At 32.7% G+C, this 144,179-nt stretch overlaps 5 protein-coding genes across 10 annotated transcripts in view; 2 read left to right on the top strand and 3 right to left on the bottom strand.

The window, feature by feature from the left end:
• Positions 1 to 21,200: 21,200 nt before the first annotated feature.
• Positions 21,201 to 33,216, bottom strand: LOC127709509 (zinc metalloproteinase nas-15-like). Its single transcript, XM_052215115.1, has 11 exons — positions 33,180 to 33,216; positions 31,937 to 31,989; positions 30,828 to 30,906; positions 29,116 to 29,239; positions 27,932 to 28,107; positions 27,014 to 27,229; positions 25,608 to 25,796; positions 25,122 to 25,286; positions 24,532 to 24,652; positions 23,192 to 23,366; positions 21,201 to 21,488 (listed from the first exon to the last, which is right to left on the bottom strand). Exons 1-11 carry the CDS (start codon positions 33,214 to 33,216, stop codon positions 21,327 to 21,329), a joined length of 1,497 nt encoding a protein of 498 aa, XP_052071075.1. The 3' UTR covers positions 21,201 to 21,326.
• A 6,551-nt stretch (positions 33,217 to 39,767) lies between these two features.
• On the top strand, positions 39,768 to 113,312 carry LOC127708621 (lysosomal alpha-mannosidase-like). Of its 6 annotated transcripts, XM_052213641.1 has the most exons (26): positions 39,768 to 39,909; positions 43,158 to 43,260; positions 46,710 to 46,883; positions 47,049 to 47,242; positions 49,736 to 49,844; positions 51,614 to 51,711; positions 52,345 to 52,416; positions 57,570 to 57,686; positions 59,984 to 60,187; positions 60,742 to 60,814; positions 64,761 to 64,800; positions 65,974 to 66,043; positions 66,992 to 67,111; positions 67,329 to 67,445; positions 69,748 to 69,874; positions 81,271 to 81,341; positions 82,351 to 82,584; positions 83,471 to 83,589; positions 87,289 to 87,390; positions 88,278 to 88,365; positions 88,833 to 88,919; positions 94,006 to 94,096; positions 95,302 to 95,447; positions 97,948 to 98,121; positions 110,528 to 110,639; positions 111,311 to 113,312. In XM_052213641.1, the coding sequence occupies exons 1-26, from the start codon at positions 39,820 to 39,822 to the stop codon at positions 111,406 to 111,408; spliced, it is 3,030 nt and encodes a 1,009-aa protein (XP_052069601.1). In that variant the 5' UTR covers positions 39,768 to 39,819; the 3' UTR covers positions 111,409 to 113,312. The 6 variants fall into 6 exon arrangements, with proteins under 6 accessions (XP_052069601.1, XP_052069604.1, XP_052069606.1 ...); XM_052213644.1 differs by lacking the exons at positions 94,006 to 94,096; positions 95,302 to 95,447; positions 97,948 to 98,121; positions 110,528 to 110,639; positions 111,311 to 113,312 and adding an exon at positions 93,379 to 93,482; XM_052213646.1 differs by lacking the exons at positions 94,006 to 94,096; positions 95,302 to 95,447; positions 97,948 to 98,121; positions 110,528 to 110,639; positions 111,311 to 113,312 and adding an exon at positions 92,276 to 92,356.
• Positions 73,059 to 76,439, bottom strand: LOC127708622 (toll-like receptor 4). The gene is made up of 2 exons (XM_052213648.1): positions 76,413 to 76,439; positions 73,059 to 75,528 (listed from the first exon to the last, which is right to left on the bottom strand). Exons 1-2 carry the CDS (start codon positions 76,425 to 76,427, stop codon positions 73,201 to 73,203), a joined length of 2,343 nt encoding a protein of 780 aa, XP_052069608.1. The 5' UTR covers positions 76,428 to 76,439; the 3' UTR covers positions 73,059 to 73,200.
• Positions 113,313 to 121,614: 8,302 nt separating the features above from the next.
• LOC127708625 (perlucin-like protein) lies at positions 121,615 to 126,376 on the top strand. Its single transcript, XM_052213653.1, has 6 exons — positions 121,615 to 121,698; positions 121,810 to 121,952; positions 123,103 to 123,191; positions 124,465 to 124,546; positions 124,811 to 125,021; positions 126,280 to 126,376. Coding segments are annotated over exons 1-6 (534 nt in total). The 5' UTR covers positions 121,615 to 121,690; the 3' UTR covers positions 126,281 to 126,376.
• Positions 126,377 to 142,079: 15,703 nt separating this feature from the next.
• Positions 142,080 to 144,179, bottom strand: part of LOC127708624 (syntaxin-8-like) — a 15,776-nt gene continuing 13,676 nt past the window's right edge. Inside the window, exons 7-9 of the mRNA XM_052213651.1 lie at positions 143,967 to 144,068; positions 143,014 to 143,093; positions 142,080 to 142,225 (exon numbers count right to left, since the gene is read on the bottom strand). Coding sequence (XP_052069611.1) covers positions 143,020 to 143,093; positions 143,967 to 144,068 — 176 coding nt within the window. The 3' untranslated portion in view covers positions 142,080 to 142,225; positions 143,014 to 143,019. The remainder of the gene's footprint in view (positions 142,226 to 143,013; positions 143,094 to 143,966; positions 144,069 to 144,179) is intronic.

The following is a 144,179-nucleotide window of genomic DNA, read 5'->3' as shown; positions in this document are numbered from 1 at the left end:
CACAGCTATGTTTGCCAAATGGTTTAATGATGACCCATAATCAGGTTGGGGCCAATCACAATTTGCTGTCATCATTTTCTATACTGCAAAGGAAACTACATATAATAAGCTTTTGAAAAAGGTACTGATTAGGATTATATATAATCTCCTTGGTACAATTGAATGTCTTTATAACTGACTTGTATTTCAGTAGCCACAGAAAGTACAATTTCATGCATTCAAATTTAACAAAAAAAATTTATTAAAATATTAAAACTTTTTTGTTCATGCTTCTCTGGTGAAGTTCCATCTTTTGCCATGTTTAGATAGACCTGTAAACTATAAATACAAAGCATATATTTGAAAATGCTGTATATCTGCTCATAATTTAAGTATAGAAAGGGCAGATATTTTAATGTTGATGAAAATAATACATTATGTACATACTGTAGCACTCTAGGATCACAATGTCTCGCTTTCACACCATAAATTTCACAAGCTCAACAAAAATGATTGAAAATGCCCTGCATGCAAAAAAAGTTTGAAACCATTTTTTAGGGCTGGAAATTTGAGAATGAAAATCTGTATAACTGTTATTTTCATGAAATTTTCAAAGTTCAAAGCCTGTAATTTTGACAAAAATCAGCGGAAGAGAACTAAACATGAACTCCGTAAAATTTAAGAAGGGACAATTTCACCGTCACAACTTGGAACTCTTGGTTTAATAGCTTCCTTGTGAACAGCAACCCTCTATCAAGGAAATCATGATAGGAAATACAAGCCCTGGAATATTGTATCAACTGGGAGATATATACTAGCATGCAGGTGCTGCCCAGGAATGTTGCTACATAGAAATGGAAAGTTTACAATTGGGAAGCTGAAATCCTCTCTTTTGTCAAAGTTTTGTTTTCAACTGACCCTCATTGTCAATTTCTAGATGTATAAACTAGGCTGTCAGTTTTCTCAATTGAATTGTTCCATATTTTTCATGATGTCAGGGCCTTTTATAGCTGACTATACAGTAAGGGATGTTCTTATTGTTGAAGTCCGTTTGGTTGCCTATTATTGCTTAACATCCACTTCATTTGAACTTTGGTGGATAGTTGTCTCATTGGCAATCATACCACATCTCCTTTCTTTTAAATAGAGGACCTTATTTTGACAAAATTTACCTTAATTACGTTTTTTTTCTTTTTTAGGGGAGTACTCACCGGGTGCGCAACCGTCTGAATCGACACCTGATATCTTTGTATCCTATAAGCTGTACTTCCTCTTGGAATAAAGTATTATTATCTGATTAACCTGTTAGCTATCCAGCAGGTAGAACAAAACAGAGTTTGAATACGTTTTTGAAATATTAAATTTATTGACTACCTGCATACACTGGGTCTATCACTGAGAAAATCCACATAATGGAGTTGGTATACTGTCTGCCTTTCCTAAATGCATCCAATACCAATTTAGATGACTGCAAGTTCATTAAGTATCCAAGAACTGAAATGAAACATTTAATTTTAATACGAAGTCAATGAAAAATGTAATATAGGTTAAAATATTGCAAGCTTCTTATTAATGCGAAAAATGTGACTGCTTGAGTATTGCAACAAATAAGAACTTGCATTCTGCTATCTGAAACATATATCTGTATGCATTTATTTTTTTTTTTCGAAAATCACAATTATCAAACTGGCATTTTCGTTCATTCTTCAAAAAATGCAATAATAAATGCAAGCAATAATTTCTGAATTTACAGTAATCTACTTACTGATTGAGAGAAAGATGTCAATCTCACCTCATCATATTTCAATATTCATTTTGTCAAATAACCTTAAAATACAAGGTTTTTTAAATAAAGATAAGAGATTACTTAATCATGTTAATAGATGTGATTCAACATCAGGTTACATGGTTACAGGTTAGTTGCTGTTACTTTTGCCAAACATGTAAAATTTGAAAAAATTCTTCAATAAATTAACTAACGTGAAGAAACAGTAAAAAGTCATCATTTCGTTTCTGTATGAAAAATTTGTGAAATCTTTCGATTCTTCAAAAGTAATTTTCTGGAACTAAAACTTAAAATTTTTAAACAGATCAAATTGAAGTAAATAATTATTATTAATTAAATACCTTAAACTCCTCATTTAAACATATTCCATGTCCCCCAAAAATTCTGAGGGAAAAATGCAAGTCTTTGTCCAAGTAAATTTCAAACTAATTTGAATCCAAATTCTAACCTGTTAATTACATGATTTTTCAGGTAAAAATCTTTTCACTTAAAATCTACTCACTTCACACTTGAGTAACTGGCTGAGTAGGAATATATAATGTAACCCAACAAAGGTACATACAGAATTTTGTTCAGATAATAAAGCATTCCCCTAAAGGGAAAGTTTTAATCTATGAACAGTAAAACCTAAAAACAAGAGGCTCCAAGAACCTGCATTAATTTTGTAACCTATGCATGATATTGGCCAAAGCATTTAAATGAGTAAATGTATAACCACTTACACCCCAGTTCTATTGTTATACTTCATAGTTTCTATTTCTGAAACATGTGTAAATTGAATAGATCTATTGTTACGAATAACAATGGATTTTGACCACAGGGTGTGACGAGCGGGGTTTCTGGAAACCCCTGCTTCTACACCCCGCAAACAAAGTCCATTGTTATTCGTAACAATAGAAATTGATTATTTTTTAAATAGCATGAACATAAGAAATTACTAATAGTGTTCACTACAAATTGTTTCATGATATTAAAATTTTTTTTTTAGGAAATTCCAATAAGCATCTATATGGAATACAAAAATAATCCTTTAAATACTCTTTTGCTTGAAGGTAATTTTTTTTTATCCCAGTCATATGTCTCTATTCTAAAGCATTGATCTTTAAAAAAAATGGGGATTCTAACCCCCGGACCCCCCCCCCCCCCCCCCGGTTACCCAGTGGCCGATCCGGGGTTAGGGGTTCTGCAGGTTGGACCCGACTTTTATTTAAAAGATCAATGCATTTGAATGGTTGGCCCCCCCCCCCCCCCCCTTTTCTCTTGAGTTGGGAACCCCCGGGATCAGCCCCTGATTGCACCCAAAAAGGGAGTTCCTCTATATCAAATATTGTATGTTGAGCGTGTCTGGTAGTCGGATTTTTAATGCACACACATATATCCCTTAGTATGTTCGAAAATGAATGTTTGTTTATTCTCGAGAAGAGGGGGAGGGGGGCTTTCGTTTTTTGATAAAATCGTAAGATATAAAATACATTTATGATTACCTTTATTAAACTGATACAGGTAAGTGCTTTGGGTTATAATATTGTCTTTGTCTTGCCACAAAATGTCGTCCGTCTTATACCCGTCCATATTGACAACTGTATACCAGGAGTATGATGTATTTTTTGTTTGTAATAAGAATACACGAAACAGTCAACCTTGACCTGCTGATCCATATTAGCACATGTATTTAACGGGAATATGCAAAACAACTTTGACATTTGTAAAATATACTCACTTGTCTAAGTTTGAACGAAGATAACCAAAGAAAGGTTACTAGTGGGGTTTCATGTAATAAAATTTTTTTTTTTTTATAAATCATGGTTTGATATTGTCAATAAATATGCTATCGTTTTTTTTTTTTCATTTAATAATCAATAATAACAAATATAGGGTTTAGAATGGGGTGTAAGTTAGTTATACACCTCGGGATACGGCGTGTCTGGATAAGAAACCCCTCCGGCCTCCGGAAACTTTCAAATTAAGTGTCAAAATATGGATACATGATTTTGAGGTCCTGATATAGACATCATAAATTATCTTTGAGAAATTGGATGTGTTGATTTTCTTATTGGCAATATCACATAACACATAACTCTGAATATGTCTATAGCATCTCTTTGATGATATACAGTCATTTTCACTTCCAGTAATGGTATTTGGAGATTTGAAACATATCAGATAGACAGTACTTAAGTCATACAAAAAGGATAACTTATCAAAAATCATGTTTATTGACATCCAAAACTGGACAAACTGGTAAACAAATTATCCAATCGATTTATTCAATGTAAACCAAGTTCTCATTGCAAGGAGGCGTACATGTTATCTGGATGTGGATTATGTAGATATAGAAAAATATCAGCCCGCGAGCCAGAATATGAAGCTAAATGTCGAGTGAGCGTAGCGTACGAGCCATTTAGCTTCATATTCTGTCGAGGGGCTGATATTTTTCAATATCTATACAATCCACATTCGGATAACATTTTTATCATCTTTTAAAGCAATGTTTTTTATCAAAATTTCCTTTTTCAATAATTTCGCGGGAATTGTTATTACCAGAGTGTCTCTGTTATTACTAGGCAACACACGTCATCAAAATATTAAACCGCGGATACACCTTGTGGCCAAAATACGCAGGATAAAATATTCCCATTAACCAGAGGAAGAAAAATGTTTCGTGTACATGATAATGCATATATGAGAGTATAATATTTGAAGATGATACAAAAAGAAAAGAAATATTAAAGATTATATTGGAAGATCGTAGTATTTCATATCACCAGAAGAAGAAAATTTCTACTCGCTGACTGCTGAACAGCAAACGCTTCATAAAAAAATTCCAGAAACGCATCAAAATGCTGTTTGTTTTCAAGACTAAAAGTACACATATATATTTAAGTAGTCGTAATTCGTAAAGGAGAAGTTAATTTGAGAAAGACAGATGTTGGTAAATTGTCCTTCTTGTATGTAAATAGTTATTATTTAAAATGAAATGTTTAATCTAGAGTGTATAATATATGTGCATTTAATTAATCAATTTTTATTATAAGTTTTACTGTGAATTTAAATGTTTTTAATAATTTAAACTGCCACCCCCGTATTTTTTGGGTCATTTTTTCTTCAACTGAAACGACTCTGTTTCCTCCAAAAAGTCATATCAAATGAAACCAAAGCATGCTGTACCTTTTTCCTATAGGATATACATTTAAAAGAGATAATAATCAAAGTATTCTCAATGTAAATTCTTCATAATTTGAAATAAAAGGAAATTGGTTTGCAATCCTTGTATGATTAAACTAAATATAACAATAAATTTTGTCTCATTGATTCCTTATGATGCAAGTTCTACTGAATGGACTCAAATTATAAAAAAGCCTAAACCAATGGCTTTAAATGGTTTATAATCATGAACTTGCGCATATAATATATAAGAACGAGAAAGATTCGATTTCATATTTTCCTTCTTCGATTTAAACAAAATAAATAACTATGCATATTAAAAAAGTACTTCATAGCAGTTTCTGATTGCTAAGTCAACAATTATGTTTTAGATCACCTTTTGCAGGATTCCTTGATTCATCACAAAAAAAAATGATATTCCCAACAATGAATGCGTTTTGTTTTAGTCATCTTAAGGTGGTGCACAGACAGTATAATATTTCCTTACCTTAGGTTTTAGTTAACGTCAAACATTTTACTTAAATAGAATAATTAATCCAGTCAAATTAAATACTACAGTTGAACTCGCCATTTCTTTTTTAAACAAACACACTAAATGACACTTAATATGTGTACATTCTGTTCGGATGCATGTTGACATTTAAGGAATGACTGTAATATTTTTTCTGTCTATGAAGAAATAACATAAAAAATGTGGTGCACACTGAATAACCCGCGTAGCGGGTTATTTAAAGTGTGCACCACATTTTTTATGTTATTTCGAATAGGCAGAAAAAATATTACAGTCATTTCTTATAATTTAATTCTTAATTCCATTTTAAACCGTAGTAAATCATGGTCACATGACAAAATTATGTCTATGAGCTGATAAACAAAACGACGTCAGCCAATCAGAAGACGCGTTACATCCAAAATTAAATTATTGATGTGTAAAACCAAAAAACTACAATGTCAAAAAATGTCTTTCTTTTGGAATTTAGTTAAAAGGGGTTTCATAAGGGGTGACAGAACGTTAGACTTGATTTTTTTTAAAACTTTGAGATACCTATTATCAATTTGTTTTATAGTATTGATCTATGATCATCTATATAATCTTTGTTTATCTATGACAAAAGAATAAAAAATAACAGACAATTTCGAATAATTTATTATCGTAATTGTTAAAGGAAGGGCCAATTTAGGCATTATTTTCTTTAATAATAAGACACATGCTTAACATATCATAGAAAGAAATCTATTTCTGACCCCAATGGCATGTTAGAAATAGAAAATAAAAAAATGTCCAAATTGCTGCAAAAATATTTTTTCCGCGAAATTAACGCAATTTCAGAATGGCGGGCTTTAATATCAGTCCCATTGTTGTCTTAAGAAAGTAGCAACAACGGTCGTTCCTAAGAGCTTGCTTTCCGACTGCATTGTTGACATTTGTATCGATAGATTGATCTCAATAGAGGTCAGATCAATAGTTCAAATTAGGTCAAATAGTTCAGTTCTGAAAAAAGTAGTCCCGGCAGAACTTATCAAGACTGCCGTCGACACCATTTTATCAACATCTCGTTTCAGAATGTAAAGTAATTTTAGGAAAAAAGAAATGGTTCATTGTAAAATATGTACTGCAAGTGTAATTTATTTTATTTAAAGAATTTATTTGGTGACTTATCACCATTACAATACAAGGCAATATGTTGGGAGAATTTGTTGATAAGTCCTGCTCACTTGATAATGTCTCCTCACTTGCACGCGCTAACTGGATACGAGTTTTACAGATATGTTGAGGAAGCTGATATAGCGGTGGGGAAGGATGATAATATTGATTATAACTTTACAAGAAAACTACTAGTACTGATTATAAGACAAATATCAATAAAATTAAGAGTATTTTCCTTTAAATATATATATATATAAAAGATGCTGGTGCAGGTGCTGATCCAGCCATTTTAAAATGAAATGCTTTGCTGGGCGCAGCTTGATACGACCGCAGAGGTCAAACCCTGAACAGTTGGGACACAACATTCAAGCTTGATACAGCTCTGAATTTGGATTGTGATTAAATATTTGACACAGCATAGGTTTCTGACACAGAAAGAATGTGGTCTAAGAACTTGAATTTTTTTTAATTTACCTATTATGGTCCAATGTCCAAAATCAAAATACATGGTGAGATTCAGCATATCAAAGAACCCAATATATTCAATTTTTGTTGAAATCAAACAAAGTTTAATTTTGGACCCCAACTTGGACAAACTTGAAAACTGGGCCCATAATCAAAAATCTAAACACATGTTTAGATTCAGCATATCAAAGAACCCCAAGAATTCAATTTTTGTTAAAATCAAACTAAGTTTAATTTTGGACCCTTTGGACTTTAATGTAGACCAATTAAAAAAACGGGACCCAAAATTAAAAATCTAAATACACGGTTAGATTTGGCATATCAAAGAACCCCAATAATTCAATTTTTGATGAAATCAAACAAAGTTTAATATTGGACCCTTTTGACCACAATATGAACCAATTTGATAGCTGGGCCCACAAATAAAAAATCTAAATACATGGTTAGATTCAGCATATCAAAGAACCCCATATATTCAATTTTTGTTGAAATCAAAAAAAGTTTAATTTTGGACCCCAACTTGGACCAACTTGAAAACTGGGCCCATAATCAAAAATCTAAACACATGTTTAGATTCAGCATATCAAAGAACCCCAAGAATTCAATTTTTGTTAAAATCAAACTATGTTTAATTTTGGACCCTTTGGACCTTAATGTAGACCAATTTAAAAAACGGGACCCAAAATTAAAAATCTAAAAACATGGTTAGATTTGGCATATCAAAGAACCCCAATAATTCAATTTTTGATGAATTCAAACAAAGTTTAATTTTGGACCCTTTTGACCTCAATATGAACCAATTTGATAGTGGGCCCACAAATAAAAAATCTAAATACATGGTTAGATTCAGCATATCAAAGAACCCCATATATTAAATTTTTGTTGAAATCAAACAAAGTTTAATTTTGGACCCCAATTTGGACCAACTTGAAAACTGGGCCAAAAATCTAAAATCTAAATACATGTTTAGATTCAGTATATCAAAGAACCCCATATATTCAATTTTTGTTGAAATCAAACAAAGTTTAATTTTGGACCCCAACTTGGACAAACTTGAAAACTGGGCCCATAATCAAAAATCTAAACACATGTTTAGATTCAGCATATCAAAGAACCCCAGGAATTCAATTTTTGTTAAAATCAAACTAAGTTTAATTTTGGACCCTTTGGACCTTAATGTAGACCAATTTAAAAAACAGGACCCAAAATTAAAAATCTAAATACACGGTTAGATTTTGGCATATCAAAGAACCCCAATAATTCAATTTTTGCTGAAATCAAACAAATTTTAATTTGGACCCTTTTGACCTTAATATGAACCAATTTGATAGTGGGGTCCACAAATAAAAAATCTAAATACATGGTTAGATTCAGCATATCAAAGAACCCCATATATTCAATTTTTGTTGAAATCAAACAAAGTTTAATTTTGGACCCCAATTTGGACCAACTTGAAAACTGGGCCAAAAATCAAAAATCTAAATACATGTTTAGATTCAGCATATCAAAGAACCCCATATATTCAATTTTTGTTAAAATCAAACAAAGTTTAATTTTGGACCCTTTGGACCTTAATTTGAAAACTGGACCCAAAATTAAAAATCTAAATACATGGTTAGATTCGGCATAACAGATAAGTAAATGTGGTCAAAGATTTTACAAATCTAATGCGCCATACTGTGCAATTAAAGATTACTTCTTGAAATTTTTCAATATTTGAAATTTGAAAAAAAATAATATTAGAAGAATAATTCTTTTTAATTTCTGAAATCTGAAATGAGAAAAAATTGACCCCCCACAATTTCTTTTTATCCCCCCCCCCTTTTCCCCCAAAAAAAATTCTTTCCCTCAAGATATGGTCATAATCTCAATTCAAATTTCCAATGGAGTTTGCAACCATAATTACCCATTTAAATTTACCATAGTGCTAACTTAATCTATTTTATAATAGAATTTAAAATATAGTGTCAAATCTTTCATATGGATTTTTTTGTAAAAAAAAAAGATGCAACATTTGCAGATATTTTTACTGGTCTTCCTTTATAAATATGCATTTCTTTAAACATAATTTAAAAGCAGTGTAAGAGAAGTAACCAAAATGTTGTATTTGGGTTACCTCCCTTACAGTTTTAAATTATCTTAATTGTTCATTAACCATTACTTTATACATAATTTAAAAGCAGTGTAAGGGAGATAATTTCAATGATAAAAAAATATTTGATTTATCTCCCTTACACTGCTTTAAATTATGTTTTGTACTAAAGTATTTGTCCATTAACCAGGACAACCTTGTTCTTCACCCTTTTTTGCCCCTAATTCCTAAACAGTTTGAGCCATAACCCCTCAAAGCAAATCCTAACCATCCCTTTGTGGTATGGAAACTTGTAGTATAATTTCAGAGAGATCCATACATCGTTCCAGTTATTGTCTGGAACCTAGAAAATGCTTATTTTTGGCCCCTTTTTGGCCCCTAATTCCTTAACGGTTGGTACCATAACCCCCAAAATCAATCCCCACCTTCCTTTTGTGGTATTGAACCTTATGGTAAAATTTCAAAGAGATCCATTCACTTAAACTAAAGTTAGAGTGCGAAAACCAATGTGTCTTCGGACGACGACGATGCCAACGTCATACCAATATACGACTGCAAAAATTTTTTGCGGTCGTATAAAAAGGGGTTCCAACCCCCTGAACACCATAAAATGTTCACCATGATAATTAAAAAAAAAAAATATTTAAAAAAAAGGGGGGAAACCGAGGGTTGGGGGTTTCAACCCCCTGAACACACCTGCTGGATCCACCAATAATGTATACATAGTTATAGGAGTTTCGAGAAAGTATAAAAATGAATACAAGATCATTGCTATAAGAGCGACTTCCTAAACTTAACAAACTTTTCCTCTCTCTTCTGTTACATGTCACAGTAACATACTAATAACTCCAACTCAAAGTAATTGAAAAAATGCAAACAAATGAATTGATACGCAGCTACAATTAACATTTAAGATAATGTCACCAAAGCAAATTTCAAGTGTGTTATTGGAACATATACTTTTCATGTGAGTAAATTAAGAAGTCACCAAGGCAAATTATAAGTGTGTTAGAATTTGGAACTTATACGTTTCATGTGAATAAATTAAGAAGACTTCTGATACCTGTAATCATTTTTTTAAATAATTTTCACTTAATTTTCTAACCTAACAATCATAACTTTAAATTGTTAAATTTACCCAGAAATTTACCCAGAAACAACATCTTTATTTTATGCTTCTGGACTAGTGTGTTCCAAAATTTACTTTTTGAAAATTGATAGATTTAGGGAATAGGTATGAAAATACTACCAGAAACAGTCTGGCAAATTAAATGACAACTAGAAAGACCTGTTACAGTAGATCATGCATAATTTAATACCAATATTTCTTTTTCCTATGTTCAGCAAAACAAAAACCTAACAAGTTTCAAGGAAAAAATATTGACAGACAATATATACTTGCACTTACATTTCAAATAACACTTAGACAGAGAACTTTATAAAAACATGTTTCCCAGATGAAGCCCGCCTCTGGGTGTGGGATTTTCTCACTGTGTTGAAGACCCATTGGTGGCCTTGGGTTGTTTTCTGCTCTTTGATCAGTTGTTGTCTCTTTGTCACTTTCCCCGTTTCCATTCTCAATTCTATTCAAAATAACTTCAGTTTGTTAAAGAGTTTCTTTTCTTTTCAAACAAAAATGGGAGATATAACACTTACAAAACTTAATTTACATACAGTCTTTGCCAAATTGTCAGACCTGCCAACTTTTGAAAATCTCCATGGGGGATTTAGTGCGCAACCAGATTTCTAAGGGTTACACTTTTATGCGGCATTTCTGTGTGCACTGTTTTTCACTCTTGAAATAGTCTCATATCTCTTCTTTTTTCTTTTGGTATACTGATGATGAGCTAATAAGCCTTGATTTCTTTTATTTGCATGATTCTTGTACATTATTTGGCAAAATAACTTAAGAATAGAGAAAAATGGCATAAAAAATAAAGGATACAAAGTGAAGACCCCTCCTATTTTTCCCCTCCAAAGACCTTCTTATCTTTGCACCATGACTCAAAAGACCTAAACCTAAATGTCCTAAATTTAGAAGGATGAAGACTGATTTCAAAAATTTTAACGGATTTCAAGATAAACTGTGTCATCTAATGAGTTCATTAAAGTTTTTGTCTTTCATTTAATTACTATTTTGTCGTGAAACTACGGTAAACGTTGCAAATTGTGATCGTATGATAAATTGATTAAAATTGAAATACCGGCTGACCGATTCTGTTCACAATTAATTCTGAAGATTGTTATTCATGACTAATCAGATTAGCTGATTACATGTAACAACAAATTATGACACCTGTTGTGACCGTTGATTAGCGTAGGGTCGTAAACTTGTCATAAATATGTCGCCAGGTAAAATTATAGATTTATAGAAATTGATCAGAAAAACTTCAAAATCGGTAACCATTATATTTTCGGGTATATTTTGTGAAAATCAGGGTTTTGACTTGTTTTACGATCCTGATATCAGGATTCGGGTTGAGGCATGAAAATCGGGATGATACCGCCAAAATGGGGATAGTTGGCAGGTCTGAATTGTGTGTAGTTTAGATGTCTAGTGAAGGTAAATGCCCATCATTTACAGTGCTCTATCCAGAATTTCTCATTCATAGCATAGTAGCAAATTTGTAAAGCAAAATATTGTCCTATGAAACATTGTCCCCCAAGACAATATTTCATGACTTTGTATCATTATATTTTGTCCTCGTCTATGAAATAAAGTCCAGAGAAGGACAAATTTCCAAATTTTGTCCATATATAGATATTTCAAAGATGGATAGTATGAAATTTCGTCTCATGATTTTTTTTATTTTTGATTTTTGGTGTTTTAACGCCACTTTTAAGCACCGCTTTTGGGCTACTTCGTGGCGGCCAGTTTTTATTGGTGGAGGAAGCAGGAGTGCCCAGAGAAAACATCCAACCTTCGATAGGAAAACTGACAATCCTAGTCAATAAAGATTGGAGTCAAGTGCACCTGCAGGAAAACTGACAATCCTAGTCAATTAAGATTGGAGTCGAGTGCACCTGCACGAGCGGGGTTCGAACTCACAACCTCAGTGTTGACTGGCTAGTGATTACAGTAGTAACTACCTAGAGGCTAGACCACTCGGCCACGGAGGCCCCTCGTCTCATGAAAGGGAGATTATAAACATTTAATATTTTGGATAATGATATCATTAAAGTGTTTTATTTGATTGATAATAACAAACAAACCTGCATAATTGATTGAAGCTGCAAATTTTTTAAACATAATTTTCATGAAAAATATTTTTAAGATTCCAGAAACACTCACAATTTCATTGCAGATAATTTCTTGGGGAACTATAAAGATAAGAAATATTTTCATGAACAGATTTCACAGCTAGTGAAATATTGTCATAGACAGACTGATTTTCCAGTGAAATATTGTCATAGACAGTATGTCATGGAGTGAAATATTGTCCAAAAGGAGGTAACAAAATTTCATGGAGAAGGACACTATTTCATAATGAAATAGCGTCCGCTGACAATATTTGATATGAAATTTTGTCCAACAGACAATATTTCATGGGGGACATTATTTTATGTTGCACATTTTCAAATAGAATGTTGCTGCTAAAATTTACAACATTGTAGTAAAATTCAATTTGATAGGATCACAGTTAAAAATAAACCACAGGATATTTAGGTAGAACATGTAAGGGAGCAACCACTTAACTTCCAGGGGGAATGGTTTTTTGTCCAAGTCAGAATTTTTTTTCGCGCAAAGCACGAACATTTTTTTTTTTGTTTTTCAACGCTATCAATCAAATTATTTTTTTCAAAATTTAACACTATGAGGTATGGGGAAAATCTGGATTCAGAATTTTTTTTTGTCATCTGCTAGACTACAATATTTTTAGGAAAAAACCATAACCCCCCCTTTGAAGTTAAATGGTCGTTCCCTAACATTCAATATTCAGGCAAAGAAACTACATTAAATATATATGCTTATTTTGGCAAGTTCCTTTTTCGTAAACTCAGTTAAGTTTTTAATTTTCTGAAACATAATATACATTTGAATTTTATATATCTAGGGCATGTTATGCCTCAAAATTTTTCCAGATGCACAAGTTTGTCCGCACTCACAGTAAATTGTGTGGTGTAAACACAGCCATTTTAGCCATTAGCTGATTATTCCGAGATTTTTCTGACGTCCAACGTCTGTTTTGCCAAACAAGCTGGGGCCGTAGGCTTGTATGGGCCGCCCACATGAACCGATTTTCTCATTTATATTTATCTACATCTAATTTATAATACTATCCATACACATACCTCCACATTATTATAGATTTACATCTCCTAAAAATACATGCAGGAACATTCTTCTTCTAACACTGTCAACACTGTCACTAAGATTGTGAGTTCGAATCCGGCACGTGGTAGGTGCGTTCGACTGACGGGCACTTAATTGTCTCTGAAAAAAATTTACCTATATATTTTAATATAAATTAAAGTATATAGGTATTATTTTCAGAGACAAGTGCCTGTGGTTCGATCCAATCTTAATTAACTAGGATTGTCAGTTTTCCTACTGAAGGTCGGTGGTTCTCTCTGGCTTCCTCCACTAATAAAAACTGACCTCAATGAAATAGGACAATAGTGCTAAAAGTACTGTTAAACACAAATCAATCAATCAATCAATCTTAGACCAGGTTGAAAATAATTTGGAGTCAAAAACTAAAACAGTCGATCACATAATCAAAAAGTTAAAAAAATTTCTCACTAAAAAACTCACTTAGTTTAGACCAAATTTATTCGATGTCAAAAGACTAAGTATGGTATCAATCTAAATAATATATTAGTGGTTTTTAAATAGCAAAGAATTTATTCAACTGCAATAGCTTCAAATAACTAAAGACAAAATATTTTTCCTAGTTTATAAAGTTTTTTACATCTATTTCTTGTATACATGCAATGGTTTTACATACTAATTGTTGAAAGAAATAAACAAATTTCTTAAAAACTGATAACAATAGAAAAACAATCACATAGAAAACTACTTCAGGGCATCTTTGCAGAAAATTGTGCAATATTATCAAGAAAGCGTCTTGAAATGATTCCACAAACTTTGGGTTTGTTAAAGCTTTGTGGTTGCAAACAAAAATCTAAAGGATAATATATACCTCCTGTTATTGCTAGTGGTACATGTATAAAGACCCTATTGGTGTTTTTTTTTCTTGTATAGGCCAACATGGATGGTTGTCCAGTTTCAAGATAGGGTTTCCAGTTTTAAAAAAGAAAAATAACCTAAGCATGGATTTGAATTTTGTCTTAATTTCTAGATCAAAGTAAAATGCAAATTTTAAGCAGAGATATTTGTATATTCTCTAAATTTTGTTTTTATGTGTTACTACGTGTCTCAGTGGCATATATTTTGGTTTAGTCTGTATACAATTGTTCGAACAATGGTTTTATCAGAATAAAGCATATATTTAGACTAATATATATATATATATGTTATTCCAAGTACGTTATTATACATTCATTTACATTCATGTCCGTGGGCTCCACAGAGAATCAAATGGTAAATAATCATGTCACTTTCACAGCTCAGCTTAAGGCCTCTTCTGAAAATTTCAGAGTCCCTTCTATGTATTGGTTACTGAAAGTACTAAAAAAAAAGTTCAAATTTCGTTTTATCGCAGTAAATGTTCTACGACTAATTTTCTGTACTGTTACCTAGTTAGTTCCAGACTTACTTCTATTAAATAACTAGTTAGTATTTTTTTGTAATAAAGCATATAAAACATACTACAGTGGAGATCACTTCTAACTTCTCATTAGAACTGTCAGAATAATCTGTCATAGAACTGTTCTAAACTGTCCTAGAACTGTCAGAATCAGTTCTAGGTAGAACTGTCAGGATCAGTTCTAGGGTAGAATTGTCTAAAACTGTTCAAGGTAGAACTGTCCAAATCAGTTCTAGTCGTAGAACTGTCAGTAGAACTGCCCAAATCAGTTCTAACCGTAGAATTGTCAGCAGATCTGTCTAAAACTGTTCTAGCTGTAGAACTGACCAAACCTGTCAGGATTGTAGAACAGTTCTAAATGACGTCACTGCAATTTTTTAATATATATTATATTCTTTTGACTTATTTATATTTAAGACAAAGAGTTCTTAAAACTGTTCTATGGATAGAACTGACTAGATCAATTCTAGCCGTAGAACTGACCAAATCATTTCTAATCGTAGAACTGTTCTAGTCGTAGAACTGTTCTAGCCGTAGAACTGTTCTAGTCGTAGAACTGTCTAAAACTGTTCTAGGGTAGAACTGTCAGGACCAGTTCTAGGGTAGAACTGTCAGGACCAGTTCTAGGTAGAACTGTCTAAGTCAGTTCTAGGTAGAACTGACTAAATCAGTTCTAGGTTAGAATTGTTCTAGCTAGAACTGTCTAAAACTGTCCTAGAACAGTTCTCCTGACAGATTCTGACAGATTTAATGAGAGGTTAGAAGTGATCTCCACTGTATGTGTGGATAGTTGTCTCATTGGCAATCAAACCACATCTTCTTACTTTTATATATGGAATTAACTATTTTTGGAGTGTCAAAAACTCTTTGGATGTTTTGGATAAATTACGTGCTTTTGATGGTCCATTCAATTCAGTTTACAGTTATCTTTTTCCAATACTGTATTCTACACTACCACACAATCTAATCAAACAGAAGTTTTCTTATTTAATTAAATGGTCCTTTAAAAAATCTGGTTACAGATTTATTTGCTGCAACTCATATCTTTCTAAGGGCAAACCACTTGTGATTTTAACTGATTAAGGGAGAGCGTTATAGGAAGTAAAAATTTTGGATTTTAAATGCAATACACAAGAACATTTTATTCCCCATTTCCATTCTCAATTTTATTATCCTTCTGTTTTATCCATCTGCATTTCAGGTTAATGTCATTTAAATCAGTTTTCTCCAGAATAAAAATAAAAAATCTATACATTAGTGTTATGCACAGTCAGTTACATGATTTTTTTTTAGTTGTTATTGGTTTTGAACTAGCTGTCAGTAACTGCGAGTACTCTCAGATCTGTACTTTGTGTTTTTGTTGTTATGAGGGATGTATAAATTCCCTGCCACGTCCGGTCTGTGTTTTTGTTAGATGTTTTTCTACTTTGCATCGATCTGATGGGTTAAGCCCTTTTCAACTGATTTTTACATCGCGATGACCTTGAGGTCATCCCGATGTAATGCTATCGCCTAGATTTCCATTATGTAAATTAGTTTTGGGTTTGTAACCGATCTATAAACATGATAAATATGCGCACATAAACGAGTGCAAAATAACATTCCTTATCGTTTGATATAAATACATCTCTTCAATGAATACTGATAAAAATATTTTTGTTTACAACATAAATTAATAATATGAAAATGTTTTGTAGTTAGATATATATATATAAGTACAAAATCATTGATAATATCAATGCACACGTACCGAAAATTGTGTTAAAGCATGCGGAAAGGACCGGTAACTCTGTAATTGTTTTTGCGGGAAAATATGAATGCCTACTCGTATCCAATCTTAGAAAAATCGAATTTTTACGGAAAAGTGTCCACCATGCACTTGCATTGCACTATAATTAGAATAGCAGAATAGAATGATATACAAATGGATGCAAATCATATATATATTTAACTGTTATTTTAATATAATATATAACAACAAATCAGTGTATACTGATTTGTATCACTACAATCTAATAGTTATTACGGTGAAGTTGAATTTCCTGTCATTTATTCATCATCCACGCACGAACTTGTCTCAGAAAAAAATATATCTCTGTACATTAACCTCAGTTTCAGGTAACAAGATATGTTGTTTTTTTCTGAGAAAAGTGCTTTTGATCATCCTCAAGAACTTGTGGTCATCCGATGTTCAGTACTTCAGTACTTTGATTATAGTTTGTTCTTATGTCGTACGGTTGCCTATAATTGCTTACATACTTTATTGGAACTTTGGTGGGTAATTGTCTCATTGGCAAGCACACCGCATCTCCTTATTTTTATATTACACAAGAACAAACAATAGACACTTAAAACTAGTTAAACCAAGGTATATATATATATATATTGACCTCCATTGGATTTTGTTTTTTTATGATTGTTTTTCAACAATTTGAAAATATAAAAACGAAAAAGAACCCCATTGTGATACATACAGCCTTTCATTAAGAATAATGACCCGTGGAGGCTTCGTTTACATGCATGTTTTCAATAAAAGAATATACGCTGATTTTACGACAAATAACCCTGTTTCTCCTATTTTCTTGTCTTTCATAAAAATATAACATTTCCGCGACAAAATTAAATAAAACTTAGTTGAGTGATACAAGTGTTGGAAAGTGTTACGACCAAAGAGGGCGGGTCGGGTAATCCGACTCTTATATATCTTTTTATGTAGTTAATAGTGGTGAAACCTCACACCCTTGATACGAAAGGAGGGAAACCGAAGATCTAGTAAAAAGAAAGTAAATCAAGAGACAAAAATAACCGGGGACTAGAACAGCACAGAATGACAATGGGACACACAAACGCCGAAATATAAAGACAAATAAAAAACACGGACCCGTAAAACGAAAAGGGGGACGAGGATAAGGACCCAGCAGTCGCAATATGCATGTGTATCAACTCCAAGGCACTGAAACAAATATCCCGCATGAGAAGAATAATCGGAATCTAAAGGGACAACCAAAAATATTACCGAAAACATAGTTGGTCTTTTGGAGAAAATTAACCCATACACTTATGACAGATGCAATGTTGGAATAATCAGCTGTCGGAATAATGGTTGTCGGACTAGTGGGATGTCACCGATTTGTCTTTGCCCGCATGAGAAACACGTGAACAAGTGAACGCCTCAGTTTAACCTCAGTGTTTGGTTGACAGGCGCTTAGGGCATGCAACCCATTATTTCTTATGTGTGTTTATGTGTGTATTTCTTGTGTTTTAATTTTATAAGTAAATATTCTTTTTTCACTTAATCAATGTGTTCTTGTTCTTAGTCATGCAATGTTACAATAACACTAGTTTATATTTGGAGCTACTCTGTTTTAAAAATAAGAATGGAAGGTCAGTTTATATAAAAGCATAAACGGCAGATTAGCGGTACTAATTTTACTGCACCAGATGCGCATTTCGACAGTAAATGTCTCTACAATAATGCGCGAGATCAAAATATTTGAAAATCCAAAACTTATTAAAATCAAAGTGTTGGATAGCACTTAGTCTATGGAAAGATTGCAACTGTAGTTGTGTATTATTTCAAATATAAATTTAATCACAGCTTTGTCATAGGCGGATCTAGGGGGGCCTTGGGGGCCCGCCCCCCCCCCCCCCCTTTCGTGGGAAAAATTTGGTTGATTATATAGGAAATCACTGGAGCGGGCACCCCTTAGGTCAGTCAGCGGGCCCCCTCTTATGAAAAGTTCTGGATCCGCCACTGTTTGTTGTTTGTTATTTATAATTAGTTGTAGTATCAGCAATCATAGTAAATCACCTTATTTTTTATATGTTTATCGTGTTAATTTTGAGTTTTTATTACAACGTTGCCGGAGACTTTGAATCTCACTAAACATAGGGTACTTTAATCTTACTTACACACTTTTTTAATGCATCGGGTTAGCCATACACATCAACATCATGTTTTATTGAGTACTTACAAAAACAAATCTGGTGATTTCTGCTGATGTACTAGTGAAACTTGTTGTTTCAATTATATACCTAATGTTTTTTTTTCACATTATAATTGTGTATTTCCTGTTGTTTAGTATTATACATATTGTAAAACAAGAATGATACCAAAAATAAGAAGATGTGGTATGATTGCCAATATGACAACTCTCCACCAGAAACCAAATGACGTATGTCATAAATTTACTAATCTAGCTGTTTTCATGATTAAATATTATTCCTTATAATCAAAAACAATTTTTTGAATTATCAGTAAAACTGTTTCTAAGTCATTTATTCTAAGTTTACTATTCTAAGCAGTAAGCTCAAACACATGGTACTTACATAATCGTGGTGTTTGTAAGATCAAATTATGATATTCCCAGTGTAGAAATAAGAAGATGTGGTATGATTGAAAATGAGACAACTCTCTACCAAAGACCAACTTACATAGAAGTTAGCAACTATAGGTCACTGTATGGCCTTCAACAATGAGCAAAACCCATATCGCATACCAAGCTATAAAATGCCCCAAAATGACAATCTAAAACACTTCAAACGAGAAAACTAACGACCTCATTTATGTACAAACAGAAATGATATACAGCAACAAACGACAACCACTGTATTACAGGCTAATAACTTTGGAAAGACACATACATAATGTGGCGTGGTTAAACATTTTTGCCGGCGTCAAGCTCTCCCCTAGTCTGGGACATTGGTGTAACAGCACACAACATAAGAACAACTATATAAAAATCAGTTGAAAAGGGTTTAACTGATCATCAAGTCCATACAATGCACAAAAAGAACTCACAATAACACTATAGGTTGTACCTCAACGGGTTTTGATAATTTTCAATCTCCTTTTTTTAAATTTTGTTTGAACGTATGATTTTAGTTTATCATCAGTATTGATTAATATTATAATAACATTATATAATTTATTTGGCGTTCGAAGTGCTTTTCTGGAAGTTACCTTCATCAGGAACACGCAACCCCTATAAACATTGAAAGCCAAGGATGTATAACTAATTGATACTTCAGGAGCTTATAACCAAAAACTGAATTAAACGGGACAGCCAAATCTTAGTAAGTTCAATTTTATCTTTAAATCTATGTTTTTAATTATGGTTACATTTTTGTCTGATTCACAAAAAGTCTTTTTTCATTCTATACAATTTACAAAGGGCTGCAGTATATTCAAATAAATTTATGTTCAATATTGAAGTTTTTATTCTAGTTTTATTCCCTTTTTAAATATTTTGCAACCCATGTATCAATGGCTTTCAAGGCTTTTATCTTTAAACTATTTCAGGCTAAAGCTGCAAGTTCGTCGTTTACTTTTCTCTTCTACAGATGAAGTTACACAAACTTTCAACATCTCAATCCCAAGAGTTTATTTAATTTGGTGTAATGAGGTGATTTTTACCAATGTCATGACTTTCAACTCTTTTCTAGTTCACTTGTCATTATAAACACATTTTGGCATATATTCACGCTAACATTTACGTAACTATTTTGTTCGTAGAAAGAATGCGAGTCCCGTGGCACTTATTTTTATCTTTTTATCTTTTAGAAGCATATTATAATAATATACCTTCTCATATCTTATCTTATAATTCTATACTTTATAATTTCCCCCCTATATCACACTAAATTGGTTTTCCCGTGTATATTCTATTCAAAATTTGAAAATTTGGCACAGCATGTAGCTTGCAAAAAGCTCCGTGTCCCGTACTTTTGTTATTGTAAAAAAATCATGATATAAATAGCATTTTGTCTAATTATTTAAAACTTCTATATCGATTTTAATATAGACTCCTAACGGTCATACAAATTTTGAGTACGATTATTGTACTCAGACTTAGATTTCAACCAATCAAAATACTGGATTTGATGTTTCGAGCACAAATGTATTACTCCGTGTACTGAGTAAAGTTTTATGACCGATATCCACCTTAACATATTTAAAGTAGTTTTACATAATAGTGAACGGAACGGATATGATCCCCGTGCCGGAGATCAAATAAGAATATTCAAGCAAATGCAACACCAGTCTGAATTACTAGTAGTCTACTTTGTGAATTCTTCAGCGTTAACTGGCGCAATTCCAACAAAAAATTGTTTTTGTTGGAATTGCGCCAGTTAACGCTGAAGAATTCACTGACAAAAATATGAAAAAGTTAACACATGGTACGTAATACTATCATCAAATAAATGAAATTTCGTATGATAACAAATTTGCAAGAGCGACTTTGTGATGTGTGATACTGATGGCCAAAAATGTTGAGAAATTTCAAAAATATTAAACCATTATCATTTTTATCTTCATATGTTTTTTTTTTTTATTTTCAGTAATTTTTTTTAGATAACAGAAAAAAATGAGAAAATACAGAATAAAAAAAAAAGAAATACAAAACACACAATGGTATAGAAGTTCCGCAAGGTAAAACTTAAATTGCGCCGTATTATTCCACTTTTAATATATTTTATTTATCCAACCGGTTGAGGAACCAATGTAGAAGCATGTTTTTCTAACCAGTCTTCGTATATTTTTATTTGATTGCATGATGCAATTAAAATGTCATCAACAGCTATATCACTTTCCCATGGCGTTGTACTTTGTCCTATGTCCACTTCAATTATAATGTCAATCTATAAAATGGAGAAAAAAGGTCTACCGTTAGCCATCATTTAAGGAAGTCAAAAATTATATTTACAAGCAGCGTCTGAAGGAGAAAATTCCTTTTTTATTCTGTTTCAACAGTTGTATAGTGCTTGTGTGTGTGGCTCATCCATTCGTTAGTTCATAATTTGTCACTTACTAGTACACGATTTGTCTTCAGCAACCAGTTAAAAAAATTACACTTCTTTTTTAGTTTATAAAAAATATATAATAACAATAGAATAGACAATTAAACATAGCAGTAGAATATGGAATGCAGAAACAAGTTTTGATTTGTTGTTTTAATCCATCCCAAAAATTATTTATCTATTGTGAGAACGTCATCGTTAGTTAAATCTCGTGATTCTGATTTTTCGGTTGTTGTTTTGAACATAGCATCATTTTTTACAACTATTGATTGGCATCTAGAACATATATTGTAAAGTTGGAAATCATGTTTTGGTTTCTAGATGGGTAACTTGTGTTGCTGGTCAAATCTCTCCATGACTAATACCACATCTTTTCTTTTATTCATAAATATTATTTGGTTTAATCTTTCCATTTCTTTTAGCTTTCTATACGTCAATGGCTGCAACAATGCTTACCATTTAGGAGCTACTAAGTTCAAGCCCCGTTTTTAATTGAGTTGACGTGTTGCTTAATATGTTAATTTCTAAACTTCAATGTTTTTTGAGTTTCTGTTTTTTTGAATTTTTGCTGTGGTGATGCCTGTTTGTTTATAATTACGATTTTAAACGGCCCCTTTTAGTTCTTCTGACTTTTAGCGTACCCAGTACAACTTAAACATTTCGCTTCTTAAAATCTACTTTCATCTGAAAAGTTTGGAAATCAACTTTGCTTCCCAACCGATACGATTTTCTACAGAATACATTGAATCATGATAAATTCTTTGATATAGGGTTACAACTTACAATGAAACTAATGCATCAAAGGTTCCAAATGGTAAAAAGGAAGTCATTTCCTCAAAAGTTAGCGGAAGCCATCATGATTTGGTTGACCGTTATTGAATCTATGTCAATGATGACCACGGTTCTATTTGTCTTGACCACTTTCTCTTTTCCTCAATCGTGAAAATACCTAATGCAACTTGTTACCGTATTGTTTTACTTTGCAATGAGTAATACGACGTGTGCCATTAATGGATCAGAAATCTCTTACTCTTCTGGAGTGCCTGAGTTCACCACCGATTTATGATGGGGTTCGTTTTCTGTGTAGTGTTTTGCTATTGTTTTCGTTTGGACCTTAAGACTTTTTATTGTTCTTTTGGTATTTTCTCTCTCTTTTTTTTTTGCATTATAGAATTGCAGTCTTCCTATTAAAGGTAAGAGTTTGCATAAGACATAATTTAGCTTGATAATACTAAGGGGACACACCGTCTACAAACATTGGCATCGACCTATAGTAGTTGAAATTGATGTAAAACCTACCTATTCCTTTAAAATGCATATTGACAGGGATAATCTTCACCGCAAATACTCACAAACAAAGGATGAGAAAGATCTAATGTATACAATGGGAATTATGTGATTGCGAGTCTTATGGAATAGACTCAGAACTCAAAATTCCAAGTTCAGCTTTACCTTACAGGTCAGGTTTTTAACAAACAAGCACTGACTTACATTTTGATTGAAATTCAATGCTTACGATTTCTAATATTATAAAAAAAACATACCATTTTACCAATTGAATCTGGCTTGATTTGCGCTGAAATGATTCTCCGTATCCATTTCTGGGAATTTGTTCCATCATCTTTCCATATCAGTTTTGTTTGTGAAGTGTTTGATGGTGCTACGTACACCTGAAGCGAACCTGGAACTATTCCTTTGCCATATGTATTAGAATAAAATCTGCAACATTTATCAGTTGTTTCGATAATATTTTTACGGAATCAAATACGGTATGAATATTAGTTTTCTTTGTATATTATGATAATAAGGTATGATATTGATAACTTCCCTTTGTGGTAGATGGACAATATATTGTTAAATGATATAGTTACGGTTGCATACATTGTAACACGGCACCTTTAATCATATTCCTCCAAAACATTTGCTTACAAAAATACATACCTCTATTCACAAACTTAGGTCTTTTTTGTGCAACTGGCTCATTAATATTGTGTTTTTTTTCAAAATTTCCCTCGTGTTAATAAATCGAACTAAATGTCTGTAAACGCTGTTATTTTTGTTCAAACCGATAACCTGCTAATATTGCATATTTTGTATCATTTAAATGTTACTTTTGCTCATTAAAATCCAATGTTTTCCATTTTATTGTATTTTGTTTTCATTTGAATTTTATGTTTGTTTAATTTTATTGATTTATTTAATTTGATATATTTTTTTTTCAGTTTGTATTTTGTATTGTTCATTTGAAAACGACGACGGATATGTTCCAATTGTAACCACAAACTCGTCCTCTTTTCTTCGAATGTGACCTACCGATTTAGACTAATCACCGTGTTTGTACACGAGTCGACGAGTGCCACATGTAGGGCAGGATCTGCTTACCCTTCCGGATCACCTGAGATCACCTTGGTTTTAGGTGTATGGGGTTCGTGTTGCTCAGTCTTTAGATTTCTATGTTGTGTTTTGTATACTGTTGTTTGTATTCTAGGTCGTTTTTCGTTTTTTGTCATGGCATTGTCAGTTTGTTTTCGACTCATGAGTGTGATTATCCCTTTGGTATCTTTCGCCTCTCTTTTGCGTTGTTTATGTGTCCATATTTATTTTTTAAACATTCCTTGATATTTCACAAATTGAATAATTGACATAGCTCTTTTTTCTTATTATGACCAATAAACTTTAAAAACTTCTGCTTTTCCTCCATTGACACCTTTACACATTTATTATGCTAATATTTGGCCACGTATCACAGGCACTTGTCTCAGAATTTTTTTTCCTATATACCTTAATTTATATTAAGGTAAATAGGATTTTTTTTTTCTGAGACAAGTGCCTGTGCCACGTATGCATAGTTTAGTCAAATAAATCTGAATGAACGTTAACTTACGACATGCAGACTCCTCCCTGAACATCGCCGTGACTGATATTAGAATTCCTCATTCTGAATTTCCTTGTTTGGTTATGCGTTTGTTTGTATTTTTCAGAACTTTCAACATACATATAAAAACCTTAAAGGAATACGTAGAACAATTAGAATTGTTTCGAAAATTTCATGGATATGACTGCCGTCTCCAAACAGCAGTCGGAATCAACACTTTGTTATATTTCCTGCTTTGTTAATTGGAAATTTCAAAATATCTAATTTAATTTGATTGGTGTGTAAAGAACGACATACTAAGGTCAAATATCAACATTGTACACGATATATGACTTACGTGTAATATAGGTTGAAACAAATCTGGTGGGTTCAGCGTATAATAACTTTAAAGTTAGGGGGGTCGAATAATGATTTACGTGTTTCTTACTAATAGATGGACAAGTCAGAATGTTACCAGCTGGTAATGAAATAAAACAAAAATGGAAAGCAAACGTAACAGGAACAATCAGTTACAAATAAACACCGAAGCGAATCTGATTGGCAGTTCAGCTTGTTATTATGGAAATGAAATGTTTTGTGAGCATATTAATATAAGTTACCATCTGAGGTTTCCCTGGTATGATCAAAGACAGGTCCAGTTTGATGTGTTTTTGTTGATCCTGCTTGTTTGGACCACTCTTCATAGTCTTGATCGGGGTCCGATGTATCAGTATTCCAATTGCAAGTTCCAGGTTCGTCAAAATTACAAAAGTTCACTACATTATCTGTAAGTAAAAAAGAGTTGATAAACTGTTGAGATTTTATGAAAAAGCAATAATTTAGGTGATAGTAAAGGAACGATTATATGAGTTTTAGATACAAGTGGTAAAGTTTTTTTTTCAGTCTTAAGTTATACTGTCGAATGTAATGTTTGTACTGTTTGTCGTGTCGCCTTTTTCAGTTGTTGATGGTGTTTTCTTTGTTTTTGACTTACAATTAATTAAATCCTTAGTAACTTTTATTTCTAAATATTTGTATCTTCTTTTCATAAATATATATTGCAAATTCTAGCGTTGGAAATATTAATGATGACAATAAATACTTACTTGTAAGTAAACACAGTGGCTCGTCACCAGACCAAATAACATCATTTCTACAAAATCTTTCTGATGGACCAAATAATACATATCCAGCAGAACAGTTATATTGTATTTTGGAACTTATTTTTCTATCTGAGAATGTTACATTGCCATTCCTTGGTGCTATTGGCTTGGAACACATTTCTTCAATTTTCTCTACAATATTGAACTTGATGTTAAATTTCTTAGAATCGTTTAAATTTTGTTTCGAAATATTTTGTTCCCCGATCATTCAATACATATAAAATTTAATATCAACATATTATATCATATGATGCAATTAAGGTTTATGAAACTAGATATGTGTACAAAAGATATACTGTAACACTTTGAAGAGTTATCGGCCTTTATTATATATTAAAAGAAGATGTGGTATGATTGCCAATGAGACAACTCTCCACAAGAGACCAAATGACACAGAAATTAACAACTATAGGTCACCGTACGGCCTTCAACAATGAGCAAAGCCCATACCGCACAGTCAGCTATAAAAGGCCCCGAAATGACAATGTAAAAAATATGAATGTCAAGAAATGAAATAAATAAGTTAACAGCATCTCTTTATACTTAATTGAATCACATATGAATGTAACATTTGCATTACTACTTCTCACAACCAGATCCTTTAAGATTTGGTTTTTATTGACAATCTCCTTGGTGGATGTAAAAAACTCTTCATAGATACCAGAATTACAATTTTGTACGCCAGACGCTCGTTTCGTCTACAAAAGACGCTCTAATCAAAACTGTTTAAAGGCCAAATAAAGTACAAAGTTGAAGAACATTCAGGACCAAAAATTCCGAAATATTTTGCCAAATACATGCAGCTGAGATAATCTTTTCCCGTGGTAAAAAGTCATTACTTTTTCGAACAATTCAAAGTGTTGAAAACAGTTAATTTATAATTATGACAATATAGATGATAATTCATGTCAACACAGAAGTGCTGATTATTGGGCAGGTGTAAATGATTGACTCTATGCTGTCACTATTATTGGGGAGCGTTTATTGATTAAGAATGTACATGATGCAACCATAGGTGCTTGAGGACAGGATCCTGTGTTGAGCCCCATATTTCCTCCCCTTCATTATCATAAACCCCGATTTTACAATATATATCAGCTATCTGTACCCTATGACTATAACTAGTCGAGTGGCACGTTGAAAGTGTTCATGTATATTCGGAGTAAAAATATGGCATATGGGTATTCATATGGTACAAACAGCTGATATATACTGTAAAATCGGGGTTTATGATAATGAAGGGAAGGGACTATTGGGGGCTCAACACAGCATTCTGTCCTCAAGCACCTATGGGTGTAACATCATCTTTATCTCTAGATCACTTTGTATCATAGATAGGTAAAACATACCACAGTTATACAATTTTTGTATTCTGTTGATATCTTTCTCTGTTAAGTAGTCTCGCTGACCGATCTCGCATTCTACGTGTTGTCGTGGTTCAAATGTGCGCTTCAATGGATCAGTTGAGAACGTTGTTGGAGAGTAATGCATTATTGAACAATAATCATATGTCTCCAGTAGTAATACTGACTTTGCAGGCATTTTGTTGAAATTATATGAAAACTCTGAATAAGAAAAAATACTTCTTATGATATATTATTCCGGAAGAAAGTAGTTTTGAAAAATGCATTTACAAAATATATTTCAGTACCTTATATCACAAAATCTAAACCATTTAAAATTATTTACGGATTTTGACGTTTATTCAGACGATTAAGATACATGTCAATATTTGTATAAACATGATAACTAATGCAATACGTTTCCTAGTTTAAATCATCTGATGTACATATGCATCCTTATAAAGATACCAGTTTTGCATACATCTATATATGTAATGTTGTCTTGTGTATGGTCGCTAAAAGAGCATAAATTGCAAAATAAAAAAGATAATTTTGACAATGTTTATAAGGTTGAACAGAGGTTGTAAATGGAATTTCTGACAAAAAATGACATCAATTTGTCAATTTAAAAAATCTAAAACATCTACAGAAAAACATAAAAGTGTCAACAGTAGACATATGTCTATACAATACATCAGTATTAATCAACATCTTATATAGAAATTGTGTGAATAAATTCAATAGAGACGATAAAATTCATAAGAAACAATATCACTAACTAAGTTCCATAAAAGATCTGCCATAAATACCAAACTTAAGACAAACACTTAGTAGGATCAGTACTTGACTTTGAATCTGAGCTTATAATGCAAAATAATGTACAAAATAATCATTGTCTTGATGTCCGATAACCCTAAATATTACCTTTCAAAATATTGTTTTCGTACACTGTTATATAGTCATCCCTATCTGGTCGTGTATGTTCATGCCAGAAACCAAGTGTATGCATTAATTCGTGCATTATGGTACCATTTTTTAAGCATTGATTACCAAGGTGTAATATCTGCGCGCCACCAGTCCTGCCAATAGCACTGTTACATCTACAAGAAGGCAAGAATTATACAATCACTCACTTCACAATAAGAGTGTCTTTACATCAAAGTAAAACCCAACAGCTAAACCGGAATTATTTTTTGGTCCTAGTTTTTGCAAAATATTTTAATCCTGATCAGACTGATTTTAAAAAGCAATTTAACAAAGGAATTATTATTAGTGATACTGAAAGCAATTTCTTTTCAGTGATGAAATGTCTGTCGTATTTGTTTTCGTAAATTGTTTTGTTATAAATTAGGCTGTTAGCTTTTTCAATTGAATTGTTTCATATTTGTCATGTCGGGGCCTTTTATAGCCGACTACTAGTATACGGTATGGGTTTTTCTCATTGTTGAAGGCCGTAGGGTTGCCTATAATTGCTTACATCCACTTCATTTGAACTTTGGTGGATAGTTGTCTCATTGGTCAAATGCTGATTTCAGTCTAAATCTGCATGTTTAGAAGTCAAGATATAAACAGGAACGAGGGCGAACTCAGTAGGGATTACATTAACTACTAAAAAACGAGTCTAAAGGAGTGAGACATGGTATATAATGTTACATTCTATCCATCTTTATGTGCTTAATTCTTTATGCTCCTCCTACCTGACGCCCATCAGTAAGTATCGCAGCTACACATGTGACTAACACAGTGCTAATGCAAGATTGGCTGCACTAATGATTACTTGAAAAAAAACAGTTGGAGGGGGGGGGGGGGGTGAGAGTGATAACAAATCAAGTCATTGAGGAATCCCCAGAAATAACAAATGTATTCTTTTTAAGAAAAGATTACCTTAGCAATATTTGGAAAAACCTTCTGAAATTTGGTTCCTTAATGCTCTTTAACTGTGTACTTTATTTGACCTTTTCAACTTTTTTGATTCGAGCGCCACTGATGAGTCTTTTGAAGACGAAACGCGCGTCTTGCGTACACAAATTATAACCTGATATCCATGATGAGTTTGATTAGATCAAAAATACAGACAAAGGCAAATATAGTATTATATCATTACATACTCCCCAACATTCTGTATGAACACAAAGTCTTTTTCTGTTGTTCGTGGAATAAATGTGATACATTTTCTTGTTATTTTCATCATGTCTGCAATGACTGCTACGATATAGTTTCGTTCAGTAGAACCTATAAAAGAGCAAAGAATATAGTCTTTTTGTAGCTTTTATTCGTATAATATAAAAAAAACTCACTCAAGAGGTTATAAATTAGGCGCCGGGCTACTTATTTGTCCAAATAATCCGTGCTAAAGTACGTCCATTATTCATTTTTCAAAATTCAATAATTAAATAGTTCATTATTCATTATTCAACGTTTGGTAATATATAATGAATACTTAAATAGTTTATATTTCAGTATTCAAGTTGAAAAGTGAATAATGAACTAGATCTGTTATTATTTGACTGTGACACTATCACGTATTTTTGAATTCGACATTTTTGATGTCAACTGACATATTTTCACATTTATAAAAAAAAGAAGATATAATCTGTTCACCGCCGGTTATTTTTTTCTTTTTTGCATGATTCGTTGAAGTTTTCCCTAATTTCTTAATGAAATGTTGCTTCGATTTTTTTTGATTTTTTTTTATTTTGTTTGCGCATCTGCTTAATTCCTCTTAGTTTGTTCTTTCATTTGAAAACAAACGGTTACGGTAGTGTAATTTCATCTTATTAATGTAACATATTGATAATTAAAATACGTCATTTTAATCGACATAAATATTGAAGGGAAATGGTATTAAAAAAGGGCGACCTACATTGCGCGAATTTGAATATGACAAGCATTACGCTTGCGCGCAGAAATGGTATTACGTTTGCACGAAATTACCTGCAATTTACCTGGGACTTTACCTTGGATTTTATCCAGAGAATAATCTAAATTTTACGGTTTTGTTTCAGGAAAATAAGTTATGTCGTTGGTTGTCTATTATATTTGATTTTCGTTTATTGTTTAAACATAAATTGACAATCATACCACATCTTCTTGTTTCTTATATCAATAAATATATATTAAAGAAGTCTTTATTTGTTTATATAATCCATAAATCAGTCCTTGTCTGGTACTTATACCCGAGCGATTTCAAATCACGTTGGCGGGAAGTTTCCCCAGTTTATAACCTCAAAAATTGTTGAGCGGTAAACCGAATTTTGTCCTTTTCTTTGCGCTTTACAAGAGCTTAGTTTTCACTACCGCGAATTTCAATGTAAATAGTCGCCTGAAGCAGTATAATCTCAATGGAGGTGTAGATGCTGAATGAGTAGAATTAAACTGTTCATTGTAATAGCTGTGAAAATACTCTGGACCATAGTTGGTACGTTTTGTGGCTAAAACAATTTTCAAAATGATTAAAAGTAAATTTGTTTAATTTCGGAAATCATAATTTGTTTATATCAAGTCAAGGATTTCTTTTTATTATTTTTTTTATTCAATCCGGGCAAACGTGGTGACTTTTCAACAGGTAATTTTCAAGCAAACGTAGTTTTTTTTCGCGCAAACGTAACGCGTAATACATTGGACTAATGAAAATAGAAGAGGTAAATTCTTTGTCACAACAAAGAGCTTTCGTACAAATAGAAAATTAACATTTTTGGAAAGTGTTTTCTCTGCATTTGTTAAGCTTTTAATTTATTCATTCAATTAAATCTTGTGACTAATTAAGTTTTTTTTACTTTGGTAATGATTGCTTACTTAGCAAATAAATATGCTCACTTACTATAGTTATTGGGTGCAAATGTATAAGGAACTACATTATTGGTCCATGTTCGTTGATAATTCACCACAGAGTTACGAACCTACAATTAAGATACAAATCAGACCTTGTTTCAATGAAATGGTTAGACGGCACACATTTCACTAAAAAAGTTCCACAAAAAAATGTAATTAGTATCCGCATATTTAAGCAAACCGCCTCGGTTGTGTCGTGGTATCGGGGTTGTCTCGAAAGCTGAAGGCCATGGGATTGATAACCTAGTATTTAACCCGCCGCAGACTTTAAAATAGACGTTTGCTGTTTCTCAGCTGAGCATTTAGGAGTGTGAGCAAAGACTGATCGACTCGAGGCCGAAATATGTGATTATCTAGATTGACATGTTTCCTGTGGATAATGCAGGGTATACTAATATGAACGTCCTGAATAACAGGGTGTAATGTTTGCCGCTGCACATCAAGTATAACATGTAATAGAACAATAGAACGGCTTTAATTGGTCTCTCATTTGAATAGGTTCGTACAGAATCGAGTGCAATAAGGCATGCAAATTATTGTCTGGAATTTTGAAATTATATAATAAAAAAAACCTGTAAAACAGAGTGATATTTCGGAATAAGAGTATGGATGTCAAAGTATATATTATTTCAAACAACTGAAATGACTTCGGCACTTTTTACTGCAATACTAATATATAATAGACCCACACATGACTTCGAAACAGGTAGAATGCGCGGATTTACGCTAATATCAATTTTCTCTGTATTTCATGTAAAAATCGTATAGTGAACATCTTCATTATGATCAAAAATGAACCTTTGAACTAATCCATGCAGGAATAGATCTAGTATAAGTGGTGTTATATGTAATGCAAATGAGTAGTAGTATTGGTGATGGAGATGGTCATTGGCGGATCCAGGGGTGTTCGGGGGTTAGAACCCCCTTTTTTCTTTCTTTTTTTCAATTATGTGAAAATTTCATGGTGTTCACGGGTTTGAACCCCCCCTTTTTTTTAGGAATATCTTATGGTTATTATAGAAAAAAAACAAGCATATAACCATCGTCACTGTAGGCAATATTCATGCGCACTCATTTTGTTTCTGAACAAGTACTTACGTCACGTTGACCTTCTAGAATGTCACCTTGTATTAAACCTGGAATATCTTTTCCTGAAATTATTTGATAATGTTTTTTTTTAATATTTCCATATATGATTATTAAGTTTTCAATGATGAATTATAGTTATTCTAAAGAAAGCTTGCAAGTAAAAAATCCAACGGTAAGTCGCAATCATGAATTTCATACATGAAAAATGCAACAACCTTGGTCTTCCTGTACACATACAACTTTCGAAAAGATGACTTTAAATTTATCCTTATGAATACTTGGTTCAATAGCTTCCTTTTCAGCAGCAACTCTCTATCACACAGGCACATGTCTCCATTTTTTACCTACATACCTTATAATGTAATGTTCTGTGTTCTATTATCGGAAATTCACGAAGGAAATGCAATATCGTATCAACAGGCAATATATATATATATACTTCGTATGATATTGCTACATTAAAATGGAGTTAAAAAATTTAAGAATTTAATTCAAGATAAGTTCTTAATTGAAATGTCCTCCCTTTAAAGTTCTATATGTGAGTCAAGATGTGAAGCAGATCGAATTATATATGTGATTTTCTTTATTGAAAGTTTAATTGGATAGGAGGGTCAACATAGTCACCTTACTTTATTCAGTGAGAGGACATTATAGCTAGAGTTGAAATAAAAAAATAAAACATAGTGGAAGTGTCAACGTTAGCTTCTTTTAATTCCTCTTGGGAAGCCCTGTGTAAAGTCTATCTTATACGAATAAACGGAACAAGTCGGTGACAAGAGGAGCACATTTGCTTCCCATGGAAAGGCATATGTCTTGAAAAGCATGTCAGGACCTATAAACCTATGTGTTTACTAAAATATATTGATCCAAATAACATAATGTCGATTGTTTTTCCATGAATTAAGTGGCAGTATAGAAAACTTTCGCTCAGTCTGACTTATTCCAATGACATGTATACCAATAACATAGATGTGTAAAAATAAAATACAGATTCTATCTTTTAAGCAATTTAGTTATTCATGCACTTATGCTATAAAAATAGTTTCTGGCAATGATCGGGATAATGGGTATAAACATTGAATACTTTATAACGTCGCAGTTTTTATTGCGTATTGTTAAATCTTAACACTGTTCTACCTCTCATTGAAAATATAGTTCATTTTAAAAAAAGAGTTGCAGTGTTCAATATTGCACAGAATTTGATACATTTGGGTAAGACCATGAATAAATGATAAATCAATGAATATCTTACCAAAATTCTGTTCTGGTAGTGTAGGGTCATTTTTCATTGCCTTGAGGTAGGCAGAGATCTGTAAACAAATTTTGCTCTAATGAATGTGTGTTGCAAAATGTTCTGCTTGGGAGACAGATTAATATAAGGACTTGTTGCTTGTTGTGAATGTGAATTTATATTGTGATTTGTATAATTTATGATAAAATATTGTTTACTCTAAAATGTTCTGTTGTAAACAAAAAACAATTGATTTAGTCAAAAACATTTCAGTTATTTAGTACTATAATTACACCGTATTGTTAACGAAGGGTCGATAAATTCCATGACACCCACGTTTTAATTCCAATCTGTAATATATATACTTTCGTAAATGATCCGAAATATTATGGTAAAAAAAATGGAATTCAGCTAAATATGGAAATTCAATGAAAAATAGATCATCAAAAGTTAGCTTGCAAATGCTAAAAATACTCTAAGAAGTTATATAACGATATAATAATTAAAACAAAAATAACGTAAAAATTAAAAATATTAAATCAATAAACGGCAGTTCAATATACATATATACCTCAGATTCTGTCGGGCGACATTGAACATTTACCAAGCACATACATAAAACTCCCAAGATTTGATTAGCCATGATCGACATACTGGTAGTAAGAGGTTCTGTCTATATAAATACGGAAGAGTACTAAGTTTGTTTTAATGTGAATTAAACTAGGCCAATAGTTATGATAAGCGGACACCCCCCTCTAAGATCTTCGATACCCGTTTAAGAGCCTACATTTACGAAATTCCATGTCAAATGTTTTATTTATACAAACTTTGGTAATCCTATTTATGATTTGATCACGTCGTTTGCACGTTTTTCAACGTAGAAACTTAAATATGTTACGGGTTTTCCTGAATTATAATCTGTCAAATCTGTAATCAAAACTTGTCAACAATCCCAGGCAGACTTTTTAAAAATTGTTACTTTGAATCTGTTGAAATCATATCCTTGTTTTTTGTTGACATAAACCGTTTTAAAAGAAGCATTGCAAACTTAAATCCTATATAGCAAACAAATATATCTTACTGCAATAACTCATGTTAAAAAGAAGGGGTGTGGATTTTAGTCATCAATAGTTTCAACTTTTATTGTTTTATTGCTTTGTATATACCTCACACGGCTTAACTGACAGGGAAGCCCGGTCAAGCACGCCCAATTGCTCCGTAAGGGATATATACTCTTTCGGTTGTAAAGTTATAATATAAACGCCTGATTTATTATAGCGGATCTTCTGTGTTTAGATCTTGCGAGTATGAGACAGCAACCGAACAGCAAAAAGCCATCTAGAGGTCAACATAGGTCTAAATAAAAAAACATAGTTGCGTTTTTAATCATTTTTCAAAGGACTGGTGTGAATTGGTTTAACTATCAATTTTGACAAAGATCTTCTATCAAAATCAAATTCTTTAAAAAATGCGAAATTTAATTGCTAAAAATTGACATTTCAGGGGGAATTACTCCAAAAATCGGTTAAATATTTTTTCGGAAAATTGCAAGGTAAAGGTAGATCGGCCTTTCTATGCTGATATTCGTTGCGAAATCAATTTTGCTATCACTTTTTGAGATATACATGTAGGCCAAAAACTGCAGTCTTACCCCATAGACTGTTTTTAACAGTAGCTGCAATGTTTATGGATGGATCAAGTCCACGTTTGTTTTATTATTTTTAAACAAAAGAGAGGCGAAGGATACCAAAGGGACATTCAAAGATTCCCAAAGAATCATTCAAATAAAAGTGGTTACATTTAGCTAAGTAATGTCAGAGGAGATGTGTGATTTTGTTTACAACTAAAGTGAGTTAAGCATTATACCTGTTCATATTTTGCAATGTATCAACTGCAGCAGATAAAAAATGTCGTTTGAATCTATTTGAATATGTTTCAACCAACCCTTTTCCCTCAATCAATCTTACGATCGTTCCTTTATTTATCAATGCAGGCGCGGATCCAGGATTTGCTGTTGCCGTGCGCTCTTGATATTTAGGAGTTAGAGGATCATATTTTGACAAAATATTTGCAGTAATTTTACATATAAATTACATTTTTCCACTTTAGGCCCAGGTCTGAATCCGCAGCTGAATGCATTGCAGACGACATGAATTGCTTAAGCGCGGAATCAAGACAACAAAAGCCGTTTGGCTGAATGTGAAGAAAAAAAGATCTAAAGTACATCACGAAATAAACCTTTGTGCCAGAGATACTAAGGATACTAATGCTGCACCTTATTTATTGCCAAAAGTTTTGTATAGAGTAAGATATTTCTAAACCGGACCAGGTCCCCCCTAAATGATGACATTACGATCCAATGTAGTTCCCATATAAAGTCATTCTTTTTCTTTGTAAACGTACTATCGTAATAGATAGATTAGCCTTTCACATTTGAAACGCATTGGTTGCCTTGTGGTAGCATACATGGTAGAGAGTGGGAAGTCGTTGGTTCGAACCCCGGTCGGGTCAATGAAAATCTGTATTTCTGTTTATGCACCAAGCACGCGGCATTTAAGAGTAAGGGCAAAGACTGGTCAGAATAATGTGTTCGGGTAGGGAGGTAAGGCTTCCTGTCGACCGTTACCTTGTGAACTAGCAGGTAAAAAAGGCTCAGTCTACCACAAAGCGAGGTTTACATTCAAATCACAATTGTCATGTTCTCGTTCTGAATATACATTTAGTTGCCACTGGACGCTAAACAGTCATAACAGATGACCATCATCATCTTTCACATTTATAACTTTAAGTCATAGACAAATTGATTGTTTTATCATGCACCTACCAATTAATTAAAGTAATAGAAAAATCAAATTTTACATTCACAGCAAAATACCTTACGTTATCAAACCAATAATTAGTTAGATACTTTCATTTTCACATCATTAAAAACAACTGATATATTGAAACTGTCTAGAAGATTTGAGCCTCCGATATAATAAAGATTAATATGATTTTGAAATTTATGTATATATGTATCGAACATATAAACGACAGTTCATCATAAGCCTCCAAAGGTTGGTTGTTATTAATATACATGTTTATTGACAAATATTCGTATGTTTAAAATCTTAATATATTGGAAATCTGTGCATGGAACTCCCCTTTATCCTGAGTTGGGACCCCCCCTTTTTTCCTGAGTTGGGACCCCCCTTTTAAAAATGGCTGGGTCCGCCCCTGTTGTTTATCTATCTTTCTATCTAAGCAAATTTTCTTTTTACAAAATTGAAAATCGTCACCAAAAGACTTAGATCTGTAATATACAACAACCAAATGTATGTAAGGTGTCTTTCCTATCAATTACACACATTTTTTTCTGCACCAATGATCTTGAATATTTACCATTTTTTACTTAAAAATTAAGAACACATGTACAGAACCAGGACACAGGAGCACAGAACCAACAACATTTTTTGTAATCAAAAGCACATAATCAGGACATTTTTTTAGCGAATTTGCAATAGTAAAAATCGTTGTAATATACCTCGCGAGGTACGTACATACACTCAGGGAGATTTAGAGTTTGACATATTTTCAGACATATTACATATGATGATGTTTCATGTAGGGATTTTACTAAAAATGACGTCCACGTTATGGTTTAGTCCAACTAATTATGATGTAGGAAGGCGTCACACGGCTAAATATCAAAATAGTCTTTCAAGACGTTATAATTATATTTGGACTAGTTATGGCTTATCGACTGGAATATTAAAAAAGTCATATGTAATGAGTTTCTTGTAATTATAATGTTATGGAGATTATTGAACCAATGCGTGGATATATACTTAACTTAGTCACCTAAGTATATTTTTTTAAATTGATCACGAACCTATAATGTATAAACGAAAACATATTTCATCCAGTGAGTGCTGATCTTAAACTTTCGTTTCTATTTAATCTTCGGGTTTGTTACCGAAGTGTACCGGATCGTGCCATTTGCCTGATAAACAATCAACACGGAATCATGGAGCACGTGAAAATAAATGAGTTGATAGAGCGATGTTAATTTTGTTTCATATTTGCAATTCGTTTCCATTTGTTGATTTAATAAAATTGAGAATGGAAATGGGGAATGTGTCAAAGAGACAACAACCCGACCATAGAACAGACAACAGCAGAAGAACTCTACCATAACAGTTGTTCGGTAATTTGGTGTATTAAATTGTTCTTTCAGAATCAATGAATCGACTATCTACCTTCTATATAGTTCTCGTTTGTTTACATTCTTTAAATCACATTTTTCCTTCGCACTTGCGCTGTGCAGTTGTCGAAGTTCTAAAGAGATGTCTCGTGTTTAAGGTCACTGCATGCGGATAATATCAGCGGAAAAGGTATCGGCGAATTATACTGAGTACGAGAGAAGACAATAATTCAATAGCAATACATTTGAAAGATTTTGATAAGGATTTTCTTTTATAAAAAAATTTATGAACGCTTGTTTTATAGTAAAACTTAGCCATTTAAGTATATAAAACATATTCAATTTTTTTTAATTTCAAGTTTTATGTGATTTTAATAATCAACATAAAATCTTTGATAATATTAAGAATTTATAACAAGGAAAAAAAATAAAAATAAAAATATTGAGCATCCATTTATGGCAATGAAATCATATCTAAACATGTAGTTGAAATTATTTCTAAAATCAGTCAGTCTAATGCTACATGTATGTATAAGAATAAAATCTCAGATTTTTTAACTGTATGCTATAAAAAATATAAAAGTTAAAAATCTCATTATACAATATAACAAAGTCAATCACATAGCTTCAAATTTTTTAATTAAACTTGCTTTTGAAATAATAGTCAGCTATTTGAATTGCATATGTGTAAACAAAATAGTTTTTAACTTGGCTTCCGCTTACCTAATGCCAGCAAATAAACTTATTTTCTATTTTCCAGCGCTGGCAACAAATTCACTATATTGCTGGAGCCGGCAAAATAGCCACTGCCTTTTGGTTTCTTCAGAATTTTAAGATCAAACCATCACCATCTCAGTGCAAACACAAGCTGCACACTTTTTATGGTCAGATCTTATGTTTTCGTACGTCGTATGAATTCGTACTATGAGTGCTTTATCAGTGGGTTTGTGACGTCAATATGCGTTCTTAATAGCACGAAAACCCATATTATTTACGAGGATAATTGCGAAAAACTTACTATAGGCTTTAGCTTCTTAAAAAAATTACAATCAGTATATTTATATATATATATTTATCATATACTTGTATCAAATAATACTTAAATTTTACAGTTCAATAACATTTAAAAATATTAAAAGGCTATGAAAGGATTACTAGGTTTATTGATCAGATTCCTAAGAATTTCCTCAGCGGGCTGATAAAGGAACCTTTATTGACTGCTTCCGGAATGTTATCACATGCCTTTCCGTTAATTTCCGTGACGTTTATCACATGCAACGTCGTGCATTTTCGGAAATTTGTTCGAAAACGACAACACAGTGCGGAAAACCGCAAGTGATTTAAGACTTATCACAAAATCGTTGAGGAGCAAATTTCAAACTAAGAACATGATAATTGATGTGACAAGATAAATTAAATGCTTGTAATATCAATAAAAACAATTAAAATTAAGAAATTTGTAGTTGGTTGTCTGTAAATTATTATATAAAAATTCATGGAAAGACAAACAATTTAATTAATAGTTCTTGTCTGTATTTCTTCTGTTGAAGTATATGATAAAAAGATAATTACATGTCATTTATCATATCAGACCCTTTATAGGCCCTCGTTCATGATATCAGCCCTCGAGCCTGCGGCTCTTGGGCTGATATCATGACCTAGGGCCGATAAAGGGTCTGATATGAAAAATGCCATGTAATAATCTATACATATTATACTTATTGACTGGGTATGAGTGGAATAGAAAGTTAATTTTCCCCCGAGGTGCAACTATTGCCCTGAGGCGTAGCCGAGGGCAATAGTTGTATCCGAGGGGACAATAAACTTACTATACCACGAATACTCAGTCAGTAAGTGTTTTATTATACCGAAAGAGACAAAAGACAATAAATGTCGGGGTTAAATCAACTATCGTAATATAAAAAGCAGAAACACAGCCATACTGTTTAACGTTTACTTCATATATATTCGGAATGCTAATGCTACGTCCTGCACTGGCATCAACCCTAGATACAATAGGTAAAACGCGACGTCGCAACTTGCGCGGTATTCTCAACATCCTCCAATCCCGTGGCTGCATTTGAAATTCCGCGAAATATAATTACGCTTGCTGTCAAATAGTTTCATCGAGGACTGGTCCAATAGTTGGAAACTATTGACCGGTCATATAATTCAACGCTTGCAATCTGAAAAAGAGTAAAAATATTGTGTACTTATCAGTTTTCTATAGAAAATGAAAACTGAGGTATTATAAATATTAATAATAATACATTGTTTGTAATTATACTGCCCTCCTAGGGCGTCTTTGATTGACAAAAAAATATTGTATTGTATTGTATTGTATATAAAATAGGGCGAATGAATATAGTGCGAACGAACGCTACGGGCGAAAGGACCCGTTGCCAATCTTCGGAAACCCTCGGCCACATATGTAAACAAACAGACAAGTCAAGCCGGTGAACATTTACGCATCGAAAAATGTTTCCTTGTTACGCACAGATCTTGTTTTCTTTAATTTGCGTGACAGTCCTATCGTCTTGTTCCGGTGCTTCAAAATGTGGTTATCTGGTAAGTATTTGAATTCAAAAATTTCTTACATATTTGTAGAATCACACAAAACTTCAAAAGAAAATCCAATCAAATGGGGGCCATACTCTGGAGGATGAAACATTGACTAAATACATGAGATTCGCGAACGATCTAGTTTGGGGAGAACACACAAACAACATCACAGGTTAAGCCAGCCGAAGCCTTGGTTTCGGCTATATCGTCAAATTTCCCCGTCCGAACCTGAAACGGGGATATCCTACCGTAGTCTATAATCGGTCATCATGTTGGTTCGTTCGGACTTTGTTATTGTACTTATCACACGGGAAAACTCCGCATTGACGTCACTTCGCTAATACCAGCGTACAAAATTAGTGCAGAATACATTTTTTCTACTCTTCTAAATAAACAAACATTTCGAAAGATATGTTTTCAATGTTATTCTAAAGTATTGTACAAAAATGCCAATTTTCTAATGGCCGTTTCAAACCTGACTTCTGAATGCCTAAAAACATTCCAGAACTTCAGAAATCCCCTTTTCCGGCCTCCATTGGTTTGTTTACATTCCATTAAGCGTCATCAATCTTAATGGCAAACCAAACAGGCCAAGCAAATCGTATTTTTAAGAATTTCAAAATGGCAAGCACCTTACGTCTTACTCGATTTTCCCGCGAAAAAAACCCATCTAAATTGAAAGAAAAACTTTGGGAAACAAACGATAATCATGCCATATTTTTGTTCAGGAATATAGAGTAGGTTAATAAAAAACAATATACATATATTTTTCATAAAAAAAATATTTGTTCAATAAAAAGAGATCGATATTCTGACCATAAGTAAATATTCATATAAAATTCCATTGATATCAAATTTCATGGCTAATAATGAGGTTTCCGATTGAATAAACCCCCAATTTATTGCAAACTATTTCAAAGCAATATCATACAAACAAATAATATAATTGCCTTGTACTAAAAAATCACCTAATTGACAGTAGAGCAATTTGATTGGATATAACGATTCAATGTGTCACGTGGTTTTGAAGCCATTAGAATTTTAATGTAAACAAACGGCGTCAGCTGCTGCAGTATGGAACATCATACATTCAGTGACTGAGAAACAATTATTAGTAACCAAGCTTGACAATACACAGTAATAAAAAAACAAAGCTAAGTCTACAGAAAAATAAAATAAAAAATGGCCTTAAGTGCACGACTTACCACCATTGCGGGATACATGTAGCCTGGGATCCTGGCTCACTGCTCGAGAGTAGACGAAGTATTAGATTAGGTCAGGATGCCAGTTGTATTTAGAATTCTTCATTTTTTTGGAATAAAAGATAGAATTGTTTATTTATTTTTATTTGTTTCCCCACAAAAGATACCTAGCCCCTTTTTTCTGAAATATACCCCAAAGATAACCCTTTCAGAGAGTGTGAGAAGGTTGCTAATTTGTTATTGTTGATGTATTTTACTGAAATGTTTTATTATACAGCATTTCTCTAAAAAACAGTCTTGTGTACTGATCCTTAAATTTCCCCGTGTGTTTCTCCAAAACACTGTCTTATATACTGATCCTCAAATTTCCCCGTCTGTTTCTCAAAAACACTGTCTTATATATACTAATCCTCAAATTTCACCGTCTGTTTCATTAAAACACTGTCTTATATACTGATCCTCAAATTTACCCGTCTGTTTCTCTACAACACTGTCTTATATACTGATCCTCAAATTTCCCCGTCGGTTTCTCTAAAACACTGTCTTATATACTGATCCTCAAATTTCCACGTCTTTTCACTAAGACACTGTCTTATATACTGATTCTCAAATTTCGCAGACTGTTTCTCAAAAACAATATCTTATATACTGATCCTCAAATTTCCATGTCTGTTTCTCTGAAACACCATGTCTTATATTTATAAAGTTTGAAGTGCATTACAGAATAAATCTATTCAGTTGACATTTATTTCATTATTTCTCAAATTCTTAAACGCCATAGAACAAAACACTTGTCTTATATACTGATATATAATATACTTATATATAATATTATACATTGAGTTAATTATACAAAGTTTTAAGTGCATTTCGGAATAAATCTATTCAGTTGATATTTATTTGGTTATTTCTCAAATTAATGATAACAGAATAAATCTAAAACACTGTCTCATATACTGATCCTCAAATTTCCCCTTGATCTGTAAAACACTGTCTTACATATATTATATAAAACCAACAAGAAGATCCAGTCAGACAGGACATCATACTTACTTATTACAGCCAAGGAATGGAACAAATTGCCTTCAGAGAAGAAGAAGAATCTTATATTTTAAAGTTTAATTTAATGTACATTAGTAGCATTATATTTTTTATATGTTACACTATATGCCCCCTGTGAACCTACTTTTGAAAAATAAATATCATTATTTTATCTTATCTGAAGCTAGGCTTTAACTCATCACTGATAACCTGGGACATGATATATAAAAACAGTGTAGTATCTTCTTCCTATGTCCACACAGCCTCCTGTAAACAATTTGCAAAGATGTTTACATGTAAAATAATATCGAAGTCTCTTGCATAACACTTCATTTCAGTGCAATGGGCTGAATTCGATGACATGTACGTTTTGTTATACATTGTACAAACTTGAACAAAAAATGAGAATGCATCTATAAAATATTGATTATGATTCACCACTCCAATCAGCATTTAAAGTTACCTTGACCAACATGACTAACAATTATCTAATAAATCAGACCATATATCAAATAAGAAACACGACAAACTGAGCCTACATAAACTTGGACCATGATAACAAATCATGTTAACTGACTTTGAGGTTTCATGGTAGTGTTATTGCTGTGAGTGTAGGGTGTCTTGGGTTTGAATTGTTTGACACCAAACAGGGTCAAATGAATAACTTGAAAAAATTTTATTCACATCTTCATGCAGCACTAAGCACCCATTATTTAGGAGTAAGCACAAAGATTGGTTACGAATGTTAACAAGGCCCGGGATAAGATACAGGTATTCCATGTTTTAATCTAACAAATGATTTCAATAATATATGAATAATGTAAGAAAAAAAGGAAAAATATTGATCAGCTCAGAGTCAGAATAAAATAGTGTGTCCAGGTAGGGTGACATGTCATCCTGCAGACTGTTACCACATTTATGTGAACTAGCATGTTCAAAATACAACTCAGTGTGTTGATCTAGTTTCACTATAGGTGTAACTATGATTTTTTAATCAATTTCTGTTTGTAGAGCTGTCCTAAAGGAAAAGATGGGATGCTCAATGTTCATTTAGTACCTCACACACATGATGATGTTGGATGGCTAAAGACTGTTGACCAATATTTTTATGGAGGTTGGTGGTATACTTTTGTACATATACAATTTTTATACGACCGCAAAAAAATTTTTGCGGTCGTATATTGGTATGACGTTGGCGTCGTCGGCGTCGTCGTCCGAAGACACATTAGTTTTCGCACTCTAACTTTAGTTTAAGTGAATGGATCTCTATGAAATTTTACCAAAAGGTTCAATACCACAAAAGGAAAATGGGGATTGATTTTAGGGGTTATGGTACCAACAGTTAAGGAATTAGGGGCCAAAAAGGGGCCAAAAATAAGCATTTTTGTAACTTCCAGACATAACTTGTGTGTTAGTGTATGGATCTCTCTGACATTGTACCACAAGGTTCCATATCACAAAGGGAATGCTGGGATCGATTTTGGGGGTAATTGCCTCCAAATTTTAGGAATTAGGGGCCAAAAAGGGGCAAAAAACAAGCATTTTTCTAGTTTCATGACAATAACTTGTGTGTAAGTGTATGGATCTCTCTGACATTGTATCACAAGGTTCCATATCACAAAGGGAAAGTTGGGATTGATTTTGGGGGTAATTGCCTCCAAATGTTTGGTATTAGGGGCCAAAAAGGGGCAAAAAACAAGCAGTTTTCTAGTTTCATGACAATAACTTGTGTATAAGTGTATGGATCTTTATGAAATTGTACAACAAGGTTCCATATCACAAAGGGAAAGCTGGAATTGAGTTTGGGGGTAATTGCCCAAAAAGTTTAGGAATAAGGGGCCAAAAAGTGCCAAAAATAAGCATTTTTCTAGTTCACAGACAATAACTTGTGTTCAAGTGTAAGGGTCTCCCTGAAATTGTACTGCAAGGTACCATACCACAAAGGGAAGGCTGGGATTGATTTTGGGGGTAATTGCCTCAAAATTTTAGGAATTAGGGGCCATAAAAGGGCATAAAAACAAGCATTTTTCTAGTTTCAGGACAATAACTTGTGTGTAAGTGTATGGATCTTTATGAAATTGTACTGCAAGGTTCCATATCACAAAGGGAAAGCTGGGTTTGAGTTTGGGGGTAATTGCCCTAAACGTTTAGGAATTTGGGGCCAAAAAGGGGCCAAAAAACAAGCATTTTTCTAGTTTCCAGACAATAACTTGTGTTCAAGTGTATGGATCTCTCTGAAATTGTACTGCAAGGTACCATACCACAAAGGGAAGGCAGGGATTGAGTTTGGGGGTGATGAATCATAAGGGGGTTCAAAAAATTTGGGGGGGGGGATTTTTTTTTCCTTTTTTTTCTTTAAAATTTTCCATTTTAAATTGGTTATTTCTGATTTATATATAAAAGCAAATAATAATGATATGGTTTGAATAGGTAAATTAAAAATTTGTAAGTTCTTAGACCACTTTCATTCTGTGTCAGAAACCTATGCTGTGTCAAATATTTAATTACAATCCATATTCAGTGCTGTATCAAGCTTGAATGTTGTGTCCATACTTGCCCCAACTGTTCAGGGTTCGACCTCTGCGGTCGTATCAATCTGCGCCCCAGTGGAGCATTTTATTTTATCAGGAAATACAATTACATTTAAACGTACACTTCTGGGTCATAAAAATGAATAAATTAAAAATATTCTATAAGATCTACACATCATATTCATTATATGACATATACAACCATATCTGCTTTAATTACGGGACTTATAAGTGTTGAACCATTTCTACAACAATTAACAACAACATTTGTGGTACTATGACCCACAAAAATGTGTTAAGGGTTTCCTCCTTTGCAAATAGGGTAGGTAAAACTTTTTTTTGTATTTTTTTTTCAATTTTTATATGACCGCAAAAAAAATTTGCGGTCGTATATTTGTATGACTTTGTCGTCATCGTCGTCGTCCGAAGACACATTGGTTTTTGCACAATAACTTCAGTTTAAGTGAATGGATCTCTATGAAATTTTACCATAAGGTTTAATACCACAAAAGGAAGGTTGGGATTGATTTTGGGGGTTATGGTACCAACAGTGAAGGAATTAGGGGCCAAAAAAGGGGCCAAAAATAAGCATTTTTGTAACTTTCAGACAATAACTTGTGTTTAAGTGTATGGATCTCTCTGAAATTATAAGTTTCCATACCACAAAGGGATGGTTAGGATTTGCTTTGGGGGGTTATGGCTCATATCGTTTAGGAATTAGGGGCAAAAAAGGGGGAAAACAAGGGTTTCCTGGTTAATGGACAATTTAAAAGCAGTGTAAGGGAGATAATCCAAAAACAAAATTGTACAATGTTGTACAATGTTGGATTACCTCACTTACACTGCTTTTAAATTATCTATGTAAGACTTTTATGATGTATTTAAATGGGTAATTATGGTTGCAAACTCCATTGGTAATTTGAATTGAGACTATGACCATATCTTGAGGGAAAGATTTTTTTTTTGAAAAAGATGGGGGTGGGGGGTTAAAAAAGAAATTGGGGGGGGGGGGGGCAATTTTTTCTCACTTCAGATTTCAGAAATTAAACAAAATTTCTTCACATATTTTTTTTTTTTCAAAAAAAGGTTGGGGGGGGGGATTTTTTTTTGTGGGGGGGTCAATACGCAACAGCAAAGTGTATTGCACAAAAGCAAAAAATTGAATAATAAATTCAAATCATATAACCAATTATAAGTTCTTTGACTACAGTTATTCTGTGTCAGAAACCTATTATGTGTCAAATATTTAATTACAATCCAAATTCAGACCTTTATCAAGTGCGAATATTGTGTCCATTTTTGTCCCAACTGTTCAGGGTTGGACCTCTGCCGTCGTATCCAGCTGCCCCCAGCAAAGCAATTTATTCTTTCATGAGATTATGGGGAGCATCTACAATTCTGTTATGATTCACTTCCAAAAGTGCAATAAAAAAACGGGTTGGCATTTTTAGGCATAAATGTAGGGCAAGAAGGGAAGCCCTAAAAAACAAATATTTTTTTAGGGGCCTTATTTGGGTTTTTGCCTTTTCAACTCTAAATTAAATGATCAGTTTATTCAGGTACAAAAAAAATGTACAAGCAATTGATTAAAAAAAACTATTCTGAAATACTTTACTTAGAAAAGGTGCAAAAACATTTTGTTTAAGTTTTGTAAATTAATGATTAAAATGGTTATACATTTCTTTGCATCATTTTTTTTTCTTTTTTATGAGATCAGTCTTCTATTTGAAAATGTTGTTAGATTGTTAATTTTTCTCCAAAATACTTACATATATATATTTAGCCAACTAAAAAAAGTCAGACTTTTCATTGAACAGAAATTGACTTTGACATTTTGTCTTTTAAGAAATTTTGATAGAATTTGAAATATGCATAAGGTTAAGGAAAAACCACACTAAACATGTTGAAGAATGAAATCACACATATAATCATGAACCATTAAAGTACAAAACATGACACAGGGTTGAAAATAAATTTTATTGCAAGTGTATTTATTATCAGAAATAAAATCTCATAAATTTTACTTTTACAGATAAAAATAACATCCAGAGAGCTGGAGTGCAATACATTCTGGATTCTGTTGTTCAGGAACTATTACAAGATCCATCAAAGAGATTTATTTATGTAGAAGTAGCATTCTTTGCCCGATGGTTGAATGAACAACATGATATTATGAGACATGCAGTTAAAGGACTTGTAAACTCAGGTTTGTTGATTTTCATTAGGTAAACACGAATGAAGATTTGAAGTAATTATATATGTTTAAATTATTTACTTGAAACTATTTTAAAGGTTATTTTTTGTAACCTGGCAATAAATAAAATTATTGCTATTATTTGAACATTTCATTACATTTACAATATCTTCACAGGTAGATTGGAGTTTATATTGGGAGGTTGGTGTATGAATGATGAAGCTTCCACTCACTACAATGCCATTATAGACCAGCATGCTTTGGGATTTGAATTTTTACGTCAGAATTTTGGGGAGTGTGGTAGACCTCGAGTTGCATGGCAAATTGATCCTTTTGGACATTCCAGAGAACAAGCTTCATTATTTGCACAGGTATAAATTAAGTTATACAGCATGACTTCCTTTAACCTAAAGTGGATTCCTTATTATTCATTAGATACCTATTTTCATGGGTTTCATTGGTATAGGTAAACCACAAGTTTAAATGTTCAACAAAGTGCACATTTTCTGTAGGCTTCTATGCAAACTTTGGCAAAACCATAGAATCAAATATGACATGAAATACAATTTTTCTTTTATCTTGAAAATCTGCAATATTTATGAAGAACAAAAAAGTAAGGAAAAAAGATTTTTTTCTCACATTATAGTTCAAACAAATCAGAGGCTATATATTAGTTTATACAAATTCCACTATTGATACATATAGATTCTTACATTGGTACCAGTAGATTATTTGATTTATCCAATCGAGATAGTAAAATTATCGAATTTTAAAGTTCGAGCCTCGGCAATGACTTTAAAATTCGATAATTTAACTATCTAGATTGGATAAATATGAGTAACTATGTAAGAATCTGTTTCTCTAATGATTATCAAACTAATTTTCATTTTTGATAAATGAAAATCCCCATCGAGGGCCTTCCACATGCCTAATTTCTACGTCATACACTTTAAAGTTGACAATTTCTCTAACACCTGTTAGCACATTTCAAATTATCCAGAGAGCTGATAAAGGTTATTACCTTTTAATACATAGGCAATCATCTACTGAGATCATCAGCAATCACATGTTGATTAAATTTTTTTAAACAAAGGATCCAGAAAGAGTTAAATTGCCAAAGAATTAGAGAAATTATTATACATGCTACCATCATGTTAACATCATGATCATAATTGTATCTATGACTTTTTTATCAGGGAACTATGAAATAATGTTAGGATTATAAATGGTTGCAAATGAAGGAACATGTGTTTTCCAACTTTTTATTCGCCCGTTTACGGGACGTATTATGGTATACCGTTGTCCGTCCATCCATAGGCGGATCCAGGGGGGGGGGGGGGGGGGGGGGGGGGGGCCTGAGCAGTTTTTGTGAAACTTTGGTGAATTGTTTATATTTATTGACATAAGACCCCATTCGACTTTTATAAATTTCAGATTTTACGTTTCCAAGGTTATGGGATTTATTCATAAAAAAGGGTTGATTTTCCAGTTTTCAGACAATAACTCATATGCTTTGATCAGGTTTCATGAAACTTTGGTGACTGTTTTATATCTATTAAAATAACCATTCTTTAGTTTTTTATAAATTTCTGATATGACATAGAGGAGTTGTGGAACTTTATTCTTAGAAAAAGCGACAGGCTTATCATGCGCCCTTGGCACAGCTTATGGGCACAGCTCTTTATATACTGCAGGGTATATACGACACTAACGCTAGTCCGCTAGCCCGAGGCTAGTAAAAATTAGGGAGGGCTAGTAAAGTTTTCATTACAGTAGTCCGACGGGCTAGTCAAAATTTTGTTTAAAACAAGGAATTTCACAAAATTTTAATTTTCAACAAATCCCAGATTTTTTGCTGACCTTTGCTGTCTTAATTGTACAGTTTATTCACGTATATGTCAGACATTTTAACATGAAAGGTACTTTGGGGAGGGGAAAGAAACGGAAACAATGATGGTACTTAATACATTGAAAACCACGTGTGTTACAAATGCAGTGATGATTCTGATCAGAAACCTAGATCTCAAAAGTGCTTTCATAATATCAAAATAATAACATGAATATGAAAATTACATACATTACTACCGATACCATCACTGTTTGGGAAACATGTACAACTTATTGGAAGGAATTTTAAGCCATTTTTTTTAGTAATTGGGAATTTTCTTTAGGGGAAAAAGCTGTATTTCAAATGTAATTTGAGGCAAACACTATCACTGAATTATTGTCATATATATACAAAATTATAGGTCTCTGGTAAAAATATAAAGATTTTTAGGAATAAAATCTTGTCCTGAAAAAAAAATAAACTGACAAACAACAAGGGAAAAGAAGGAGTCCATGAAGAATTATGACAAAAACAGCAAGGGCAAACCTTTCCTCTTTTGTGGGTGTATTTTTAAATCCCTTACTTATCCATCTTCATTAAAGACACTAGTAATAATGATAAGTAAAATGAGGACGATGATGAAGTAATGATCTAAAGGGGTCTTCAAAATAAGTCTAACACATTCTTAATATAGATGATTAAAATATGAAAATATTTATTTTTTTTGTATTTTTTATTAGCAAACCAGTGAAATTTCATGAAACAAAACATGTTCAAAACCCTCTGGAAATGCTCCAGAGCACAGGATTTAGCTTCATTTGTATCAAAATTTTCGGGGGGGCATGCCACCAGACCCTCCTAGATAGGGTTGTGCCGGTGGCACGACCGTCCAAGTGAGGTAGGCACTTGGAGGGCTAGTGAATTGATAAAAGGACTAGTAGAATAATAATTTCAATAGCCCTGCAGGCTAGTGCATACATTTAGTTAGTGTCAAACCCTGTATACTGATGTTGAACATTTTTGTCTCTGATTCTAGATGGGCTTTGATGGTTTATTTTTTGGACGTGCTGACTATGAAGATATAGATCAGCGAAAGAAAGCGAAAACCATGGAAATGATGTGGAATGGGAGTCCTAAAAATTTAGGTAGTATTAAAACTTTCTATGATTAGGCAACATAAAATTTATATTCAGATTGTCGTATGTCTTTCTCCTCTGGATTTTTTTTCAATTTCATCTGTTATATTCCATTTACAAATATTTATTTGATATTTCTGCAAAGTGTGTGAGAATTAATGAAAAAAATTAAATAAAGTCTTTCCTTCCTCACCATTTTTTTGTGTCGAGAACATGAAAATCTTATTTGTTGTGACCTTAGGAAGACATTCAAATACCATATTCAGCAATGAAGAACTTTTTTGTTAAAAGCCCCCCCCCCCCATTATGTTTTCCAGTCTGTGTGTATATCCATCCAGTCAATAGTATTTGGTATGCAGTTGTATTAGCATTGGCACATCTCATTTCCATGGAGATTGTTTAGCCATGTACCTTCAGTCATGGCTCATTGACTTTGAATATTTGCATAACTTACATGTTAAAGTATTGCTATTTTAATTTCAACATTTGCGTTATCAAAATTACAAAAAGGCGAGACATATCTCTGTGTTAATAGTTTATAACCCAGATTTCAATGGTTCAATAAATATGGAAATGAAATAGTCTGAAATCAGTACATTGTACATTTTAAGGTCAATGTTTATGGATAAGGTAGTATACCATGAGGTTGTGGTCACATCAACTTGATCTTAGTATCCATGTGCATTGTGGTGTGAACATTTTAAAATTATATGCCGAATTAGGGTTTTGACCCAAGTTTCATAGTTTGGTGAACATAGAAATATTGTGTGAGGCCCTTGCATGGCAAATTGTGAAATGTTCCCAAAAAAGAAAACCAATGGCCTGATTTATGCCTATAAAAAATAATAAGCAAGTAAGAGATATGGCAGACAGCAACCACTAAATTACAGGCACCTGAATTGGGACAGTCATATAAAGAATGTGGTGGGGTTATACATGGTTGTTAGCTAGCGCTCAACCCTCCCCCGTACCTGGGACTGTGGTGTAATAGCATAACATAAGAACAACCTGTAAAAATTAGTTGGAAAGGGCTTGACTTATCAGAATGGCAGAAAGCACAGTAAAAACAGTTGATAAAAAACAAACACAAAGTACCAATCAAAGAGTTCTCACTGTTTAATAATGAAAGCTAGTTCGAATATGAAAATAAGAAGATGTGGTATGATTGCCAATGAGACAACTCTCCACAAGAGACCAAATGACACAGAAATTAAAGCCAATTACAACAATTATGAATTAATCATGTTAACCCAAACAATATTAATAGGTACTTATCCAACATATTTAGTGTTAAGACATATAAACAGTCTTAGAAAACCATGACCATGTGCAATGCAATGGTATTTGGTAGATTTATCTCCGAAAATGTGATGCCTGGAGCATTTAATGTATATGAGGAAGACATTTGTTTTACCTAGCATTATGGCTTTTAAAATAGATCCATTTAAGAATCAAATAATGGCCTTTTTGATATTTCATGTTGAAATTCAAGGCCATATTTTGCCAAAAGTGAACCTTGTCCTTTTAAAAGAGGTCAAGCTACTTTTCTGTCGACAGCATTGAAGGGAGATTTATTTATATTTTTATAGGAAAAAGAACTTAGAAGTAAATAACAAAAAAAAAACAAACAACATTTTATTTATAGACAGATGTACACAATTTGTCAAGCTTATATCACACTACTGAGTTAAAAAAAAAATTTAAAATACATTTATCAGAAATATCATTTTAAATTTTTCACTACTGTAACTAAGAAGTTTATCTTATTTTTATTTTAGGGTCCAAGGCAGATTTATTTTCAGGAGTCCTATTTAATGGATATAGCCCTCCACCAGGTTTTTGTTTTGATATCAACTGTAATGATGATCCAATTATGGTAGGTTAAGCTTTATATTTCACATGTACATGTAGATTTGATATGCCTTTTTTGACGTGTTAAATGACAACATGTAAGCAAACAACATGGTCTCAGTACCTTGATATGGGCATACCTATTTAAAAATAAGGAGATGTGGTATGATTGCAAATGATACAAACATCCACCATAAATCAAATGAAGTGGATATAAGCAATTATAGGTGACAGTACGGTCTTTAGCTATGAGAAAAAGCAATACTGTACAGTCAGCTTTAAACAGCATCAACATGAAAAAGGTGAAAAATTCAAATGCGAAAACTAACGGCCTTATTTATAAAAAAAAAAAAACGGTGGTTGGCACAAGAAAAAATTGTAGGAAATTGGTTGTGTTTATGAAATATAAAATGAGGAACTGTTTGCATCAGTGCTTATACTATAGTTACATTCTGTTTCCATATATTTTTAGGCATTCATTGATATCAGTTAAAGGACCCACTATTATCAATAAAAAATATTCCAAAGTTGTAAACAATTCCCAAATTGTTTTGCTGTAGTCATAATTATGATTCCCAAATGAACAAAATGGCTAAAAAAAAATATTATTTATAATCAGAAAAAACATGTGGACTTGTAAATATGGCTTTTATTTCAGGATGATGACAGATTACATGATTACAATGTTCAACAGAAAACTACACAGTTCATAAGATATGCTCAGTTACAGGTAACAATCTTATAGTCAACAGAAAACTATACAGTTCATAAGATATGCTCAGTTACAGGTAACAATCTAATAGTTATGTAGAAATCAAATGCCTCTTTCTGCAGTTAAATTCACTGGTAAAAATTTGAACTAAAGAAAGTGTTATAGGTCAGTGCTATTACAACTATGAATAGAAAGATCATTAAAAGTAACCAATGATTTTATTACGTCACCAATATTGTTTGAAAACTCATGTTTTCTAATGGATTGATTGTTGCTTGCTTAATGTCCTGTGGCAAATGTTTCAAACATATTCAGTACGAGAAGCAATTAACAAATAATACAATAGGTAAGATCTGCAATGTAGGCCAACCAGGACGAATGGCAGGAAATTTGTACTGCGAATTGAAACTAAGGATATGTTGGATAGGGGCAGAAAATTTGCCTTGCAACAGGCTACCTACTGACCCCTCTTAAAGTTGTTGCAAGGGTTTTTTAACATACATAGAGCGTGGCACCTTTCCTACAGGAGTCATTGGAATTAATGTCTCCATTCTAACTAGACATGGCTGTGTATTTATACATCCTGCATCTTTAACAAGGGTTTTACTGCCAGTCCAATGTTGATCACATTTCTATAGCCCAATCAACCCTGGGTTGTATTTATTTTAGATATTTCTAGACAATTGATACCATATAATGATATATAAAGACATTGACATGGAAGACCATGTGATTTTGAATTCTAATTTTTATACGACCGCAAAAAAATTTTGTGGTCGTATATTGGTATGACGTTGGCGTCGTCGTCGTCGTCCGGCGTCGTCGTCCGAAGACACATTGGTTTTCGCACTCTAACTTTAGTTTAAGTTAATGGATCTTTTTGAAATTTGACCATAAGGTTAAATACCAAAAAAGGAAGGTTGGGATTGATTTTGGGGGTTATGGTACCAACAGTTAAGGAATTAGGGGCCAAAAAGGGGCCAAAAATAAGCATTTTCTAGTTTCAGACAATAACTGTGGAACGGTGTATCGATCTCTCTGAAATTATACTACAAGTTTCCATACCACAAAGGGATGGTTAGGATTTGCTTTGGGGGGTTATGGCTCAAACCGTTTAGGAATTAGGGGCAAAAAAGGGGGAAAAACAAGGTTGTCCTGGTTAATGGACAAATACTTTAGTACAAAACATAATTTAAAGCAGTGTAAGGGAGATAAAGAAAATACATCATTGAAATTATCTCCCTTACACTGCTTTTAAATTATGTATAAAGTAATGGTTAATGAACAATAAAGATAATTTAAAACAGTGTAAGGGAGGTAATCCAAATACAACGTTTTGGTTACTTCCCTTACACTGCTTTTAAATTATGTTTAAAGAAATGCATATTTATAAAGGAAGACCAGTAAAAATATCTGCAAATGTTGCATCTTTTTTTTTTACAAAAAAATCCATATGAAAGATTTGACACTATATTTTTAATTCTATTATAAAATAGATTAAGTTAGCACTATGGTAAATTTAAATGGGTAATTATGGTTGCCAACTCCATTGGAAATTTGAATTGAGATAATGACCATATCTTGAGGGAAAGAATTTTTTGGGGGAAAAAAGGGGGGGGGGATAAAAAGAAATTGTGGGGGGTCAATTTTTTCTCATTTCGGATTTCAGAAATTAAAAAGAATTATTCTTCAAATATTATTTTTTTTTCAAATTTCAAATATTGAAAAATTTCAAGAAGTAATCTTTAATTGCACAGTATGGCACATTAGATTTGTAAAATCTTTGATCACATTTATTTATTTGTTGTGCCGAATCGAACAGTGTATTTAGATTTTTAATTTTGGGTCCAGTTTTCAAATTGGTCTACATTAAGGTCCAAAGGGTCCAAAATTAAACTTTGTTTGATTTTAGCAAAAATTGAATATATGAGGTTCTTTGATATGCTGAATCTAAACATGTATTTAGATTTTTGATTTTTGGCCCAGTTTTCAAGTTGGTCCAAATTGGGGTCCCAAATTAAATTTTGTTTGATTTCAACAAAAATTGAATATATGGGGTTCTTTGATAAGCTGAATCTTACCATGTATTTAGATTTTTTATTTGTGGACCCCGTTATCAAATTGGTTCATATTGAGGTCAAAAGGGTCCAAAATTAAACTTTGTTTGATTTCATCTAAAATTGAATTATTAGGGTTCTTTGATATTCCAAATCTAACCGTGTATTTAGATTTTTAATTTTGGGTCCTGTTTTTTAAATTGGTCTACATTAAGGTCCAAAGGGTCCAAGATTAAACTTAGTTTGATTTTAACAAAAATTGAATTCTTGGGGTTCTTTGATATGCTGAATCTAAACATGTGTTTAGATTTTTTATTATGGGCCCAGTTTTCAAGTTGGTCCAAGATAGGGTCCAGTATTTAAACTTTGTTTGATTTCAACAAAAATTGAATATATGGGGTTCTTTGATATGCTGAATCTAAACATGTATTTAGATTTTTGATTATGGGCCCAGTTTTCAAGTTAGTCCAAATTGGGGTCCAAAATTAAACTTTGTTTGATTTCATCAAAAATTGAATTATTGGGGTTCTTTGATATGCCAAATCTAACCGTGTATTTAGATATTTAATTTTGGGTCCAGTTTTTAAATTGGTCTTCATTGAGGTCCAAAGGGTCCAAAATTAAACTTAGTTTGATTTTAACAAAAATTGAATTCTTGGGGTTCTTTGATATGTTGAATCTAAACATGTGTTTAGATTTTTGATTATGGGCCCAGTTTTCAAGTTGGTCCAAGTTGGGGTCCAAAATTAAACTTTTTTTTATTTCAACAAAAATTGAATATATGGGGTTCTTTGATATGCTGAATCTAACCATGAATTTAGATTTTTTATTTGTGGGCCCCGCTATCAAATTGGTTCATATTGAGGTCAAAAGGGTCCAAAATTAAACTTTGTTTGATTTCATCAAAAATTGAATTATTGGGGTTCTTTGATATTCCAAATCTAACCGTGTATTTAGATTTTTAATTTTAAGTCTCGTTTTTTAAATTGGTCTACATTAAGGTCCAAAGGGTCCAAAATTAAACATAGTTTGATTTTAGCAAAAATTGAATTCTTGGGGTTCTTTGATATGCTGAATCTAAACATGTGTTTAGATTTTTGATTATGGGCCCAGTTTTCAAGTTTGTCCAAGTTGGGGTCCAAAATTAAACTTTGTTTGATTTTAACAAAAATTGAATATATGGGGTTCTTTGATATGCTGAATCTAACCATGTATTTTGATTTTAAACATTGGACCATAATAGGTAAATTAAAAAAATTCAAGTTCTTAGACCACATTCTTTCTGTGTCAGAAACCTATGCTGTGTCAAATATTTAATAACAATCCAAATTCAGAGCTGTATCAAGCTTGAATGTTGTGTCCATACTTGCCCCAACTGTTCAGGGTTCGACCTCTGCGGTCGTATCAAGCTGCGCCCCAGCGAAGCATTTTATTATATTTTGCGGTTGTATATTGGTATGACGTTGGCGTCATAGTCTGAAGACACATTGGTTTTCTCACTATAACTTTAGTTTAAGTGAATGGATCTCTATGAAATTTTACCCATTTAAATTTAAATACCACAAAAGGAAGGTTGGGATTGATTTTGGGGGTTATGGTACCAACAGTTTAGGAATTAGGGGCCAAAAAGGGGCAAAAATAAGCATTTTTCTAGTTTCCAGACGATAACTTGTGGAACGGTGTATAGATCTCTCTGAAATTATACCACAAGTTTCCATACCACAAAGGGATGGTTAGGATTTGCTTTGGGGGTTATGGCTCAAACAGTTTAGGAATGAGGGGCAAAAAAGGGGGAAAAAGAAGGGCGTCCTGGTTAATGGACAAATACTTTAGTACAAAACATAATTTAAAGCAGTGTAAGGGAGGTAATTCAAATACATCATTTGAATTACCTCCCTTACACTGCTTTTAAATTATGTATAAAGTAATGGTTAATGAACAATTAAGACAATTTAAAAGCAGTGTAAGGGAGGTAATCCAAATGCAACGTTTTAATTACCTCCCTTACACTGCTTTTAAATTATGTTTAAAGAAATGCATATTTATAAAGGAAGACCAGTAAAAATATCTGCAAATGTTGCATCTTTTTTTTTTTACAAAAAAATCCATATGAAAGATTTGACACCATATTTTAAATTCTTTTATAAAATAGATAAAGTTAGCACTATGGTAAATTTAAATGGGTAATTATGGTTGCAAACATGGGGGGGGGGGGCAAAAAGAAATTGTAGGGGGTCAATTTTTTCTCAATTCAGATTTCAGAAATTAAAAAGAAAAATTCTTCAAATATTATTGATTTTGCAAAAAAAAAGTGTGTGTGTGTGTGTGGGGGGGGGGGGGGGGGGGGTGTTAATACACAACAGCATAGTGTATTGCAGAAAAGCAAAAAAAAAAAGGGGGTAAATTTTTTTATTTTTTTTTGGGGGGAGGGGGGGGGGGGGGGGGGGGGGTCAATTCTCAACAGCAAAGTGTATTGCACAAAAGCAAAAAATTGAATATAAATTCAAATCATATAATCAATTCTAAGTTCTTTGACTACAGTTATTCTGTGTCAGAAACCTTTTATGTGTCTTGCCTCTGCCTTGTAGTTTTATAACAGCTTTGCTGTGAATCTACTCATCTGTACACCAAATAAATATATTATAAGATTCAAAAATACAAGTTATCTTTGAAATCATACCTGCGACCTTACAGGGTTTGGCAGGCGACCTTGTGACTTGATATCTACTTAAAAGACTTACTTAAATTTGCTTAAAAGTGACCTGATGACCTGGGTCATTTTTAAAAGACACCTTGTTACCTAAGGGGGCTCCTAATGGAGCCCCATCATAAGCTGAAAAGAAAATTAAACAAGGTTTTTTTAAAAAATGAAAAATTAAGAGTAATTTATGTTAACCCACAATTTCAATGTAAGGTACCAGCACTTACAAACAAGCAGTTTTCATTTGATACCTGTAAATGTATTGTGGATTAAGTTGTAAAATTCTTAGGTCTGTATTTTTTTATGTGAATATTAATGTCTGATGTTTATAAAAAGAAAGTAATTTTACTGTTCTTAATTACCCATTAACCAATACATGTATAAGTTGTGTTATAAATGATTTTTTTTGGCAGGCTTCTCATTATGCAACTAACAACATCATCATGACAATGGGAAGTGATTTTAATTACCAGAATGCCCATACATGGTTCAAAAATATGGACAAACTTATCAAATATGTCAATCAAAGGGTAAGTTCTGTTAAAAAAAATAATTGATTTCTGACACCTCAAACAACAATAATGCCTGAACCATCTATCATATTAATATCCCTTTGGTTTTTTTTTAATTTGTTCTCTAAGTACTGAAGTAGTGACTAATTTGTTGTGGTGTTTGCATTTAGAATTCGACTAAACATGGAAATACATGTTTTTGAACCAAACCAAGGAAAGAAAAGTGCAATATGCAATAGATACTGTTATCACTTTAGACCTCGAATTAAAAGTCTTATTGAAAACAAAAGTGATTTTTTGTTATTTAACCTCTAATTTCAGAACGATAAACTGATGGCCAGATTTGTTACAAAACAATGATACATATGACAGACAACAAACAACAACAATCACTAAGTTCAGTCTATTTTCATGCTAGATCTACATGTATGAATAAATATGAATTTTCTTCAGTAGTTCAGTCCATTTTCATGCTAGATCAATAAATTGTAATAATATTACCAATACTCCATGCCTAAATATACAACTAAAACACAAATGTAAATTTGCAGACAGCCAGATATAATTGTTTTTCAAATAATGTTTTGCAGTACAAACTTTACAAATATCAAACATATATAATGTATATATCAATGTGTTAATACAGTGTATTCACTTAAATCTCTGCATTTCCTGTCATAGCCGTCCAGGAAAAACCAATGAAACCATTATTTACATGTAGATATAGATATGAATGGAAACCTGTATCTAATGCCAATGCTGAAGCCTTCCTCAGGATAAAGGTGTCGGACCTCATCATTATTATTTAGAAAATACATATATAAATAGAAAATCAAAAGTTAAATTGCATTTAGCAATTATAAAAAGGAGCTTCTGTGTTTAAAAACGGCTAGAATGTGAAGCGCTTGAAAAACACCAAGTATATCGTAATACCAATTCGACTTCCTGATTGGTCGATTTTGTTCTGTCTCATAAATATTTATTCGATCCGCTGGAAAATACTATTCATCTTTGACGGTTCAGTCCATTTCACTGGATTCATAAGTGAATATAGTTTATAGGTGATTAGCTATAGAAATGAATCTCAAAACTGTTTTCAAAAGTTGAAATTAAATTACCCATTGTTTATAAATTATTTAATCATCAATGAATTGAGCAACATTTATCAGTTAACACATTTTGATTTTATATATCAGCATAAATTTTAACTGAGAAAAATTCACTAGTAATGAAAATGAATATAAGGTCAAGCATTGAACATAGTGAATAATCAGTGTACAATTCCTTCATTATCATGATAATGAAATTCATTGAGGACTTCATAAAATTAGTCAAATATTAATTCAAATTTTGCTATATACAATGGATTTTTCTTTGAACTATGAAGGGGTGAGAACGATTCATTGTTAGATTTACCTGTTTTGAAATAGACTAATCTACAACAGATGAATCCATTATCTATCAAATTTACCTTTTTTAAATGGACTGAACTAAATAGGGAAAAACCATATCCCATCAAAATAAATATAAAAAATAAGGCATTTAGTATTTTTGTTAATGAAACATTCTTGATCCAAACATGGCCTAAATACCATTGTAAACTTACTGCTGTTGGGATGAAATATTAATGAAATTTTTTGATAATACTTCTCTTTTAGATTTTTTCATTGTGCCAAAATAGATTTGTATTATGAAGTTCTTATAAAGACTTAATGTTTAACCATATGAAGCTCTAACATGAAAGTCTTTCATTGAATTGTATTGTTTATAATCAGAGTCGGACATTTTAAGATTCTTTTAAGAGTATTCCCTCAGTACCTTGAAATCTTGTAAAATCCTAGAATTTTATTGCATTTATTTCAGACCTGGAAATGGCCTTTAAATTCATCAAAAACAGCCAAAATTGTGGAAAAAAACTAAATTTTTAACATTCAGAAGCATGTTTTAGAGTTCCAAGTTATTTGCCTTTCATAATTCAACGTCATTGGATTCAAAACTAATCTTTGATACATTTGTAAGAAGAAGGTTTTTGTTATCTGTAATGAAAGAACTTAGGTATTGACAATGACTAGAGTCTTTCCAGTGTTTTTAAAAAAGGAAGTTTCTTTGCAACTGTTCCCAAATTAAATGTCTTAAAGTCACAAGCAACTTATGTTTTCTTCAATTTTGTCTTTTGATACAATCCTTGAAATATAGTAATGTCCTTTAAAAAACCCTAGAATTTTCTGCTAAAAAAGAGCATGAATCTCCTCTTCCTACACTGTATAAAGTAAATAATTTGATGACTTTCTGATCTAAGGAGAATCTATTTTCAGCAAGTCAATGGAAGTAAAGTTAATGTTTTCTACTCCACACCATCCTGTTATCTTCAAAGTTTAAATAATGCCAGCAAGACGTGGACCACCAAACAAGATGATTTCTTTCCATATGCACATAGACCACACAGTTTCTGGACTGGGTACTTCACCAGTAGGCCAACCCTGAAAGGCTATGTCAGACAAACTAATAATTTCTTACAGGTATGTTAATGAAAATGAAAAGGCATTGGGAGTATGTATAAAGAGAATATCCTAGATTTTATATGCTACATAATTTTTTTTCCGCTGATTCACATAATTAATACAGCTTCCAATAACAAATGTTCCATTTGGAGCTACTGTGTTTAGAGACCTCTTATGTCAGTATATCATTACTTTATTACTTGATTAATTGTTTACTAGTTTATGTTTGAAATTATTAGTTTTATTAGTTTGTGTTTACATCAGTGAATTTTCTATATATATATATATATATATATATATATAAATGGTTTACAGTTTGAAGGGAAAATGTCCTCATGCAATATGATGAAAAAAATGATAATCATGGTTAATTAGCTGAAATTTATATGGTAGTTTTATGCCAAAAACTTAAGTGAAAAGTCACATGTAATTCAGGTTATTTTTCTTAAAGGTATTAATAAATTTAAGTACATTCTATATTGAATCTGTATTGGGAACTTAAAAGTTGACTTTCTTTTGTACTGAAATAGTAAATTAATAGTTTTTTTTTCACTTTTCTTGTTGATTTTAAGGTTTGTAAACAGCTTGATGGACTTGCAGAATTAAAAGATACAGATAACAGTACATTTCATTTAAACATTTTACGTAAGTATGGTAACTTCATATCCCAAAATCATTACTTTTTCATATACTTTTGATTTTCCTATTCCTCATTATATTGCAGTGGAGTCTAACCTGCAATGTGTCCTTGCATGTTACTCAAAACCATCTATTTTTGCAAGCAATTTATTTTCAGGACTTTCGTGATTATAAGAATAATGTGAATATGTCTTCCCTAACATGAATACATCAAGAAAATTATAAAATCACAAAAATAAATTACCACACACTCGCCTAGAAAGGTCTTACACCAAACAAAGTATCTTCGAAAATAAGCTGATTTACAGTATACTATTTCAATGAGACCAACAGCCTAGAAAAATGACATTCATATGCAAGCATTCAAAAACATTGATTTTTTTCAAACTATCAACCATCAATCACCACTAATGCTTAAAAACATGTATCTACCACCAACAGAAATTTTTTAATTGACATCTTATCCTTTAATTGATTTGATTAGTGAAAGTAAATAAGACACTATAAACTTTAACACAAACTTCAGTGTCTAGGTTTTTATACGACCGCAAAAAAATTTTTGTGGGCGTATATTGGTATGACATTGGCGTTGTCGTTGTCGTCGTCGTCCGGCGTCGTCCGAAGACACATTGGTTTTCGCACTCTAACTTTAGTTTAAGTGAATGAATCTCTATGAAATTTCACCACAAGGTTCAATACCACAAAAGGAAGGTTGGGATTGATTTTGGGGGTTATGGTACCAACAGTAAAGGAATTAGGGGCCAAAAGGGGGCCAAAAATAAGCAATTTTGTAACTTCCACACATAACTTGTGTGTTAGTGTATGGATCTCTCTGAAATTGTACTGCAAGATACCATACCACAAAGGGAAGGCTGGGATTGATGATGGGGTAATTGCCTCAATATTTTAGGAATTTGGGGCCAAAAAGGGGCCAAAAAACACATTTTTCTAGTTTCCAGACAATAACTTGTGTTATTTATTGTGTGGATCTCTGAAATTGTACCACAAGGTTCCATATCACAAAAGGAATGCTGGGATTGATTTTGGGGGTAATTGCCTCAAAATTTTAGGAATTAGGGGCCAAAAAAGGGGCAAAATACAAGCATTTTTCTAGTTTCATGACAATAACTTGTGTGTAAGTGTATGGATCTTTATGAAATTGTACTACAAGGTTCCATACCACAAAGGGAAGGCTGGGATTGATGATGGGGGTAATTGCCGAAACGTTTAGGAATTGGGGGCCAAAAAGGGGCCAAAAATAAGCATTTTTCTAGTTTCCAGACAATAACTTGTGTTCAAGTGTATGGATCTCTCTGAAATTGTACTGCAAGGTACCATACCACAAAGGGAAGGCGGGGATTGATGATGGGGGTAATTGCCTCAATATTTTAGGAATTAGGGGCCAAAAAGGGGCAAAAAACAAGTATTTTTGTAGTTTCAGGACAATAACTTGTGTTTAAGTGTATGGATCTCTCTGAAATTGTACTGCAAGATACCATACCACAAAGGGAAGGCTGGGATTGATGATGGGGTAATTGCCTCAATATTTTAGGAATTTGGGGCCAAAAAGGGGCCAAAAAACACATTTTTCTAGTTTCCAGACAATAACTTCTGTTATTTATTGTGTGGATCTCTCTGAAATTGTACTGCAAGGTACCATACCACAAAGGGAAGGCTGGGATTGAGTTTGGGGTTGATGAATAATAAGGGGGTTCAAAAAATATTCGGGGGGGGGATTTTTTTCTTTTCCTTTTTGAAGAGCTTCGACTTTTGTCGAAAAAGCGAGACATAGCGATCCTCCATTCCGTCGGCGTCATCGTCGTCGTCGGCGACCACAAATATTCACTCTGTGTTTAAAGTTTTTGAAATTTTAATAACTTTCTTAAACGATCCTTGATTTCTACCAAACTTGGAAAGAAGCTTGTTAATGATCATAAGATAGTATCCAAAAGTAAATTTTGTAAAAAAAAAATTCCATTTTTTCCGTATTTTACTTATAAATGGACTTAGTTTTTCTGCCAGGAAACATTACATTCACTCTGTGGTTAAAGTTTTTGAAATTTTAATAACTTTCTTAAACTATCCTGGATTTCTACCAAACTTGGAAAGAAGCTTGTTTATGATCATAAGATAGTATCCAGAAGTAAATTTTGTAAAAAAAAAAATCATTTTTTCAGTATTTTACTTATAAATGGACTTAGTTTTTCTGTCAGTTAACATTACATTCACTCTGTAGTGTAAGTTTTTAAAATTTTAACAACTTTCTTAAACTATCTTGGATTTGTACCAAACTTGGACAGAAACTTGTTTATGATTAAAAGCTAGTATCTAGAAGGAAATTTTGTTAAAATTTTGTTAAAATTTTGTTCCATTTTTTCCGTATTTTACATATAAATGGACTTAGTTTTTTTTCCAGTTAACATTACATACAGTGTGCAGTTTAAGTTTTTAAAACATTTATTAGATTCATAAACTATCCTGGATTTTTACGAAACTTGGACAGAAGCTACTTACAATCAAAAGATAGTATAGAGAGGAATATTTTTATTAATTTTTTTCCTCATTTTTGTTGAGCCTGCGATTAACAGCAAAAGTAGGCGAGACACTGGGTTCCGCGGAACCCTTACGAATTTTTTTTCTTTTTTTCCTTTTTTTTTTCTTTTAAAATTTTCCATTTTAAGTTGGTTATTTCTGATTTATATTTAAAAGCAAATAATAATGATATGGTAGGAGATACACACAAAACAGGATGTGTAAATTATTATATAATAAGTATTGTGCAATAGCAAGAAATTTTCAATTGCACAGTATTGCACAATAGCAAGAAATCTTCAATTGCACAGTATTGCGCAATAGCAAGAAATCTTCAATTGCACAGTATTGCGCAAAAGCAAGAAATATCCAATAGCACAATATTGCGCAATAGCAAGAAATTGTCAATTGTACAGTATTGCGCAATAGCAAGAAATATTTAATTGCACAGTTTTGTGCAAAAGAAGATACTTCGTATAAATTGCTTATTTCTTGACCAATTTCAATGGGGTTTTATTCTTGAATTCTTGGGGTTCTCTAATATGCCGAATCTAACCGTGTATTTAGTTTTGGGATTTTGGGCCCCGTTTATAAATTGGTCCACATTGAGGTCCAAAGGGTCCAAAATTAAACTTTGTTTGATTTCATCAAAAATTGAATTATTGGGGTTCTTTGATATGCTGAATCTAACAGTGTATTTAGATTCTTAATTTTTGGTTCCGTTTTCAAATTGGTCTACATTAAGGTCCAAAGGGTCCAAAATTAAACTTAGTTTGATTTTAACAAAAATTGAATTCTTAGGGTTATTTGATATGCTGAATCTAAACATGTATTTAGATTTTTGATTATGGGCCCAGTTTTCAAGTTGGTCCAAATCTGGGTCCAAAATTAAACTTTGTTTGATTTCAACAAAAATTGAATATATGGGGTTCTTTGATATGCTGAATCTAACCATTTATTTAGATTTTTGATTTTTGGGCCCCATTATCAACTTTGTCCACATTGAGGTCAAAAGGGTCCAAAATTAAACTTTGTTTGATTTCATCAAAAATTGAATTCTTGGGGTTCTTTGATATGCTGAATCTAACCATGTATTTAGATTTTGGATATTGGACCATAATAGGTGAATGTCCAATTTAAAATTTTAAGTTCTTAGACCACATTCATTCTGTGTCAGAAACCTATGCTGTGTCAAATATTTAATCACAATCCAAATGCAAAGCTGTATCAAGCTTGAATGTTGTGTCCATACTTGCCCCAACTGTTCAGGGTTCGACCTGTGCGGTCGTATCAAGCTGCGCCCTGCGGAACATTTTATTTTTTATAGTTATTCAAGAAATATAAAACTAATGCATTGAATTTATATTTTGACAAATAGATTGTCAAGTTATCTGTTAACAGATTTGTTTTCATGTTGCAGGTGAAGCATTAGGAGTTGCTCAGCATCATGATGCAGTGTCGTAAGATTCTTCATTTCAATTATTTTCATTTAACCTAACATGAAAAAATAGTATATTTATGGAGAAGGTTTTATTAGTATATTTTGACAGATATTCTGTGATTCATTTATTTTCATGGGTACTAGTTTTTAGGGAAAATTATATTTTTGTGGACACTTGATATTTCATGGTTTTGCAAACCTAAAAGAAACTTGTTTTTTCTTGACCACTTGAATTCGTTGTTTACCTATACAGATGAAATCCACGAAGATAAATACCCCACCAACAGTAAGAATTCACATTATATTAAACTACAGTATAAATAATCTATTGTAAAAATAATTCTGAATTATCTTTTCTTGACAGAAGATTTTTCAAAGTAAATACACATATCTATTTTTAATACCAAAATACTCAGAAAGCCTTCCTTTTTAAATCTACCGCAAAGACAATTTACGAAAGATTCAGAAGGAAGACTTGACAAATATTCATTGTTTAAAATGATAAATGGTTAAAAAAAGGTTCTTATCTTAATTAAATTCCAGGTTGAAAGTCAAATATATTATTTGAAATACAACAAATTTAGTTGAATCAATCAATTTGTTTGTCACATCAGATTTAGAATAAATGTGAAATATATTGATGCAATAGCATAACCATTCCCATGTTTAACAAAATATGTTGATGATAATATTAAAAACAGAAATTTAAATCAATGGTTTGATTTTCAAAATGGGAGACAACTCTTTTTTTCATTACAGCATAAACTATACATGAACTAATTTTCTTGCATGTGCTGAATTTAAAAAATGACAGTGATTTTAACAATGAGAGACAACTCTTTTTCATGTTACAGTCTAAACCATACATCTTATTTTTATATGAATTAATTCTCTGGCATATGGTGAATTTTTGAATTGGCAGTTCTTGACAAAAGTTAAGAAGAAAAAAGTGAATTAATTTTTCTCAAATGTAAAGAAAAGGCTGATTCTTAAGTCAGCATAACTTTAAAACAAAAATTTGTATATTGTACAATGTTATTAATGAAATTAAAAAAAAATTTTGATGAAGTCTTTTATGTGCTTATGTAATAAAATACTACAATACAGTTCCTACAGGAATGAAACAAGTATTAACAAAATTATGCTTAACAACTTACATTCTACCTTTATTTATCCCAGTCTTTTTTCACAGTGGTACAGAGAAGCAAGCTGTTGCCTATGACTATGCAGAAAGATTAGCTAATGGTGTAATGGAATGTCAGGTAATTTATAAAACATTACTAACATGGGCAACTTTCATTAATGAAAATATTATTTTAAGAATTTCTTTTATATCTTTCAACTTTTGACACAACAGAAAGAATAAATAAAGAATACTGAAATCCACAAAAATATATATCCCTACAAGCATAATTCAAAAGAACACACTACATATTTTACAAATTTTTGTGCACTCTGCAGCATTTTGTCGCAGAAGCAAGACAAAGTGGTTCCTACATTCCATTGACGTTGGGGGCAACAACATTTAGCTACAGTGAGTTGTTAAAGGTTATTTATACATCCATAACTTTGTCAACCTTCATGGAATTTGATGAAACTTAGACAGAAGCTTTTTTATGATCAATAGACAGTATATGTCCAGAGCAAAATTTTTTTGAAAATTATTTTTTGGATATTTAGCTCACCTGCCATACAGGACCAAGTTATCTATTCTCATTACTTGGCCTCCTCTGTCGCCTGTTACGTTTTACATAAATATTCACCTCTGTAACTACAGGTCCAAATTGAACTGAGTTTGGCCTTTACTATTATTGGGATATCTAGTTTAAAAAGTATGTCGAATGATCCCAGCTCCCAACCAACGTGGCAGTCATGGGTAAAACTGGAATATAGGGGTAAAATACAAGTTTTGTCTATAGTCTTGAAAATGATATAGACAGAGAATATCTGACAGGGGTAAAAATTTATTGCCCTTAAATGGACAAGAATTTGCATTTGAAGAGAAAAAGTTTAATTGATAGTATTTTACAGTGACTTTTTATTGGTAGGTGTTGCACAGCCAAACAGATGATGTTTTAAACAAGAGTCTTACTGCTATGTCCTATCTGCCATGTTTCTGTACCTAAACTTCCCCTGTAGTTTGATTTGAATACAAGGTCATTTAATAAAATTGCAAGATAATCATTACCTATTTATTATTTTATTAATAGAAAGTTGTAAATGATGCCCTGAAGAAGTTATATAAGAAAGGAAGTACACCAGCACCAAATCAGTTGTTTTGTAACCTACTCAACATTAGTGTGTGTCATGTGACAGAAACCAGTAAACAGGTATTCTTAATTTGAATCTGAAAATAGTGAACTGTTTAAAAGTGTTCTGTTCTTCATGCAAGCATTGGTTGTGCAAACTTTTTACTTGTTTTTTTGTTGTTTTTTTTTCATTTAATACTTACAATGGAGAGTTTTTATAAGTGATTAATATAGACTTAAATTATAATTTGACTTTGATATATTGTTTGTTGTTAAATTGTAGATTTTTTTTTTCTAGTTTACTTTGACTGTATATAACCCCTTGGCAAGATCAGTTAGTTCTTGGATCAGGCTGCCTGTTGTAGGAACAAATTATACCATAAGAGGACCAAAAGGGGAAAACCTACAATCTCAGGTAAATCTTAAATGTAACACTCAAAGCTACACAAAGAAAATACTATATATAATACATGTCTCACAAATTAAGAAGCTATATTGAACCTTGCTTCAATGTCAGGAAATACCTTTTCTTACCCTAGAACAAGACTATTTTTTCGCCAACAAGTGACTAGTTAGTGCAATTACCACTCAAAACTGTTAAGTACACCATTTATATTGATACTTGAACTTATTTTATGCATTGATTTGTTGATTTTAGACTGTCATTATTTGTGTGAACATTCAGGTAGTTATGTAAAAACAATATTCATATGTATTTGTAATTGATAAGATGTTTGAAACAACAAGGGACTTTCAGGACAAAAAGATGCCAAGGAATAATTGTCCTTTCTAGCAAGAGGGACGAAAGATACCAGAGGGACAGTCAAACTCATAGATCGAAAACAAACTGACCAAGCCATGGCCAAAAATAAAAAGACAAACAGACAAATAATAGTACTGATGACACAACATAGAAAACTAAAGACTAAGCAACACGAACCCCACCAAAATCAGGGGTGATCTCAGGTGCTCCGGAAGGGTAAGCAGATCCTGCTCCACATGTGGCACCCGTCGTGTTGCTTATGTTATTACAAATCCGGTAAATAGTCCAATCGGTAGGTCACATTCGTGAAAAGTGAAGGGTATTGTAGTTACGACATAAGGAACATATCCAATATCATCTGTGAAACGGTTATTCCATAACGGTCAAATAACTCGTGATGGTGTCCGTAAAATTTACGAAGGGATGATTTCAATTTCACCATTTTGGAAACTCTTTGTTTAATAGCAAACTTCATAGCAGTTTATGAACTGGATTTTCAATGGAAAATATTGGTTATTAATTTGGTGATGTTTGGCAGCAGCCGGGCAGTTGGGTGGGTGGCCGGGCGGCTGGACAGCTGCCAAACAGTGTCCGTGCAATAACTTGAAAATGCTTTGACAAAATCTTTTCAAAGGCCCCGTAAGACCCCTTTTTGGCCCCAAAATATAACATTTTTACAAAATAGTTAAAAATGTAAACTTTAGCTATTTATTGGAAAGAAGAATACTTTTGTTACATAAATATGGGTTGTTTTGAACAATATAATGGACATCCATCAGGTACTAGCATCATTATTTCATGCAAAAATACTGAAATCTTCACAATTTTAGCATTTGTGCTAATCTAGAGACGGTTTTTGTCTAAAATGGAAGTGGCCGTTCTTATGATCAGTCTTAATATTTAAAGACACGTTGTATTAAATGATATTACATAACATATATAAATGTTGAGACTGAACACGAATGCGGCCTAATTTGCTAATTTTGTTGAGATCCAAGTTAGATGTTTACTTGACAATAAAGATCTGCTTTATTTTTCACATTAAAAAATTTCTTGTGAAAATGAATTAGTTTATAGTATTTTAGCTATATTAAAGTATGTTACATGTTCATTATCTTGTCTGTATTTTTATACGACCAAAAACAAATTTTGGGGTCGTATATTGCTATCACGTCGGCGTCGTCGTCGTACAAAGATATTTGGTTTCCTGACAATAACTTTAGTTTTTAAAAGTGTATGAATCTCTATGAAATTTAACTAAAAGGTTCAATACCACAAAAGAAAGGTTGGGATTGTTTTTGGGGGCGATGGTCCCAACTGTTTAGGAATTAGGGGCCAAAAAGGGGCCCAAAACAAGCATTTTTCTAGTTTCAGGACAATAACTTGTGGATAAGTATTTTGATTGCTCTGAAATTTTACCACAATGTTCAATACCACGAGTAGAAGGTTGGGATTCATTTTGGGGGAAATTGCCCTAACCGTTCGGGAATTAGGGGCCAAAAAGGGGCCAAAACAAGCATTTTTCTAGTTTTCAGACAATAACTTGTGTTTAAGTGTATGGATGTATGGGAGGGGGGTGGGGGGTGGGGGTTCAATTTGTTTCCCCTTAAGATTTAAGAAATTATCAATTTTCAAAAGAAAAATTTGGGGTCACAATTTATTTTGCTTATTCTTTGTATATAGTCTGAAAACAGATTTACTAAGTATTGCGCAACAGCACAGTGTATTGCACAACAGCAAGAAATCTTCAATTGAATATAAATTCAAATCATATAACCAATTTCAAGTTCTTTGACTACATTTATTCTTTGTCAGAAACCTATAATGTGTCAAATATTAATTACAATCCAAATTCAGACCTGTGCGGTCGTATCCAGCTGCGCTAATTTATTAATTAATATAGAGTGAAAATAAGTCATTTAAATGTAAATTTTAATTATTTTCAATGCATTAGATAATTCAAGTATCAGCTGACACTAAAAGGATACCAGAAAGAACTGGATCCCTAGCAAAGAATGAACTGGTTTTCCATGCAGATCTTCCTCCCTTGGGATTTAATACCTACTTCATAAGTATGACAGGTAAATACAGGTTTAAGGTCCCATTTATTTACTCTACCTAACCTTACTTTTTTGATATTACTATGACTTGTCTTTAAAACCCAGTTGCAGTTTGTATTTTTTTTTCTTATCATACTGTTTGATAAGTTGATTTTTTATACAACCGCAAACAAATTTTGCGATCTTATATTGGTATGACGTTGTCGTCGTCGTCGTTGTCCGAAGACACAATGGTTTTCGCACTCTAAATTTAGTTTAAGTGAATGGATCTCTATGAAATTTTACCATAAGGTTCAATACCACAAAAGGAAGGTTGGGATTGATTTTGGGGGTTATGGTACCAACAGTTAAGGAATTAGGGGCCAAAAAGGGGCCAAAAATAAGCATTTTTGTAACTTCCAGACATAACTTGTGTGTTAGTGTATGGATCTCTCTGACATTGTACCTCAAGGTTCCATATCACAAAGGGAATGCTGGGATTGATTTTGGGGGTAATTGCCTCCAAATTTTAGGAATTAGGGGCCAAAAAAGGGGCAAAAAACAAGCATTTTTATATGGACAAATACTTTAGTACAAAACATAATTTAAAGCAGTGTAAGGGAGATAAATCAAATACATCATTTGTATTACCTCCCTTACACTGCTTTTAAATTATGTATAAAGTAATGGTTAATGAACAATTAAGACAATTTAAAACAGTGTAAGGGAGGTAATCCACATACAACATTTTGATTACTTCCCTTACACTGCTTTTAAATTATGTTTAAAGAATTGCATATTTATAAAGGAAGAACAGTAAAAATATCTGCAAATGTTGCATCTTTTTTTTTTTACAAAATAATCCATATGAAAGATTTGACACTATATTTTAAATTCTATTATAAAATAGATTAAGTTAGCACTATGGTAAATTTAAATGGGTAATTATGGTTGCAAATTCCATTGGAAATTTGAATTGAGATTATGACCATATCTTGAGGGAAAGAATTTTTTGGGGGGAAAAGGTGGAGGAGGGGGGGGGGGGGGTAAAAAGAAATTGTGGGGGGTCAATTTTTTCTCATTTCAGATTTCAGAAATTAAAAAGAATTATTCTTTAAATATTATTTTTTTTTTCAAATTTCAAATATTGAAAAATTTCAAGAAGTAATTAATTGCACAGTATGGCGCATTAGATTTGTAAAATCTTTGACCACATTTATTTATTTGTTATGCCAAATCTGACCGTGTATTTAGATTTTTAATTTTGGGTCCAGTTTTCAAAATTGGTCTACATTAAGGTCCAAAGGGTCCAAAATTTAACTTAGTTTGATTTTAACAAAAATTGAATATATGGGGTTATTTGATATGCTGAATCTAAACATGTATTTAGAATTTTGATTTCGGGCCCAGTTTTCAAGTTGGTCCAAATTGGGGTCCAAAATTAAACTTTGTTTGATTTCAACAAAAATTGAATATATGGGGTTCTTTGATATGCTGATTCTTACCATGTATTTAGATTTTTTATTTGTGGGCCCCGCTATAAAAATGGTTCATATTGAGGTCAAAAGGGTCCAAAATTAAACTTTGTTTTATTTCATCAAAAATTGAATTATTGGGGTTCTTTGATATGCCAAATCTAACCGAGTATTAAGATTTTTAATTTTGGGTCCAGTTTTCAAATTGGTCTACATTAACGTCCAAAGGGTCCAAAATTAAACTTAGTTTGATATTAACAAAAATTGAATATATGGGGTTCTTTGATATGCATAATCTAAACATGTATTTAGATTTTTGATTTCGGGCCCAGTTTTCAAGTTGGTCCAAATTGGGGTCCAAAATTAAACTTTGATTTCAACAAAAATTGAATATATGGGGTTTTTTGATATGCTGAATCTAACCATGTATTTAGATTTTTTATTTGTGGGCCCCGCTATTAAATTGGTTCATATTGAGGTCAAAAGGGTCCAAAATTAAACTTTGTTTTATTTCACCAAAAATTGAATTATTGGGGTTCTTTGATATGCCAAATCTAACCGTGTATTTAGATTTTAAATATTGGGTCCCGTTTTTTTAAATTGGTTTACACTAAGGTCCAAAGGGTTTAAAATTAAACTTAGTTTGATTTTAACAAAAAATGAATTCTTGGGGTTCTTTGATATGCTGAATCTAAACATGTGTTTAGATTTTTGATTATGGGCCCAGTTTTCAAGTTGGTCCAAGTTGGGGTCCAAAATTAAACTTTGTTTGATTTCAACAAAAATTGAATATATGGGGTTCTTTGATATGCTGAATCTAACCATGTATTTTGATTTTTGGGCCCCGTTATCAAATTGGTCCACATTGAGGTCAAAAGGGTCCAAAATTAAACTTTTGTTTGATTTCATCAAAAATTGAATTCTTTGGATTCTTTGATATGCTGAATCTTACCATGTATTAAGATTTTGGATATTGGACCATAATAGGTAAATTAAAAAAATTGAAGTTCTTAGACCACATTCATTCTGTGTCAGAAACCTATGCTGTGTCAAATATTTAATCACAATCCAAATTCAGAGCTGTATCAAGCTTGAATGTTGTGTCCATACTTGCCCCAACTGTTCAGGGTTCGACCTCTGCGGTCGTATCAAGCTGCGCCCAGCGGAGCATTTTATTTTTACTAAAGTGCCTTATTAGATTTTTTCGAAACACTATAAACTGTCAAACATAGGCCTTTATATTTTTCATTTACAAAATGCCTGTAATTTTTTTTTCGAAAAACTAAACTCTGATTAAATTACCCTTCTATTAAAGTATTAATGAGTTGTTACTTGTGTAATGTTTTCCTTTCATTTATTTTGGTCATTGCCTCACTTATAGTTCCTAATGCTATTCCAAAAAATATCCCATTCTGTACTTTGAATTTTTCTGCAGAATTTGGTGTTTTCTTAATCTGGTGTCACATAGTTGAATGGTGCTAAATATATGTTTTTTTCTCATCAGATTTGAATTAGTTTCTAACAAATACTTGAAAGTTTTCAATTCTTAAAAAAATCTAATATAAAATCATGAAAAAGAAATATTTTTTTGTTGATAAAAAATAGTTTTTTTTTTTGTTTTTTGTTTGTTTGTGTAAATCAGTTTATTTTGGCTGTTTTATTTGATTTGTTGATAGGCTTTCTACATGTAGTTTAGTACCCACATGATTAAATGATTTTTTTTGTAATTAGTTAAAATTATAAATCATCAATATACAAGAGTTATTTGTTCACTTATTAAATTAATATTTCTACAAGTACTAAAACAAGGTAAGCATGATAACAAACAATACTTTCAGCAATCTTCTGTAAAGTCAATGTTATGTTGAAAATAAAACAGTATAAATCAGTTATTTATGTTTGGATGGCATCTTTTATTTTTTCCCAAAAAATAACGTTACCATGTTCATCGTTGGGATATTCTATATACGACTGTTTCTGTATAAGTTCATAAAGCAGTAAAGGTAATTCCTCAGGTAAAAGTTTCTCATAAAAGACAAGAAAAAGAACATTTTTGCCTTTCCTAGAATGAACGTTTTCCATTCTTGCCATATTATATTCAAACATACAGTAATATGAATCCAGAAATGATCTAGTTATTATACAAATTGTCTTTCGACTGTTTTGGATAGCGTTAATGATGTTATCTGTAATATCTTGTCCTGGTAAGAAATCCCGCTGATGTATACACAGCCTCAAATTGTAGTCATGTTCCAGATTCTGAATACAGTCCTGTGTGACGAATGTTCTGTCTTCATCGGAATAAGATATAAATGCATCATAAGTATACTCATTTAAATTATCCTCAGTGTTCTTTATAGACGTATATTTTAGTTTAGCTGTGTAGAAAATATAGCGTAGTTTCCATCTATGTCTATAAATAAATGCTCCGAACAATACTATGATAAATCCAAAAATAGCAAAAGATGCAGAAATTATCAAATATGCGTAGCTAATACACTCTTCTTGAAGATGTTTTATTACTTTTTCAAATGAATTCAATGTTGAAGTGCTTCCATTTTCATAAGTACATTTGTATTGATTGACATTGATGAAATGTTGACGGTTAGCTTTCATCCATTTTAGAAATGGGACAGTATAACAGGTGCACTGCAAGGGGTTATTGATGAAATCAATTTTTGTGTTGTCATTTTCAAGAACTTTATCAATATTCCTCATTGATGCCACATCCAAGAAATTTATTGCATTGTTTGCGAGATTCATGACCTTTAACTTTGTCAAGTAAGACAAATCAAAATGGACAGCTTTCAAAAAGTTAGAATTTAAGTCGATAATTTGAAGGTACTGTTGGCCATGGAACATTGTGAAATTAAGTTGATGAATGGAATTGTTGGATAGATTTACATACTCAAGTTTACTATCTTGTGTTGTCATGTATTGATGTTCCGATAGATAGCCTCCTAGTGCATTACTGTTTAATTTCAGAATCAAAACATAAGTAAGGTTTAGAGCTATCTGCTTTAACATATTGCCACTTAGATCCAGAATTTGAAGGTCCGGTGGTGCAGGCAGACGGAAAGTTTGAGTTGAAAATTGTAAAATTTTGTTATTTGTAAAGGTCAGTTCATGAACAGAAGTTGTTGACAGAAGATCAAAAATTTTATTCCAAGAAAACATTTGTGATGTGAAGAAAACATTATTCATTTTCACAACTTTTACTGGTGTTTTAGCCAAGCTATGGAACAGTTTTATAATTTGTTCTTGTCCAAATTTATATCCTGATTGACAGTCAAGATCAAGCCAAAAAGCTTCAAGCTTTGTCAGACCAGAAAGAGCCTCAGATGTCACCAACATTTGGTGACAATGGTTGATATATAGATATCTTAAATTTGGTGTATATCTGAATACATTATCATGAAGAGGAAGATGAAGGCAATTGCTAAAATTGAGTGAAGTTAAATGATGTAAGGAAAGATAACCCCTACAGAGAACTTTTGTTTCAAATAATGGTATATTAACATCCAATTTCAGTACCTCCAACTTTTTTAAATCTGATATTGTTTCATCGGGAAAGGCAAACAGAGCAAAAGTAGGTTTAGTTAGATCGTTATTGTTCTGAATAGAAATATCTGTTAGTGACTTCAAAGGTTTGAAACTTCCTTTAGGAAATCGTTCCAACTTATAGAGCAGTTCATTATGATCAAGTTTAAGATGCTTTAAATTTGCAAGTCCTGTAAAAGTTTGAATATTTATCGACTGTAAATTGTTATATGATAGATCCAGTAGTGTAAGGTTTGTCAAATGTTCAAATGAATTATTTGCTCTTCTCTTGGATAAACTATTGTTCAAGTAATTATTTTTAAGTTTCAGGTGCCTCAGGTCACATAGTCCATAAAAGACTTGTTGATTTATTGACCCTATTTTGTTGAAAGATAAATCCAGTACTTTTAGATTGTACATATTTTCAAAAGTATTATCTGGTATTTCACCGATTAAATTGTGTTGTAAATTTAGGTAAGCTGTGTTGGATGGTAAGTTAGGGATGTCTGTCATATTTCTGTTCGAACAATCTACATATAGCTCTCCTTTTTGGTAAAAATTTTCGCACTGGAATTTTGGTTCTGGTTTGAAAGTTCCAGCTTTGCTGATGATAAGGTGATCACTGCAGATCAAAAACATGATTAGAAACTTACAAACTTGAAATGGCTCCATTTTCTCCTTCTGCAAAGGAAAAACAAGATTATTTTAATCAAACAAAGATTTTAATTACCCATCATGCCACTGTATGTAGTAAAAATAAATTATTTTCCATTTTAGAAAAAAATTAGTATTGTTACTTGACTTTAATTAACTCTCTCTTCCAGTCCAGTTAAAGTCTCCTATTACAGTGTTAAATTAATCAGAACTGTCCAGTTGGTCAAAAACTAGATTAGGAGAGCCACAATCAAGTTAACATTGTTGGTAATGATTATAAGTGAAGAAAATCAAAGGGGTATTGCAACCAGATTATGTAACAAATTGTAAATGAATGAGTATTGATATATAAACCAACATGTGCCTGTCCCAAATCAGGAGCCTGAAGTTCTGTGGTTGTCGTTGGTTCATGTCTGTCTTATTTATTTTTTGTAAATTGTTTTATTATAAATTAGGCTGTTTGATAGTATTCATTTGAATTGCTTCATTTCTAGGTGTTGAAGGTTGTACAGTGCTAGAAAATTACTTATATTCACTTTATTTGAACACTGGTGAATAGTTTTCTAATTGATAATCATACCACATCTCCTTATTTTTATATGCAATGATTGAACATCATCAGCATATTTATGACCTTTAACAAAATGTCTGTTTACAGAAAAGAAAAATTTGAAGGACAATTAATACACTTGTTTTCTTTATGAAAATAGTAACCATTAGATGCTACATAAAATATGATATTCTGATTTAAAATTTGTTTACCATTACAGCCACAAGTATTACATTAAATTTGACACATTTGAAATTTAATTAAGTCTTTATGAAAACATAGAGTGAAAGTTATCCATTTAAATGTAAATTTATAAATCTTGTTTTCTAATATTTGTAAGATCCACATAATTATATCATACCTTGTAGTTAACCATCAGATTATTTGAAAATATATGTCTATACACTTACATGAGGAAAATATAAATTATCTAAGTTGTTATTACATAATATTGACACATATTGTAGATCATATCCTGTCATTAAAGATAATTTTAAGTGTTTATGGAAATTGTCTGGGTCTTCATTCATTTTAATAATTATTCTCTATAATTTACCAAACAGCAATCTATCAATCAATCAATATTAAAGGTCAAGATCAAGGAAAGTGTATTATCCTAATTAAATCCTGTCAGCATAATAAAAACAAATTTTTCAGACAACACATTTATATGAATGAAAGAGATGTTGTATTTATGTCAATAAGACTGCAACCCTTTGACAAAAAAAACCAAACAACACCTAGACCCTGAGCATAAAGTTTTCAACAATACACATGTGTCTATGCAAGCTCTTGAAGTGTCCTAAATTGTTTCTTTCAACAAATCATGGGCTTTGCAATATTTTTGGGAGATATATTTTTGAGCTTTTCCAACAGTACCTCAAGTATTAATCATGTGTTCTTCTATAAAACATACTGTTTCATGCATACTGAATTTAAATGCTTTCGAGGGAGAAGGGTCACAAAGGGTTAAAATTGGCCCTCATACCCTATATCAGGTTTTTGTCGTGTGTATTTTTAAATATTTGCTTCGTTCACAGCAGCTGAAGAAAAGTGAAAATTTGAGTCTGAGTAAATTTTCCTGCATATTCAAGATTTATTGCTGTTTAAAAGTTTCAGAAATTGTACTGTTAATTATTAGGCATATTTGATATTGATATGTAAACCCTAATTATCCTAGAGGTGACATAACATTAAATATAAAATCAGTCTTTTGTGTTTTTTGACAGATTAGAAGAATGTGCATACTTAACTTTTTCATAATAATTAAAATGGCTAATCATACATGCCATAACTTTTTCAAAGGCCCGAAATATTGTGAGCCTAACTTCTCTGCGAAATTTGTTACCCAAAGTCCCGAAATATCGTGAGCCTAACTTCTCTGTGAAATTTGATATCCAAAGCCCCAAAATATCGTGAGCTTAACTTCTCTGGGAAATTTGAAATCCAAAGGCCTGAAATATCGTGAGCCTAATTTCTCTTTGAAATTTGTTATCCAAAGGCCCGAAATATCGTGAGCCTAATTTTTCTGCGAAATTTGTTATCCAAAGGCCCGAAATATCGTGAGCCTAACTTCTCTGCGAATTTTGTTATCCAAAGGCCTGAAATATTGTGAGCCTAACTTCTCTTCAAATTTTGTTATCCAAAGGCCTGAAATATTGTGAGCAAATTTCTCTTTGAAATTTGTTATCCAAAGGCCAGAAATATCGTGAGCCTAACTTCTCTGCAAAATTTGTTATCCAAAGGCCCGAAATATCGTGAGCCTAACTTCTCTGCGAATTTTGTTATCCAAAGGCCTGAAATATCGTGAGCCTAACTTCTCTGCGAAATTTGTTATCAAAAGGCCCGAAATATCTTGAGCCTAACTCTCTGCGAAATTGTTATCCAAAGGCCCGAAATACCACGAGCCTAACTTCTCTGCGAAATTTGTTATCCAAAGACCCGTAATATTGTGAGCCTAAATCCATCAATTGGAAACACAACTTCAAAATACTGATGGATTCAGTCGAGGATTATGCCAGGCAATGGGTTAAACGCGAGAAAGAGGGCTTAGATACTCTTTCTGAATGGATTAAGGCTGTGAGGTCTATGATACAAATCAGAATTAAGAAACTGAATGGGTCTAATAATAGCCATGCTAAATCAATCTTTAAAGACCCAAATGTTGCAAATCACTTATCCTACCTCCATGACAAATATGTTGTTGTCCCTGCAGATAAAGCCCCAAACAACATCTTTTTGTGTGTAAATCACATTACATCAACTGCTTGATAAATGAACTAGGTATTGACAGTTCACTTGGAAACTCAACATTTACCCCCACGACACTTACTAAAGAGGAAATCCTGGATAAGCATAGGTCTGTTCTATGTTCCTTTGGAATTTCAACTAAAGATGAAGAACTGGATTTTCCATCACTGTATTGGATACCTAAACTACATAAGTGTCCTTACAAACAACGGTATATTGCTGGGTCTTCCATTAGTGCTCCACGAAACCTCTTTCTAAATTATTAACATCAATTTTATCAGCATTCAAAGCCGGCCGTCAAAGTTATTGTGAAACTACCTATTCTAGAGGTGGTGTGAATCAGATGTTGATACTTAAAAATTCCAAAGATCTTTAAAGCACATACAATCTAAGACTCTTTCATCTTGCAATAGTATTAAAATATTTGACTTTTCTACACTTTACACAAGTATTCCCCATTCCAAACTAAAATAAAAATTTAGAGAGTTGGTCCTGCTTTGTTTCATAAAAAAGAATGGCCAACGTAGATATAAGTATCTTGTCTTAGGCAGGGATAAATCCTACTTTGTAAAAAATCACTCTGATTCGAACAAAAAATTCTCTGACACTGACATTATCAAGATGCTTGATTTCTTGATTGACAGCGTATTTGTTATGTTTGGAAGACGTGTTTTTCAACAAACAATCGGCATTCCCATGGGAACAAACTTGTTCCTTTATTCATATGAGGCTGACTTCATACAGGAACTTCTTAGGAAGAAAGAAAAGAAGTTAGCAGTATCCTTTAACTTTACTTTCCGCTATATAGATGATGTTCATCATGTGGAGCAGGATCTGCTTACCCTTCCGGAGCACCTGAGATCACCCCCAGTTTTTGGTGGGGTTCCTGTTGCTCAGTCTTTAGTTTTCTATGTTGTGTTTTGTGTACTATTGTTTGTCTGTTTGCCTGTTTGTCTGTTTGTCTTTTTCTTTTTTAGCCATGGCTTTGTCAGTCTATTTTTGACATGAGTTTGAATGTCCCTCTGGTATCTTTCACCTCTCTTTTGACAACACAGTAATCAGTGACATTTTAAAAATGTTATAGGCTATGATCTATTGATTGATAACCCAATCATTATTCATATGTTGTACAAAATGAAATACACCTAACTTTACACAGATATTTGTTTTTGTTATACCCTCATACAAATGATCAAAACCCTCAACTTTTAGCATGCTGCACAATTTACATTCCTTAAAAGTTCTTTAAAATTATGTGTATTTTAGTTTTTTATGCTCATATTTATTTGTAATCGATACCTGTCAGTCAATCAAGTTTATGTTATTAACACTTTAACAATACGATACAGTTTTTTTTTTTCAGTGTATCTTCCCATTCAGCAACAATTATACACAGTGAAAATTAAACCTGTCCATTTTGTCATCAAATCACAAAAAAAAGCTGATGTGAAAAAAACCTGATATACGGTATTCTAATGCTTTTTAAATCAGGTCAAAATAGAATTCACATAGAAATAGTTGTGATATTACTGTTCATACAAAATAACTTCTTTTTGACACATCCCATTATTGATAACATTTAAGTAATGACCCCTTAATTGTGCATAATTTGTGTTGTAACATTAGTTTTGGTCCAATTTCACCAAAATTTATAACAGTTTTTAGCATAATTTACTTTGGTCCAGAATATTTTTGTGTCCAAGGATGCATTTTAAAGATTGGTACCTTTTCATTAAAGAATATTTTGGATTGTAGGTTGTTGCCAAGGTTTTCCTAAAGCTTTTGTGTCAGAAAAATGCACCAAATCATTGTTTTTGATGATATATTGAAAATGTGCTGACTTTGGAGCCTATAATATACCCTAATGAGGAAATTTGTTTTACTGAGCAATAAGGCTTTTGAAATAGATAAAGGAGTAGGTCCAGTAAGACCCCTTTTTGGCCCCAAAATATAGCAGTTTTACAAAATTGTAAAAATGTAAACTTTTAGCTATTTATTGGAAAGTAGAATACTTCTGCTACATAAATATGGACTGTTTTTGACAATACAGTGTACATATATCGGGTACTAGCATCATTAAGTCATGCTATATTACTGAAATCTTCACAATTTTAACATTTGAGTTAAATTTTAGACGGTTTTCGCCTTAAATGGAAGTGGCCGCATTTGTGTTCATTCTTAATATTTAAATGTAAGTTGTATTTGATGATAATACATAACATATATAAAGGTTGAAAGTGAACACGGATGCGGCCACTTTCGTTTTTGGCAAAAACCATCTGAAAAGTGACATAATATGGCATATTAATAGATTTTTCATATTTAAGCTTTAAGTTCAAATCTTTCACATAAACTAATTGAATCGACTGAAGTAGACACTTAAGTGTTTAAAAAGTGTTCAAAATCTTTCGTCAGATGAACCTGAAATTTGAGGCCAAAATCGGGCCTTACTGGACCTACTCCTTTAAGAAACAAATTATGGCCTTTTTGATATTTAATGATAAATTTGAAATTCAAGGCCATATTTGGCCAAAAGTGAACCTTGTCCTGTACTACAAATATGATTTTGATACCATTATCATTTAACACCATAAGAGACTTAAGAATAAATAAGTGCAATCCACCATCTTTATTACTAACGACTGGTAAGTCGTAGAGTCCTTAATGTTCTGTTTTTGCCATTATATTGAAATTGATTACTGTGGATTCATTTGTTTTTGTGGGTTTCATTTTTCGTGGATTGAGGAAAAATATTTGATTTCATGGTTTTGTCTTAGTCTGGCATACAAGCCTATAGAATATTTGTATTTTCAGTTGAACATTTAAATTTGTGGTTCACCTTGACCCACAAAATCAATTGATATCCAATGAACGATAAGTAATCCACAGTACTACTATTTCATATAATATAAGCTTCTGGTGTGCAGTTTGAGAATAACCATGATATAAATTTTAAGTGTTTATTCTAGGTACAATGGAGAGACATTCCACCAAGTCATTTAAAATGAAATCCAACAGTGATCTTGTAATGAAAAATGAGGTAAATAATTTTGTTGTATAATATATTTCTATATGTTAACCCCCAAGGGTGACTGGGTAATAGAAGTATGGTCACCATTGGTCTTCCTCCGACCGGCAGTAAAACCCGTGCTAAAGTGGGGCGTCCGTTTGGCTGTGCGGGATGTACAAATTTGCAGCCACGTCCGGTCAGAATGGGGACGTTAAATCTGATGCCTCGTGTAAAGAAAGTGCCACGTTCTTTGCACGTTAAGAACCCATGCAACAACTCTTTGAGGGGTCCGTAGGTGACCTGTTGCAAGGCTAAATTTCTGTCCCTATCGAATATACCCTCATTTCCCGTGGCAGTCTAAATTTCTCCGACCTTAATCCCTAAATCTATTACAGAACCTACCTATTGTATTTATTGTGAACTTGTTCTCGTCCTGAATATGCATGAAATATTTGCCACTGGACGTTAAGCAACCAACAATCAATCAATCAATTCTATATGTTATAATGCATTTATCACCAGTTTCTTATTATTAATACAGATGTCATATGAAAAAAAAATGAAAAAATCAACTGATTTATATCTGTTAACATACTGTAAACCAACTAATTTTCGTGTGTAGAAAAATAATGCAATTTAAATTGTCGTGAAGATATTAAATTTAGAACTTTTATTATTTAACTACATCAAGTAAATTTGAAAATTGTGAAATTAAATTGCTGCAAAGTGGGACAGAAAGGGCTAAACGCGAAAATAAAGTACCGGTATCTACAAAAATAAGTTGTTTTACAGTGTGTAGCTGTACTACATTAATTCCCATGTCAAGTGAAGCACGCACAAAATAATCAATATTTTAGTATAAAAAAAGAAATGTCTGAGATTATAAGACACAACTAGACAAGGGACAATGATGGTGCTGTTACTAAAAGATATTAATAAGATCGAATAAAAGGAATTCAAACTTTTAAAATGAAAAATAAAAATAAAGACATAATGTGTTAACTGATAAAAAAATAAGCATATTATTTTTTGTCTTTAGCATGTGTCTTTAACATTTGATGGTACAACTGGTGCCCTGAAGCAGATAACAAATCTAGACAGTCGAGTAACAGTACAAGTGAAGCAAGAGTTGATGTACTACATAGGTGTGTCAGGATCTTCAAAATCTTCAGCTCTCAATGCTCAGCCATCAGGAGCTTATATTTTCAGACCAAACGAAACTGAACCTTTGTCTTTCCATGCCGACTTAAAGAAAACAACTGCATTCAAAGAGGTAAGTATAAAAAATAATAAGATGTGATATCATTGCCAATGAGACAACTCTCCACCAGAGACTAATGACATAGAAGTAAACAACTATAGGTCACTGTAGGCCTTCAACATAGAGCAGAACTTATACCTCAGAGCAAGCTATAAAAGACCATGAAATGACAAATGTAAAATAATTCAAATGAGAAATTTAACAACCTGATTTATGTACAAAACAGTTAACAAAAGACAAATATGATATCCAGCAACGAATGAAAACCACTGATTTACAGGCATTACATAGTAAACGACAAACAAAATAAAATATCTTGAAAACAGGTTATTATAAAACAAAACTCCCCCTAGAAAACTTTTTAGGAGATAACTGTATTGTAATTGAAGATTTTCGGATATCAATTAAAAGATTGATACCCACAAATCTTCAAATACAATGCATGTACTCCATTCTAATACAACTGAAAGACAACATCCCTTAATCATTCATTTTAAAATCGTCCACCCATGTTCACTCACATGCACAATTTCAGACCATCAAGCATGGAAACGGTGCCCTAAATTTTGTGGCATTCTCCAATCAAAATGAACGTTACAAATAATGTTGCATTAGAATCCTACCTTGAAGGTTGGAAAAGTTGATTTAAAAACTGATCAACCAGTTGGAAAATCCCAGCCCATTACTAGATAAGAGCGGTTGTTAGTAAAAAGAAGTGCAGTAAATTGAAAAACAATCTTGCCATGCAATTCCAATGGTTGGTTTTCTGTTTCAGATGTAAATTGGAAATTTTAAATTTCAAACATCAATTACCAGATAATATAGTAAAAAAAAAGTTTGACACGTTAGTTCATGTGGTGTTAGTATAGTTTGTAAATTAAAATGGTTGATATTTCAGGGTGCACTTGTACAAGAGGTTTATCAGAAGTTTAGCCCTTGGGCAACACAAGTGATAAGACTTTATGATGGAGCAAAACATGCAGAATTTGAATGGACAGTTGGACCAATTCCTGTCAGGTAATCGTTTTTTTTTAGCTCACCTGGCCCAAAGGGCCAAGTGAGCTTTTCTCATCACTTGGCATCCGTCGTCCATCGTCGTCGTCATTGTCGGCGTCGTCGTCGTCGTCTGTCGTTGTTAGCTTTTTCCAAAAATCTTCTCCTCTGAAACCAATTTAACCAAACTTGACCACAATCATCATTAGGGTATCTAGTTTAAAAAATGTGTCCAATGACCCCACCAACCAACCAAGATGGCCGCCATGGCTAAAAATAGAACATAGGGGTAAAATGTAGATTTTGGCTTATATCTCTGAAACCAAAGCATTTAGAGTAAATCTGACATAGGGTAAAACTGATTATCAGGTCAAGATCTATCTGCCCTGAAATTTTCAGACAAATCTGACAACCTGTTGTTGGGTTGCTGCCCCTGAATTGGTAATTTTAAGGAAATTTTGCAGTTTTAATACGACCGCAAAAAAAGTTTTGTGGTCGTATATTGGTATGACGTTGGCGTCGTCGTCGTCCGAAGACACATTAGTTTTTGCACTCTTAACTTTAGTTTAAGTAAATGGATCTCAATGAAATTTTACCATAAGGTTCAATACCACAAAAGGAAGGTGGGGATTGATTTTGGGGGTTATGGTACCCACAGTTAAGGAATTAGGGGCCAAAAAGGGGCCAAAAATAAGCATTTTTGTAACTTCCAGACATAACTTGTGTGTAAGTGTTTGGATCTCTCTGACATTGTACCACAAGGTTCCATATCACAAAGGGAATGCTGGGATTGATTTTGGGGGTAATTGCCTCCAAATTTTAGGAATTAGGGGCCAAAAGGGGCAAAAAACAAGCATTTTTCTAGTTTCATGACAATAACTTGTGTGTAAGTGTATGGATCTCTCTGACATTGTATCACAAGATTCCATATCACAAAGGGAAAGCTGGAATTGAGTTTGGATGTAATTGCCCAAAAAGTTTAGGAAAAAGGGGCCAAAAAGGGGCCAAAAATAAGCATTTTTCTAGTTTCCAGACAATAACTTGTGTTCAAATGTATGGATCTCTATGAAATTGAACTGCAAGGTACCATACCACAAAGGGAAGGCTGGGATTGATTTTAGGGGTAATTTCCTCAAAATTTTAGTAATTAGGGGCCATAAAAGGGCAAAAAAACAAGCATTTTTCTAGTTTCAGGACAATAACTTGTGTGTAAGTGTATGGATCTCTCTGACATTGTATCACAAGGTTCCATATCACAAAGGGAATGCTGGGATTGATTTTGGGGGTAATAGCCTCCAAATTTTAGAAATTAGGGGCCAAAAAGGGGCAAAAAACAAGCATTTTTCTAGTTTCATGACAATAACTTGTGTGTAAGTGTATGGATTTCTCTGACATTGTATCACAAGGTTCCATATCACAAAGGGAAAGCTGGGTTTTAGTTTGGGGGTAATTGCCTTAAATGTTTAGGAATTTGTGGCAAAAAGGGGCCAAAAAACAAGCATTTTTCTAGTTTCCAGACAATAACTTGTGTTCAAGTGTATGGATCTCTCTGAAATTGTACTGCAAGGTACCATACCACAAAGGGAAAGCTGGGATTGAGTTTGGGGGTGATGAATCATAAGGGGGTTCAAAAAATTTGGGGGGATTTTTTTTTCCTTTTTTTTCTTTAAAATTTTCCATTTTAAATTGGTTATTTCTGATTTGTATATAAAAGCAAATAATAATGATATGGTTTGAATAGATAAATTAAAAATTTGTAAGTTCTTAGACCACTTTCATTCTGTGTGAGAAACCTATGCTGTGTCAAATATTTAATTACAATCCAAATTCAGTGCTGTATCAAGCTTGAATGTTGTGTCCATACTTGCCCCAACTGTTCAGGGTTCGACCTCTGCGGTCGTATCAAGCTGCGCCCCAGCCATTTTATTGGTTATTATCTTGAATATTATTATAGATAGAGATAAACTGTAAACAGCAATAATGTTCAGCAAAGTAAGATCTACAAATAAGTTGTCATGACCAAAATTGTCAGTCGACCCCTTTTGGAGTTATTGCCCTTAATAGTCAATTTTTAACAATATTTTGTAAATTTTTGTAATCTTTTACAAAAATCTTTTTATCTGAAACTACTGAGACAAATTTAACCATACTTGGCCATAATCATTATTAGGGTATCTAGTTTAAAAAATTTGTCCGATGACCCCACCTTCCAACCATCATGGCTGACTTGGTTAAAAATAGAACATAGGGGAAAGATGCAGTTTTTGGTTTATATTTCTGAAACTAAAGCATTTAGAGCAAATCAGACAGGTGGCAAAACTGTTCATCAGATTTAGATTTATCTGCCCTGAAATTTTCAGATGAATCCGACAACCTGTTGTTGGGTTGCTGCCCCTGAGTTAGTAATTTTACAAAAAATTTGCAGTTTTTTGTTATTATCTTAGATATCATTATAATATCTAATATCTAATACTATTAATTATGATTTTAACCTTATTTTACATGATTTCCAAAGCATCAGTAAATACAGGTGAGCGACACAGGCTCTTGAGAGCCTCTAGTTAGTCGTGTCATCAATTATCATAATTGGACAAGGATTATTTATAGTGTACTGGTTACCTAAAGTAATTAAATCTTTCAGTGAATACTAAAAATAGATTCAGGTATCATAATGCAAATAAATTGTTAGGTATAAAGCATAGATGAATTTAAGATTTGAACGTTAATATATAGTTTAAAACTTTGACAGAAGGTATCAATGCAACAGTAGGCCATGTGATGTCTAAAAAAAAAGACCAGGAATGTCATGACTTGGGTAACATTAAACTGTATTTAGCAGTCTTGGGTATTATCTGTTGAATGCAATATACAGAATTCAACCTATTTTATTTGGTAATACTTCTCTCTATGACTTTCGGCGATAAAATGGTAAGCATATATAAGTAAAAGAGTAGCAACGCAAGCTCAATTATCACAACACTTACTACAACATATGGGTAAAAAGATAACAGAAATTACCAAGAATATTGGACAGTGCAAAAGACGACACCAACCACCAACAATAGATGTATAAACAAAGACAAAGAGCACATGGTCCAGATAGCCTGACTTTGTCAGATATGAAAAGGTGTAGGGTTAAATCAGTTTTACATGTACACACACCTCCCCTTTTCCTATCTAGATTATTTGTCATAGATTAAAACACACAATAAAAGATAAAAAAACCTACCATGATACAAATAAGATGTACATGTTTTATTTGCTGAAATTAGTAGGTGGGTACTCTTACTTTATAATTTTATTATTCCAAACTAGTGTAGCAAAAATATTAATAATGTATTATACACATTAACTTTAATAATTGGTCAATGGACACGGTTATCTTTCTTTGATTTGTGTTGGCCCTAATATAGTCCCTAGTGTGGACTGCGTATAACTTGCAAATTTTTTTTTTCATACATCTTCCAAATTTATTTCTTTATATTTTAAACATATTTTTAGTTAAAGCTGGTAGACTTTTCTATAATTTTGATATAATTTGTACCAAAAGTAATGCACTACACTTTAAAAAATCTCATTGAGATAGAGCAGGTGTGATTATCTAAATTTGCGTTTGTCGTTTGAAAGAAATGCATTACAGAACAACTGTGTTCATGGGCCAAGTAAGTAATATATATGTGTATGATACAGTTGTATTTTAACATTTACTATTTTGTATTACAGTGATATGAATGGGAAAGAAGTAATATCAAGATTCAGTACTGACCTGACCACTAAAGGTGTTGTGTATACTGATGCAAATGGCAGGGAAATTTTACAGAGAAAGTAAGTCAAAAATAATTGACTATGAAAATATATCTTCTCTTTGAATTTATGAATTTTGTATTTATGATTATTTTTGAAATAGATACATATAGAGATTATCATTTGGCTTTTTCAATATCACATTCGTATTAACCTCAGACACCAATATAATACCAAGAGTTCTGCTCAAGGGATTATATTGATTTAGGGCTGATACAGTGTGATATTGAAAAAGCCATATTATATACACTTTGTTTTATTATATTCATGTGGCATAACGTAAAAAACTTTGCAATTGTGACTGATATCCATGACTTGACATTATACAAATTATGGGTTTGATAAAGCCTTTGCAATCGTGACTGATTCGATATCATCACGAATGGCTGATACAGCACAATTGCCATTGATTGCATTAAACATACAATTTACTTGTATTTACCACTAAGTATAAAATTAATTTATAAATATATCGATTTCAGGTAGAAATTGTGGTAAAAATGTTTAGATTTTGTTTTAAAAGTTACAAAAATCAAAATCCAGTCAATGGTAGTTTATCTACTGTTTCACTAGGCTGTTAACACTCAGATTGTGTGTCAGAACCTTGTTCTTAGAATGTGCATTCTCAACTCCAATCTTAATTGACTGTGGTACGTGGGTGGTTCTCTCTGGGCACTTCAGCTTCTTCCACCAATAAAATCTGACCCCTGTGTACTTCATTAAACATTTAAATTCATGGTTTACCTATATACCAGATATCCACAAAAACTTGCATCCCACGAATAATAATGAATCCACTGTATTTGAATTTTTCAAGGACACTACAATATGTCAAATTACAAGAATGGCAAAAATAGCACACTTCATACTACGTAATTGATTTACGGTCAATGATTTGTGTTTTACAGGAGAAATCATAGAGACACATGGAATTTTACCAATACAGAACCAGTCTCTGGCAATTATTATCCTGTTAACAGTAGAATTTATCTTAGAGTAAGTACAGGCCAGCACTAAGTGAAAACCTTTCTTTAAAGTAGCCAGATCTTTAATAGACCTACATTTGCCCATTAGTGAATGATAGGAATTACTAAAGGAGTTTAAGAGGAAAGATATTTTTCAATAGACAAACTTTTATTTGTAATTAAGATCATATTGATCTGTATATCTTGAATATTTCCTATTTGTTTATACGTAACAACACTTGGAGCATTTACAAAAAATTGTACTAAAACAATAGCTGATCTTATTTTTACTATAAGCAGAAACTGCACTTAACATGCAATCAGTAGTTTCTTTAGAAAAAAAGAAACCCTTAAACATCAAATTAACATACAAATTTAAATTGAAAGATATCGTTAATTATTGAACATGATATTGTTAAAGATACCACAGAATTTAACATCTAACCAAAATACAAAAAAGGCTTGTTTACATTATGTAATGGTTATTGTACCTTCTAGGATGAGTCTAAGAAGATACAGGTTACAGTACTGACAGACAGAAGTCAAGGAGGTGGTAGTATAACAGATGGTAACCTAGAACTCATGGTAATTGTTTGTTTCAGTAGCTTTATCTTTGTCAGAATTTTTATTTATTACTCAGAGATTACAGTTAAATAACAAAAAAAGAAAACTGTAAATTAAGAAATTATTGTGGAGTCTTTTTTAATGTGAATTATGCAACTTGATGAGTATCGTAATAATAATATATCTGTATGCAGTTTTCCCCAAAATGGCAATAATTAATCACGCATTTTTGTCCTTTCTTCAATAATAGATGCACACAATAATTTCTGCATTTACAGTATTGATAATTATTGTATTAGATAGAGGTACAGTTGTACATATAGTTTTCAAAACAGAAACTAAAGAAAAAAAGCTGAAAAGCCAAACAACCATACATTCAAAAGGAGAATATGAAATTAAAAGCTACATTTTTATCAAACATTAAAAATAGAAGACTTGATATAAAAGATGCAACTTCAAAATAGTTACATATAAAAATAAAAAGGTGTGGTATGATTGCCCATGAGACAAATTTCCACCAGAGACCAAATGACATAGAGACTAGCAACTATAAGTCACTGTACAGCCTTCAAAGGTCCTGACATGACAAATGTAAAAACAATTTAAACTAGAAAACTAACAATAAACGAAAAACATATATGATATACAGCAACATTCAAAATTGTTCCATGTTTGTATTGTAATGTCTGATGTAATTTTATAGAAAGAGGTCTTGATTCAAGTTTTCACAAACAACAGTTACTATACATGCTGAGGAGTTTTAATTTTAATCAAGCGGAGTAGATCTAAATATAAGAAACATTCAGGTTATTTCAGGAATACATTTAAAAAAAATAGATGATGATGATTATGGATGGCTACTTAACTTCCATTGGCAAATTAATAAGCATATGCAGGACGAGAACATGTTAATGTAATATAAATAAAAACTGTTGTTGAATGATTATTTAGGTGTATCTGATTTCTCATTTTCAAGTATATATACGACTGTTGTGGGATGATACTTAGGTGTATCTGATTTCTTATTGTCAGGTACATAGACGTCTGTTGTGGGATGATTATTTAGGTGTATCTGATTTCTTATTGTTAGGTACAGACGTCTTTTGTGGAATGATTATTTAGGTGTATCTGATTTCTCATTGTCAGGTACATAGATGTCTTTTGTGGGATGATTATTTAGGTGTATCTGATTTCTTTTTGTCAGGTACATAGACGACTGTTGTTGAATCATTATTTAGGTGTATCTGATTTCTCATTGTCAGGTACATAGACGACTGTTGTGGAATGATTATTTAGGTGTATCTGATTTCTTATTGTCAGGTACATAGACGTCTGTTGTGGGATGATTATTTAGGTGTATCTGATTTCTCATTGTCAGGTACATAGATGAATGTTGTGGGATGATTATTTAGGTGTATCTGATTTCTCATTGTCAGGTACATAGACGACTGTTGTGGGATGATTATTAAGGTGTATCTGATTTCTCATTGTCAGGTACATAGACGACTGTTGTAGGATGATTATTTAGGTGTATCTGATTTCTCATTGTCAGGTACATAGACGACTGTTGTGGGATGATTATTTAGGTGTATCTGATTTCTCATTGTCAGGTACATAGACGTCTGTTGTGGGATGATTATTTAGGTGTATCTGATTTCTCATTGTCAGGTACATAGACGTCTGTTGTGGGATGATTATTTAGGTGTATCTGATTTCTCATTGTCAGGTTCATAGATGTCTGTTGTGGGATGATTATTAAGGTGTATCTGATTTCTCATTGTCAGGTACATAGACCACTGTTGTGGGATGATTATTTAGGTGTATCTGATTTTTCATTATCAGGTAAATAGATGTCTGTTGTGGAATGATTATTGAGGTGTATCTGATTTCTCATTTTCAGGTATATATACGACTGTTGTTGGATGATTATTTAGGTGTATCTGATTTCTTATTGTCAGGTACATAGACGACTGTTGTTGAATGATTATTTAGGTGTATCTGATTTCTCATTATCAGGTACATAGATGTCTGTTGTGGGATGATTATTGAGGTGTATCTGATTTCTCATTTTCAGGTATATATACGACTGTTGTGGGATGATTATTTAGGTGTATCTGATTTCTTATTGTCAGGTACATAGATGTCTGTTGTGGGATGATTATTTAGGTGTATCTGATTTCTTATTGTTAGGTACACAGACGTCTTTTGTGGAATGATTATTTAGGTGTATCAGATTTCTCATTGTCAGGTACATAGATGTCTTTTGTGGGATGATTATTTAGGTGTATCTGATTTCTTATTGTCAGGTACATAGACAACTGTTGTTGAATGATTATTTAGGTGTATCTGATTTCTCATTGTCAGGTACATAGACGACTGTTGTGGAATGATTATGTAGGTGTATCTGATTTCTTATTGTCAGGTACACAGACGTCTGTTGTCAGATGATTATTTAGGTGTATCTGATTTCTCATTGTTAGGTACATAGACGACTGTTGTGGGATGATTATTTAGGTGTATTTGACTTCTCATTGTCAGGTACATAGACAACTGTTGTTGAATGATTATTTAGGTATATCTGATTTCTCATTGTCAGGTACATAGACGACTGTTGTGAAATGATTATTTAGGTGTATCTGACTGTTGTGGGATGATTATTTAGGTGTATCTGATTTCTCATTATCAGGTACATAGATGTCTGTTGTGGGATGATTATTGAGGTGTATCTGATTTCTCATTTTCAGGTTTATATACGACTGTTGTGGGATGATTATTTAGGTGTATCTGATTTCTTATTGTCAGGTACATAGATGTCTGTTGTGGGATGATTATTTAGGTGTATCTGATTTCTTATTGTTAGGTACATAGACGTCTTTTGTGGAATGATTATTTAGGTGTATCAGATTTCTCATTGTCAGGTACATAGATGTCTTTTGTGGGATGATTATTTAGGTGTATCTGATTTCTTATTGTTAGGTACATAAACGACTGTTGTTGAATGATTATTTAGGTGTATCTGATTTCTCATTGTCAGGTACATAGACGACTGTTGTGGAATGATTATTTAGGTGTATCTGATTTCTTATTGTCAGGTACACAGACGTCTGTTGTGGGATGATTATTTAGGTGTATCTGATTTCTCATTGTAAGGTACAAAGACGACTGTTGTGGGATGATTATTTAGGTGTATCTGATTTCTCATTGTCAGGTACATAGACTTGTAGGATGATTATTTAGGTGTATCTGATTACTCATTGTTAGGTACATAGACGACTGTTGTGGAATGATTATTTAGGTGTATCTGATTTCTTATTGTCAGGTACATAGATGTCTGTTGAGGGATGATTATTTAGGTGTATCTGATTTCTCATTGCTAGGTTCATAGACGACTGTTGTGGGATGATTATTTAGGTGTATCTGATTTCTCATTGTCAGGTACATAGAGGACTGTTGTGGGATGATTATTTAGATGTATCTGATTTCTCATTGTCAGGTACATAGACGTCTTTTGTGGGATGATTATTTAGGTGTATCTGATTTCTCATTGTCAGGTTCATAGACGTCAGCAGCCAGTTGTACGAACATGTCATTAGTCTAATGAGTCATTAAGTCTTCATTAGCCTAATACATCATAAAGTCTTAATGAAGACTTAATGACCCATTAGGCTTATGTCACGTTCGTAAAACCGGCTGCTGTTGTGGGATGATTATTTACGTGTATCTGATTTCTTATTGTCAGGTACATAGACGTCTGTTGTGGGATGATTATTTAGGTGTATCTGATTTCTCATTGTCAGGTACATAGAGGACTGTTGTGGGATGATACTTAGGTGTATCTGATTTCTTATTGTCAGGTACATAGACGTCTGTTGTGGGATGATTATTTAGGTGTATCTGATTTCTTATTGTTAGGTACAGACGTCTTTTGTGGAATGATTATTTAGGTGTATCTGATTTCTCATTGTCAGGTACATAGATGTCTTTTGTGGGATGATTATTTAGGTGTATCTGATTTCTTTTTGTCAGGTACATAGACGACTGTTGTTGAATCATTATTTAGGTGTATCTGATTTCTCATTGTCAGGTACATAGACGACTGTTGTGGAATGATTATTTAGGTGTATCTGATTTCTTATTGTCAGGTACATAGACGTCTGTTGTGGGATGATTATTTAGGTGTATCTGATTTCTCATTGTCAGGTACATAGATGACTGTTGTGGGATAATTATTTAGGTGTATCTGATTTCTCATTGTCAGGTACATAGACGACTGTTGTGGGATGATTATTAAGGTGTATCTGATTTCTCATTGTCAGGTACATAGACGACTGTTGTGGGATGATTATTTCAGTGTATCTGATTTCTCATTATCAGTTACATTTAGGGATGATTATTTAGGTGTATCTGATTTCTCATTGTCGGGTACATAGACGTCTGTTGTGGGATGATTATTTAGGTGTAGCTGATTTCTCATTGTCAGGTACATAGACGACTGTTGTGGGATGATTATTTAGGTGTATCTGATTTCTCATTGTCAGGTACATAGAGGACTGTTGTGGGATGATTATTTAGGTGTATCTGATTTCTGATTGTCAGGTACATAGACGTCTGTTGTGGGATGATTATTTAGGTGTATCTGATTTCTCATTGTCAGGTACATAGAGGACTGTTGTGGGATGATTATTTAGGTGTATCTGATTCCTCATTGTCAGGTACATAGATGACTGTTGTGGGATGATTATCTAGGTGTATCTGATTTCTCATTGTAAGTACATAGAGGACTGTTGTGGGATGATTATTTAGGTGTATCTGATTTCTCATTGTCAGGTACATAGAGGACTGTTGTGGGATGATTATTTAGGTGTATCTGATTTCTCATTGTCAGTTACATTTAGGGATGATTATTTAGGTGTATCTGATTTCTCATTGTCCGGTACATAGAGGACTGTTGTGGAATGATTATTTAGGTGTATCTGATTTCTCATTGTCAGGTACATAGAGGTCTGTTGTGGGTTGATTATTTAGGTGTATCTGATTTCTCATTGTCAGGTACATAGACGACTGTTGTGGGATGATTATTTAGGTGTATCTGATTTCTCATTGTCAGGTACATAGACGACTGTTGTGGGATGATTATTTAGGTGTAGCTGAGGCTTTAAATGAGACAGGAGTGGATGGCAAAGGATTGATAGCTAGAGGTAACATAGAAAGTTTATCAACAATTTCAGGTGCTGACAACTTGTTTTTGTAATTGGCAGATTTCAAGAAATAATTGGTTTCTGACATTACAAAAGTAACAGGGAGCTTTTGGTTTTCTAATTTTAAAGAATTTTAAAAGTACTTTATGTAAATCAATTGTTAATATTGTCAACTTCCCAGTTTCCTTTATAAAATTGCCATAGATTAAGTGTAATGCAAATCTAAAAATGGGTAAAAAGGGCTATTATCCTTGCAAGGTCTGTTTGAGTTTAATGTGACATTATATATTGAGTTTGATGTGACATTATATACATTTCTTAGAATGGTTCATAATTGACTTGTGAGCTGTGTAAATTTGTTTAGGGTGATGTAGAAAATCTTTAATATTAAACTCAAAACTGGGTATGATAAGAAAACTTTGTTTCATTTTTAGAAATAAAAAGAACTACTACCATTTCAGAATGATAAAGTCCTCTTAACTTTATTAATGTACTTTAAAACTGCCTTATGAATATAAAAATTTCATATTTTAATATTTTCATGACAGAATTATGCATAATGATTTCATAATATTTTCCCAAGTTTTTCTCAGTTTCTACATTACTCAAGCCTTTCAAAATGATGTTACTTTTATTGATAAATTAACAGGTTTATATAATCTGAACACTTAAGTAATAAAATGAAGATAAAGTAGTCAGATTATCTAAAATGACCATCTTCATTAGCTACTCTGATTGGATTGCAGTCAGTTTTAAAGATACCTTCCATGTAGTGTAATTGTACAACATCTCTATATTTTCTTTTTCTGTGTAGGATTTGTGTAAGAATGATTGTTTAATGCAAAATATACTTAATTGGGCTATATTACAGATTTTGATGAAATTTTTTATGCATTTTAACATTTATAATTCCAGAAATGCAACCGATTAAAAAATTGTGAAAAGGTCTATAAATGTATAGAATGTAGGTGAAAAGCAGCGAAAAATATATTTTTTTATTTTGAATTATGTTTTCTAAAATATTTGTCTACAGAATTCTTGTTAAAATTTTATGTTATTGCTGTTAAAATTTGTGTTTTAATGATAAGAAAAAATTCGGGGGTCACCCAGTTACATATACTAATAATGTAAAAGTAATAGTCTTGGTATGAGGTGATATTTGTAAATCCTAGGCTCATTGGCATTATCTTTTCTCTATATTACAGGAAAACACTTCATATATGTAGATAAGATAGAGAATTCAGCCAAATTCCATAGAGACATGGCCCTGAAACTGTATATGGCTCCAAGTTTGTCATTTACCACATCAACAATGAAACAATCTGATTGGAGTAAAACCTACCATACATCCGTAAGTCAGAACAGTAGTGAGATATTGTCAAATTTTTCAAGGTTTAAATTTATATATGAAAATCAGAACTTATTAAGTATAAATGCTAGTCATACTAAGAATTTAACAATTTGATAAAAAATATTAGTCATGCTAAGAATTGGGCAGTGTAAAAAAGAGTTAGGCTAAGAATTTGACACAGTGACTATAAAAAAAGGTTAACTTTAAGTCTTACTATTTTTATACGGGTCATATATTGGTATGACGTTGGCGTCGTCGTCCTTGTCGTCGTCCTTGTTGTCGTCCAAAGACACATTGGTTTTTCGCACAAGAACTTTAGTTAAAGTGAATGGATCTCAATGAAATTTGACCATAAGGTTCAATACCACAAAAGGAAGGTTGGGATTGATTTTGGGGGTTATGGTACCAACAGTTAAGAAATTAGGGGCCAAAAAGGGGCCAAAAATAAGCATTTTTCTAGTTTCCAGACAATAACTTGTGGAACGGTGTATGGATCTCTCTGAAATTATACCTTAAGTTTCCATACCACAAAGGGATGGTTAGGATTTGCTTTGGGGGGTTATGGCTCAAACTGTTTAGGAATTAGGGGCAAAAAAGGGGGAAAAACAAGGGTGTCCTGGTTAATGGACAAATACTTTAGTACAAAACATAATTTAAAGCAGTGTAAGGGAGGTAATTCAAATACATCATTTGAATTACCTCCCTTACACTGCTTTTAAATTATGTATAAAGTAATTGTTAATGAACAATTAAGACAATTTAAAATCAGTGTAAGGGAGGTAATCCAAATATAACGTTTTGATTACCTCCCTTACACTGCGTTTAAATTATGTTTAAAGAAATGCATATTTATAAAGGGAGACCAGTAAAAATATCTGCAAATGTTGCATCTTTTTTTTGTACAAAGTAATCCATATGAAAGATTTGACACCATATTTTAAATTCTATTATAAAATAGATTAAGTTAGCACTATGGTAAATTTAAATGGGTAATTATGGTTGCAAACTCCATTGGAAATTTGAATTGAGATTATGACCATATCTTGAGGGAAAGAATTTTTTTTCTGGTTAAAAAGGAGGGGGGGGGGGGGGGTAAAAAGAAATTGTGGGGAGTCAATTTTTTCTCATTTTAGATTTCAGAAATTAAAAAGAAAAATTCTTCAAATATTATTTTTTTTGCAAGGGAGGTGGGGTCAATTCACAACAGCAAAGTGTATTGCACAAAAGCAAAAAATTGAATATGAATTTAAATCATATAACCAATTCTAAGTTCTTTGACTACAGTTATTCTGTGTCAGAAACCTTTTATGTGTCAAATATTTAATTACATTCCAAATTCAGACCTGTATCAAGCGCGAATATTGCGTCCATTTTTGCCCCAACTGTTCAGGGTTGGACCTCTGCGGTTGTATCCAGCTGTGCTCGGCGAAGCAATTTATTAAAGAATATAGCAATCCAAAATTAGATTTTAAATGATTTGCTATTATTCACTCAAGTTATTCATTATGAGTGCATATTGGTCTTTAGTTAAGTCTATTTCTTTCTATAGGACCTGATTACTCGTGTTAATTTTCACCATAATTTTATAATACCAAATGAATTATCTCCCCTTAATATGTTATCAGAAATTGTAATAAACGTGAATTTTGTATTTATATGTAATCTGAATTTAATACATTTTTCTGCAAGCTTTTCCATGGTGTTTTTACCATGAAAAGATTTGTAGAATAATAAATGACTTGGAAGCTGTCCAAAAATTATATCAAATTTGTGTTCCCAAGTGGAATCTATATTACTGTAATTTACCAACATATGTGTAACTCTTTTGTTTATATATATATATATTTATACATAACCACTCTAAATATCAGCACAACAATTTTAAATCTGCAAATTTCAGGAATTTATACATATATTTATGTTATAATCAGTCATTGTATTGTATGGTATTGATTGTACTGTAGATTGTATTTTAGTTTAAATCCATACAGCTACAGAATTGAAAATGAAATATGATTTGATATTTTTTTTAACTTGTCAAACAATTAAATACAGAAATGTTAGTGTTGAAAACTTTGCAATTACATTAATGATTATTTTATTATTACCTCTATTTCAATTAATTTGTTTATAAATGTAATATATATTTAACATCACAAAATTTCTATTTCAAATCGACTTTTAGATCAAGGTTTAAATTTCAAATGACAAAGTGTTATTCACACGACAGGACTTAGTTTTGCAATTCCAAAGTATTCAGATACAAATTGTCATTTCCATTGAAAAGTTTGATTTTTATAAAATGAATTATCTTTTGAATTAGTGAAAATGATCTGTAATTGCAAATATTGCTCTATCAGTTAGGTATATATTTGAACATCTCAATATTTTGGTAAATTCAGGTTAAAATGTTATATTACTAAGTAATAGAATAAAGAGTTCAATTGATGTAAGAATATAGTTATTTTTCTCACATGAAGCTTGTACTATTTTATTTTAGTGGAGTGGATTGAAAACTGCTTTACCAGAAAATATCCATATGTTGACCTTTGTACAGTGGGCAGGGCCATCTTTTACTCCAAGAACTTCACAGCCATACCTTGTCAGATTTGAACATATTTATGAGAAAGATGAAGATGCAACACTATCTCAACCTGTTAAGATAGCTTTACAGGTACAGATGTTAGATTTTATCACATGTTGTCTATTCTCTAGTTTAAAAACATGTTATCTATTCTCCAATTTGAAAACATGTACCATAATCTATTCTCCAGTTTGAATACATGTACCATAATCAATTCTCCAGTTTGAAAACATGTAATCTATTCTTCAGTTTGAATACATGTGATCTATTCTTCAGTTTAAATGCATGTGATCTATTCTTCAGTTTAAATGCATGTGATCTATTCTTCAGTTTGAATACATGTAATATATTTTTTAGTTAAATGCATGTAATCTATTTTCCAGTTTGAATACATATCACCTATAATGGTTTACTTTTATAAATTTGGACTTGGATGGAGAGTTGTCTCATTGGCACTCATACCACATCTTCTTATATCTATGTCATCTATTCTCCAGTTTAAATGCATGTGATTTATTTTCCAGTTTGTATACTTGTCATCTATTCCTCAGTTTGAATACATGTCATCTATTCTTCAGTTTAAATGCATGTGATCTAGTCTTCAGTTTGAATACATGTAATATATTTTTCAGTTTAATGCATGTAATCTATTCTCCAGTTTGAATACATGTAATCAATACTCCAGTTTGTATACATGTCATCTATTCTTCAGTTTGAAAACATGTCATCTATTCTCCAGTTTGAAAACTTGTCATCTATTCTCCAGTTTGTATACATGTCATCTATTCTTCAGTTTGAATACATGTCATCTGTTCTCCAGTTTGAATACATGTCATCTATTCTCCAGTTTGAATACATGTCACATATTCTTCAGTCTGTATACATGTCATCTATTCTTCAGTTTGAATACATGTCATCTATTCTTCAGTTTAAATGCATGTGATCTAGTCTTCAGTTTGAATACATGTAATATATTTTTCAGTTTAATGCATGTAATCTATTCTCCAGTTTGAATACATGTAATCAATACTCCAGTGTGTATACATGTCATCTATTCTTCAGTTTGAAAACATGTCATCTATTCTCCAGTTTGAAAACATGTCATCTATTCTCCAGTTTGTATACATGTCATCTATTCTTCAGTTTGAATACATGTCATCTGTTCTCCAGTTTGAATACATGTCATCTATTCTCCAGTTTGAATACATGTCACCTATTCTTCAGTCTGTATACATGTCATCTATTCTTCAGTTTGAATACATGTCACCTATTCTTCAGTCTGTATACATGTCATCTATTCCTCAGTTTGAATATATGTCATCTATTCCTCAGTTTGAATACATGTCATCGATTCCTCAGTTTGAACACATGTAATCTGTTCTTCAGTTTGAATACATGTCATCTATTCTCCAGTTTGAATACATGTCACCTATTCTTCAGTCTGTATACATGTCATCTATTCGCCAGTTTGAATACATGTCACCTATTCTTCAGTCTGTATACATGTCATCTTTTCCTCAGTTTGAATATATGTCATCTTTTCCTCAGTTTGAATACATGTCATCGATTCCTCAGTTTGAACACACGTAATCTGTTCTTCAGTTTGAAAACATGTTATCTATTCTTTAGTTTGAATGCATAGAGTCTATTCTTCAGTTTGAATACATGTAATCTATTCTTCAGTTTGAATACATGTCATCTGTTCTCCAGTTTGAATACACATCATCTATTCTGCAGTTTGAATACATGTCATCGATTCTGCAGTTTGAATACATGTCATCTATTCTTCAGTCTGTATACATGTCATCTATTCCTCAGTGTGAATACATGTCATCTATTCCTCAGTTTGAATACATGTAATCGATTCCTCAGGTTGAATACATGTAATCTGTTCTTCAGTTTGAAAACATGTCATCTATTCTTTAGTTAAAATGCATAGTCTATTCTTAAGTTTGAAAACATGTAATTTATTCTCCAGTTTGAATATATGTAATCTACTGTTGATTCATTAATATTCGTTGGATACTAATTTTCGTGGATTTCATGGGTACTGGGGAACCACGATTTTTAAATGTTCAACGAATGACATATTTTCGAAAGGAATGTACGCACACTTTGCCAAAGCCATGAAATTAAATATCCACGAACATGCAACTTTTCCTCAATCCACGAAAATTGGTACCCACGAAAATAAATGAATCCACAGTATTCTCCAGTTTGAATATACGTAATCAAATATTAGGAACTTCCCCCGAAGTCATGATAACCACAACAAGTGTTATTATTGAAAACATGTATTAGTGGATTGAGTTAAAATAATACACATAAATTTGTGCATTTGAATTTTAAAAATGTGTAAAGTTCAAGGAAATAAATTATAAATTTATACATTATAGATGCTTTGAAATAATAATTGAAAATAAGTAACAATGTTCTAAAAGGGTCTTGATATAGGTAAGCATTTTACTAGTACTGTTGTATGTATAAGCATTTTACTAGTACTGTTGTATGTATAAGCCTTTTACTAGTACTGTTGTATGTATAAGCATTTTACTAGTACTGTTGTATGTATAAGCATTTTACTAGTACTGTTGTATGTATAAGCATTTCCTAGTTTTTGGTGAGGTTTGTGTTGCTCAATCTTTAGTTTTCTGTGTAGTGTTTTGTTATTTTATTTTCTCTAATTCTTACCTGATTTATTCTTTTCCTGACCCGTTGATTATTTAAATTATACGAACCACAAAAATTTCAGTCGTATATTGTTATCATGTCGTCGGCGGCGGTGTCGTCGTCAGCCGCATCTGAAGACATTTGGTTGCCGGACGGTAACTTTAGTTTAAGTGTATGGATCTCTTTGAAATTAAACCAAAAGGTTCAATACCACAAAAGGAAGATTGGGATTGTTTTTGGGGGTGATGGTCCCAACCGTTTAGGAATAAGGGTGTCAAGTATTTTGCCGCTATTCTTTCACGGACTGTAACTAACGTCAACACGTTTATTACGTTATTGTAGTCATACAAGCAAGTAGAGTCATTAAAAGCAATTAGAACTGTTCACACGTATTCTATTTACACAAGCTAAGTACTAACCAACTAAACCCAAACAAAGGGGCCAAAACAAGCATTTTTCTAGTTTCAGGACAATAACTTGTGTATAAGTATTTTGATTGCTCTGAAATTGTACCACAAGGTTCAATACCACAAGAAGAAGGTTGGGATTCATTTTGGGGGTAATTGCCCAAACCGTTTAGGAATTAGGGGCCAATAAGGGTCTAAAACAAGCATTTTCTAGTTTTCAGCCAGGGGGGGGGGGGGGGGGGGGGGGGGTAAAAAAAAAATTGGAGGGGGGGGCAATTTTTTTCCTCAAAAGAAAAATCTCTTCAAATTTAATTTTTTTTGGAGAGGGGGTAAAAAAAAAATTTTTTTGGGGGGGTTCAATTTTTTTTCCCTCAAGATTTAAGAAATTGTCAATTTTCCAAAGAAAATTTTTAATTGGGGGTCACAATTTATTTTGCTAATTCTTTGTATATACTGTAAATTCAGAAATTATTGCGATGTTTTTATTATTGCGAAAAATGCGACACGGTTATAACCGCAATAATTTAAACTCGCATTTTGAAATTTGTTATATGAATTAAACAGGATTTTTCTCAATATCGCAAAAATTAAAATCGCATTTTAGTCTAAAATGACAAAATCACAATAATAAATGCACGCAATAATTTCTGAATATACAGTAGTCTGAAAACAGATTTACTAAGTATTGCGCAACAGCACAGTGTATTGCACGACAGCAAGAAATCTTCAATTGAATATAAATTCAAATCATACATTTGGATTCCGGACAATAACTTTAGTTTAAGTGTATGGATCTCTATGAAATTTAACCAAAAGGTTCAATAACACAAAAGGAAGGTTGGGATTGTTTTTGGATGTGATGGTCCCAACTGATTAGGAATTGGGGGGCAAAAATGGTCCAAAACAAGCATTTTTCTAGTTTCAGGACAATAACTTGTGTATAAGTATTTTGATTGTTCTTTAAATTGTACCACCAGGTTCAATACCACAAGTAGAAGGTTGGGATTCATTTTGGGGGTAATTGACCAAACTGTTCAAGAATTACGTGCCAAAATAAGTGTATGGATGTCTTTTAATTTGTACCACATTTTACAAAAAGAAAATTTCTTCAAAATTAATTTTTTTGGAAGGGAGGGGGTAAAAAAAAATTTTTTTGGGGGGGGGCAATTTTTTTTCCTCAAGATTTAAGAAATTGTCAATTTTCCATGGAAAAAAAATGGGGGTCACTATTTATTTTGCTAATTCTTTGTATATAGTCTGAAAACAGATTTACTAGCGTTCTAAAACCTACGGTGAGTGATTTTTTAAATCAAGGTCCAGCAGCTTATATTTCAACACTTTCAACAACAAGCAATATTAATCACAACACAAATCAGACACAGGATGCTATTCAAAGCACTTTTGTAAATCACAGAGCAAACGCAACTTATAACCCTTCTCCGAATTTCTATCATAGACTACCAAAGTTAGACTTGCCTTCATTTTCGGGAGATATTTTACACTGGCAGACATTTTGGGATTCTTTTGAATCAACAGTACACCAGAACCCTGCTCTAACAAACATACAAAAGTTTAGTTATTTAAATTCACAACTCCATTACGAAGCAGCACAGTGTATTACATTTATTTATACATAAATATGGAACTCACCTATACATAGAGTTAAGAAGGATATCCTAATTAAAGATTATTTGGAGGGAGGTTTGAAAATGCTTGATTTGAATATGTTCATTACAGCCCTTAAATCAACATGGATTAGAAGGATTTTGCAGAGAGATAGTAAATGGCAAAATATTTTCATGTCAAATATAGATAAAAGAAAGTTGTTTAGTTGTGGTGTTGATTATATTAGACAACTTTATATGACAGTTAACAACCATTTTTGGAAAGATGTACTAAGATCCTGGGAAATGATTATTCAAAAAGAAAGGAACTTGACTTATGATTCATTTTTATCAAATCCACTATGGCTAAATAATATTATTAAGATTGGTCATAAATCAGTAATTTATCAAGAATGGTTCAAAAGTGGTATTAGATTTGTAAATGATGTAGTTGACCAAGATGGATCATATATTTCATTTGACCAATTTAAGCAAAACTATAACATTAACACAGATTTACTTAAATTGAACAGTGTTATTTCGACAGTGAAAGAGGCATCAAAATCTTTCACTAAAGGATCTTACAAATTATTTTGTCCTTTTATACCATCATGTCTGCAAGTATTTTTAAAACATTGTAAAGGATCAAAAGATATGTATTCTGTACTGACAAGAAATAATGTTACTCCTACTGGACAGCTTAAGTGGGTTAAAATTTTAGGTGAACAGAATCTGAACTGGAAAAAGATTTTCAGACTGCCTTTTGCTGTTACAAAAAATAGTAAATTACAGTGGTTGCAATATAGGATAAACCATTGCATTATTGCAACAAATCAGTATTTAGTTAAAATAAAATTGACCGATGATCCTTTATGTACATTTTGTAAATCAGAGAAAGAGTCTTAATAATAGAACACCTATTTTGGAATTTCAATACTGTACAAAATTTTTTACAGGATATTGATAACTGGTTCCTTTCTGGTGGAATAAGTCTCCCAATGAATAAATTAAACTTTCTTTTTGGAGACTTATCCAAGATATTCCCCAACAACCCATACAACATGATTTTTCTTTATATAAAACAATATGTGTATAATTCTAGATGCTTTAAAAAGAATCTCTCATTGCAAGCAGCTATAATAAAGCTGAAAGATATGTATAAATTAGAGAGTATGATAGCTGTAAAAAATAAAAAGATAACTGAATTTGACAATGTATGGAATGTTTTTGAAATTTTTTTATTGAATACCAGCTAATGTCTATTTTTGTTACTATAACTTATGACTATTTAATTATAATCTATTTTAAAGAAAATATTATTGTCATGTTATGTACTTGATCTGTGTTGATGGCTGTTAGGAAAGAAATATGTCTAGTTAATTTTGCAAATATTTTTCAACATAAATATTTGATATTTAAAATATAGATAGGGATGTAACACTGGATAATCCTTTTGTTTTTTATTTTTTTATTATTTTTTTTTTCCTTCTTCTTTACTCTTAACTCCAATCTGTTAATTATCATTAGTTATTTATTTATTTATTTATTTATTTATTTATTAATTTTTATATATATTTTTTTTTTTTTATCTTTTCAATAGAAAATGTAAAATATTTCCAATTAAGATGTATTTATAATAATGACATTGTATATATCTTATATGTATTATATTGTATGTATGTCATGTATATGTTGTAATTGTTGGAAATAAAAAAATCAAAAGTAAAAAAAAAAAGCAGCACAGTGTATTACAGGGTTAGCCCTAACCAACGCAAACTATGATCAAGCAATTAATTTACTGAAGGAGCGTTACGGTCAACAACAGAAAATTATCAACGCACACATGCAAAATCTTCTTGATTTACCAAGTCCTTCATTTACCCTGAGTAGTATTAAGTCATTTTATGACAGATTGGAAGCGAATATCAGGGGACTTGAATCCCTAGGTCAGACGCAAGATACATATGGATCCCTTCTTGTACCCATAATTTTCGGGAAACTACCAGCAGAAATGAGGAAAAACTTAACACGGGAGCACAGAAAAAATAGCTGGGATATAATATCGCTGCGTGAAGCTTTAGCAAAGGAGATGTATGTACAAGAGGCTGGTAATGTTAATACATGTATGTCCAATAATATTGCATCAACTGTGTCTTTTCACATGGGAGCCGTTCCTAAGACAAGCACAAATAAACAACAATTTAGGGGAAATCAGATCAAGACCATGTATACACGCTTGATAACTAAACCATGTGTATATTGCAAACAGTCGCATTCGTCAGTAGATTGTACAAACATTGTAGACCACGAAAAACGCTTTACCATTGTTAAACAGAAAAACCTTTGTTTCAATTGTCTCGGAAATCATAAAGTTTCAGAATGCCGTTCTAAATTTAAATGCCGTAAATGTAATAACAAACATCACACAAGACTATGTAATAAAGACAAGACAAAATTACACGATGAGCAGACAACCGCATCTGTAAATACAGTTGATATTGAAGAGGGAAATAGTAACAAATCTATATTTTACACTTCGTCAACATTGCCCATGCATTTGCCACTGGACGTTAAGCAACCAACAATCAATCAAACAATCATTGCCCATGCAATCTAGAACTGATGTACTACTGAAAACAGCAATTTCACCAGTTTGGACAGGAAACCAGACTGTATCCGCAAATATACTGCTAGACGAAGGCTCACAGAAATCTTTCATTTCAGAAAATTTAGCTACAAAATTACAAATTACAACAAAGGGAACCACCACAGTCAGTCTAGCTGCATTTGGAGACGCAAACAGGAACGTAAGTAACCTTGATAAAGCGGTTATTGAGTTGGAAACCCAACAAGGAGAAAGAATACCAATGGAAGTGCTTATTGTACCCACAATAGCTGCCCCTCTACAGAACCGAATGAATTACGAAGCATCTAAACTTTCGTATTTAAAAGGTTTAAGATTAGCACACCCCGTATGTGAAGACGATAAATTTGAGATTTCTTTGTTAATAGGCGCAGACTATTATTGGGACATTGTTGAAAACAATATAATCCGCGGAAATGGTCCAACAGCTGTGAAATCAAAAATTGGGTATTTATTATCGGGACCGATGATCAACACAACAGGTAATACAGTTGCAGCTTCAATGATGAATATTTTGGTACAGCATAAGAAGGAGGAGATTGATTTAGAGCGTTTTTGGAAACTGGAATCCATGGGAGTTACAGCAGACGATGAGTCAACACAGACAGACATAGATTTTTATGAAACATATCAGAAATCTAGTATTATGTACAAAGATAATTGATATATTGCCAAATTACCGTGGAAAGACAATTTTCAGGACTTACAAACTAACTACAATATAATAAAACGTCGTACTGAAAATTTAATTAACAAGCTCAGTAAGGACCAAGACATGCTAAAAATATACGGAAGTATAATTGAAGATCAAGAAAAGCGTGGATTTGTTGAGAAGGTTAATGAGGAAACCAACAGAAGTACAAAAATTCATTACATTCCACATCATGCTGTTAAAACAGATTCAACAACAACACCAATACGCATAGTTTACGATTGTAGCTGTAGAGAATCACCAGACAAAGCCAGATTGTCTCATGTCAGTTCCACCACTTATGAACGATTTGACAGGAATTATCACAAGATTCAGACTACACAAGTTCGCAGTAACAACAGATATCGAGAAGGCGTTTTTACAGATTCAATTAGACGAAGAAGACCGAGATGCAACAAGATTTCTTTGGTTGAGCGATTCGAGCGACCCTACTAGTCCACTAATCACCTATCGTTTCCGAGTAGTTCTTTTTAGAACAACTTGTTCTCCATTCATGTTGAATGCGACAATCATGAAACATCTGAAAAATAATTTGTCAGATACTACTAGAGCATTGAAGAGAGACCTGTATGTGGACAACGTTTTGTCGAGCTTTCATAGCGAGGAGAATTTACTATCATTTTATAAAGAATCACGTCAACTTTTATCCAAAAGAGGATTTCATCTTAGGTCTTGGACATCAAACAATAGGAAACTGCGCAATATGGCAGAGTCGGAGGACTGCATGGACAAGGACAAAACTATTAAAATTTTGGGACTTCGATGGAACACTGAAACTGATACGATATCGTTTCAAAACAGCATTAAAATTGATAAGGAGAAATCTGTTACCAAGAGAGAAATTCTTCAAGAGTCGTCAAGGATATTTGACCCGTTAGGAGTATTAAGTCCAATCACCGTCCGAGCTAAGATTTTGATGCAGACTATATGGGAGAGGAAATTTGACTGGGATGAGCTCTTACCAGATGATATAAAGAGTATATGGTACGCTTTATTGGAGGACTTACAACAAGCAGTCACACTTGAAATACCAAGATTTTATTTCACCAATGAATCATCTGCAAATATCAACACCAAGGCAAGGAAACTACATGTATTTACCGATGCTAGTCAAAGTGCATACGGAGCATGCGCCTACATTGTGGGTGGAGATCAATCAACGCTGGTTATGGCCAAAAACAGAGTGGTCCCTTTAAAGCAAGTAACATTGCCAAGACTTGAATTAATGGGAGCATTAACAGGAGCGAGGCTCGCTAATCATTTACTGGAAAATTTAGGAGACATGGAAGTAACATTTTGGTCCGATAGCCATATTGTTTTATCATGGATTGCGTCGATGAAACCACTGAAGAAATTTATTGCTAACTGAGTGACTGAAATCAAAGAACTTGTTAAAAATCAGCGATGGAAATATTGCCCAACAGACATGAACCCTGCAGATTTACAAACTAGAGTTTTCTTGCGATTTGTTTCAATCAACACTTGACACCAAAGAACGTAAATCGAAGAAGGACGCCAGGGAAAAGATTCACCAATTGATGTCTTAATTTTATACTTATATAGACTTTAATTTTTCAAATGATTTTTATTTTCTACATACATTGACTTTAAGTTAAACTGTGAATATTTGCTTTATCTATGTATTAATTAAGAATTTTTATCATTTTCACTTCTCTGCGCCCCCAGTAAAGTCAAGTATTTTGCTGCTATTCTTTCACGGACTGTAACTAACGTTACTTTTGTAACATCAACACGTTTATTACGTTATTGTAGTCATACAAGCAAGTAGAGTCATTAAAAGCAATAAGAACTGTTCACACATATTCTATTTACACAAGCGAAGTACTAACCAACTAAACCCAAACAAAGGGGCCAAAATAAGCATTTTTCTAGTTTCAGGACAATAACTTGTGTATAAGTATTTTGATTGTTCTTTAAATTGTACCACCTGGTTCAATACCACAAGTAGAAGGTTGGGATTCATTTTGGGGGTAATTTACCAAACCGTTCAAGAATTACGTGCCAAAATAAGTGTATGGATGTCTTTTAATTTGTACCACATTTTACAAAAAAGAAAATTTCTTCAAAATTAATTTTTTTGGAAGGGAGAGGGTAAAAAAAAAATTTTTTTTGGGGGGGGGGGGCAATTTTTTTTCCTCAAGATTTAAGAAATTGTCAATTTTCCATGGAAAAAAATTGGGGGTCACTATTTATTTTGCTAATTCTTTGTATATAGTCTGAAAACAGATTTACTAAGTATTGCGCAACAGCACAGTCTATTGCACAACAGCAAGAAATCTTAAATTGAATACTGTATAGCGGGTTATTTTCGCGGGGTGTAAATTTTCACTTATTTTCGCGGTTAGAACGAAATCCCCTAAATAAATTCCGCCAATTTATAAGTGTACATGCAATGGTATTATATAAAAGTTTTGAATCCGCCAAAATAATAACTGCCAAAATATTTTGTATACCTTATTCAATGAAAATGCGAAAATAACCCGCTATACTGTATAAATTCAAATCATACAACCAATTTCAAGTTCTTTGACTACATTTATTCTGTGTGTCAGAAACCTATAATGTGTCAAATATTTAATTACAATCCAAATTCAGACCTGTATCAAGCTTGAATATTGTGTCAATTTTTGCCCCAACTGTTTTAGGGTTGGACCTCTGCTGTCGTATCCAGCTGCGCTCGGCGAAGCTGTTTATTTAATCAGCGTCTGGTGAGTTTGATCTCAGTTCTTCACTGGTCAAAATTTGATAATTACGTCAAATTTTCTTGCTTCCCTTTGAATTTCCTATTGTGACATTATTTAAAAAGGCGACCATGTCTGAAGATGTCACACAGAAAGAACACATCTTTTTGCAGATCATTCGAAAAGAAGGAGTGAATTTGTCTGCATATCGTTTAAAAATTGTTAAAGAAACAGATTCATTTTAAAAAAAATGATTTTTTCATTTCCTGAATTGAAGATTTTGTTTTTCTCTTGGTATAAAGGATTCTGAACACTGTTACCAATAAACAAACTACCTCAAATTTTGATGAAATCTATGATAAATTATTGTTAAATTAGTATCACTCTTCTTGAATGTGGGGGCCTCGGTGGCCAAGTGGTCTAAGTAATCGAACTACTGTATCACAAGCCTGTCAACTCTGAGGTCATGAGTTCAAATCCCGCACGGGCCAGGTGCACTCGACTCCATTCTTAATTGACTAAGATTGTCAGTTTTCCTACTGAAGGTTGGTAGTTCTCTCCCCGGGCACTCCGGATGCCTCCACCAATAAAATTGACGCCACGAAATAGCACAATAGTGTTGAAAGTGGCGTTCAACACCAATCAATCAATCAATCAATCATTCTTGAATGTGCATGAAATATTTGCCTTTGGATGTGAAGAAACCAACAATCAATCAATTGATTAACTATGTAATAGAAAAAATAAATTAATGGTGTACTATATTTATTTTAATTGAGTGGATTGAAAATTTTGAATGGCCTTTATTAGATTTTTTCATAGTTGAAGTAAATATTTTCATTTCCTTTTTTTTAATAGGAAACATAACTAGGTTATTGGAGGATTAAGTGCTCACAAACCATGCTTAACCTCAGCACATATGTAATTCAGTGGTTGTCATTGGTTGACAGTGGTTGTCATTGGTTGTCATTGATTTCAGTGGTTGTCAGTGGTTGTCATTGGTTGTCATTGATTTCAGTGGTTGTCATTGGTTGTCATTGGTTGTCATTGGTGGCCATTGGTTGTCATTGGTTGTCATTGATTTCAGTGGTTGTCAGTGGTTGTCATTGGTTGTCATTGATTTCAGTGGTTGTCATTGGTTGTCATTGGTGGCCATTGGTTGTCATTGGTTGTCAGTGGTTGTCATTGGTTGTCATTGGTTGCCATTAGTTGTCATTGGTTGCTGTCAGCCATGATTGATTTTCACTCATTATTATAGTAGAAATCAGATCTTTGGTTTTCTTTTTTTAATTATTTTATATTTTGTCATCCTAGGACCTTTTATTGTTCACCAGCAGGTTGTACGAACGTGGCATTAGCCTAATGGGTCATTAAGTCCTCATTAAGCCTTTATGATGCATTAGGCTAATGGAGACTTAATGACTCATTAGACTAATGACACGTTCGTACAACCGGCTGCACATCTATGTCCGTTGGTATAAATGGTGTAAATATGTAGCCATCACCGGGTACAGTTTCCACTTACCAAATGATGTAAACAACTGGCAAATTAGGTTTCGATTTTCATTATGAAGTTTGATCACTGACGTCATGATGAAAGCAAGATAGGAAGAATACATATTTGAGGTGATTAGCACTTACAGAGGATTAGGATTTGTTGGATTTGAATCCGTAGGATTATACAACAGATCTAGAGCTTAATTATATAGCCTCTCCTCTAATGAGAATGTTTAACACTGTACTATCTTTTGTTTCAGAATTTATTTGTACCATTTGATGTACAGTCCGTAGAAGAGTTAACATTGGGTGCTAATTTACAGTTATCTCAGTTACACAGACTGAAGTGGAAAACTAATCAACATTTTCCTGGTAGGTATCTCAGTTACACAGTGGGAAAATGTTTCCTATTTATTTTATTAAAACATAAGTTCTGTAGAAAATTTTAGAAATATTTCACTGGTACCTTGAATACAAAGAAAAACTATTAAAAACAGATATATGAATTGCATAATGACATTTTGCAAATGTTAGCTAAAAAGTACATTGAAAGTACTTGAGGCCAATCATTAGTAAGAAAAACATTGATTTATGTAGGTTTATTTTGTCTGACTAAGATGCATGGATGGTGCATGCAAATGATGTTATGAATAATTTAAGTTATACATGAATCATGTGACTTATATAAAAGAGAGGTGAAAGATACTAAAGGGATATTCAAAGTCACAAGTCGAAAGGAACTAACAATGTCATGAAACCACTAAAAGACAAACAACTGTATACAAAACACAACATGGAAAACTCAAGACAGAGCAACAGGAACCCTAAAAAAACAGGTATGATCTCATGTGCGCCAAAAGGGTAAGTAGATTCTGTTAAAAACACTTCTAAGACTGCCCACTAGGTAAGCATGCAAGAATATTTTGGGGGATAATTGGTTAAGAAATGGCACTTCATTAATAGAATGGTTAATTCAGAATCTATATAAAAGATTTTTATAATTATTGTTTTATGTTGTTGAATAATTCTTTTTGTTTCTTCAGACTTATCAAGACAATCACAGCCTGTAACTGCTACTGATAATTTCACTGTCGTACTCAATCCAATGGAAATTAGAACATTTCAGATTACTTGGAAATGAAAGATGAAAGAGATTTTAAAAAGGGATTTTAAGGGAAGGACTTGATACATTCCTTAAATTAAGAATGGAATTCCAAGGTGATAAAACAAGCTTAAGAATAAAAATAAGGTTACAATTCAATGTTGCATAAGTATCTATTTATAATTGACACTAATCCTTTGTCCATCAATTCAACTTTTATGCACCATTTTGAGTGTAGATGGAAAATTTTTCTTCATTGCATAATAAATTCTGAGAAGAATTCATACTACTGTAAATTCAGAAATTATTGCGTCCATTAATTATTGTGATTTTTGAAGAATGGACAAAAATGCGAGATTAATTATTGCGATTTCAGGAACATTTGCATCCAGATATATGTATCAAATATCAGAATGCGAGTTCTTATTATTGCGATCCTCACCCATTCGCATTAATAAAAACCTCGCAATAATTTCTAAATTTACAGTATATTTGTATACAGGTATTTAGCTTGTCTCTGTTTTAATTGTACATTTTTGTACTATCAATTGCTTATTAAAGCTTGTGATTTAAATATTTTGAGGAAAGACCATGTTTACCGTTATCTATAATTTCTTATGTATCATTTATAATGATTATGTTGTTTTGGTTATGTAGATTTTTGTGTGATACATTGTGAGAGGAGTGTAAAGACCTCAAAGGGGGGAGGGGAATGTACTAATTGATCTTACCCTAATGAAATGAAAGATTATTATTATTTGAACTATATGATTTCAAGTTTAACTGATATGGTGTGGTTCATTTATCTTGTTGGTTACAAGTTATATGTCTGAATGACTGAAATTAACCATAAATGCATGTATGACTGTTATGATATTTTTAGAATAGGGTCCCTTGTCCAAGTAGGGTTAGGACTAGCAGTAGCTCTATATTTTATCATGATCTCAGTGGTAATGGCATGAGGGTTTGGATGGGGTTGACAGAATAGAGAATAATGGGCTAATGCTACAGAAAAGTTGGCCAAAAAATTAAGAATAGAAAAAAAATAGGCCAAAAAAATGAAGAATAGAGAAAAATGGGGTGCTAAAATATAAAGAATAGAGACTAATGGACAAAATTTATAAAGAATTGAGAAAAATGGCTTATGAAATTAAAGAATACAAAATTGAAGGACCCCCATCATGGCATTATTGAATTTTAAAAACCTCATCCTCAAGCATTCAGTGCAATTATTCAGTTGATCAGTTGATCATATTTGTCATAAAAATTTGTTTTAAATTTCCATTTAATGTTTAAGATTCAGTAGATTGATTGGAAATCTTTATAAAGTCTTTACTCTTTTGCTTTAGGTAATTCTTTTGGTTCTAACATTTTTACATAAATTGTCAGTTTTCCTACTGAATGTTGGTGGTTCTGTCAGGCTTCCTTCACCAATAAAAACTGACCGCCATGGTATAGCCAATAGTGCTGAAAGTAGAGTTTAACATCAACAATCAATCAATCAAATATAGTCCTCTCAATCTAAGGAAATGTAACCATGACCTTTTCATGTTCAATTCTAGAATGGAGACTTGGAAAATTGAAATCCACAATGAATTAAGTTTATAATGATTTTCAAGTTCAGATGAATCATGAATCATGCAGTGTTCATTATCATCAATACAGATTATTTAGCTTTTTTTATTGATTTGGAAACAATTGAATGTTGAAACTTAACCTGTTATAAACCATGCTATATTTTATTTTTTTAAAAGAGGAATATGTCATTTTGGAACATTTTGAAATTACAACATATAAATGGAGACAATATTCTCTTACTTTTTTTGGTCATAATTTCAAGTTCTATGTTTCTGAATGGGGTAAATTTGATATGCTTGTTATGTTTATAACTGCTTGTTATTTTGTAACATTTTTTTTTTTTTTCAATAAAAATTTACTTTTTATAATGTATTTAATTTCTTTATGATCTTCTGTTGCCAACAAAATATCTTTACATTTTCTGCTAGTAATTTTTGTAAAGATGAGACTACTTTGTGTTTTACTTGATAGTTAGAGCAATGGTTTGCATTCATCATTTATTGTTGACCTCTACTAAAGACTTTGGTATTGTTATAGACCTATACCTTTATTTATAGATCATTTGAATAATCTCTGATTTGTATTAGGGTGAATTAGGAATGACCTATTCTTTTTCTGGCAGAAGTTATCACCACAAAATTCCATTAGATATATAAGATAGTGGTAAAAGTTAGGAGGCATGATTAAATTACCAAGTACAATGTACCTTCATGCCTATTTCCCACCATATTTTTTGTTAAATTCTTTGTAAATTGTAATTAAACATAATAGTGTAGAATTTCTACAGAGATGGGAATTTATTAGATTTTTTACTTCAAGCCATAATATTTTAAATTTAAATCCTCTACAATTTCTGCACTCAACTGCTTATTAGGAATTTTCATGTGATTTTAGAACAGAAAATTTTCGTTTGTAATGTAAGAACATATGGTTAAGGGGAATATCGTTTATTTTTCTTCATAGAAAGTACATGTGCTTTACATAGAATTTCTAGGACTAATGCATTGATACACTTATCTGTTAGTCCCAGCTGAGGTTGAAAAAAAATAAAATTTCTAAATGTCAACATTTTTATACTTACTATTATAGTTTTAGCAGAGCTCAATTTTGCTGATTATAATGAAGTTATTAAAGCAAGGGTTCCTAAATGTAAATTTGAAATTATCCCTTGAAAATTTTTACAGACACCATCATGATTTGGCTGACCGTTATGGAATATCTGTGACTCATATTTATTACCATGAATATGTTCCACTTGTCATGAAGAAACAGAAATGTTTAAGACAAAGTACAAAAGACATCTAGGGATCAATAAAGGGTATTCCAGTGATTAAAAGTTATACTTAAGTCCTTCCTACTTAAAGATTATTGTGATTATTGTCAACTTATATATACTAGCTATTTAGAGCATGTGGCATAGCCTTTAAAAATGGACAGTGCATTCTACCGATTACTTTTATCTTGCCTGGTGAGCATTTGCAAGGTTTTTATGTTTTGGATCAACAGAAGTCAGCAAATAATTCTGTTATAGCCATGATTTTACAATATTGGCCAGCACTACATCCTCTGTAAGAATACAATTGAGATAAATATAGATAAAAGGAGTGGAACAATTGTCAGGTTAATATCAAACTTTGAAACATACAGGAACAAGACTAAACGTGAAATATATGTAGATGCTACCACACTGTACGCGAGTTATTCGGACAGATTGGGAAGTAAATCTAATTAAAATATAAATCTCTGATTTCGTTATGCTCATATGATAGATCTGTATTTTAAGGGAACGACCATTTAACTTCAAGGGTTAAGAGGGGGGGGGGGGGGTTATGGTTTTTTCCTAAAAAAATATTCTGATCCCCCAATTTGATGAAAAAAAATATTGTGGTCAAGCAAATGACAAAAAAAAAAATATTCTGAATCCAGATTTTCCCCATACCTTATAGTGTTAAATTTTGAAAAAAAATAATTTGATTGATAGCATCGAAAAACTAAAAAAAAAAGTTTGCGATCTGTGCGAAAAAAAGTTTCTGAATCAGACAAAAAACCATAACCCCCACCTTGAAGTTAAATGGTTGCTCTCTAATCAGATTGATTGGTATAAGTAAACTTTTTATCTGAATTGCACTCAGTGTTGATAGAAATGCACTTACATTTGTAGTATATGTAAGAGAATGATGACCCCTTTCTACATGATAAGGTGCAAGCTTTTCTCTTAAAAACTTAAAATATTGTCAAGAGCTCAATGCTCATCAGTACGATGACATGGTAGAAATTTGTATAAGTTTCTATTTGTGAGTATGAATGTAAATTATGTAATATGTTAGTGAGTTATTTTCTTTTTTCTGGACAATAATTTGAGTATAAGTCTTTGGATGGCTATGAAATTGTACCACAAGGTTCCATATCATTGAAGGAAGGTTGGGATTGATTTTCAGGGTTATGGCCTTAACTGTTTAGGAATAAGGGGCCAGAAAACTAGGAATTTCTGGTTTACGAACAGTAACTTGGCATAAGTCTATGGATCTCTATGAAATTGTACCATAAGGTACCATACCATGAAAGGAAGGTTTGGATTGATTTTTTGGGTTATGGCCTTAACTGTTTAGGAAAAAGGGACCAAAAACAATACTTTGTATAAGTTGCTTATTTCTTGACCAACTTCAGTGGGGTTTAATTCAAAGTCTTGAATTCTTGGGGTTCTTTAATTCTTTAATATGCTAACAGTGTATTTAGATTTTGGATTTGGGGTCCCATTTTTCTAATTAGACCACATGGAGGTCCAAAGGGTCCAAGTTTAAACTTAGTTTAATTTCATAAAAAAATGGAATTATTGGTGTTCTGTTATATGCAGAATCTAACCATGTATTTAGATTTTGAATTTTGGGGCCTGTTTTTAAATTGGTCCACATTTAGGTCCAAAGGGTCCATTACTAAACTTTGTTTGATGAGACTGTCGTACAAGTGAGAGGTTTAGCGCTATAAAACCAGGTTCAATCCACCATTTTCTACATTTGAAAATGCCTGTACCAAGTCAGGAATATGACAGTTGTTGTCCATTCGTTTGATGTGTTTTGTCATTTGATTTTGCCATGTGATTAGGGACTTTCCGATTGAATTTTCCTTGGAGTTCAGTATTTTTGTGATTTTACTTTTTGATTTAAAAAGAAAATGAATTCTTTGAGTTCTTTGATATGCTAAATCTAACCATGTAATTAGATTTTTTATTTTGGGACCGGTTTTCAAAATGGTTTACTTGAAAGCCCAAAGGATCCAAAGTTAAACTTAATTTGATTTTAACAAAACTTCAATTCAAGCGGTTCTATAATATGCTGAATCAAAACATGTATTTAGATTTTTGATTTTGGGCCCAGTTTTCAAGTTGGTCAAAATTTGGGTCCAAAATTAAACTTTGTTTGATTTCAACAAAAAATAAATATATGGGATTCTTTAATATGCTGAATCTAACCGTGTATTTAGATTTTGGATTTTGGGCCCTGTTATCAAATTGGTCCACATTGAGGTCCAAAGGGTCCAAAATTAAACTTTGTTTAAATTCTTGGGGTTCTTTGAAATGCTGTAACCATGTATTTAGATTTTGGATATTGGACCATAAAAGGTAAATGTCCAATTTCAAATTTTTAAGTTCTTAGATCACCTTCATTATGTATCAGAAAATATGCTATGTCAAATATATAATAACAATCGGAATTCAGAGCTGTATTGCACAATTAATAGAAATTGTAAGTAGAGTCATAGTTAAAAATAGATATAGCATCAAATCAATCTAATTTTAGAGAAGAACTTGTGTATAAATATAGTTTGAAATTTACTTTTCATTATTAGATATTTTTAAATAATTTAAGGTAAGTTTTGTAGATTTTTTAAAGACTTTGTATTTAGTTTTACATCTAAACCCTTCAGAATGAAAGTTTCATATCTTCTCTCAATTTTAAAATGGATAAATGGAGCTGTAAATCTCATACTGATATCCGTGTATTTTGATTTTGGATATAGGACCATAAAAGGTAAAAGTCTAGTTCTTTGACCACATTCATTCTGTGTCAGAAACCTATGATGTGTCAAATATTTAATCACAATCCAAATTCAGAGCTGTATCAAGCTTTAACGTAGTGTCCATACTTGAGTCAAGGATTTGTATACAAATCCTTGCTTGAGTCAACTGTTCAGGATTCGACCTCTGCGGTCGTATCAAGCTGCGCCCCACAGAGCATTTTATTGTTTATTTGCAGTTCAATCAATAAATTCAAATTAAGGTACAACTTAAGTTATTTTAAATTTCTGTTTTAATTGTATTGTTATTTTGGAAATGACTATTCTTACCAACTGCAGAAACAGTAATCTGAGTTTTGGTATGCGTATTATTCTATACTTTTTCCTTTTTGCATTTGCTTTATAAATATTAAAATTAACATAGCAACATTAAAGGTACCAATATTAGTGCAGCAGTAAACTTCAAACTTGTTTTAATTTTTTTGTTTGTTTAAAAATTTAACTTTTAGTTAGTTTCATTCATAAATCCTTTCAAGCTGGTAAAGGTGCTTGGGGCAGTTGTAACTCATTTATAGAAACTCTTTGTTTTGAACAGTAAATAGGCCAAAACAATAGGATACTCCTTTATAAAGAACATGGTTTACATTCATTCTTATCAATAAAGAAACATCAAATCTTACAATTTCATTGGTCGAGAGTACTTTGCTATATTCAAAGTTTGTAAGAGAATGATAACACCCTTTCTTCATTATAAGTACTCGTTAACACTCGTACTTAATCACGAAGAAAGGGACTATCATTCTCCTAAATATACTAAGTTGGTGTAATAAATTAATTTCGTTAATTGGAACAAGTTAAACGTTTTTTTTTTACCATGAACTTAACGAAAAACCAACCAGTTTACTACAATTTCAACAGTAGAAATGAAGTACATAACATGATAAATGAATTAGGATGGAAAAGCTTACAAACAAGACGAAAAGAAGCACGACTCATCATGTGTTACAAAATAACAAACGACCTTGTAGCCATAGACAAGAATAAATATCTACAAAAACCAACAAGAAGCTCAAACCGGACAGGACAACATACTTACCTATTACAGCCAGCCACCACAGACTGTAGGAAATGGTCCTTCTTCATAAACACCGTCAAGGATTGGAACAAACTGCCACCAGATACCGCCACAGCAAAGTCTCTTGAGATATTCAAGTCTCAAGTCACCAAAACCACAAACTAAATCAACAGAACAATTTGTTTTTATCCTGTTTTTAACCTGTTTTTAATCATGCGCAACTTGCCAGAATATTCATCATGTTGAATGTGGGCAGTATATGGAAGAAGAAGAAGAAGAACTAAAATGTATGTATAGACAACATGCAGTAAGTTGTGTTCATAATTCATTATTGAAGACACAGCATGTACGTTGGAAAGAGCTATGAATATACACATTTAAATCTAATATTGGAATGCTCAACAAATTATGAATAAGCAGAATTATAGAAATGAGTAGTGCCTTCTTACTCTATACTATACAAAAGGGACGATTTTCTAAAAATTAATACGTAGAGTAGTTGTTGTAACAAGCTGAAAGGGCAAGATCCATTTCATAATTAAAGACAAATTTCGAAATAGTCAACTAACAATAAGATGGTAAAATTATTTGAAGCTTCTGTAACAAAAATTAACTTTGGTATTTAAAAAACTGACACAACAAAAGACTAAAAAAATAACCTGTACTGACAGAATAGAAATGGTCAATTATGAAAGTGAATGTTCCCTGAATGTGCAGTGTTCCTTTGCTCCCAAGTGTTTCCAGTCGATTGGCTTTTTGAAAAAGTTCTAGCTAATTCTGCGTCGCCTATTGTTTAGTGTTTTTGGTTACCATTAAAATCAGCAATACTACTATTTGGACGATGTAACATTGAATTGACTAAACTTGAAAAAGAGAGTCATGGCAAAAAAAAGACCAAAAGACAAACAACAGTACACAAAACACAACATAGAAAACTAAAGACTGAGCAACAGGAACCCCACCAAAACAGGGGGTGATGATAGCAGGTGCTTCGGAAGGGTAAGCAGATCCTGCTCCACATGTGGCATCCGTCGTGTTGCTCATGTAATAAAACCCGGTGGTTAGTCTAATTCGTTAGGTCACATTTGGGAAAAGAGGACGGAATTGTAGTTACGACAACTGGAACATATCCGTCGTCATCTGTGAAACAGATACTTATAATCCACAACGGTCAACCAACTCGTGATGGCGTTCTTAAAACTAACGAAGGGATGATTTCAACTTCACCACTGGGAACTCTTGGTTCAATAGCTTCCTTATAAACAGCAATCCTCTATCAAGGAAATCATGATAGGAAATACAAGCCCTGGAATATCGTATCAAATGGGAAATATATACTCCATATGCAGGTGCTGCTGGAATGTTGCTACATAGAAAAGGAAATTCACAATTGGGAAGATGAAATCATTTCTTTTGTTGTAAATTTTAGTTGTGAACCAACCCTCGACCTCATGGTCAATTTCTAGATTTTAATCAAGATAAGAGGCAGACTTAACTGTATCTATTGTATTTTTTATCTCAAGTTCGATGAGATAGATGCGTTCAACATAGTCATCTAACTTTGAATTATTAAGTGAGAGGACATCTTCTATATTGCGGGAAGTGAATTTAAAGGATAATGCTAACTTCTTTTCTGTCTTCCCAAGAAGCTCCTGTATGAAGTCGATCAGCCTCATATGAATAAAGGAACAAGTCGGAAAAAAGAGGAGCACAGTTCGTTCCCATGGGAATCTCGATTGCTTGTTGAAAAACACGTCGCATCCAAACGCAAAGTTGTATTCGTTTGTTGGTGTCCAGCAAGATTTTCTTTTTAATTCAAGACGTATAACATTGAATTCGGTTGACGCATAGTATTCGCTTGTTTGTGTCGAGCACGATTATCTTGTAATTCAATAAGCCTCTCTAGTAATACTGTTATCAACTGTTCATCAGTAGAATAATTCGATGTTGATTGGTAAAGTATTTCCGGTTTGTTGATTATGGTCCTGAATTGTCGATGTAAACGGATTATTCTGACCTCTAAATATATCGGTTATTCCAAAATTACCTTGAGTACTTCTAGTAACTGCTGACACAGGCGGGTTTGTAATTAAATCGGTATTCCTAATTTCTTAACTATCCAATTCTGTTTGCAAGTTGATCCAAAAAAATGGTTGACTTTCCTGCTACCGAATTATCCACATTTGGAAGTAGACCTTTCATTAGAAAATCTATATTGTTGTCAATATAGGCTGATTTTGAAATTGGCTCAGAATTCTTTGGTTTGTTGCTTCTGTAAGAACTCGCAACTGTCCAGGATCAGAACCAAATTGATCTGAAAATCTCTGTTTTATCGGAAACTGGCAATCACAGTACAACACAAAATAAAGTAGATAAAAGATAAACCGATTTCCCATCCTTGTCTTCACTTGAAAATCATAAGATGAGCCATTAATGATCAGTTAGGTCAAATTAATACAACTTAGTATTTTATCAACTTATGATGAGCAATTGATATTTGTTTAGCTAATGGTCTTGTAATGCATCAATTTATTTTTTTGTCTGTGTCGTGTACAACATACATTTCTTCATAAGTTCAAGTTAAAACGAATTCGTCAAATAAAAAGGTCAACGTATTTTTGTGTTTAAGTGTTACTACATTTATTGCTTTCACCTTGTTGAAACGATCAGCGTTAAGAAGATTTTCTTTCACTATCTTAGCTTTAATAGTGCTTACAGTGCCGGACAAATTACGACCGTTATCATGTTTCTAAATCGTATGTCTTGGTTATTTCCGTAAGTCTTTTCTTTCTACCCAGAATTTTGAAAATTGAAAAGGGTTTATGAATTCAAATGTATGCCAGTTAAACTTTCGTTGTGCAATTCTTTAGTGTTAAAATGTTATTCGGTGTTCTCAAAACTTTTTACAGCATCCTTAATTATACATTTTGAAGGTGCAATCATACACTTCTTTGAAAAAAGGATGTGTCCAAAGTGTTAAAATTTATTTTGTTGTATTTGTTTAGACGGGGCATGCTTTAAATCACGAGGCTTCGGAAAACATGATACAAGGGACTATGGTATGTGACTTTTAAATATAGAGAAACAAGTTTCAGTTAACAAAGTACACAAAAAAGTTAACAAACATACTGAACTCCAAGGCAAATTCAAATAGGGGAAGTCTATAAAAACTGACAAAATCAAACGCTATCAATCAACGGGATAAGTGAAAAACAACTGCCATATTCCTGACTTGGTACAGGTATTTTCCGAAACAAAAATGGTGATTTAAACCTGATTATATAACTAGTTAAACCTCCCACCTGTATGATAGTTGTTTATAGTTCCGTTTTATTGACAAAATTGGGTAATCAACCCAAACAGACATAATAGGTTAATGTGACAATGATTGGGATTCAACAGTCAAAACTGTTTAAGCATACATCACAGATTCACAAGAACGAAAAGGTTTCGAAATCAGATATCTACATTATATGATTCCGATAAAGTGTTGTAGTTGTATGCAACAGCTTGAAGGAAGATATACATGACATGCAATGTCAAACCAAAAACAGTTGCGTGTATACAGGATGAATAAACAAAATTATATATACATGAATATGATACAAAAAAACTTTACATTAGTGTTGCACCAAACCTAGGCGGGTCTTAAATATGTGCATGTAAGTACCCATTCTTTGTTCAGTGACATATTGTTTTTTATTTGATTTATTGATTCATTTTTGTGTGTAATAGTTTGCATTTCGTGATATGTCATAATTATAATACAACAGGCTGAAGTGTCTCCTAGGTTGCTTGTTGTTGCTGGCATTAAACAAAGGATCCTATCAATATGAGATCTATATATCACAGAACGAAAAGAATCTGATATCCAACGCAAGGACAATTCTCCAAAAATTGGAAAATATTTTGAACGGTATGTATTGTGGCTTTTTGAAGACGGAACTTCTGGGTTCGAATATCAATGATTTAAGGCAAATAGGCGTCAAAGTTAATAGGATCACTGAATATGCATGAGACAGTTATGAAACTAAAACAATTTAAGTGTAACGTAAATCTGAGGTGAACAATGAAACAACAAGCAGAAGATGGGATCAGTAGCCTTGGGATTATGCGATTTGAAGTACCTTGCATAGAAAAAGAAATTTTCCAGGTACAGAAATATAGCGGATTGCTATAAAAAGAAGGAGATGTGGTATGATTGTCAATGAGACAACTATCCCCCAGAGACCAAAGAACAAGGATGTACACAACTATTGTTCACTGTACGGTCTTCAACCATGATCAAAATCCATATCGTATAGTATGCCATAAAAGTCCATAGAATGACAAAATTTGAAACAATTCACAAGAGAAAACCAACAGCCGGATTTATGATAAAAGCAATAAACGAAAACGTACAGCAAATCATATTTATGAATTTTTTAATTTATCAAAAACAAAATCAAGGCTAGTACCGACACAGACAATTTTCAAAGAAATTACTACAATGCTTAATTATAAGCTTTACGAATTATTTTATTCAGAGGATCAACTATAAGTTTACATGGATCGCGTCTGTATTTGCGGACTCTGTAAACAACATTACCGTAAAAATTAGGATGTGTAATACGGTTTATAACAGGAACAGCCAAACTTACAAACCAAATCATTGTATCAATGAAAGAAACTAGTAATTTATTAATTAATTGAGTACAGTGTTAACAAAATACCTGACTTGAGATAAACCCAGTTATACATATCTGAAATCTGAAGCGTCACTACTCACATGGGCATAGCGAACAGGATGTGGCTGAAGGAACATTTCCGCCCAAAAGGGAGCATTGACATTAGGGAACAAAAAAATTGTCTCTTTTGTCGTATTTTTCCCCTTGACAATGAATGCATTTATTGTGTGATTTAAATCTTTACAAATGATATGAACACCTTTCTGCCATTGAAGACAGTATGTTTTGCTTTTAGATTTATTTTGTAGTTTGGGTAATATTTCTCATTGCCGTTTATCCAGCACTTCATTTTATTTATAAATATTAATTTTATTGTTTAGATTGTAATTCTCTTAACAGGAGAGAAATTATGTTCACAAGGATGGGAAGAATATGAAGATCATTGTTATCGGTTTAATACTAAGAAGATGAAATGGCATGAAGCTGAGGTAGGAAGTAATTATTTTATTTTTCCAACGTTGCTGTAAAAAATCTAAATTTGATATACATCAAATCATGTTTATAAACCTCGCCGCATTTTTGTGCCTGTCCCAATTTAGGAACCTCTAGCCTTTGTTAGTCTTATGTGTTTTTTTTTCTATTAAATCTTGGTTCATTTGTATGTTTCGGAGTTTAGTTTGGTGGCATTGGGCTGTTTTCCACTCTTTGGTCAGGTAGTTGTGTCTTTGACACATTCCCCGTTTCCATTCTCTACACTTCATGTATGTGCAAATATTTTTCCATAATATTGATGCTTCTTTATATATGAGCTGTAATTATTTTCAAACTTTCTGTTTTATAACTCATTGGAATGATAGGTTAACTGGGTAGTTAGATGGAAGGGAGATAATAAATTAACAAAAGGTGAGCACAATAACATCTATTATTGAAGCTAGTAAAAATGTAAATTGTAAACTTTTTTTAGCGTTCAGTGGAGGAAAAGGGGGGGAGGGGGTTGCAGTGGCGGATTTTGGGGGGTCCAGGATGGCCGGGCTCCCCCTATTGTGGGAAAAATTTGGTTGATTATATAGCGAATCACTGAAGCATGACTAAGCGGGCCACCTCTTATGGCAGTCAGTGGGCCCCCTTTATGAAAATTTCTGGATCCGCCACTGGGTTCCGGGGGTTGGAACCTCCCCTTTTTTTGACGATCAATGCTTTTGTATGGGGACATATGGTTGGAACCCTTTTGAAAATGGCTGGATCCGCCCCTGGCGTTCATTGGTTTTAAGAAAGTGCACGATTCAATTGATAGAGTATTATTTAATAAATTAGAAAACCTAGGTGTTAGTACAAAATGTATGTAATTAAGCTTTAAAGGCTATTCATTTTTAATTTATATTAAGTCATTGTCATTAAACATTGGTATTGATATAGATGTTGAAAAATTGTCAATCTTGCTATGTGCTAATGCTATAGTTTTAATGGCAGAATATACAGAAGATTTACAAAAACTATTGGTGTAAGTAAATTACACCAATAATTTTTGTAAATCTTCTGTATATTCTGCCATTAAATCATAATTGTTTAAAATCAAATCTAACAAAATCAAATGTGATGTATTTTAGAAACGCCTCTGTAACCTCATTACAAATGGTGTTGTTATGTAAAGGTATTATAAATTAAAAACGTAACCATAAACACCAACTCCTTCTTGCTTTTCAGGTTTGAATACTTTTTGTTGAGTTTATCTTAATTTGTTCTGTGTATATATTTTTTCAGGTTGAATGTAGGAAGCAAGAAGGATACCTGTTGAAAATAGAAGATGCAAATGAGTTTCGATGGATAGTTGCCCGAGCGAAAGGTATGTAGGAATATATATGAATAAAGCGGGGATATCAGCACATTTGTTATGCAAATTCTGGTTGATTATAGGGAAAGTTAATAGCTGTAAAATCATGTAATATTTCATCTTGCCATCAGAAAGAACAGAACAAAAATGACAATATGTATAATACAATATCGGGGCATAAGTTAAGTTATGTATTGTTTGTGCAATAGAAATTTCTGAGTTTTTTTTCCAGTAGCAATTGAAATACTGATTATCTTAAATACAATTTGTTTTTAGCTTATTCTGTAGACGACATATGGATAGGTTTACGAAAAACCAATAACAAGTGGAAATGGGTTGTTGATGAGCAAACAAGCCACTATCAGAAATGGAATAGTGGCGAACCTAATGGTGATGGTCCTTGTGTTCACATGTGGTCCTATTTCACGTATAACTGGAACGATGTGACTTGCAACAGACAGTGCTCTTTCGTATGTGAACAAAGATGGTAAGTCTAAAGAAAGTTATGTTTGACCATATCAGATTTCAAACTGTATTCTTTTTTATGCAACTGTCACGGAAATAACGAATTGAGCTTGAAAATATATATATTTAATAGGTTTGATATAAAACTACGGTGGTGTGGTATGACTGCTAGTGAGACAACTATCCACTTGAAGACCGACAACTTTACAGGTCACCGTATTATTCAACAATGATCAAAATTATTTACGTATATAGATATTAGTAAGCTGTAAAAGGAGACCGGATTACAACATTTTAAACATTACAAAAGCTAGGCCTACTTCCTCGCAATTTTGGAACCCTGTTATAAAATAAATGTTAAGTATTTTGATTATACATTGAATTGTAAGGGTTGTTCTATAAACGTGTGTCGTGAGGAGGGCGTTCGATCTTTCCTGACATGTGGTAAATAAGATTAAAGGGGTAGCTTTTATAAGATACTGTAATAATAATACTATCGTATGGGTAGAGAATTAAGATACTGTAATAATAATACTATCGTATGGGTAAGAGAATTAAGATACTGTAATAATAATACTATCGTATGGGTAAGAAAATTAAGATACTGTAATAATAATACTATCGTATGGGTAAGGGAATTAAGATACTGTAATAATAATACTATCGTATGGGTAAGAGAATTAAGATACTGTAATAATAATACTATCGTATGGGTAAGGGAATTAAGATACTGTAATAATAATACTATCGTATGGGTAAGAGAATTAAGATACTGTAATAATAATACTATCGTATGGGTAAGAGAATTAAGATACTGTAATAATAATACTATCGTATGGGTAAGGGAATTAAGATACTGTAATAATAATACTATCGTATGGGTAAGAGAATTAAGAATGTATACTGAAACATAGTAAACACCAAATAAAATGGGAAAGAAGAAATCGATGTATTTATTTGAGGGATTGTACTTCTGAATTAAATAAAACATTGCTTTAGTAATTGATAAAATCATGTCGTTGGTTTATATCTGGCATATTTGTTTTTCGTAAATTGTTGTGTAATAAATTATGCCGTTGGTTTTCTCGTTTGAATAGTTCTACATTTTTCATGTCGGGGCCTTTTGTACGGTATTCAATAATATCACATCTCCTTATTTTATGCGAGTCAATTTAGATACTCTATGATAATAAGGATAAATAACCAAAACCAATAAAAAACTAAATTTCAAGCATTTACAGATAAAATATATTGAAGTATTCGTATGCTTTCTTTTTCAGATGAGTCACTGATTTCCTGATCGAAAGTTTTTAAAGAAATAAGAAAAAGAAGACATATACCAATCACTGCTATCCAAATAAACATTATAGAAGCCAATTGTGTTGTTGTTTAATTAATTATATATATAAAATAAATTGTTTCGCCGAGCGCAGCTGGATACGACCGCAGAGGTCCAACCCTGAACAGTTGGGGCAAAAATGGACACAATATTCGCGCTTGATACAGGTCTGAATTTGGATTGTTATTAAATATTTGACACATAATAGGTTTCTGACACAGAATAACTGTAGTCAAAGAACTTAGAATTAATCATATGATTTGAATTTATATTCAATTTTTTGCTTTTGTGCAATACACTATGCTGTTGCAAATTGCCCCCCCCCCAAAAAAAATTTTTTTTACCTCCCTTTATTTTATTTTTTTTGCTTTGGTGCAATAAACTATGCTGTAGTGAATTAACCCCCCCCCCCCCCACCCCCCAAAAAAAATAAAAATTTACCCCTCTTTTTTTTTGCTTTAGCAATACACTATGCTGTTGCGAATTGACCCCCCCCCCAAAAAAAAATTTTTTTACCCCCTTTTTTTTGCAAAAAATAAAAATTTTTGAAGAAATTTTCTTTTTAATTTCTGAAATCTGAAATGAGAAAAAATTGTCCCCCCTCACAATTTCGTTTTACCCCCCCCCCCCCCTTTTCCCCCCACCCCTATTTTTGTTTTAACCCCCCCCCCTTTTTTCCACAAAAAATTCTTTCCTTCAAGATATGGTCATAATCTCAATTCAAATTTCCAATGGAGTTTGCAACCATAATTACCCATTTAAATACATCATATAAGTCTTAAAATAGAAAATGACATACATAATCATGGCTAAAATTAATATTCCTTAATCAGCATTTTTAAATAGTAAGTTCTAAAAATAAATTGACAGCTAATCACATCAAGACAATACAACATTTCTTTATATATAATTTAAAAGCAGTGTAAGGGAGATAATCCAAACTTAACATTGTATTTTATTGTCCATTAATTATTTGATTGGTTTGATTGATTGATGCATGGCTATTGATGCATGGCTATTTAATGTCCAGTGGCAAATAACTGATAAAGGATAATGAAACCCGTATGTTTAAAGAGGAGTCATAAATCGAAATCAAAAACCAATATCCAAGGAGACATATCAAAAGCAAAGCTACACAATTCATCGTATGTCCTAATGGTCAATGGTCCAAACCGTTATAAGTACATTTGAACTCGCCTGATGACATTTCAAACAATTCGTTCTGAAGACAGTATTTTGTCTGTGGTGATGATCAGCTCAGGTTGAATAAAGCATGCACAAACATGTGACAGTGAATGTGTTTGTGATGTGATCAAACTTTGTATTTATTACAAAACATATAAAGGATAAACAGAAATTGCCAAAACTATTGAACCCGAAACCTCGAACAGTACAACAGACCACCAAACACAAACACCCGAAACCTCGAACAGTACAACAGACCACCAAACACAAACACCCGAAACCTCGAACAGTAAAACAGACAATCAAACACAAACACCCGAAACCTCGAACAGTACAACAGACCACCAAACACAAACACCCGAAACCTCGAACAGTACAACAGACCACCAAACACAAACACCCGAAACCTCGAACAGTACAACAGACCACCAAACACAAACACCCGAAACCTCGAACAGTACAACAGACCACCAAACACAAACACCCGAAACCTCGAACAGTACAACAGACCACCAAACACAAACACCCGAAACCTCGAACAGTACAACAGACCACCAAACACAAACACCCGAAACCTCGAACAGTACAACAGACCACCAAACACAAACACCCGAAACCTCGAACAGTACAACAGACCACCAAACACAAACACCCGAAACCTCGAACAGTACAACAGACCACCAAACACAAACACCCGAAACCTCGAACAGTAAAACATACAATCAAACACAAATACCCGAAACCTCGAACAGTACAATAGACCACCAAATACTAACACCCGAAACCTCGAACAGTACAACAGACCACCAAACACAAACACCCGAAACCTCGAACAGTACAACAGACCACCAAACACAAACACCCGAAACCTCGAACAGTACAACAGACCACCAAACACAAACACCCGAAACCTCGAACAGTAAAACAGACAATCAAACACAAACACCCGAAACCTCGAACAGTACAACAGACCACCAAACACAAACACCCGAAACCTCGAACAGTAAAACATACAATCAAACACAAATACCCGAAACCTCGAACAGTACAATAGACCACCAAATACTAACACCCGAAACCTCGAACAGTACAACAGACCACCAAACACAAACACCCGAAACCTCGAACAGTACAACAGACCACCAAACACAAACACCCGAAACCTCGAACAGTACAACAGACCACCAAACACAAACACCCGAAACCTCGAACAGTACAACAGACCACCAAACACAAACACCCGAAACCTCGAACAGTACAACAGACCACCAAACACAAACACCCGAAACCTCGAACAGTACAACAGACCACCAAACACAAACACACGAAACCTCGAACAGTACAACAGACCACCAAACACAAATACCCGAAACCTCGAACAGTACAACAGACCACCAAACACAAACACCCGAAACCTCGAACAGTACAACAGACCACCAAACACAAACACCCGAAACCTCGAACAGTACAATAGACCACCAAACACAAACACCCGAAACCTCGAACAGTACAATAGACCACCAAACACAAACACCCGAAACCTCGAACAGTACAATAGACCACCAAACACAAACACCCGAAACCTCGAACAGTACAACAGACCACCAAACACAAACACCCGAAACCTCGAACAGTACAACAGACCACCAAACACAAACACCCGAAACCTCGAACAGTACAACAGACCACCAAACACAAACACCCGAAACCTCGAACAGTACAATAGACCACCAAACACAAACACCCGAAACCTCCAAAATATATATGTACAAACAAGAAAAAACAAAACCTGTCATCACGACCTGGTGCAGTCACACGACGTGGTTGGGGAAAAACCCGTATCACGTTCTTACATACATCCTACATCCCCTAAGCGTATCAAGATCATATGTGTAAAATTATACACACACATTAAAAACAAAACCTGCTGCTACAAATGTACCAGCAAGATGACCATTCCACTAACTTGAACAAGGAAATAAATAGTTAAATCACAGGGGCTTGTTTAGTGGGTCATACGAGATTTAACTGTCAATGGCAGTCGCTATCCTATATAAAATACCATATGGGTCTGAAATATGGGGAACTTTTAACCCATTTTCAGCAAGATTCAGGAATGGATCTTTACCATTTGATAAGATCTATTCCAGTTTAAAATGTGAGCGACTACACATCAAATTTAGTAAGCTTGTTTTAGGTGTTCATGAAAAATCAACAAATTTGGGAATTTTATCCGAGCTGGGGCGATTTCCTTTATATTATGATATAATTAAATATATGTTGAATTTTTGGTATCGCTTTTCAACAAAGATGCTTATGTAACATCACAAAATCTTTTTCATTCAAAAAAACCATCTTGGTATGCCTCTATGAAGTCAGTTCTTGAAATTATCCCAGACATTAATCATATAGCTTTATCATCACCAAAAATTAAAAGCTTCAAAACTAATATGGGAAAAAAAATTAAAATCGTATTTTATAGATTATGGAACACTGAACGGATAAAGTATTCAGATGATAAACTAAGAACTTATGTTACATTTAAATCAAATTTTGGAAGAGAAAAATACCTTTCCATTAAGGGGAATTTTGAACAGAGACGAAGCATAGCAAAGCTCAGAATGTCATCACACACCTTAAGAATTGAGTCTGGAAGGTATCAGGGTACTCTCCTAAATGACAGAACTTGTAACCGTTGTAACTCTGGAGATGTGGAAGATGAATATCCTTTTCTATTTCAATATGTTAAATTTAATGATGACCGCATTCATCTATTTCAAAAAAAACTAAAAGTTGCCCAAATTTTCTAAGTCTTAACTCAAGGGATAAACTGATATGGCTTATGAACACAGAAGATAAGTCAATTCTCATTGCTGCTGGTAAATTTATTGCTAAAAATTGTTAATGGTGTCTCTTTCTTGTCTGCTTCAGACACGAGGAGGATTGTGTTAATAACACAGCTCATTGAGTAGCGCCCCTTGGTGTCTGTACTAAATAACACAGCTCCTTGAGCAGCGCCCCTTGGTGTTTGTACTAAATAACACAGCTCCTTGAGCAGGGCCCCTTGGTGTCTGTACTAAATAACACAGCTCCTTGAGCAGGGCCCCTTGGTGTCTGTACTAAATAACACAGCTCCTTGAGCAGGGCCCCTTGGTGTCTGTACTAAATAACACAGCTCCTTGAGTAGCGCCCCTTGGTGTCTGTACTAAATAACACAGCTCCTTGAGCAGCGCCCCTTGGTGTCTGTACTAAATAACACAGCTCCTTGAGCAGGGCCCCTTGGTGTCTGTACTAAATAACACAGCTCCTTGAGTAGCGCCCCTTGGTGTCTGTACTAAATAACACAACACCTTGAGCAGCGCCCCTTGGTGTCTGTACTAAATAACACAGCTCCTTGAGTAGCGCCCCTTGGTGTCTGTTCTAAATAACACAACACCTTGAGCAGCGCCCCTTGGTGGCTGTACTATTCTCAAACCCTATTACTGCACTATATGTTGTTTGCTGTGAATAAACTTGAACTTTGTTACATTTGTGTTTGTTTCTCTGCATCAGATACCAGGAGGGTTGTTAGAGCTCTTAAGTTCACAATCCTAGAGCATCGTCCCTTAATTGGTACCTTTTGCAGCTAAAAAATCAAATATATTAATAAATTTCCAGCAAAAATATTAAAAAAATAAAATAAAATAAAAATAAAAAATAATGTACAGTTTATATGCATCTCAACAAATGAGACATCCAATATCATCTCATTAAACCCTATTGCAATCGGTCAAGAAATAAGCAATTTATACAAGGTATTAGAAAAGTATTGTTTTTGGCCCCTTTTTGCGGTTTGGGCCATAACCCCCAAAATCAATCCCAACCTTCCTTTGCAGGTATGAAACACTGTGGTACAATTTCATAGAGATGCATACACTGATACACAAGTAATTGTGGATACAGATGGCTGATAACGTATGTCAAGTAATTGTACTGAAGCAAATGTCTTCGGACGACGACATCGCCATACCATTATACGGCCGCAAAAAAAATGATCTTACTCAAATGATCAGATTTTCTGTAAGATAAATCATCTATTGATTAGAAGCCATTGATTAACAGATTATTTAAATATAAAAGACACGGTTACTACTTTTAGCCTACTAAACCTGGTTAATTTTAATGAAAACATGACTTGGATGGAGAGTTGTCTCATTGGCACTCATACCACATCTTCTTATATCTAATTATTCGTTCTCCATTGATCCAACAAAAATTTACCTTAATGGATATCATATCTCAGTCTTCAAACAAAAGGCCCATTAGAGCTTTAATCCCTCTGACACCTATCAAAATTTGGCAGATTATAGTTTATTAGTGCTCCTAACACAAAAACTTTTCCAACAGAGTTGTGAGGATGAACGCTTCATAAGTTATACAGTTACCATCATGAATTAGTTAACCTATATAATGTGTGTGTGTCTCAACTCACTAGCGACATGCTTTCGCAGTCCTAGATATTTAGATACCAGAAAAGTCATCTGATCTTTAAATTTATCTATTGTGTCCTATTCCTGGTTGTGACATTTTGACTGAGTGTGAATACGCATGGCTGATCACGTATGTTTAGCAGGAGGGAAGTTACCCTGTAGATGCACCCGGCCTCAGCCTTGTTGGAGTTCATGAGATTCCCTAAGTGTTTGTTTGGTACCCTGATTTTGATCTTTTGAATCAATATATGACATTTGAAACTTTGGTAACTACTGTTGCCTTAATTTACCTATCCTACTATAGTTTTCAAGATGTGCCCAAATCGGAAAATCAGTAAAACAAAAATAAAATTTAAGGCCAATAACTCCTATAAGAAAACATCCCATTGTTTCTGTCATTTGGCATTTTTGTAGCTCTTGTGTTGATGGTCATTTTTGCTAACTACAATTTCTACCTAACTATTTTAAGTTTTTGAGAAAAATGGCAAAACTTTGAAATTAGTCAAAAATCATCATCGAAAGGGCAATAACTGCTACAAGGAGTCATCTTATGATTATGATCTCTTAGCATTTTTGTAGTTCTTGTATTGCTGATATGTTTTTTATGTTTATAGTTTCTACCTATTTATTTATGTTTTGAGTAAATCGGGGGAAAATGGAAAATTAGTGAAAAATAGTTTTTAAGATATTAGGAAAATACGCAAAACATTGGTTAAATCGATTTTAAAGGACCATAACTCCAATATGGAGTCGTTAGATGATTTCGACTATGTTGACTTGTTTGAAGATCATGTCTCTCTGATAAATTTCTCTGTTTAATTTTCAAGATAATAGGCAAAACGACTAACAAGAGTTCAAAAACTGAAATGTCTCGCCTGCTCTACTGACCATGATTGATTCAATGTTCAAAGTCTTAAAAATAAAGGTTTTACTACAAGTATCACATAAACTTAAAATTACTAATGATCAATTACAATGAGCTAGGTCAATGTCAGATCAACACTGGCAGACAGACATGTACACCTTACAACCATTTCATACACCAAATATAGTTGACCTTTTGCTTATAGTATCAAAGAAACATACCAAACAATGAAAACTTAAAATTGACCAATGAACCATGAAAATGAGGTCAAGGTCAGACGAAATCTGACAGACAGACATGTATACCTTACAATCATTCCATGCACAAAATATAGTTGACCTATTGCTATAATATTCGAAAAACAGACCAAATCACAAAAAAAAACTGAACATTGACCAATGAACCATGAAAATGAGGTCAAGGTCAAATGAAACCTGCCAGATTGACATGTACTCCTAACAATCATTCAATACACCACATATAGTTGATCTTCTGCTTATAGTATCTGAGAAACGGACCTAATCATGTAACTTTAACCTTGATCATTCATGAAATGAGTTCAGGGCCAGTTCAATTCTGTCCAACCGACATGCAGACGTTGCAAGGAACCCATATACCAAATATAGTTATTCTGTTACTCATAATAAGTGAGAAATTCAAATGACAAAAAAACTATATTTTTTTTTCAAGCAGTAGCTCAACCATGAAAATGAGGTCAAGGACAATAGACTTATGACAGAAGGAAACTTCATGACAAAAAGTATCTGTATACAAGGTATAAAGCATCTAGGTCTTCTACCGTCTAAAATATGAAGCTTTATATAAATAGTTTACGCCGCCACAGCCACCGCTGGATAGTAATTCCTATGTCTCGCAGTCACTGGCGATACCAAAATGGGTAAAAATCGTCATTAAAGAGCAAAACCTCCAATAAGAAGTTGTCGAATGATTTCCACCATGTTGACTTATTTGTAGATCTTGTCTTGATGATCATTTTTGCCTACCGGTATTTAAGTTCCATCTATCTATTAAAGTTTTAAGATACTAGACAAAAAACACAAAAAATTCGTAAGGGTTCCACGGAACCCAGTGTCTCGCCTACTTTTGCTGTTAATCGCAGGCTCAACAAAAATGAGAGAAAAAAATCAATAAAAATATTCCTTTAGATACTATCTTTTGATTGTAAGAAGCTTCTGTCAAAGTTTGGTATAAATCCAGGATAGTTTATGAATCTAATAAATGTTTTAAAAACTTTAACTGCAGACTGTATTTAATGTTTACTGGAAGAAAAAACTAAGTCCATTTATTAGTAAAATACGGATAAACAAGTACAAAATTTTATCAAAATATCCTTCTAGATACTATCTTTTAATCATAAACAAGCTTCTGTCCAAGTTTGGTACAAATCCAGGATAGTTTAAGAAAGTTATTAAAATTTCAAAAACTTTAACCACAGAGTGAATATCTGTGGACGCCGCCGCCGACGACGACGACGACGCCGACGGAATGTAGGATCGCTATGTCTCGAAGGCTCGACAAAAATGGGTTAAAATCATCATTAAAGGGCAATAACTCCAATAAGGAGTCGTCGAAAAATTTCAGCTATTTTAACTTATTAGTAGAACTTGTTTTACTGATCAATTTTGCTTTTTGAAGTTTCCCTCTATCTATCATAGTTTTTAAAACAATAGGTGAAATTGAAAAAAATGGTAAAACTATTGATTTAAGGGCAATAACTCCTACTAGTATAAGAAGTAGTCGAACAGTTTTGATGTAAAAGTACAATATGTAGATCTCATCATTCTGAATATTTCTGCCCGTCAGATTTTCTCTATTCATAGACAGACGGAGAACGCCAGACGCCAAGTGATGAGAAAAGTTATAAAGCACAAAAAATAGTAAGTAAATAGCCTTTTATGGTTCTAACTCCTCTAAGGAGAAATCTGGGAAAGACAACAGATGGCAGGCGACGGCAATAGCTAACATGGCCCATAGAGCATGATGAGCGAAACAAAAATGAATTGTCTAAATACTATTGTACTGTCTTTTGTACATGATAAATTTTCCATTGCATTTTTGAGTGATTTTTTTATGATAGTTTTCCTATTCAGATGACTCTCAATAAATATGTATCGGTACAAAGTATTGCAATATCATTTGTTTAGATAGGATAGGTGGTGGTTAAGTAACGAAACTTGCTTCATACAGTAGGGATCTTTTACATACTTTGGAAATATCTCAACCATTTTAAGAAGCTCATCATAATGGGTAGAGAAAAACGAAAATGAATATGTTCAAAAACTTTGCTCTGGATACAGTCTTGTAGTCATAAAAAAGAATCTGTCTACATTTCATAAAATTCCATAAAGGTTTGTCAAAGATATTGATGCATACAAAAACTTGAACCCAAACTAGACCTAAATGTTGACGCCGCCGACAACAAACCAATGGAATCTAGAACCGCTATATCTCGCTTTCACAACAAAAATGTTGCAGGCTCGACAAAAAGGCATCAAATGATAATGAAATATTCCAATGTCATTTGCTGATCTTTCATTATGCGGAATGCATCATAACATAACATATTATAATATGTTGTTTATTATTATAATTCTAAAAAGCACCAGGGGCGTAGCTGAACTAAAATAAAGTGCAATCATGACTATCGCCAAGCGGAGCAAGGCTAACTTCGCCGAGCGAAGCGAGGCAAAAAAATATTTTGGACTATTTTATGCAGAAAGTTATAATTTTTTCGGGCATTTTCCCCAATATGCCATGCTTATGAAATTCACATCACTCCTTCATGCCCAAACTCCTATTTTGTGAATACTTGTGGACTTTATAGTGATTCGGCAAGGGAGGCGAGGGCTATGGACCGCTCAAAGTCCCCAGCTGGTCCAGGGTAGCACCCTAGTCGGGGATCCAGGGCAGCACCCTAGACGGTGGTACAGGGAAGCGAATCCCCCGGAAGCTCCGGGCGTATGAGTAATTACAGTGACTGCTTTGAACATGAAAAATACCCTATCTGTTTCTTACTATACCAGATTTTCATGAAACGATAGTAAAATTCTAGCGAGTTCCGTAATTTGCTGCTTATATCATTAATATGATTATTTTCAAATATAAAATAAATTTTATAAAACGGGAAGATCAGGAAGAGTCGACAACCGTCCGAAGCGTTAATCAATAGAAGGGCAATCAATGGACACATGCCAAACCCGGGAACAGATAAGACACAAAAGGACAAACAAAAATGTTCAACATTGAAAACTAAATACAGATGAAAAACACGGACCCCGAAAAAATGTAGCGACCTCCGGTGCTCCGGAAGGGTTAGCAGGTCCTGCTTCTTGCAAGACAACCGTAGTGTTTCTCATGAAGGTCATTTTCAAATCAAATGAGAGGTTTCTACGACAACGGCAGAAGGTAATTTGGTACACAGATACCCCAGGTTAATTAATAGTCTTTTGAACGAACGGACAATGGGAATACGAAATCGAACGGCCAGTTTTAAGTCTTGACTTATAAGTAGAGGATATAAATCTAAGATGTTTTCAAGGTGATTGTATTGAGCCTATATTATTAAATGTTAATACTGCGTGTAAGACTTAAAGTATAGTTAATATCCAAAGTCCATATATCTATTTTTTTTCCAAAGCAAATGATCGCAGAACTCTCGGTGTCTATATCCATTTCTCTGTGAACATGTATGATAGTCTGTCCTGTACCATGGTTGAACGAAGATAAGTTTTCAGTCGACGTAATGCACTAAATAACCGTTCAGTAGTTGATGTAGTTACTGGCATTGTAACTAGGATTGAGGAGATTGCAAATATTGAAAAATATAGTCCCTTATATTAGTCACTGCTAAAGACGACATCCGATATTTGTTACAAGTACAAACACCGCCCGACACGATAATCCGTAAAGACTAAAGACTATCCGTAATTCAATTTCAGAATATTTTTTTTTGTGAAAAAAATGTGCAAGCAAATGATTTTTTGCGTAAAGGCAGCTACGCGCCTGAGCACTCAATATGTACCCTATTAGATGCCATAGTATTCTAATTCATAAAGTTTGGCCTTATAGGTATCTGGACTTCCTTGTTTACAGGTACATCCAATATATAAATTGCCTGATGAAGATAAAGATAGAGAATATGGATAGATGATTCCTATGTCCAAGAGATTGTGGTAGGTAATTAATTGTCCAAGGCTATTTAGAATATGTATTGTACTGATGTGCCTATCTATAACAATTATATTGCCTGATGACATTGTCAATAAATCTGCAGGTTTGAACGGTTTGTTTTCAGTGTTGATATTAGGATGACCAGAATATATTTGTAGGACACCTCCTCCCTGTCCTAACACTACCACTCTACCAGGACCTTTACCATTGGCATTTTGTTTGTCTATCACAAAGATATTACCATTAATTGTACTGGTTATATTACGAGGGAATGTAAATAATGGTTTGTTGCTATTGTCATGTTCATACACCTTTTGGCGGTTCCCTTTCTGATCCATGACTATCACAACACGTCTGCCTGTGGCAGGGAATACTGGTGTTTGTGACATAGCTCCTATTATGACTCTATGATCTTGTGTTACATGTATGTTACGTGACATGAAAGGGCCCACATCGTGTAGAGAAACAGTTATCTCCCCTTTCTTTATATCAACTCTTTTCAGATTTGTATCACCAGTTGATACAATTCAAGTATGTCACCTAAAGAATTGACTGCTATGCCAAATATCTTGAAACTTAAACTAGATATCACTTGGACACTGGTTCCCATTAATTTCACATGTTGTAGTACTTCCGATTTATTTTCAGATATCAACAGTGTTTGGTCACTTAAGACTGTTAGTATTCCAACCCTTCTTATGTCTGTAGTGTACTCTTTAACCACTTTGAAACTGATTTTTGCTTCAGAAACTTGAGTTTTAAACTGATCAACATTACTCACTATATATTCTCCTTCATTAAAGAATGATATAGATTCAAGGTTTGCTTTAAATGGTTCAACGTCACAATTCAATGAAGTAATCAACTCATCAAATTTTTCAATGAACTGACAGACATCTTGAGAACTTTTTATTAGGTTTACCACACCAATGACATCCTGAAGCTTTCCCTTTTCTCTGTTTATGTTTCTCAATTCTGTATAAATTGCTTGGTTTACTGATTGCATTTTTTGTTCCAATTTAATGAGTATTTCATAATACTGATCGACATCATTTGTTGCTTTATCCTGAATATCTTGTTTTGATTTACTATACATAGATTCCTCTGATTCTTTGATCTCTTTCAATTTGATTTCTACCTTACACAGTTCATCTAATTTCTTCTCCACTCTTTTTTGTCCATCCCATAACTTTTCCTTTTTACTTACAAATTCCTCTTCATCCACAAACTGATGTCCGTTATGAACTTTCATCACACATTTCACACAGACAACTTTTTTACAAGTACTGCAGTATGAGCAGCAAACCTGATGAAGATGTTCAATACAATATAAATCACTAAAGTTAAAACTTTGTCCAGAATCTAATTCTCCTATATCCTTAATGTTAATAATCTGATGGTCTTTAGCAATCCTAAGATGAATGTTGTCTTTACAACTGCTGCACATTAAAAACTGACAGTTCACACATTTCCACTCAACTTTATTTCTACCCTGACAGAGCTGACATCCAATAGGGACCTGACTATTTGGGACTGAATGTGAAGTTCCCATTTCAGAAATTAATACCAAAATAATTTTATGCTTTCATATCTGAATTACAATATACACAGTATGCTCTGTTGACATAATGATATTTGTTCTTTTTAATGGCTTGTTATAATAGAGACATGAATAGTAATGTGTAGAAACTAAGGTATGAAAATCAGATAAATCAGAGATTTAAATTATCTATTGATTTATATTTAATCAATCAAGCCATTTATTTACAGATCTTAAAATATTTAAATATAAAATTCACTGATTTTAGCCTTTATCTGTTTGGCCATTACAATTTTTCTAAAGAAACCATATTAATAACAAAAATAATCTTTATTGTTCACAACATTTTCGTTCCTCCTTTTCCCCTGTCTACCGATGTATCATATTTTGGATAATCTTTAATGAAAATCAAAATTAACAAACTTATGTAATGTGTTTTCTTGAGAAAATGAATATGTCTAGCATACTGATTTTATTTCCAGATATTTCTCTTTTTAAAGAAAAAAGTATGATAAAAATATATCTGAAATACTTTTCTTAAGGCTTACAACAAAAGACAGTTGAATATTTTCCTTATTTATATAAATGATTTCATTGTTTCTGTTCTACAGTAAATGTATATGTGGAATTGGTCATATCAAAACAGTAGTGACATAAATACTTTCTCACTAGGGAATCAATGACTTGTTTTGTTAAAAAAATTCTTTTCTGGAAGCTACAACTGTTATTTACAAGAATAATACAAAGGAATATCCTAGTTTAGTATACAAATATTCCAGAAGTGTGCAAGCCAATTCTCAATTGTTATAGTTTTATAATAGATACAGAATTTAGAGTAGGTAACTAATTTATTGATGAAGACTGTAAAATATGCAATTAATGTTGAATGATGGATTTAAGTTATAATAATATAAGGTTATGACCTCAACCTTTAACCTACTGTAAAGAGGGTGGTAAAGGATTATTTTCGTGCAATGTGATTGCCGTTTTTTATTTGACGTTCAACATGTTTTTACTTTTTTATTTGACGTTCAGTCGTGCCAGACAGGTGCCTCGTTCAACTTGTTCTGCTTATTTGATTTTACGTGCATCGTGATTTTCAAATGCTTATTTTGCGTGCTCGGTATTTTTCAAATAAAATTCAAACACTTGGCAGGGATCGTCAAGAAATACTTTTTTAAAAGCCGTAAACCATTTATATCATAAATGTGTATACTAAATCGGGAATAACAAGTAAAACAGAGAGTTTATATATACAAGAAGACAGTGACTCAGTCACAAAAGGTTCACATCAGAGTCTTTATTTTTCGTGCAACGTTCATGACAGAAATTATTTCACGTTCAACGTGAAATTATGTCTTATTTCACGTTTTTTCCGTGCAAGCACCCCCCCTTTACCACCCTCTGTAAAATATGCAATTAATGTTGAATGATGGAGTTTAGGTATAACATAAGGTTGTGACCTCAACCTTTGACCTACTGACCAAAAATTTACATGTGTTTTATTCTTTCTGGAGTATACTCATGTTAAGTTTGGCGAATGTTAGTCACATGGTCAAAAGATATTGCCCAGAAACAAAAAAAAAAACACCATTTCAGTGTTCAATCCTTATATCCATTGAGAGAATTGAGAGAATAGATGGTAATGAACTGTCCATTGCTATTTTAGATATGTAATGGATGGTTGAAAAATTCTGTAACAAATATTACTGCCTCATTGTATAGATTGTAAATCAACGAGTTTAAATGGCATGTTTTCAGAGTGGAAATCTAGATGACATCTCCCTTCTGCCATAGAACTACCACTCTATCCCTACCAAGTCTAGAACACTGATATTTCAATTACCGGTACTTGATATTCTTTGAAAGTTTTTAAACAATGATTTGTTGATAAAGGCATATCCATACTTCTTCAGACATTTCCTTTCCTGACCCAACAAAACTTACAATACACTATCACAACGCTTCATTGTATAGCAAGGAACACTGGTACTGGAGACTTGGCCACTATGACTCTTATCATATTTATTTTTGTTTATACTCTTTTTTCAAAGTAGCTAAACAGTATGCTAAAATTATGAAAAGGATTCATTTTCTTACTGTGTTACCTATTGCTTATAGTATCTAAGAATCAGACTTGACCATGAAAACTTTACCTTGATCACTGATCCATGAAAAGAGGTTATGGTCAGGTGAACCCTGTTTGATCGACATGAACACCTTCCAAGGATCCATATATACCAAATATAGTTATCCTATTACTCATAATAAGTGAGAGGGTCCTCAGTAGCAGAGTGGTCTTAGTAGTCGAACTACTGTATCACTAGCCTGCCAACACTGAGGTTGTGATTTCAATCACACACGTGGCAGGTGTGCTTGACTACAATCTTTATTGACTGGGATTGTCAGTTTTCCTACCGATATTCAGTGATTTTCTCTGGGCACTCCATCTTCCTCCACAAATAAAAACTGACCACCACCAACAATCAATTAATCATAATAAGTGAGTGAATCACATGACAAAATAAAATGCTCCATAGGACAGCTTCATACAACTGCAGTTGTTGAACCCTGAACAGTAAAGGAAAGTATGAACACAACATCCAAGGTTGATACAGCTCTGAATTTGGATTGTGATTAAATATTTGATACAGCATATGTTTCTGACACAGAATGAATTTGGGCTGAGAACTTAAAAATTTGAAATTGAACATTTAGCTATCATGATCCAATATCCGAAATCTTAATACATGGTTACATTCATCATACCAAAGAACCCTAATAATTCAATTTTTGTTGAAATCAAGCAAACTTTAATATTGGACCCTTTGGACCTTAATGTGAACCAATTTGAAAATGTGGCCCAAAATTAAAATTCTAAATACACAGTTAGATTCGGCATATCAAAGAACTCCAAGAATTTAATTTCTGTCGATATTAAACAAAGTTTGATTTGGACCCTTTCAACATCAATGTGGACCAATTTAAATGCAGGGTCCAAAATCCGTAATCTATATACACAGTTAGATTCAGCATATTTAAGAACCCCAAGAATTCAAGACTTTGAATCAAACCCCATTGAAATTGGTCAAGAAATTAGCAACTTATACAAAGTATGAGAAAAGTATTGTTTTTGGCCTTATTCCTAAATGGTATGGGCCATAACCCCAAAAATCAATCCTAACTTTCCTTTTGTGTTATGAAACCTTGTGGTACAATTTCATAGAGATCCATACACTTATACTCAAGTTATTGTCTGGAAACCAAATGTCTTTGGATGACCACAACGACGTCATTCCATTATACGGCAACAAATAAAACCCAATATCGCAGATTTATGTGTTTAGTTTTCATTTTTTTCTGTTGATAATTTTTTTGGTTCTTGCATCATTGTGGTGTATTTCATGATTTAAGAGATACCCCGTTTACCAGTAACACTCAACTATTGTAAAGACAATATTTGATTCAATTACATAAAATAATGATACAAATTTAAAATAATAAATTATATTACACATATGAATTATAAAACAATAGTTATCACATTCATAATTTGGTCCTTTATAATGTAGTTTGTTTTTTAATTGCACTATTTTGGATAAAGCTCTGCATAGTTCCATCTAACTCTTTATGCAACCTGAAAAAAAAAACAAATAAAGGTTTAACCATATGGTAGCATAATGCTGTTGGTAATAAGGGTTTGATCTATATTTCTGTATATTTGGATGTAATTTTTCCTGCTTTCTTTAACAACATCTGCCTTCTTTTTAATATGTTCAAGCACCTGATCTATCATTTGATGTCTCTGTTTGATAATTTAGGTTGTTGTGTTGTTGTATTATTTATCTTAGTCTAAAATTCCTATATATTCATGCATCACTACACGGAATATCTGAGATGGAGAAAAATGAGGTTTTTGGCCCTAAAAATAGTTTAACCCCACTATGTTTTAGAACATGTACAAATAAGCATATTTTTTTATGATTACATTTTTTCTCTGTGCTTTGCATTCAAGTGGTGTAAAATGAGAAAAAATGTTTTGTCCATGAATTTTTCCCACACATTTCCCACGATACCAATCAGAATTTTAAAAATTTAAGATAAATGTCTGAATCTTATATTGCAATACTTCTATAGTTCATATTTTTTACTGTGTTACATTGAAATAATTAAAAAATGCATAAAACCTACATCTTGCATCAAGATTTGGGTTTTTGCTTATTTTTCATCATTTAACACCTGTGGTTTCTGAACATGTTATTTTATTAATCCCAACCATCTTGTCCTTTTGAAATGATTATCTCACTTGTGACAAATGAGGTTTCTGATTACATTTATTCCCCAGTTTGCATCCTTTTAATTTATACTACTTTTAACTTAAATACCACTTTTATATGATTATCTTCCTTTCTAACATTTACTCACCAATCTTTATTTGTTATGGTATGGCACAGCAACAATGACTATTATAGCAATAAACAACAACACAATGGCTACCCAGTATCCTACAAAATATAATGAAGTGAATTAGTGTACAGATATACTGAATGCTTACGTTTAAATTTGCATCAAAGTTGATTTGTGTTAATTATTTTTCTCCTCTTTTTGGTCTGATCAAGTTTTTTTGTTATTTAAGGAATGACTGTAATATTTTTTCTGTCTATGAAGAAATAACATCAAAAATGTGGTGCACACTGAATAACCGGCATAGCAGGTTATTTAAAAGTGTGCACCACATTTTTTATGTTATTTCGAATAGACAGAAAAAAAATATTAAAGTCATTCCTTATAATTTAATTCTAAAAAGGAGTAAATAATGATAAAAACGTTGATGACGTCGCGGTCACATGACAAAATTGTGTCTATGAGCTGATAGACAAAACACTTTCAGCCAATCAGAAGACTCGTTACATCCAAAATTAAATTATTCTAATTTAATGCTTACTTTTACCTGCACTGTTTGTTTGGAATCTTGCAAATTAATTATAATAAACAAAATACTAGCAGCTGTAAAAAGAATATTGCAAAATTTGTCTATATGATACAAAGATACCTTGAACTGGAAATTACATTTATTGTATTTTTTTAATGATTCACCTATTAATAATGTCCCTTGGCAATCAAGCAAAACCTGTACCTAAAATACATAAATTATGTTTGGCACTTGGTAATATTACTTAAAAATCAACATGTTGAAGCAGTAAAATTGAAAAAGTCTCACCTTTTCTGACAAAAACAAAATTTAATAAGTTTCAAAGCCAGAAAGGTTAATCATCACTACTGATTACAATTTACCTGAACTCATTAGGCAAATGTTTCAACAAAATGATACCACAATTTAGGATCTGTAATGGAAAATCATACTTTTAACAACCTACCACATGTATTTGACTTTCGATCTACAATTTTTATATGTCTTGTTTCTTTTATTAATCTTTCACCAGTTCTATCCATATGCTCTCCTATGTCATCAATTAATACTGAAAACAGAAACACACTGAATTATTTCAAAACAGATAATATAGAGTCATATTTTTTAACAGTGGTATCAATTTGGGCTTATTTTTCCTAAATGTCATATTGCAAGCCCT

Source organism: Mytilus californianus, unplaced genomic scaffold (assembly GCF_021869535.1).
Source record: "Mytilus californianus isolate M0D057914Y unplaced genomic scaffold, xbMytCali1.0.p SCAF_7, whole genome shotgun sequence".
Taxonomy (NCBI): domain Eukaryota; kingdom Metazoa; phylum Mollusca; class Bivalvia; order Mytilida; family Mytilidae; genus Mytilus; species Mytilus californianus.
Note: the sequence above shows the minus strand (reverse complement) of the source record. Positions and strands in the feature narration are given on the sequence as shown.

What these genes read in the sequence shown, in the direction of transcription:
- LOC127708625 (XM_052213653.1), top strand. An exon ending in ATTGGAAAATATTTTGAACG is followed by an intron (nt 121,953 to 123,102) that starts GTATGTATTGTG and finishes TTCTCTTAACAG; the next exon opens with GAGAGAAATTATGTTCACAA. An exon ending in GATAGTTGCCCGAGCGAAAG is followed by an intron (nt 124,547 to 124,810) that starts GTATGTAGGAAT and finishes ATTTGTTTTTAG; the next exon opens with CTTATTCTGTAGACGACATA.
- LOC127709509 (XM_052215115.1), bottom strand. Translation starts at nt 33,216, where the DNA reads ATGAAAAATGACCCTACACTACCAGAACAGAATTTTG. An exon ending in TTCATACAGAATGTTGGGGA is followed by an intron (nt 28,108 to 29,115) that starts GTATGTAATGAT and finishes GCCTTCTTGTAG; the next exon opens with ATGTAACAGTGCTATTGGCA. An exon ending in CGAAAACAATATTTTGAAAG is followed by an intron (nt 27,230 to 27,931) that starts GTAATATTTAGG and finishes TTTCTTATTCAG; the next exon opens with AGTTTTCATATAATTTCAAC.
- LOC127708621 (XM_052213641.1), top strand. Translation starts at nt 39,820, where the DNA reads ATGTTTCCTTGTTACGCACAGATCTTGTTTTCTTTAATTTGCGTGACA. An exon ending in ATCTTGTAATGAAAAATGAG is followed by an intron (nt 81,342 to 82,350) that starts GTAAATAATTTT and finishes TTTTGTCTTTAG; the next exon opens with CATGTGTCTTTAACATTTGA. An exon ending in ACAGTAGAATTTATCTTAGA is followed by an intron (nt 88,366 to 88,832) that starts GTAAGTACAGGC and finishes TGTACCTTCTAG; the next exon opens with GATGAGTCTAAGAAGATACA.